The sequence below is a fragment of the Anomaloglossus baeobatrachus genome, chromosome 5 (genome assembly GCF_048569485.1).
Source record: "Anomaloglossus baeobatrachus isolate aAnoBae1 chromosome 5, aAnoBae1.hap1, whole genome shotgun sequence".
In the NCBI taxonomy this organism is placed as follows: domain Eukaryota; kingdom Metazoa; phylum Chordata; class Amphibia; order Anura; family Aromobatidae; genus Anomaloglossus; species Anomaloglossus baeobatrachus.
The window spans coordinates 234,571,276-234,715,454 of NC_134357.1; the positions used below are offsets into that span (position 1 = coordinate 234,571,276).

At 46.6% G+C, this 144,179-nt stretch overlaps 1 protein-coding gene across 4 annotated transcripts; it reads right to left on the reverse strand.

Annotated features, from left to right (window-relative positions):
• Positions 1-12,801: 12,801 nt before the first annotated feature.
• On the reverse strand, positions 12,802-74,292 carry LOC142311083 (uncharacterized). Of its 4 annotated transcripts, none has more exons than XM_075349156.1 (13): positions 74,261-74,292; positions 70,661-70,800; positions 66,365-66,547; positions 56,486-56,561; positions 56,293-56,390; positions 56,034-56,145; positions 54,110-54,355; positions 38,106-38,224; positions 35,790-35,972; positions 33,787-33,862; positions 33,594-33,691; positions 32,823-32,931; positions 12,802-17,804 (listed from the first exon to the last, which is right to left on the reverse strand). In XM_075349156.1, exons 2-13 carry the CDS (start codon positions 70,736-70,738, stop codon positions 16,870-16,872), a joined length of 2,313 nt encoding a protein of 770 aa, XP_075205271.1. In that variant the 5' UTR covers positions 70,739-70,800; positions 74,261-74,292; the 3' UTR covers positions 12,802-16,869. The 4 variants fall into 4 exon arrangements, with proteins under 4 accessions (XP_075205271.1, XP_075205273.1, XP_075205272.1 ...); XM_075349158.1 differs by having other exon boundaries at positions 33,603-33,691; positions 54,110-54,358; XM_075349157.1 differs by having other exon boundaries at positions 12,802-17,801; positions 54,110-54,358.
• Positions 74,293-144,179: the final 69,887 nt, after the last annotated feature.

Below are 144,179 nucleotides of genomic sequence, written 5' to 3' on the forward strand. Positions count from 1 at the left end.
CTTTGACTTTCCTCTGGGGCTGCTCTGAGGCAAGTCAGGATTCCTCATTCCATCTTTGAGGTTAGTTACTTCTCCGGCAGTGACGAGGTGTCTAGGTTTTTTAGGGACGCTCCACTGCTACTTCTAGTTGTGTTTGTGTAGTCAGTGGATTGTAGCCAGCTAAGTTTCCAACTACTCTTGTGTATTATCAACCTTTTTTTACAGGATTTTTGCAAGATCTTTTGCGGTCTCCTGACCATAATAGCTGGGTATCAAAATTGGGGGGTACTGCACATCGTTTTTGAAAATTATTTATTTAAATAATTTTTTTAAAAAGCCACATGCGGTTCCTCTTATTTTGTTACACAGCCAAGATAACTGCAGGGCTGGAGGCTGCAGCCATAACCTTTATCTGTGCTGGGTATCATAATATGGGGGGACCCTACGACAATTATTTTATTTCTTTATTTTTATACCGTGATACTGACAAGCAGACAGCGCCTGTGAGTAGTTGCAGTCAGACATTGTCCAACAGGCTGGGGGCGCATCTGACTGCAACCAGTCACAGATGCAAGGACAGCCGATGGGTGGGGAAATCAGTGCATATGCGATGAGCCTAATGCATGGTACTGGAAGTGAATGCGAGACCTGGAAGCAGTGTGCCACCATGACAGATCCTCGGTAAGCACAGCATGCGCGCTCCTACCCACTTATCCCTTCTATCAACATTATTAATCTCCAGATTCTGGTCCCCATAGACTTATATGGGGACCGAATTGCGGACCGGAACCAAATAATAAAAAAAAAAAAGATTATAGGGACCTGCCGGTCTCGGTTATCTGCTAGTCTACTCATCTCTAAGTGTGACCAAAAACAAAGAAAAAACCCACACTCTCTCCTGCTGGAAATGCTCTGTTTATGGCTGGCTGTATGTGGGCAGAGAGCCGAACTGGCCAATCACTCCACTTCTATTATACTTGTTACTCTAGTTGAACCCTTGGCCATTACTAGTCCTTAGGCATGTAATGTAGCCACTGATGTTCCTTCTAAACTCTCTTACTTGCAAGTAGGCCATGTCACACACCAGCAGTCATGTGACTACTTGTTCGATCTATCATTTGGGGGGAATGTGCACACCTTCAAGATTCCCCATTCTGCAGATACAGAGAGTGACTGCAGCAATTTAGCTCAAGCCTAGAAAACTCCTTCAACTTCTTTGCGACGCAGCCAATTTTCCTTTTTACATTTTCGTTTCTTCCTCTACTTCTTCCCATAGCCATAACTTTTTATTTTTCATTCCACATAGACATATGAGGGCTTGTTTATTGTGAGACGAGTTGTACTTTTGAATGACACCATTTATTTTACCACATAGGGTACTGTAAGACGGGGAAAAATTCCAAAAGATTAGAAAATGTGAAAAATGAATTCCGACGTTTGTGGGTAAATTATTTTTACGATGTACATTTTTAGGTAAAAAAATTATCTCGCAATGTGATTCTCCTCATCAATACAATTGTGGCGATATCCAACATGTCTAGGTTTTTTATTATTTAAGTTTGCAAACAAAGATTTGTGGAGGGGAGGGGGTTGTGTCGCCATTATCCAAGACTGGTAACATTTTCATTTTTCAGTTGCTGGCGCTGTGTGATGGCTTATTTTTTATGAGGCTAGGTGACATTTTTATTGATACCATTTTGGGATAGATATGACGTTTTGATCACTTCATACAATATTTCTTGTGGTATTACAGTGACCCAAAAAAACAGAAGTTTGGTGTTCTTGAAATTTTTTTTGTTTACAGTTTTTACCGTTTGTGTTAATTATTTTACAATTTGATAGAACTTTTCTAAAAGCGGCAATACCACATACAGTGCCTACAAGTAGTATTCAACCCCCTGCAGATTTAGCAGGTGTACACATTCGGAATTAACTTGGCATTGTGACATTTGGACTGTAGATCAGCCTGGAAGTGTGAAATGCACTGCAGCAAAAAAGAATGTTATTTTTTTTTTTTTTTTAAATTGTGAAAAGTTTATTCAGAGGGTCATTTATTATTCAACCCCTCAAACCACCAGAATTCTGTTTGGTTCCCCTAAAGTATTAAGAAGTATTTCAGGCACAAAGAACAATGAGCTTCACATGTTTGGATTAATTATCTCTTTTTCCAGCCTTTTCTGACTAATTAAGACCCTCCCCAAACTTGTGAACAGCACTCATACATGGTCAACATGGGAAAGACAAAGGAGCATTCCAAGGCCATCAGAGACAAGATCGTGGAGGGTCACAAGGCTGGCAAGGGGTACAAAACCCTTTCCAAGGAGTTGGGCCTACCTGTCTCCATTGTTGGGAGCATCATCCGGAAGTGGAAGGCTTATGGAACTACTGTTAGCCTTCCACGGCCTGGACAGCCTTTGAAAGTTTCCTCCCGTGCCGAGGCCAGGCTTATCCGAAGAGTCAAGGCTAACCCAAGGACAACAAGGAAGGAGCTCCGGGAAGATCTCATGGCAGTGGGGACATTGATTTCAGTCAATACCATAAGTAACGTACTCCACCGCAATGGTCTCCGTTCCAGACGAGCCCGTAAGGTACCTTTACTTTCAAAGCGTCATGTCAAGGCTCGTCTACAGTTTGCTCATGATCACTTGGAGGACTCTGAGACAGACTGGTTCAAGGTTCTCTGGTCTGATGAGACCAAGATCGAGATCTTTGGTGCCAACCACACACGTGACGTTTGGAGACTGGATGGCACTGCATACGACCCCAAGAATACCATCCCTACAGTCAAGCATGGTGGTGGCAGCATCATGCTGTGGGGCTGTTTCTCAGCCAAGGGGCCTGGCCATCTGGTCCGCATCCATGGGAAGATGGATAGCACGGCCTACCTGGAGATTTTGGCCAAGAACCTCCGCTCCTCCATCAAGGATCTTAAGATGGGTCGTCATTTCATCTTCCAACAAGACAACGACCCAAAGCACACAGCCAAGAAAACCAAGGCCTGGTTCAAGAGGGAAAAAATCAAGGTGTTGCAGTGGCCTAGTCAGTCTCCTGACCTTAACCCAATTGAAAACTTGTGGAAGGAGCTCAAGATTAAAGTCCACATGAGACACCCAAAGAACCTAGATAACTTGGAGAAGATCTGCATGGAGGAGTGGGCCAAGATAACTCCAGAGACCTGTGCCGGCCTGATCAGGTCTTATAAAAGACGATTATTAGCTGTAATTGCAAACAAGGGTTATTCCATAAAATATTAAACCTAGGGGTTGAATAATAATTGACCCACACTTTTATGTTGAAAATGTATTAAAATTTAACTGAGCAACATAACTTGTTGGTTTGTAAGATTTATGCATCTGTTAATAAATCCTGCTCTTGTTTCAAGTTTGCAGGCTCTAACTTATTTGCATCTTATCAAACCTGCTAAATATGCAGGGGGTTGAAGACTACTTGTAGGCACTGTATGTAAAAAAAAATAAAAAAAAATATATTATACTTTTTAAAAAAAATTTTTAATGGGGGCAAAAAGGGGGGTTATAATTTGAACTTTTATGGGTATTTTGTTAAAAAAAATTTTTTTCTACTTTTCACATTTGTAATAGTCACCTTAGTGGACTATAAGGTGCAATCATCTGATCGCTTCTGCTATAAACAGCTGTGCCCTAGTATTGCTGCATATAGTAAAAATCAGTCTCTTTGGACGTCTGACCACAGGATTGCTGCTATAAGCACAAAAGCTGTCATAGCAACCCATTGGCGACTCGTTATCATTTCATGGGTTTACCGATGAGCGCTAAAAATGGTGCACCCCCATGAAAGGGCGTATTAAATCCGTCTGTCAAACATTTGACAGTGGGATTTTACAGGTTAATGGCAGGCAGTGTGCCGCTCAATTCACAATTTTTAGCGGCAGGTCCTATCTGTAACACACAGTCATCACCTGCCGATAATGAGATCGCTCTGCTCACCCACTTCCGTCATGCGCCGTACATGTAGAGCAGATGTCGTAAAGGGGTTAAAGAAGCCAATTCACACATGAAAAGTCAAAGATGTAATAATTCACCAATGACTAAAAACATAACAGAAACATCTGTAAATTAAATTTGTAAATTGACACAATTATGGTTAAAATAATACCATAAAAAAGTATATATAATAGCATTTGATTGATTAAATAACTGTTTAATACAGAATTGTCCAATAAATGTCCATAAGGAAATTCGACAATCTTAATAGAAATAATGCTAAATGGGTGTCTGTAGAGTAATCATCGGTCCCAGTTCTACTCTGTCATCTAGGTGGAGTGGTTTCAGGTTTATTGATCCTAACTTCTGGATTCACACTCAAACATATTTACATTATGTGGCAGATAAAACTGCAGAGTAAGGGTATGTGCGCACGTTGCGTTCTGCCGTGACAAATATTTTGCAGCGTTTTTTCACTACATGTGTGTGTTTTGGATGCATTGTGTATACAGAATGGATGCAGAATTCATGCGTTCTGGATACTTGCTCTACCATAGACAGAGTGGGAAAAGCATCCAAAACACACAAAAGAAGTGACATGTTGCTTTTTAGAACGCAGAGATTTTGTAAAACATTTGGCATCCAAAACGCTGTGTTTTAAAACACAACGTGCGCATGTAATTTGCATAATTCTCAGACTTTGCTGGGAAAGCAGAACGCATGCGTTTGCGCTGCTGTTTAAAACGCTGCGTAAACGCATGAAAAAGCGCAACGTGTGCACACAGCCTTATGCAAACTTATACAGGCCTCTGTTGTAAAGGCTGTAATACCTATTGATCTGTGTGGTTCACAGTCCTCTAAAGAGCTTTAATACACATTGAGTTTTTGACGCAGGTTTTTTTTCTTGTTTTTAAATCTTTACATTTCCTATTCCTTTTGAATATTCTCCTGGCTTTGGCGCAAAACCCACAAATATATGTGATTCCAACCCGCGGACATCTGTATGTAACATTACTTTAATTAAAAATATTTTGATTGATAAAATGTCTACTTCTGTCTGAGCGACTAATCTTGAAAAACACATTGGGGGAGATATACCAACCTACATGTTTAAGAATTCTGGGGTATTTTGTGTTCAAAAAGGATCTTTCCTTACTTGCACCATATTTATAATGTGTTTTAGACACTTTCTGAGCCATCTCTGACAATGGGGTGTGGCTTCACTGAAAATAGGCATGCATTATATGTAAGGGGTGTGGCTTAACATACTGTAGCACAATGTACAACAATTCTGAAGCACATTTCTGGAATAAACCAAGCCATCCAATAACTGGTGTACTGGTGACCATAAAAGCTTTCACGCCACTAATGTGGGATAAAAAAAACTTTGAAAAGTTGCACAATTTTGGTGCAACTTGTTGCTGCACTATTTTGAAACTTTTGGCATTTTCTCACTATTTTTGCCCAGATCCAATAATGAGGTTGCTCATGTGGTGGGTCTAGAGCATGGACCGCCACTCATCATGAACTGGAGTAGGATTAGTGGCAAGGCACACAGGCCATTACTGATTCATGTCTAGGTGTACAACTCTTCATGAATCAGGAGTGTCTGACTCCAGCACATGGCATCAAGACTGAGTGAACAATGCAGATTCTTGAAGAATCAGGCTGTCTTTATAAAGCATGTGCATTTTAAGAATGTCTTGTCTACGTTTGCATGATCTAAGAATTAGTATGAATAAATATGCCCTATGGCTTACACTGATGGAAGTCATAATTTGGACCTTGAGAAAGCTATAGTTGAGGTACATGTAAACGTTACAATCCTCTTGGGCTGCTCCATTTATTGCATAAAGAAAAAATTAGGAAAATGTGCCTTTACAGAACACAGTCCAGACCATCCATGGCTGTTATTGAAGTGAACCTGACAGCTGATACTACCTGCTCCACGGGCAGCATGTATCAGGTACTGGCTGTATGATTTCAGCTATGTAGGATGGGATTGGCTACAAAACGATGCGCCATTTCAGACAAAACCAAACACTTTAAAAAGGGTCTAAGGCACACTTTGAGACTAGTTAGACAGATGGGTCCGGGTGGCTTCTTCCCACCTGTCTCTCCTATACATGCCCACAAGAAGAGACCTATCTCTCAAGGTGAATGAGCAATGAGAAGCTGCCGGGGACCAGTCTATCCCGTCTCCCGTGCAGCATGGTCCCGATGGCTGTTAAAGAATATTTGTCTTTGAAATCCCTCAGTGTTTCAGTAGAAAAGATAAATTGAAATGCTATGGCCACAATTGATTTTTCTGGCTAACACGGTACCACAATATTTCCTTGTATTGCACATAGTGGAAAAGATAAAAAAACCGTTGATAATGCAGCATAAATCATCTGTCAGTTCCCTATAGGGCTTGAAACTAAACAAAAATACAGCAGAAAAACATCCAAAAGCAGTGAAAATACAAGGCAGGATAAAGCAACATTTCTTCTACATGCATATAATATACTGTTCTTTTTCATCCATAGTAAACATACATATTGTATTGTTGTGTTTTTGTAGTTTTCTGAATCTTGTCAAACTATCAAACCCATCCTATTTGGAAAAATAAAAATAGTTACGATATAACAGTTAGCAGCAATCTCAGCAGCAACACCAAATGAGTACACATGTTGCATAATAAGAATCAGAACATTTGTTTGCAAAAAAACCCCCAAAAACTACATTGTTAAAGTATAACTATTAAAATATCCAACGGTCATATAATGTTTGATATCTGAATAACTGGCATATGACTATCACAAGACCTGTGCAAAACACTAGGGAATCCAAGCTGCTAAGAGAGTACGTGTAGTATTACAAGTGGGAGTCAAGTATTGGAAAAGATGTGCAGCTTTAGAACGCCCTATGATCACCAGCAGCAAGAACATCATCAATATTTATTGGAAACATTTTTAAGTCTATTGCTTGATAATATTTCTGATTCACTGGATACTCTGTTGTAAGTGGGTTTGCCATTTTCTGCCCAACGGTACAGTTCCACTTTCGTATGACTCGAGTCTCGCATCGGTATCACCCGGCACAGCCTGATGCTCTCCGGACAGGAGCGCCTCAAGCTGCATAGAAATACAGTCTCCTGTAGGAAAGTGTGCGGCTGTGCCGGGTGATACTGATGCGAGACTCGCACGAGTCATACGCAAGTGGAACCGTACCCCAAAGCTGCTTTTTTTCCCAGCCTGTTAAATATCTCACTAGATATATGAATATATATATATGAATATATATATATATATATATATATATTTTATTATATATATACACACATGTATGTATGTATATATACATACATACATACATACATACACACACACACATACACACACATACACATACAGTGAGGAAAAAAAGTTTTCCCACCTACAAAGAATGGAGAAGTCTGTAGTTTTTACCATAGGTACACTTCAACTGTGAAAGAATGAAAAAAATCCAGAAAAATCACATTGTATGATTTTTAAATAATTAATTTTCATTTTATTGCATGAAATAAGTATTTGATACAATAGAAATATTTAACTTAATATTTGGTACAGAAACCTTTGTTTGTAATTATAGAGGTCAGACGTTTCCTGTAGTTCTTGACCAAGTTTGCACACACTGCAGGAGGGATTTTGGAGACTCCTCCATACAGATCTTCTCCAGATCTTTCAGGTTTTGGGGCTGTCACTGGGCAACATTAAGTTTCAGCTCTCTCCAAAGATTTTCTATTGGATTCAGGTCTGGAGACTGGCCAGGCCACTCCAGGACTTTGAAATGCTCCATAGGGTAGAGTCACACTATTGTATGACTTGCATGAGTACAACGTGAGAAAATCTCGCATTGCACTCGGGTCCATGTAGGACAATGCTGCAGCTCAGATCTGAGTTTTTCCTCAGCCCTAATTGGATTGAGGAAAAAAAATTGCAGCATGCTGCCATTGTCTGTGAGTCTAGGAACACTCAGTTCCTCAGCAAGTCTATGGGTGTGAGTGACACATCGGACTGCACCCAGGTGACATTTGAGTGCAGTGCGATATACGCATCAGCTGACAATGGAGGAGATGGAAAGACTAATCTTTACCTCTCCTCCGCAGCTGTGATACGATCGCAAGACCAGATCACAGTCACATGACACTCCGCTCACACTCGCAGCAGAGCAGGATCTGAGGGTCATTAGCATATGACATCCGATGCTGCCCTCCACAAGCAACGCAACACACAAACACCGCTCTCACACACCCCCACACCCAGACAACACCCAGAACATTTACAGCGCTCTACACAAACACTTGGCAACTACATATATATACATACATATATATATATATATATATATATATACATATATATATATATATATGTTGTAACACAAATCATACATTAACTACACAATAAATTCTAGAATACCCGATGCGTTAGAATCGGGCCACCATCTAGTTTCTAATAATTGCGCCAACAGTTGTTGACATCTCACCAAGCTCCTTGTCTACTGTCTCGTAGTCCTACCCAGGCTGTCTACAATTTTGTCCCTGGTGTCCAAGACAGCTCTTTGGTCTTAGACATGGAGGAGAAGTTGGAATGTGAATGATTGAGTGTGAGGACAGGTGTCTTATATACAGATAACGAGTTAAACATGTGCAATTAATACAAGTAATGAGTGCAGAGTAGGAGGGCTTCTTAAAAAGAACAGGTCTGTGAGAGCCAGAATTCTTGCTGGTTGGAGGTGATCAAATACTTCTTTCATCCAATAAGATGCAAATTATTTATTTAACAATTATACAATGTGATTTTCTGGATTTTTGTTATTCTGTCTGTCACAGGTGAAGTGTACCTATGATAAAAATTACAGACCTCTCCATTTTGTAGGTGGGAAAACTTAAACCTACAATATTGGTGGCTAAGGCTACTTTCACACATCCGGTTTTTGCTCTGCGGCACAATACGGCGCTCTGCAGAAAAACCGCAACCGTTTTTTTTGCCGCCGGTTGCGTTTTTTTTTGCATAGACTTACATTAGTGCCGTATTGTGCCGCATGGGCTTGCGTTCGGTCCAGTTTTTGCCGCATGCGGCAGATTTAGCCGATGCCGCGGCCGGATGGAACGTTGCTGCGGCGCATTTTTCAATGCATGCCTATGGACGCCGGATGCGGCGCGATGCGGAAAAAAATGCATCCGGCCGCCGCATGCAGTTTCTTCCACTGCGCATGCTCAGTAGCGTGCCGCAACCGGAAAAAAACGGACCGGCCGCATGTAAAAACTTATGCAAAGGATGCGGTGTTTTCACCGCATCCGTTACATAGGTTTCACAGCCGGATTGAGCCGCAGTCCTCAAACCGGATGTGTGAAAGTAGCCTAACCAATGGGATACATGAACTTTCATAAACCTTTTATTTGCAATGACAAATTGGTCATACTGAAGCCTGATAATGCAACCTACTAAAAAATATGACCACACATTAAAAATTGAAAATATTTTTATATTCAATAAAAATGCTCAATTTGTATGTGTGGTTATATGTTTTGGTAGGTTGCAAGTAGAAAAACTTGCAAAATCAGCAGTGTATCAAATACGTATTTTCCACCCATTATGTCTTATCGTACAGAGGCCAGCTTAAACACAAACTCCAATCCTATTATTTCACTTGGTAACATGCTGATAACCCACTGGGATTCAGATGGTTATGTGTACAGATATATAATCTGAGCAACAGCATACTAGGTTTTGGTGTTCATCCATGGCGCCTTAAAGGGAACCTCTTTAAGGTTAAATCTGGAGGCAATGTGTTATTGAGCAGGGAGAGGAGGGAAGAGATTGAAGTAGCGTTTTATGAGACAAGATTCAGTATAACCTGTTTTTAGGATTTTCGGTCCAGTGAGTCTTCTCAGTAATTGTAAAAGTGTACATATAGACATAGTTGTCAAAGAAAACTGTGAAAGTGTGCATAGCTGTCAGTCACTGATAGGCCAGCCCACTGGACCAAAAATCCCAGAAAGAGCAGATGATTAAATGTTGAAAACACGGGTTACAATTAGTAATGAGTGAACTGTACAGTGTTTTGTATGTGTAACAAGCATGTTGATGCTCGGGTGCTCATTTACTGAGTATAATGGAAGTCAATGTGAAACTCGAGCATTTTACCGGAAGATTTTTGAGAACGAGAACCAAATACCCAAGCATCAAAATGGTCATTACGAGCACCAAACAGTTCATTCATCTCTAGTTACAATTACAATCTCTCAACACTATGCATCAAACTACTCAGGACCCCCTGCTCTATTACATGGTATCTAAAGATTAGACTATGTTACTGGTGACAGCTTGCCTTAAAATCAGTTTATTTTTGTCTATGAAAAAACATAAAAATAGTGGTCAACAGGAAACACACTGCCTACGCATTTTAAGCCCATGAGGGGTTGTTAATGTGTAATGTGTAAAGTGCTGTGGAATTAACAGCGCTATATAAATGAATAAAATTATTATTATTATTATTATTATTATTATTAATCATGATCCGAAATAAGCAGGTTGAATGTTCCCTCTTGACTAATGTCCTTTTCCGTTATATTGCAGTTCTAATAATTTGTGGAGTTTTACTTTTTGGATTTTTGGGGATGCTGAATAACATTCAATGCCACTACCTGAATGTGAGCTGATGAACTTCATGGGGCCAATTCATCAAGACTATTGTAGTGCAAGCTCACACTATGTCAGCCTTTACCAAGTACACAATGCTAGCTTCAGAAACATGCCACTTAATAAATTTAGCGTCACTAGTAAGTAGCATGTGCCTCCGTGCGGTACACCAGACATTTTACTTCAGTCAGGGACTGTGGGGTACCAGATATCAACACCCCCATGGATTTGATATTGATGACCTATCCTTATTATAGGATATAAGTATTATAAGACAGTAGAAAAAAGGACCCAGCTTTATCCAAGATAAAAAAGTATGTTTATTGCATGCTAGTTAAACGTCATAGTCATATAGTACAAAAAGGAAGAAAAAAAAACAAACAAAACAACACGTGTTTCAAAAGCAATGTACGTTCATAGTCCTGGTGTATCCATAACAGTTTTACAGTTGGTTAAATAGCACTTCCGTCCATAGAAAACACACTCCGGACACACGCGAATGACAGTTCTAACAAAGGTAACAGGTGTGGGTCTTTTTGATATATACGAATACAGCAAAAATAATTAGGTACCATATACAACGTAACGTTTAATAACTAATCCTTAAAAGGAAGCAAGGAACACCTTACTTCTGTTAAAATCTTTTTACTCACACACCGGTAGTATGTGAGCGACTATTTATATATGGCAGTCACTGCACAGCACAGAGGAGTCCCACTGTCACCGCTTGGTAAGTCGCTCATTACCTGATCCTTTTGAGGGAAGTGGGAACAAGGATTTGTATAAGCTACAACCCATTTTTCTCTGCTTTATATGTTTGTTTGTCTTTGTCCGGCCCAGAGATAGGGGCTTGTACTTTTTCTTTCACTCCCCTGAAGATTATATATTACATGAAACGCGTCGGGAGAAGGGAAAATGGAATGACAGTGATTTAATTTAAAGGGATTGTGAGTCCAGATTCAGAGGGACCGCTGACACCTACAATAATGAAAATCATGCTGGTTAGGAATACTACTGCACTAGAATGGGCGAGACGGTTCCATATTTATCTTTAAGGCTGTAATTGTGATCTCTGATTATAATCTGTTGTGCAATAGATCAGTATTTTTAGGGTACCTTCACACTTAGCGATGCAGCAGCGATCCGACCAGCGATCTGACCTGGTCAGGATCGCTGCTGCATCGCTACATGGTCGCTGGTGAGCTGTCAAACAGGCAGATCTCACCAGCGACCAGTGACCAGCCCCCAGCCAGCAGCGACGTGCAAGCGACGCTGCGCTTGCACGGAGCCGCCGTCTGGAAGCTGCGGAGACTGGTAACTAAGGTAAACATCGGGTATGGTTACCCGATGTTTACATTAGTTACCAGTGTGAGCAGGGAGCAGGGAGCCGCGCACACTGAGCGCTGGCTCCTTGCTCTCCTAGCTACAGTACACATCGGGTTAATTAACCCGATGTGTAATGCAGCTACATGTGCAGAGAGCCGGAGCCGCGCACACTGCTTAGCGCTGGCTCCTTGCTCTCCTAGCTGCTGTACACATCGGGTTAATTAACCCGATGTGTACAGCAGCTACATGTGCAGAGAGCCGGAGCCGGCAGCACAGGCAGCGTGAGAGCTGCAGAGCCTGGTAACTAAGGTAAATATCGGGTAACCACCTTGGTTACCCGATGTTTATCTTGGATACAGCTTACCTCAGCTGTCAGACGCCGGCTCCTGCTCTCTGCTCGCTTCATTTGTCGCTCTCTCGCTGTCACACACAGCGATCTGTGTGTCACAGCAGGAGAGCGGCTTTGAAGAAAACGAACCAGGGCTGTGTGTAACGAGCAGCGATCTCGCAGCAGGGGCCAGATCGCTGCTCAGTGTCACACACAGCGAGATCGCTAATGAGGTCACTGCTGCGTCACAAAAAGCGTGACTCAGCAGCGATCTCGGCAGTGAGCTCGCTGTGTGTGAAGCACCCCTTACAGTCCTTATATACAAATCTATTGAATCAATCTGTCTAAATGATTTGACTCTAACCTGGGCTTCTGATTGATTACCTTTGTTATATGCCACTGTTGCAAGGTGTACTAGCCCCTTAAATAATATAGTTAGGTTGAGCAGTGATATAGAAGCATCCTTAACAGTGAGTAAAAAGATTTTAACAGAAGGTGTTCCTTGCTTCCTTTTAAGGATTAGTTATTAAAAGTTACGCTTTATATGGTACCTAATTATTTTTGCTGTAATCGTCTTACTACCTCCATTACAGTACTTTACCAGTAGCTGATTTAATTAGTCTTTTTGATATATCAAAATAAATGTCAGACTGATTATAGACTGGAAATCGGAGGAAGGGAGGACAAAAAAACCCCCAGAACAGAATATATTTTACAATATACACTACTCACAAGTTAGGGATATTTGGCTTTTGGGTGACATTTCAGGATGATCCTAAAATGCACTGTATCCTTTTCTGGTGAACTTAATGTGATCTTCTCTAAACCTTTGAATGCATGTGTCCAGCTGTTCAATGTTTGCACAACTTGCTGTTCTCTAACAAGGAGCTTAATGGGAAATTTCACATGTGTTTGATCAATCAATTGACCAATACATTTCAGGGTTCAATTAAAACTGGTATTTAAACAGTCGTCCTCCTCATCATGCTGTTCACATTTTGACATCATGAGACCAAGATGACCCCTAACAATTGATCAACTGAATCTCACTATTGCTAGGCAATAAGCAGGATGTTCTCAGATGGAAGCGGCCACTGAGTTTAGAATGTCACAGAGTGTCATCAGCAGGTGGCAACAGAGATACAGGGAGACAAAGTCACAGAAAGCCATAAAAGTGGACGACCTTGACCACATCGCACACTGATGACCACTTAATTGTGAACAATGTCCTTTGGAAGTGGATGATGAATGCCAGGCACATTTAAAGGAGGTGAGAGGCATCTAAGTGTCACATCAGACAATGCAAAAACGTTTACATCAGCATGGTCTGTCTGCTAGACGAGCTGCAAGGGTACTTGACCACACCACTAGGCACAGGCGTCATAGTCTTACTGGACGTGGGCTTCAGTGCTGTTCACTGGTTAAAGTCAATTAACGCTGAGCAGAAATGATGCTGCCAATGATGTTGGAGATGTCAAGGAGAGTGTTATGCATTAAACACTGTTGTCACCAGATGAGCCTTCGGTGGTGGTGGTCTTACAGTGTGGGCAGATATGTCTAGTCAATAGAGAACTGCCCTACACTTTTTGAATGGTACAGTGACAAGCCTCTACTACTTGAATAACAACATTAATTCAGTCATTGAGGGTCTGCATGAACAACACAAGCCTAATTTCATCTACATGGACAACAATGGTGCAGCTCACTAAGGTTGCATCATTAGGGAACGGCTATTGGAGACTGAAGTTCCTCATATGGAGTGGCTTGCACTTTCTCCAGACCTGTATCCTATAGAAAAAGTATGGGATCAGCCAAGTCGCCGTGTAGAGGCTTGTAACTTTGTACACCAAAACCTCAATGACCTGAGGAGCCACCCTTCAGAAAGAGTGGGATGCCACACCTTGGCAGACAATAACTCAACTTGTGAACAGCACAAGATGTCGTTGTGAAGCTGTAATTGATGCTCAAGGCCACATGACAAGTAAGGCCTGTGCCACACGAGGACTAATGCGATCCTCGCATGACACTAAGCTCACGCTGGCAGCACAGCAGGAGCCGTGTGTCATGCGAGTGTCACTGCAACTGAGGTCCGATCATGCAAGCGAACCCCAGCTGCGGGGGGCGGGCCGGCACTGAGGAGGAGTGGGCCGGCACAGAGGAGAGGGAGGGCTTTATCTCCCTCTCTCCTCTGTAGCCGGCTATTGCGATTCTCGCCCTGCACTTGCGGGTAAACCGGTGTACTGCGAGTGCAGTGCAATCTTTCTCTCGCCCCATAGACTTGAATGGGTGCGAGAGAGAGTCTTGCATTACAGTCGCAGCATGCTGCGATTGTTTTCTCGGTCCGATTGGGGCCGAGAAAATAATCGCTCATGGGTGCTGACACATAATAATAATATTGGTCCGAGTGGAATGCGATGTTTTATCGCATTCCACTCGGTCCGATTTTCATGCCGTGTGGCTTAGGCCTTATTGACACATTGATATTTTGGATGGATATACCCCAACTGTTGTTGGCTGCTTCAATAAATTGTTTGAGATGAGCAAATCACCATACATAAATGGCCTACTTTCATGATAAAACATCATTTTTTTTAGGATTTACATAAATTTCACCTGAAAGCCAAATATTCCTAACTTTGTGAATAGTGTATATACGACATCATCATTGCAAACTAATGACATATATAACATGATAATAAAAAATTCAATCAACTGACGCCAGAACTCTCTGGACACTCAACCTACTCCTACCTATCTATCCATGTCTCCCCCCCCCTACTCCTCTCATACCCTCCTCTCTTTCCCATACCTTTCTTTCTCTTCCTTCTTCTCTCTTTCTAATCTTCACTCAATCTTTATAATTAAAATAGTTTCCGTAATACTGTTTTGAGTTGATATACCATGATACGTTATAACCTGAATTGTTTTGTTTTAACTGGATTATCAGTTATGTTTTCTTATTTGACCATTCTTATCCTGATAAAAGTACTCTTACACTACAGTGCTACATGCTTGATCCACATGTTTGGATCAACCTTCACTTTGTTTGACTACATCTTATATGTGTTATAAGCAATGCTTTGTTCACTTCTCATTAAACCCAATAAAAATATTTAGTGTAAAAAAAAAATTCAATCAAATGTGTGAATTTACACTTATCAAAGTGCTGCATATCGCTATAATACAAATTAAGACAGTAATTTAGAACAATGATTATTCTTATTCTGTTTGCCCTTTCTCTTTGTCCCAATCTATAAGCAGTCACAAACATTTATGTGTATATATCAAATTTACCCACGCCCATTACATCTATTTTAACTAATTCTGATTCATGTTTCAGGTTGTGCTTTCTATGGACAGACATACCTATATGTATGACCATTATGGCAACACCAGGACTAAAAACGCACACTGCATTCGAAATGCATTGCTTATTCTTTTTTGCTCTTTTTTTATAGCACGAGTTTGAATTTGAACTAAGATTCAAAAACATTTTTATCTTGGATAACACATGACAATTTCCTTTTTAAAACTGCTATCAAGCTATTCATGGCCATGCACTCTGATTAAAGCATGTAGGGAGTGGCTGGTTTTCTTGAAATAATTTTTGTACATCAATATTATTCATCTGGACAACCTGCTTTAGTGCTCTTTCGTGACTATAAAAACTGCACACCCAATATAAGCTACTGCTTAGCTTTCTTAATCTGATGAGTAGGAAACCTCCCTCTTTAAAACAAGATATTACTACGTGTAGGGATCACTCAAAATCAGTACCTTAAAGGGGTTATCCAGTCCCAAAAGAAGAAAAGACTTTATGTGACTGCTGAATTGTGAAAGTGTGCAATTGCTCCTAATTTGCTGCCTGCAGTCACACAGCATGACCACAGAGAGCCTAGCCAGTTAATATATGTTAATTTACCTTACCTTGCCAATTGTATAGTTATTAAACAAAGTAGCGTGCTCGTGTAATGTGGCAAACACCAAGCATAATTGGGACAGGTGTAAGAATATGCATTGATTGATATAGTAACACCCTGTCAGGAGTTGTCTGCATTTTGACAGATGCAAATTCAAAATACAGATTTAGAAACAAACAATTCTGATCTCTTCTACTAGTCCTATTCTACTGTATTAAAAACTTGGTGGAAGCCATAGACAATTTTTGAATCGTGGAAGAATCAAGCAGCAGACATCTACCGTGTATATACATATAAATACAAAGTCCTGTGTTTAAAACAAATCTATCATGAAGAAGTCAATCCCAAGATTTATGGCCACGATACAGAATGTTTATGACCAGTCTTTTAGGCAAGCATTTGTTATCCTGGCAGATATTTCCATTTTAAGCACTGCCTGACAGCTAAAGACAGTCAAATGTCTCAAGAACCCAGCATTAAATACTACTATTGGTTCAGTATTGTGATATTGTGATGCAACACTGTAGCTGTAAATAAACCCATGCTCTCAAGATGGGGCTAGAGAAGCAAGGCCTTTAAAAAGGAAAAATTGTACAATAGCATGTTGAAAAGGCTTCGCAGCCATTTACGATGCAAGTCTCCTTCACAAATAATGCTTTAGTTGCATAAAATACATTTTTTTTTTACTAGCTTACTGAGGCAGCATGAACTTTGCGATGTTTGTCAAGAATTGATTTTTGGGTAAAACGTTTTTCACAGTCAGGACAAGGAAAAGGCCTCTCACCATTGTGGATCCTCTGATGTTGTATAAGAACAGATTTATATGTGAAAGATCTTCCACACTCTGTACAGGGGTACGGCTTCTCCCCTGTATGAATTTTTTTATGACGAATAAGATCTGATTGAAATCGAAAACATTTACCACACTCGGGACACAAAAACGGCTTCTCTCCTGTGTGAATCTTTTGATGTTGGGCAAGATGTGATTTCTGGGTAAAGGATTTTCCGCATTCGTTGCAGGTGTACGGTTTGTCACTAGAGTGAATCAGAAGATGCTCACCGAGAGACGATTTTTGATTAAAACATTTACCACACTCAGGACATCCATATGGCTTTTCACCTGTGTGAATTCGCTGATGCTTAAAAAGTACGGATCTCTGTGCAAAACTTTTCCCACAATCTGTACAGGAAAATGGTTTCTCACCATTGTGAATCCTCTGATGCTGAATGAGAACTGATTTATAGGTAAAGCTTCTTCCACACTCAGAACATGTGAATGGCTTCTCCCCTGTGTGGATTCTCTCATGGCGAATAAGATCTGATTTATAAGAAAAGCATTTTCCACAGTAAGAACATGAAAATGGCTTCTCACCATTTAGCACTCTCTGATGAATAGACAAGGGTTTTGTTCTGCCACGACCTGTACTACCCGAGATGGTAGAGTTCGATAAATGTGGCTCCCATTTATAGAGAAAGGGTGATAGATGTGCATCCTGTGCTGTGAGTGGAGTAACGGTATCTTCTCCCACTGAAACTTGTGTAATTTCATAATTTTCTATTTTACACTCAGTAGTTAAAGAAATATGTTCTTCTGAGGTGTTCACGCTGCTCTGTGCATCTGCTGAGGGAAAAAATATATCAAAATAATTAGACTCGTAATAATGACTGAAATTTATTCCGTAATAAACAAACTGTTCAGTATTCCAATGCATTATAGATATAGATGAGCAAATCCAAGGTTAGTTATTCATACAGAACACAGACTATCAAAAAAAGAGTTTGGGTGCTTTATGTATGCTGACCACTCGCGTAAGCATTGCTGTGCTCAGGTACGCTCGGTCCTCAGCCCAGTGCAAGCCACTTGCAGTGTTTGAATGGCTCGCACTGAGGGTAACAACAGTGCAATCAGATGTAGTATGCACAAAAAAGACCCTCACTCACCCACCCCCACAAGTGTTTATGGCTGGCTGCATGTAGGCGGAGAACCGAGATGCCCATTAAGTGACTTCCATTGGGGTCCAGGTGAAGTCCAGGTTCCAAACTGAACTTTATCAAAACCAGCCGAACCTAACTTTCATGGGTTTGCTTATCTCAAGTTATAGGGTTTTTCCTATATGAGAGCAGCATGTTGGAGGGGCAAGGACCATGATTCCAATAATGTATCACTTACATTGCTGTTTGTTGTAGTTTTGATAAAACACAGCTTTAGGCCTCCTACACACATCTGTGCAAAACACAAACGTTTTTCACGGTCCATGGTGAAGGTGCGTATGTGTGTATTTGTGTCCATGTGTGCTGTCCCTGTGCTATCCGTACGACATCCAGATAGCACACGGACAGCATGAGCTGATATACTTATCTGACCCCGGCGCTGCTGTCTATCACGCTGCTGTTACTTCCGGGTACGCAGTGAGTGCAGTGAATATGCAATGAGCATAATGAGTAGGCCCAGAAGTAACAGCAGAGGCAGAGACAGCAGCGCAGAAGACATTTTAAGTATAAAAATTATTTATTTGTAAGTGACGTGTTTTATCCTTTACATGTCACAGGGATCACATCAGTGAGTGATCCATGTGACATCTGTGCTGCTGGCAGAAAACAGACTTGTCGCCGTGTGTGGAGCACATAGACACGCATGTGATCCCAAAGACACAAGATCCATGTGAAAACACGGATGTGTGCGCAAACCCTATGATTTTAATGGGTCTACGTTCATGTGTCTGGTACATGTGAAAGTGGACATCACACATACAGGAAACACGGATGCGTTTAAGAGGCCTTATCTGCTGCAGATTTATAAGTTCTCTTAATGCTGAGCTTTGGATAATTCCGCCCACACCACTGATTGGTAACTGCGTACACTATGCACACAGAAGCTGCCAATTAGTGGTAAGGCAGCAGCTGATGAATATGGAGGATTAGATGGCAACAGTTAACTAGTCCTCTAGCAATTGCCTCCTACTGATAAAACAGTGATTTTATAAAAAGCGACAGCAAGCAGTTCAGTAAGTGATACATTCCTGGTATATGGGTCTCTTGTCTTTACTGGGCCTCTTGTCTCTGCTGCAGATCTAGCAGTTACTTAAATGTTGAAATCTATAACCCCGCCACCACTACTGATTGGCAGCTTTCTGCCTATGTACAGTGTACACAGTAAGCGGCTATTCAGTAGTGGGGGTGGGATTACACAGAACTAATGAATATAGTTAACCAGGTAGCACCAGGCCAAGTAGTCCTCTAATGATAATCTCCTGCTGATTAATCAGTGATTTTATGAAAACTACACTAAGTAGCTCAGTAAGTGACATATCGCTGGAATCAGGATCTGACTCTATATTATGCTGTTCTCAGATTATGTGGCAAAAACCTGGTGATAGATTCCCTCTAAAACAAGTCACCGTAAAATTGCAGTCTATTACGGATAGTAGCATCCTCATATGTGGCACCCCAGCGTTCAGTTGCCACCAATATACCTGTACCTGGGCAGGGAAGGATCTCCACATCAGGTAATCCCACATACAACATTTCCACTCCAAGCCTGGAGGGGGAGCTCTACAAGTCGAGTCCAGGTGAGGTCCCCTTTAAAGCCAGGTTTGGAGGCGGAGTCAGAGAGACAGTTGACAGTTGGAAAAAAGGAGACTGTGCGAGCAGAGAGTGAGGGAAGACATCAAAATGGAGAGGACAGTGCTTAGCCTGCACAAGTAACTGTGTGACCGCCTGAGGGATCAAGAGTGAGGCAAAAGAGGAGTGACCGGGGAGGTGGAGCCAGTCCGGTTCATCCCCAAGGAACAGCGCTGATTATCGGACACCGGCATCTGAGATTGTGAGGGATCTAATCTGCCCAGCAATAAAGACCGGGGGCCAGGGAGACTGCAGATCTCCTGGCCGCAGGAGCACCTGAAGGCAAAGCCGCTACACAGAGCTTAGGGACCGCAGTGAGTACAGCAGTGCCCCTTAGAGAAGCTCCCGCCGCCTGTCATACAGGTGAAGACAGTGAGAGAGGGACAAGGTATAGCTACAGGCAGCCTAGTACCAAGGAGAAACATAGCGCAGTAGGGAGGCCACACAACTGACCTGGTGCAGAGATCCTGAACTGTTCCCAGATTACCCAAAAACTGTAACATCAGAAACTGAACCCATTTTTAATAATACCTGCAAGTAAAACCTGGTCAGAGTTAATGAATTGGTGTGACGCACTTTATTTCTTTCATCTGAGAAGCCATAGGCTGCTGCACTAAAGTGACAGTTGAAAAGGCTGTGAAGAAAAACCGCCATATCTGTGTACTACAAAAACTGCCCTGGGGACCCCGCTTCACCTATGGGAAGCGTAAAGAACTGGCTGCCTAACCATCACCCCAGAGGTCTGACCTGCAGCCCCAGTAACCATACTGGAACCGTAGGTGGCGTCACGAAATACTTTTATTTATTTATTTTTCTTTATTATTTTTTTTTATTTTTATTATTTATTGACTTTCAGCGACCACCAGGGCCACGGAACCGGGCACAGGCCCCCGTGACATAATCCCATTAACCAACACCCGGAACCGAGTACCCCACGGCCCTGGGGCGGGTCAGCTTTTGGCGTCACGAACAGGATCTGGACAAGGCCCAGTAACCCTGGGTAACGTGTGCCTTGAAAACTGTTTAATAATAACTGAACTTTGCCGTCATTTTGAGCATTTGAAAAACTAACTGCGCCACAGTGAGGATGGAGATGCAAGGCGATGCTGATGCCGCTGGAGCAGCTGCAGCACCTGAAGCTGTAGCCCCGATCATGCCGCTTGCTCTGCCGTATGTCCCAGGGGCGGCATGGTTACCGCAATATGCTGGGAAGCCCAATACCCTAGCTGAATTTAGAGAAAAGATGTGCAATTTCCTGGATATATACTCTATGACTGACAAGCAAAAAGTGTCTGTTTTGCTGGGGCAACTGACGGTGCAGCAGAGCGAGAGGTTAAATCCTGGCTGAATACAGATAAAAGGACAATAACCCAGATATTTGCTAATTTAAAAGCTGCTTTTGAAACTCGTACTGTAGCTGAGCTAAGAATGAGGTTTTACAACTGCAAACAAAGACCGCAGGATAGCATACGGGATTATGCATTGAACCTTCAGGAGGCGCTGCAGGCTGTAAAGCAGGTAGACCCTGAAAGTGCACGAGAGGAAGATAAAATGTTAATTGAACAGTTTCTTGAGGTCCTACATTCACCAATTCATCAAACACAGCTGCGTCTATGGGTCATGGAGCATCCGAGTCTAGACTTTGTAACTCTGCAGAACAGGGCCATTAGAGCACTGCCAGTCCCTGTGACTACAGACCCCGCACCTGAGCCGCGGCAAGCCATCACCTCTCCCTCAGAGGTGGCGCCCCTTTCCTTAACTGCTGCAGAAATCAATGGACAAACTGTAATACCTGGTGCCTCTGATGACTTGCGTTCCCAGCTACAGCAGCTGACAAAAGAAGTGGCCATGCTCCTAAAGGCCATGCAACTCCAGCAGAAACCACAGTCGTCGGAGAGGATCCAGTTGGCTAACAGCCCTGAGGACGTACCGTGGATGCGAGGAAGGAGGAACCCGCCGCCCAGAGGAAGACCCAACGACCGCTACGACTCGTCACGACAGCCAATCTGCCGCCGTTGTAACGAGGCGGGCCCCTTTGCCAGGTCATGTCCTTTAAACCAGCGACTCCTGGGGCAGCGGGCCGGCCACCAGGAATAAAACAACCAGGGCCATCGAACTGGCGCGATAGATATGTGGGAGGACGACCATTCCTATCTATCGTGCTAGATGGCATTCCCATACTTGCTCTATTGGACACTGGGTCACAGGGGACGACGATCCCACATATCCTTTACAAAAGATTTTGGGCCGATTCTGACCTCACTCGCCCAGACCCAGACCTTACTATATATGCTGCTAATGGACAGCCGGTATCACAAGTAGGGTACAAGGAGGTGACGATAAAGGTGGGGAGGGAGGAGCTAAAGGGCCAAGGACTTATTGTGGTGGATACTGATTGTCGTGAAAGAAATCCAACAATGATATTAGGTACTAATGTTGTTGAAAATTGTCTAGGAGAAGTTCTTTTCTTGCTCCAGCAGGTTGCAGCAACTGCCAGCATCGGGCAGCAGAGGGTCCTACAGAAAGAAATCAAAGCCCTTCTGCAGAGACAACAGGTAGAGTTGTCTGGTGGAGAAATCGGCAGTGTACGGGTAAGCGACCCATTCCCCATTGTGTTACCCCCAAGAAGTGAAGTGATGATTTGGTGTCGGGGAGCTATAGGCCTCAGAGGGCAGAATTACCAGTCAATGGTAGAGCCCATGTACTCAGATAGTAGGCCCACAGTCCTGACAGCCAGGGGGATAGTTGATGTACGCAAAGGGAGGGTACCTGTACGAGTTTTAAACTGTGGAGAGGAAGAGGTCAAGCTACCCAGATATGCTACTGTTGCCAAGTTGTTCACTGTCAACAACAACTCAATTCAGGCAGTGGAACCCTTGACCCCGTCCGACCAGGCGGAGGACAACAGCTCCAAGGGACAGCTGGAGGACTGGTGTCAGAAGCTGCATGTCGCCACTGATTCCACCCCTTCTTACCAAAGGCACGGAGTTTATCGGGTGGTGAAGGAATATGAACGGGTCTTTAGTAAGCATCCATTAGACTTTGGGTGGATAAAAGGGGTACACCATCGCATACCCACGGGAGACCATTCACCTATAAAAGAGAGATACAGGCCTATACCACCAGCTCACTATCAGTGTGCTAAAGATATATTACGGGAAATTAAGGAAGCTGGGGTTATTAGAGATAGTTGTAGCCCCTGGTCAGCCCCACTTGTCCTGGTAAGAAAGAAAGATGGCACAATGAGGATGTGCGTTGACTATAGGCAGATAAACCGCATAACACACAAGGATGCTTACACGTTGCCCCGCATTGAGGAATCACTTGCTGCACTGAAAGCTGCTAATTTCTTTTCCACCTTAGATCTTACCAGTGGGTATTGGCAGGTTTCCATGGCAGAAGAAGATCGAGAGAAGACCGCATTCACAACGCCGATGGCTCTGTGTGAGTTCAACAGCATGCCGTTTGGACTCTGCAATGCAGCCGGCACGTTCCAAAGGCTGATGGAGTGTTGTCTGGGGCACCGAAACTTCGAGACTGTACTGATATATCTTGATGACGTCATCGTGTATTCCAAGACGTATGAGGAACATCTGGAGCACCTGGTCGAGGTGTTTGAAGCATTGTCAAAGTTTGGTATGAAACTAAAGCCTTCAAAATGCCATTTGCTGAAGCCGAAGGTTCAGTATCTTGGGCATGTGGTCAGTGCGGATGGTGTGGCACCAGACCCTGAAAAGGTCACTGCTATCAGAGACTGGCCAAAGCCAACAACCTTCAAAGAGGTGCGTCAGTTCTTGGGGCTGGTAGGATACTACAGGAGGTTCATAAAGGACTTCACGAAAATAGCGGCGACTTTGCAAGATCTCCTGGTAGGCCAGACCAAAAAGGGCAAGACTTCCGGCCCTCCGTTTGAATGGGGTGAGAAAGAAGAAGACTCCTTTAAGCACATGAAGTGGGCCCTGACCGGTGAGGAAATCCTGGCCTACCCTGATTATAATCTGCCATTCGTGCTGTACACAGATGCCAGTAATGTGGGATTGGGAGCTGTGCTGTCGCAGGTGCAGAATGGCAAAGAACGTGTAATTGCCTTTGCAAGCAGGAAGCTCCGTCCTACTAAGAGAAACCCAGAAAACAACAGTTCGTTCAAGCTGGAATTCCTGGCCTTAGTCTGGGCCGTCACTGAACGATTCAAGCACTACCTGGCATCTGCGAAGTTTACCATATTTACGGATAACAATCCGCTTACTCACTTGGACTCCGCAAAGCTAGGTGCACTAGAGCAGCGATGGATGGCCCGGTTGTCAAACTATGACTTCACCATAAAATATCGGGCAGGCCGCAAAAATGCTAACACTGATGCATTGTCGAGAATGCCCCATTTACCAGATGCAGGAGAAGACTCGGATGAGCTAGAAGAGATAGAGCTGCCTACTTTTCACCGCAACAGTGCATCCCAGTGTAACCAAGGTGTTAAAGGCAAACGCCAAGAGGCCACGCTGAACCCGTTACCTTACCACGGGTGGGAGGAAACGCAAGACAGCGATCCGGCTGTTCGCCTAGTTAAAGAGCTAATAATCCAACCAGACTCAAGGCTTAGCCCAGATGCCCCACCGGAAGCGCAGCACCTGTGGAAGGAAAAGAGCAGATTGTTCATCTACAGGGGTAGGCTATGCAGACATTACATCAACCCCCGAACCTATGAGAGGGTGTGGCAAATAGTGGTACCGAAGAGAGATGTTCAGATGGTGCTGGAGGCGTACCATGACGGAGCAGGACATTTCAGGTGGAAGAAGCTTGAGGTACTGTTACGCAACAGATTCTATTGGGTTGGCATGAGAACTACCATTGAGAACTGGTGCCGAAACTGTGGCCCATGCAACCTGAGAAGAAAGGATCGTGACAGTCAAAGAGCTCCACTACAACCAATTGTCACCAAGCAGCCTCTGGAACTTGTAGCCTTGGACCATGTGAAATTCAAACCCAGTAGATCCGGTTATACGTATGCCCTCACTATGGTGGACCACTATTCCCGGTTTCTGGTGGTAGTACCTGTAAAGGACTTAACAGCAAGAACCGCAGCGAGAACCTTTCAAGCCTACTTCTGCAGACCACATGGCTACCCGGAACAGGTGTTGACGGATCAAGGTTCTCCGTTCGAAGCTGAAGTGTTCCAGGAGTTTTGCAACCTGTATGGATGTAAGAAAATCCGAAGCACACCGAATCACCCACAGACAAACGGCATGTGTGAGAAAATGAACCAGGTTGTTATAGACCTGTTAAAAACCTTGCCCTTGGAAGAAAGAAGCATGTGGCCAGAGAAGTTGCCTGATTTAGTGGACATGTACAACAACATCCCTGTGAGTTCCACCAATTGCACGCCAGCATACTTGATGAGAGCAAGACCCGGGAAGTTACCAGTTGACTTAGAAATGGGAATTGTTGTTCCTGAAACCAGTTCACCTGAAGCTGATTGGGACACTAAGCGCCAAGAACAGTACAAAAAGGTACAGGAGAGCGTAGAAAGAAGCCTAGACCAAATTAGAGAAAGGCAAAAGAAAGATTATAACAAAAATGCACCAGCTGCTCCTTTAATACCTGGAGAGATGGTTCTAAAAAGAAAAAGAAAGACCCATAAGCTCGATGACCAGTGGGAAGCAGAACCATACACAGTATTGCCCTCTAAATTTGACAACAAGAAAATCTGCTTAATCAGCAAGGATAAGGGAAAAACGTCAGCGGCAGTTTCTAGAGACCACCTTAAAAAATGTCCTGAACAGTTGAAGCAAAAAGAAGTAATCCCCTGTATACCTCAACCTACAGAGGAAAAGAAAGAGAAGATGATAAGAACAGCACTTGGTGATTTTCCTGGAAGTTGGCCTCAGTACAATGGAGCCATAATTATACCATTATTGACTGGCGCTCAACCAGTAGAAGTCCCAGAAAGACTGGAAGAATCGGTCAACGTTTCAGAAGAACTACCTGTCGCAGTAGAACCAGAGAACCCTGCTATTGGGGATCCTGCCAGTCCTATGGTAAGACTAAGACAACATTCACGCATACCAATATTGCATAGATCCTCATGCAGACTAGTAGATAGTGCACGCATAGCACCAGCACTAGGTACCAGTACACTCCACCGACCAGTTGTGACACAGGCATTACGTAGGTCTAGCCGTAGCAACTTTGGTCATCCCCCGTCCCGTTATATAGAAGAATATTAAATAGAAAGTGTAGTAGTTAGTAAAATGTAAAAATATTTTATTTGTTTATTGCAACTAAGTAAATCCGTAACCGTCAAGCGTGTTGAGCCTGCAGGACTTTTTGCATGAACTTTTGCATCTTCTTGAACTTTTATGGACCAATGGACCACAGAACTGGTAGTGGTCAAAAACTTTCTTATATATACCATACTCACATTTTGCAGCGGAAGGACTGCATTTTTCTGTTTTATTGGTTTTTGTAATTTTTTTTTTTTTAAGACTTTGTACTACTCTTTATTGTTGCTAATGTTTTATAAGTTTGTGTTTCCAGTCCAGGAGTACTGAATTTAACTAAGGCGGAATGTGGCACCCCAGGGTTCAGTTGCCACAAATATACCTGTACCTGGGCAGGGAAGGATCTCCACATCAGGTAATCCCACATACAACATTTCCACTCCAAGCCTGGAGGGGGAGCTCTACAAGTCGAGTCCAGGTGAGGTCCCCTTTAAAGCCAGGTTTGGAGGCGGAGTCAGAGAGACAGTTGACAGTTGGAAAAAAGGAGACTGTGTGAGCAGAGAGTGAGGGAAGACATCAAAATGGAGAGGACAGTGCTTAGCCTGCACAAGTAACTGTGTGACCGCCTGAGGGATCAAGAGTGAGGCAAAAGAGGAGTGACCGGGGAGGTGGAGCCAGACCGGTTCATCCCCAAGGAACAGCGCTGATTATCGGACACCGGCATCCGAGATTGTGAGGGATCTAATCTGCCCAGCAATAAAGACCGGGGGCCAGGGAGACTGCAGATCTCCTGGCCGCAGCAGCACCTGAAGGCAAAGCCGCTACACAGAGCTTAGGGACCGCAGTGAGTACAGCAGTGCCCCTTAGAGAAGCTCCCGCCGCTTGTCATACAGGTAAAGACAGTGAGAGAGGGACAAGGTATAGCTACAGGCAGCCTAGTACCAAGGAGAAACATAGCGCAGCAGGGAGGCCACACAACTGACCTGGTGCAGAGATCCTGAACTGTTCCTAGATTACCCAAAAACTGTAACATCAGAAACTGAACCCATTTTTAATAACACCTGCAAGTAAAACCTGGTCAGAGTTAATGAATTGGTGTGACGCGCTTTATTTCTTTCATCTGAAAAGCCATAGGCTGCTGCACTAAAGTGACAGTTGAAAAGGCTGTGAAGAAAAACCGCCATATCTGTGTACTACAAAAACTGCCCTGGGGACCCCGCTTCACCTATGGGAAGCGTAAAGAACTGGCTGCCTAACCATCACCCCAGAGGTCTGACCTGCAGCCCCAGTAACCATACTGGAACCGTAGGTGGCGTCACGAAATACATTTATTTATTTTTCATTATTATTTTTTATTTTATTTTTTTTATTTTTATTATTTATTGACTTTCAGCGACCACCAGGGCCACGGAACCGGGCACAGGTCCCCGTGACATAATCCCATTAACCATCACCCGGAACAGAGTACCCCACGGCCCTGGGGCGGGTCACATACGCCTTTCTTAGGGAGACTACTGCAATAGAAAGCCATTAGCACTCCATGATGGCTTTGTTTCTGTGTATTGCTGACAATGTAGTATGACGGTAAGAAGGAATGACCAGCTTGTTGTACTGTACTATCATATTGTGAGACAGGAAGGAAATATGGGCATTTCGATGATATATCTTCATTCAAAAAGGTATATACAGAAAAATGTGATGGACCTAAACAAAAACAGATTAACTTTGCAATAGTTTTACACAAAAAATTTGACAAGTCTTTATTTATTTTTTTAAACACCAAGACATATGCTGGTTAGACGTATGGGCCATTGTAGCATTCTAAACCCTATAAAGACAAAGGAGTTGCCCCAACTCTCGCCCCCCTTCATTAGGTAGTAATGTCCCCTATCCTGTACTAATGTCCCCCATCCTGGGTCCCTTTCTGGTAATTATGTCCTCCATCCTGGTATATATACGTATATGTCCTCCATGTCCCAAATCCTAGTACCATCCTAGTATATAAAGTATGTCCACCATCCTGAGCCCCTTCCTGGTTTATATAGTCCCCCTTCTGTCTCTAGAGTAAAATAAAACATCAAAAACAAACATTCTACACACCTTCCCCCAAGCACCTACATCACGTGGTGTCCTCCTCTGTAGTGGCGCGCAGTGGCCGGCAGCTGACAATGGCGTGCCTGCTATTGCAACGCATAACATTACTGCCTTACACCCCCAAGTCACAGGCACGCTGACATCAGCTGCTGGCCTTTGTTTGGCGGGCATTGTGTTTTGCAATGCAGAGAACCTAACCTACAGATGGACATTCAACCAAAGTAGGCACTGGGGTAGGCAGGCCACCTCCACCCCCGGTCGTGGACCTCTGCGACCGCAATCGTTGTGCCCTTCACTCAGGGTATGGAAAAAGATTTAAATGGAATTCGTCAGCAGGAGGATTTCACCTCGCAAACTTCTTATATCTGCATTTAGCTCTTTCAAAGACAAGTCCAGCCACATCTTTACATGGTCATCCTGTTCCTCTATTACTGAGCAATCCGCATTTGAATGGATATGTTCTATTCCCCACGCAGCACAGGCTCCTTCTGCTTAACTTGACTATTCCTGAAGTCACAGTTTACAGCCTTGTCAGTCAAACGGGAGGCAGCACAAGGTGGGGAATAGAGAAAGGGACAGGGTCTTTAGATCTGCAAATAGATCTTCAGCACATATCAATTCAAATGCTGATTTCTCAGTAAGAGAGGAATGGACAGTCTAGGTCAGGGGTCTAAACACATGGCCTGTGGGCCGCATGTAGCCCGACGCTGCTTGTTGCAGCCCGCAGTCCCTATGATGATCACAGCACTATGTAGGTGGCTGGCACTGGCGGTGCAGCACAGAGGAGCTTTCTGCACGATACGAATAGCAGGTGCCGGCCAATCAGAGGCAAGCAGCTGACGTTATACTGTGACAAGCAGTGACGTCACTCAGGTTATTTGCGGTCACAGCTGGAAGTTCCCATGGTCCTCCACCTGTGACCGCAAATAACTTGAGTGATGTCACCGCTCACTGCTGCGGCTCATTCTCAGCCTGAAGCTCACAGTGAGCGGTCATGTTCTGGCACATCAGATGTAGCAGCAGAGCTGAAATCGTCATGGGACCTCATGTGGATTACATCGGATCTAGGTGTTTTGGGCTCAATAAAGGGGTGAAAAGGGTGTTTTTTGTATTTTATTTCAAATAAAGGATTTTTTCGTTTTTTGTGTTTATTTATTTTTACTTATAGATTAGTAATGGGGAGGGTCTCAGACACCTCCCATTACTAATCTAAGGTTTATAGGTAGCTGTGAACTGTTATTAACCCCTTAAAAACCAGACTGCCACCGCACCATGGCAATCAGAATGAGCTGGGTAAAGTTCCGAGACTGTCACATTTAATGGATGTAATCCTGGGCAGCTGCAGGCTGCTATTTTTAGGCTAAGGAGCCCAGTAACCATGGGTCTCCCCAGTTTGAGAATACCAGCCCGCCGCTGTATCATAGCTGGGTATCAAAAATTGGGGAAGAACGCACACCAGTTTTTTTAAATTACCAAATTTTTCGTTTTATAAGACGCACCGAATTAAGACTCACCCCAAAATTAGAGGGAAAAAAAAAATATATGGGGTCCGTTTTATAATCTGGTGGTGTCTTACCAGGGAGAGGGGGCATCAGCGGAGCGGGGGTCACAGGAGACAGGGGTGGTAATGGAGTACTGCAAGTAGTATGGAGGGGGGCCCAGATACTCACTGCAGGTGCTGCTCTGTGCGGGGCACGGCGATGACGCCGCTCCGCTCTGTGCGGGCACGGCGGTGAAGCCGCTCCGCTCTGTGATGGCACGGCAGTGACGCCGCTCCTCTCTGTGCGGGCACGGCGGTGACAGAGCAGTCGAGCGCCGAGCAGAACAGAGCAGTCGAGCGCCGAGCAGAACAGAGCAGTCGAGCGCCGAGCAGAACAGAGCAGTCGAGCGCCGAGCAGAACAGAGCAGTCAAGCGCCAAGCAGAACGGAGGAGCCGAGCAGAACAGAGGAGCCGAGCAGAACAGAGGAGCCGAGCAGAACAGAGGAGCCGAGCAGAACAGAGGAGCCGAGCAGAACAAAGCAGCCGAGCACCGAGCAAGACGGAGCGGCCCCACACAAAACAGAGCAGCGCCGCCCGATGCACAGAACAGCGTCGCACAGACCAGCAGCGCTGGCAGCACAGTGCATTGCTCGTAGCACCTCCTCTGCCTCCTTTGACCCCTCTGCACAATCCTCCGGTGACCTACATTCGGATTTTAAGACGCACCCCTCATTTTCCTCCCAAAGATTTGGGAGGAAAAGTGCGTCTTATAATCCGAAAAATACGGTATTTATTTAAATTTAAAAAAGCCACATGCGGTCCTATATTTTGATACACAGCCAAGATAACGCACATGGCTGGGGGCTGCAGCCTGTAGCTGTATGCTTTATTTGTGTTGTGTATCATAATATGAGGGGACAGTAAGGCAATTTTTTTTTAATTTATTTTTACTCCAATAGATGTGCAAACAGCGCCTCTGATTAGTTGCAGTCAGACACGCTGTCACATAGGGCGTCTGACTGCAACCAGAGATGCGGGGATTGCCAGTGGGCGGAGGAAGCAGTGAATATGTAGGAGTTCAATGAGCGGCCCCTGAAGTAGTATTACAGCTGCGCGTTAGACTCGGTAAGTATAACACGCTTGCTCCAATCCCCCTATCTCTAACATTTTAAAGTGCCAGATTCTGGTCCCAACAGACTTATATTGGGACCGGCATGCAGCCAGATATCCGGGATCAACTCTGGGCCCGAAGCGGGGTTTTGGTCTATTTTTTTTTGTTTAGAATCCAGTTGGACACGCTTATCCTGGGTATCTGTGAATCCGCCCATCACTAATAAGGACCAATGTACTCTGTACATCTTCAGCTTGGTCTTTGGCTGATTTGTCAATATACAGTTGTGCTCACTCATAAGTTTACATACCCTGGCAGATTTTTTGCTTTCTTGGCCTTTTTTCAGAGAATATGAATGATAACACAAAAACTTTTTTTCTCACTCATGGTTAGTGGTTGGGTGAAGCCATTTATTGTCAAACTACTGTATTTTCTCTTTTTAAAATCATAATGACAACAAAAACATCCAAATACCCTGAGCAAAAGTTCACATACCCCAGTTCTACAGTAATACAGTGTCTTGCGCCCCCCTCCCCCCCTAACATCAATAACAGCTTCTGAAGTCTTTTGTGGTAGTTGTGGATGATAAAGCTGCCTATTCTTGGCAAAAAGCCTCCAGTTCCTGTAAATGTCTGGGTTTTCTTGCATGAACGGCGCTTTTGGCCACTCCAAAACGTTCACTTTGGTCTGCTGTAGCCAATGACAGCGCGACTTGGCCTTGCATTTTTGATCATTGTCATGTTCCAACATGTCCAAGTGCGTCCCATGCGCAGCTAGCAGGCTGATGAGTGCAAATTTGCCTCCAATATTTGCTGATAACGTGCTGCATTCATCTTTCCTTCAACTTTGACCAAGTTTCCTGTGCCTTTGTAGCTCACACATCATCAGCGATCCACCTCTATGCTTTACAGTAGGAATGGTGTTCCTTTCATCATAGGCTTTGTTGACACCTCTCTAAATGTAACGTTTATGGTTGTGGCTAAAAAAGTTTGATTTTGGTCTCATCACTCCAAATGACCTTGTTCCAGAAGTTTGGAGGCTTGTCTCTGTGCTGTTTGGTGTATTGTAGGCGAGATACTTTGTGGCATTTTTACAGTAATAGCTTTCTTCTGGTGACTCGACCATGCAGCTCATTTTTCTTTAAGTGCCTCCATATTGTTCATCTTGAAACAGCCACACTGCTAGATTTCAGAGTCCTGTATTTCAGCTGATGTAATTTGTGGGTTTTTCTTTGCATCTCAAATAATTTTCCTAGCAGTTATAGCCGAAATATTTGTTGGTCTACCTGATCGGGGTTTTCACAGAGCCCCCGATTTTCCATTTGTTAATCACAGTTTGAGCACTGCTGACTGGCATTATCAAATCATTGGATATCTTTTTGTATCCCTTTCCTTTTTTTATACAGTTGAACTATCTTTTCCCGTAGATCCGTTGACAATTCTTTTGCTTTCCCCATGACTCACAATCCAGAAACGTCAGTGGTTGGATGAAAGAAGCAAGAGTCTGTCTGTATCTCAGAAACTCACTCAGCTTTTATACACACACTGATTACAAGCAAACAGGTCACAAGTGACAACCTTTAATAGTCATTCAAACACATTTGTGCTAACTTCTGTGCATGTTATCAGGCCAAAATCGCCATTGTATGTTGGATGTTTTTGGTTGTCATTACGATTTAAAAAGAGAAAACACAGTAGCTTGACAGTAAATAGCTTCACCCAACCACTAACCATGAGTGGAAAAAATGTTTGTGTTATCATTTCTATTCCCTGAAAAAAGGCCAAGAAAGCAAAAAATCTGCCGGGGTATGTAAACTTTTGAGCACAAGTGTAAGGTCTAAAACATGTGACCCTAAACATGCTAATCAATTCAAAAAGAAAAGGCTAGAAAAGATGGAATAGAAGAGGCTTTAATGGCCAACTCTACAATCTAAATTTCACTAAGTTGGAATCACATCACTTTTACCTTTATACACCATTTAAATAAAGATGAAGTGTTTGTATGTCCACTGTTAACATGGAACGAGAAACGTGAACTATGCAGGACGACGTAGACCACTATGTGATAAAGCAGTTGATGTAGAAACTCTACAATCATGCGGTGGAGTGTGTTACTCACCTGGACTTCCATTTGTAGGACTCTCCACATTTGTAGACATGTAGTCATCTCTTGTATACGCCTCGTTTTCATCTACAACTTCCACTTTAATATTGTACAGGTTTTCATCCTGAATACCAATAAGTAATATTGTCACACTTGACACTTTTTTCGAAAAACAATATTAGAACTGAAGATCTCCACAGATATTTGAAGATCATGTTGTTCATATTTGCTTGTAAAGCACCACTACAGCATTTTTTATTATTGCACTGCTGTAGTGGGGCTTTAAATGTATGTCCCCTGAGCCCTGACTTACACTCACCTTCCGCCACCTTCATCCTTTTCCAGCAGCGCTTTGGTCGTTCTGCACTGAAAAGTGACTAGCCAGCAGCCTCAACGTTTCAAGGAGCGTGCCGGAGATCATTCTTCAATGCATCTCTATGGGAGCCTTGATCTGCTCATGTTCTGGCTCCCATAGTGATTCACTGAGTGCCTGTGACTAGCCAAAAACGCTAATGTTTCATGGAGCGTGCTGGAGGTCACTCTTCAATGCATCTCTATGGGAGCCTCGATCTGGTTTGTTCTGGCTCTCATAGAGATGAGTTTAGCACCTGTTACTTAGTGCAGCTCGGAAATGGAGCGGTGTCAGTAACGTATGAAAATGCCAAATGGAGAGTATAAGACGGGGGCGGGGCCTAACATTTAAAGCACCACTACTGAGGTTAAAGAAAAAAAAACACGCTGTAGTGGTGTTTTAATATTTCGATATTTCGCCTCAGCACTACTAACCTGATGTACCTCAGAGTTGTCCTTATTTTTCTCTTTTAAACTCTTGGAACCTACAGGACTGGAACATCTCTCTAGTGTATTCCTGGTCCTGGGACGATCTATAGGAAACGCACACAGGTAGACACACAGTATGAGCACATTTATGGTCTGTAGGGTGCCTAGGAGACCCTTGTAAATGCTCGTCTCCTCTTACCCTGTGATTTCACAGACTGCAGTGTCTCAGTCATGGTGTCCTTGTCTTGAGTCTTGTCTTCTAAATAATTCCATTCCTAAGAAAACAAGACAGTGACATCCTAAAAGACAACATACACAGTACAGTCAGCTGAACTCATCTATCTGTTGGAATTGGCCGATGCTCTGATGTCTCTGGGGCTTCCAGACTCTTTTCTAACAGATGATGTTAAGGTAGAAAAGCATTGGGAAGTTTTAAAATGAAGCGTCCGCTACTTTTGCTCTCCAGCTAGATCGGCTGCTACCAGGGATGTCTGCTAATGGCCCACTGCGCTCTGCCCATAAATACATGAAAGCTTAGCATTCATTTGTAGGGTGTGAAGGGGAAATCATAAGCCCATCACTACCTAAATTGTACGCGCCACTTAAAGGGACTATCAATAGAAAATTACCTATTGTTTTTATCAGGACTTACAATTTTCACACTGGTCACTAGGAGTAATATAAGACTTGTACTCAATAATGAGTTAATATTTTTGAACGGAATTGAATTCTACTTCAATTTAAAAAAAAAAATCCTCATTTGCTAAAATGTTTCCATTCGCTTCCACATGGATACAGTAAGACGGCTGCTGCTGGCCACCATTCATGAACTGTAAAGAGCTTTCAAAAGGATAAAAAAAAAATAAAAAAAATCCTTACACTCACCGCCTATTCCTGGCGGCATCTTCTTATAACCGCATCTCGTGCTGTAGTTGTGTCCTTTTGCACGCTTAAGCAGAATCCTCCTGGGCTTCATCAAGGCTGGAAGCCTCTCAATTTCAGAGCTTAACGGAAGGGGTCAGAAGATGCGGCTGGACCAAACAGTTCACAATAAGGAGTGGAGGGGCCAGAGAGGTGATGAGAACATAAGGATTTTTTCCACAAAAATATAATTAGGCTCTGGTGTCTGGAGACACATCAGAATATAATAAGGGACACAGAGATTAATTTATCTGCAAATTTCATTTCTCAGAAAAATGTGCGCAAACAGGCGAATTCAAATTTTGGCTGAATTTTTTTTTACGCTCAACTCTACATGAACTTGTTCTTTATTAGTGGCCGCAGAGAAAAACAGGAATACAATGGCTCCCACATTACTAACGTTCTAACAAGTATTCTTACCTTTTACTGTAATCGGGTCTGTGATGAGACTTAGGGGTACTTTGCACACTACGACATCGTAGCTGCGATGTCGGTGGGGTCAAATCGAAAGTGACGCACATCCGGCGTCGTTGTCGACATCGGAGTCTGTGAATCCTTTTTACTACGATTAACGAGCGCAAAAGTGTTGAAATTGTATGATCGGTGTAGTGTCGGGCATTTCCATAATGTCGCTGGAGCGACAGGTGCAATGTTGTTCCTCGTTCCTGCAGCAGCACACATCGCTGTGTATGAAGCCGCAGGAGCGAGGAACATCTCCTTACCTGCGTCCCGGCTGCAATGAGGAAGGAAGGAGGTGGGCGGGATGTTTACGTCCCGCCCATCTCCGCCCCTCTGCTTCTATTGGCCGCATGCCGTGTGACGTCGCACGAACCTGCCCCCTTAGGAAGGAGGCGGTTCGCCGGCCAGAGCGACGTCACAGGGCAGGTAAGTGCATGTGAAGATATCAAGATATTGCATGTGCAACGGGGGCAGGGACTATCGCGCTCGGCATCGCTACCATCGGCTTGCGATGTCGTAGTGTACAAAGTACCCCTAAGATTACAGCAAAGACCACTACACTGAGTAGGAAATGTGTGTCTGGTATAAGGCTGGTGATCAGTGTGAAAACTGAAAGACTTCAGATTTTTTTTTATTTTATGTATACAGAAAAGGAAAATTGAACAATACAAATCAAAACATTTTTTAATACATTTACCCTAAACACCAGATTTAAATAGAATAGGCCATTTTCTGAAGAAACTTTATAGAAACCTGACAACGATAAAATGATTATACAGGCACCTCCCTTGTGGTACTGTATCCCGTCCCAGCAGCTCTCACCTCTCCGGTCAAAAGATGAATGATCTTGTATGTAAGCGCTAAGATTTTGTCATCATTGTTCCTCTCGTGCATTAGCGCATGAGGAAGACGCAGGGTTATACGGTTCTGTGTCTTGCTCCACCCTCCAGATCCATGTTTCCTGAGAGAGTCGCTCTGACCGGTTTTCTTCATGATTATACAGTCCTGTACATTGGACACAAACAGAAGTCATCCTCCAGAAGTAGAAATCCTTCTTGCCCCTAACTGCCTGTTCACGCAAAAGGAGCTTAAGGCTATGTGCGCACGTTGCGTACAGTTCACTGCAGAAATTTCTGCAGCGATCTGAAGAGCACATGTGCGCTTTAAATCGCTGCAGAAATGTCCGTAGTGAAGCCGATTCCATGCGCTCTGCCTGCAGCTCCTGCCATAGAGCAGGAGCTGCCGGCAAAGCGCACGGAAGAAGTGACATGTCACTTCTTAGAACGCAGCGCTTCGGCAGTAGCCGAAGCGCTGCACTCTAAAACGCCACGTGCGCACGGCCCCTGCACAATCTCCATAGACTGTGCAGGGGAGGCAGGACGCATGCAGTTACGCTGCGCTACAAAGCGCAGCGTAACTGCATGTATTTACGCAACGTGCGCACATAGCATAAGGCTGTTTTCAAACATTGTGAAAAATCTGTAACAAATCCATAGACAGAATCCTCATTTGTAACTTGTAGATTTCATTGCGGATTTGCTTGCAGATTTCACCCCACTCACTTTACTAAGCATAGAATAGAATGAAATTTGCATCATGCTTTTATTTTCATGCAGATTTCTTTCCGCAACGTACGACTGATTTTGCAGAACCCTTTTACTTGTAATGCACTGTAAATTGTTACAGACTTGCAGTATGGAATCTGCATGACAAATCTGAGCCTTGCAAACCTGGCCTTAGTCTTACCCTCAAAACACATATTAAGACACTTAGGCTGTTACATAGAGGACTTAGCCCCTATAACAAATCATACAGAACTATGCATTTTGGTGGCTGAGAAAATGTGTCACATTTCACATGTAAATCAAGAAGCTTCGATGCACCCTCGGGTGAACAAATGGACCGTTTTTCCCCGTTAATTTCCCCCCTCACATGTAATTTAGGAAGGGGGAAAATTTAACCCTGTTTCATGACAAATACATCAATGCCGCTTTCGATCTTTGGAGATTCGTCAGTGTTAGTTGGTGGCTTTGTGATTCTCTGACCAGTGACTTCCTTAACCAGTCTGTGAATTCTGCTCTACATTCTTTCTGGTCAAGTTTGTAGGTGTGCTATATTGCTTCCATTTTGTTAAAAGGGAATAAATTAAAGAAGGACTCCCATTAACATTCCTTTGGGCTAAATCTGTGTGTATGTAGTGTAGGTGCATTAATATACCCAATCACTGTTTCCAGCGCGGTTTCGATTCTTTTAAGTCATGTAACTCAAGTTCTAACTTCCAGGCTCACACTGGGGTTTACAACGCAAGTAGACAGGTCATGAGACCATAGGCTAACCCTGTACCGCCGGCTTCCAGTTCATGCAAACCCCAGTGTGAGCTGACAAGTTGGAATAGTCGTCATAAGACCCAGAAGTGGACCAGAAAGGCGCTGGAAACCGGAGAAGATAGCGATTGATGAATACATTAATGCACCAACACTTCACTATATTCACACAGGTTTAGCCCATACAAATTTTAATGGGAGTGCTTCTTTAATGGAGCCCAGTAGAAAGTTCTAAGTTGGAATTTTTTGCTTTTCTAACATTTGTCCAACTTATCTGTCCAACTTAACTTGTCTCTGACCAACTTATAGAGCTCTGTGGTCTTAATGTTTTTTCTATTAGTTAGTGTTGCAGATCTATAAATGTGTCAGATTTGTTTGACACACTTTTGCACACAGGTAGATATGTGGACTTTTAAAATTAAGTGGTTTGACCAGACATTCACTTCTGCGAACAACACCCTTGACCCTGCATCCTGGGCGCCTAACAACATTGGAGGGCCCAGTATATGACAGATCCACACAGGATGCCAGCCGCAGAAGTGAAGACTGTGCTGGTCCCACTGCCACGGTGGAGATGCCTAATGCCGTACCAGCAGCGTAAATCTTTTTGCGGTACTCTATTTTCCAGTGATATTTAAGCATAGTTCAACATGTTAAGATAGGTCATGGGTTGAACTCGAAGGACTTAAGTCTGCCTTCAACCTTATACGCTATAAAACTATAGTTTGATATTTTCTGTATTTTTTGAATCCTTTATCTGTGATGTCTGATTTATAAATCCAGAAATAATGACAGACTCTCCAGCATCCCTTACCTCTCCGGTAAGGAAATTGATGATCTCCATTGTGAGGTCCAGTAACTTCTCAGCCATTTCAGCTGCAGAAAGATCCACACAGGAATTCTGTCCGTGATGGCTTCTAGTCGTTCTGAAAACTAAAATGAGAAACAACGTTACAAAACTCTGCAGAACAAATGGTGAATCCTACAAGACAGTGTGACAAGAAGTATGAAATTGGAGTGTAAACAAGCAGAATCTACCACATACAGATTTTATCACCTTCATTATGGGTAACTTGGACAAACCAAACATTTTTCTTCCTTACCTAAGAGCTTTAGACTTTCACAAAGCTCATTTAGACAGGCCGACCATAGTCCGCAAACAACCGCCAATTCTTTCAGCGTTTTTGCAGGTTTTTTTTACAACTGAAAGCAATGAGAGTGCAAAAACACAGCTGCATTTTTTTTGCTGCTTTTGTTGTGAATTAAACTACATTTTATTTAAAAGTAGAAATAGTACCAGCACAAACCCATAATTTGTTTTATTTATTTAGTACAAAAAGGCATAAAAGCAAGAAGGTAAGTGGATAAAAAATATATAACCAGTGCAAGACAGGCACAGGTAACGCGTTTCTGGCCCAACATGGCCCTTTCTAACAGGAATGCTTCATTTCTGCTGATCAGAGCTGTGCAGTACTGATCAACAGAAATTAAAAGTCAGACTGCTGATTGATATAGTCCCCCCTAGAGGGACTAGTAAAATAAAATAAAAGTGAAAAAAATAAAGTTCTAAAAAAATAAAACAAACCTAAAAAGTTCAAATCATTCCCCTATTCGCCTCATTGAAAATTGAATGGTAAAAATACAAATGTACACATATTTGCTATTGCAGTGTTCAGAAATGCCCGATCAAAATATAAAATCAATTAACCTGATTGGTAAATGGCGTGGCAAGAAAAATTCCAAACTCCAAAATTACATTTTGTGTTTTGTTTTTTTTTGGTTCATGCAAATTTTGCTCAAAATGGTTTTTGGTTCATGCAAATTTTGCTCAAATGCAATAACAAAATGTAGCATCTGCATAAAAACGGTACCATGAAAAACGACAGCTCGAAGTGCAAAAAATAGGCCATCACTGAACCCCATATCCTGAAAAATGAGAACGCCAGGGGTTGCTGAACATGGCGCAAAAAAAAAAAAACACCTTTTTTTGGACAAAATTCTGAATTTTTTTCAACCCCTTGGAAAAAAGTAAACCTATACATGTTTGGTATTTACAACCTCATACTGACCTGAGGCATCATTCTGACACATCAGTTTTGCCATATAGGAAACACGGTGAATAAAATACCCCAAAATCAATCATGCAACATTTTATGCAACTGCACTTTTTTTTGCAATTTTTCTGCACTTGGAATTTTTTTGTTATTTTCTAGTACACTATATGGTAAAACTCATGATTTCATTTAAAAGTACAACTCGCCCTGCAAAAAACAAGCCCTCATATGGCAAGATTGACGGAAAAATAATAAAGTTACGGCACGAACGCCCCTAAGAAGGGGAGCGAAAAACAAAAAAAAAAATCTGAAAATTGCCTGTGGGTCAAGTGGGTTAATACACGATAACATCAATTTCAGCGAGAAGAGAGGAAAAAAAACCATCTCTATTTTTACCTTCTCTTTTTCAACAGTGTAATATCAAATCAGTCCTTTTGTTAAGGCTGATGGGGTGGAATGTATTTTGCATATACAATCATATGAAATTTAATACACCATGACATCAATATTAGTGAAGAAAAAAAATAAATAAAAACAAATTCCATTTTATCTTTCTACATTCCAAATACAAATACATTCCACCCCATCAGCCTTAACAAAAGCACTGATTTGAATTTGCACTATTGAAAAAGAGAAAATTTCTTGCTGAAATTGATTTTGAAATGATGGTGTATTAAATTTCATATGATTGACATGTATATGTTTTTGTATATATTATATGACTGTAGTTTGGGGATATATTGGGAAACACATTTAGTCTGCAGGTGTGTTCCATTATTTTACTGCTATATATTCTTCCTGGTTTGAGGTTTCAGCAGGTTGAGACATAAGGCTGTTTATACGCTGCGACATCGCTAGCGATCCCGTTAGCGATGTAACACGCCAGATCGCACATACGATTTGCCGAGATCGCACATTCGACCAGCGCTTTAAAAAAAAAAAAAAATGACCTATGTGCGATCTCGGCAAATCTTATCTGTGATCTGTCGTGTCACATCGCTAGTTAGATCGCTAGCGATGTCGCAGCGTGTAAAGCACCCTTAAGGGCCATGCTGGGCCAGAAACGCATTACTTGTGCCAGTCTTACACTGGTTATATATTTGTTATCCACTTACCTCCTTGCTTTTATGTCTTTTGTACTAAAATTCAAAACTTTTACGGATTTGTGCTGGTATTATTCCTACTTTTGGATGGTCCATGGAGCTGCCCTGCACCGTGCACTTTATCGGGTGAGCTGAAATGGCATTCTTTATAAACTTTATTTAAACATGCACAGTAAACACAGGACATTCCAAAACCACAGCAAAACCTGCTTTTTGGAAGCATCTTTTTAGCTGCAAAGAAAGCAGGTGTAGCTGCAGAAAAAAGCAATGTATGAATGAACCCTTAGGCTATGTGCCCACACTGCGGATTTACCGCGGATTTTGCCACGGATTTGCCGCGGATTTACCGAAAATCTGCAGCAGCGGCACTTTTAAGCCATTTCAATGGCATTTTGGAAATGCTGTGTCCATGCTGCGGATTTTTCCGCTGCGGATTTGCCGCGGATTTTGATGCGGAAAAATCTGCAGCATGTCAATTGTTTGTTGCGGATTTTGGTGCGGATTTGGGTATAGAATGGGGGAAAAAAAAAAAATCCGCATCAAAATCCGCGGGTGCGGATTTGCCGCGAAAGTCGCGGATTTTCATGCAGAAAAATCCGCAGGTACATTCTACCGTGGACACATAGCCTTACAGTTCTCAGAGCTAATTTTTTTTTTTTTTTACAAAAGTACATAATCTTTTTGGAGAGTAAAACATTAAAAAACAAACTCATAGGTTTGTGATCACTGTACTCATACTGACCAGAAGAATCAAGTTGACAGGAGGTCTTTTTTTATGACAGAATGAATACTGTAAAAACAAAACCCAAAAAACAAATTGCGAACTTGCACTTCCGTTACCATTTTATCAAACTTTGATATCTTTTTAGAGGGGTTGTCCAATCTAAATTCCTAAAGGCTGCTTTACACGCCCCCGTCGTTTGTGAGTCACGGGCAAATCACTGCCCGTGGTGCACAATATCGTTAGTACCCGTCACACAGACTTACCTTCCTAACAACGTCGCTGTGAGCGGCAAACAACCTCTTTTCTAAGGGGGCGATTCATGCGGCGTCACACGGCAGGCATCCAATAGAAGCGAAGGGGCGGAGAGCAGCCGCATAGAAGTCACGCCCACCGCGTTGCCGGAGGACGCAGGTAGGGTGTTGTTCGTCATTCCTGGGGTGTCACACATAGCGATGTGTGCTGCCTCAGGAACGACGAACAACGTGCGTCCGGCACGAGCAACGACATTTGGGAAATGAAGACATGTCAACAATCAACGATTTGGTGAGTATTTTGCATAGTTAGCGGTCGCTCATACGTGTCACATGCAACGACGTCGCTAACGAGGCCGGATGTGCGTCACGAATTCCATGACCCCAACAACATCTCGTTAGCGATGTCGTTGCGTGTAAAGCCCCGTTTAGTCTGGAGTCACATAGAATCAGTGCAGAGTTAGGCTATGTGCCCACGGGACTTTGTATCTTGCGGATTTATCCGCAGGTACGGCAGCAGGTTTCCCGCAGCTGCTCGCCGGAATCCGCAGCTATATTTAGCTGCCGTAGTACAGCAAAATAGCTGCGGTAAACCTGCGGACATTCATGCGGCTTATCTGCGGAAGTCCCGGCCCTATCTCCATAGTGGAGAGCCGAGATTTCCGCAGGTAATTCCGCAGATAGAATTGACATGCAATTACATGCAGCTGCGGGACATCTACAGCATGTTCTGCAGCTGCACATATCAGCAGCATGGACACAGCACTCCCCATGTCCCATAGGATAACATGGGGAGTGTCTGTACATGCTGAAACCTGCGGATTTATCTGGAAAATCCAGAAAATCCGCGGATTTTCCGCAGATAAATCAGCAGGTTTAATCTCCCGTGGGCACATAGCCTTATGGATTTATCTGCACATCGTACGCGGAGGCTGGGAGTATGCACAATATGTATACTCCCGGCCCATTCTCGATACGGCGAGTCCTCACAGCACACTGAATGCAATGTGAGGGTTCATTTGTCTGCAGTCACAGAGAATTACAGAGTTACTTATGTATCATTGATTTATGAAATAAAAATTGATTTGTGGTAATACTTATTACAGGCTTAGTAATATTTTGTCCTTTTTTCTGTGGTTTTTGCACCTTAAATACTTTTATCTGGGTATAACTAAGAATTTTTCTACAGAAAAGTATATGGCACATTGGGCATAGTGCAATATTTATATTGAGATACACTTTATATTTATACTATCTTAATTTTTTGGAATATAGGTATTACCAGACGCAGTGCAACATTTTTTCAGTGATACTTATACCTCATTTGATCCATGCTGAACACCTATCCTTTTTTTTTTTTTTTTTTTTTTTTTTTAAATCAGATACTTTTTTATTAAAACAGAATACATATAACAGAATAACAAATCGGCATCCAAATTAAGTTTATCACATCTATTACCCCTTTAACTCCCCCTCCCGCCCCCACCCCCACCCCGGCAGCAACACTTCTCCCCGATACTACATCCCATTTAGTACACACTTAGAATACCCTCCAACTGTAGTATAGCAACCATCCCGTTGTGCAGGAGGAACAACTTGTAACACAAATAAAACAAAACACACACACAGATCAGAGGTCTCCGACGGCTATCCCGATCCCAGACCAGTTTACTGGTCCATCACTCGTCCTATTCGCATTGCAGCCAAGGAGACCATAGCTTCTCAAACATTTTAACATTCCCCCTTCTTTCATACACTCCCTGTTCCCGCTGAAGAATACATTTCTCCCTTTTAATGTACTCTCCCCTGGTCGGGGGGGGGGTCTTTTTTTATCCAGGACCTGGCGATTAGCTTTCTTGCCGTATACAGCAGCCTAGCAATGGCAATTTTCATAGTATTTTCCACCCCAAGCTCCTCAACATATCCCAATATGCATAGCAATGGTTCCCTGGGAAGGACACACCCATATGTTCTTCCTATCTTGTGGATAACCTTAGTCCAAAAGGAGACCAGTCTCGGACAAGACCACATCATGTGAAAAATACCTGCGTCAGATCTGACACCTTGGACACTCCGAATTCCTTTTCAACCCCATTTTAAACATCAGTAAAGGAGACCTATATACCCGGTGAATCACGTATAGGTGAGATAATCTGGCCGGTTCGCTCATGGAAAGTTTAGGGACATACTCTAAGATACTCTCCCACACCTCCTCCGTTATCGGCCCAACTTTCTCCTCCCATTTAGATTTAGTTTTAATTGGGTAGTCTAAAAGAAAGGTATGTAGTATATCTTTATATGTGCCAGAAATGATCCCTTTAGTGCTTCCTCCCTCCTTACACACATACTCCAGTACCAGGTCAGTCTGTATGTCCACACTTTTTTTAGCCGCTTGGGCTGCAATCGCATGTTTTAATTGACTGTAGTGGAGCCAGCCAGACACCGGTATCTGAAACTCACTCTGTAACTGTGGGAACGATTTCAGAATTCCTCCGTCCAATATTTGATGCATGTATATTACACCCTTGCGTCTCCATTCCTCAATATTCCCCATTTTCTGAATCTCCGGGAGATTACTGTTATCCCAGATAGGTGTAAACTAAGTTAACCGGGTCACCCCTCTCACCCTTTTCAGCCTATCCCAGGTCTTGTTTATAAGTGCCATTGTAGGAGACGTTCCACCCAAGATCCCCACCACACCATCCTCTAGTCCCATTACTAATGGACTTCTACCCACTATGTATTCCAGCACTTCTTTAATGCCCCCATCTTTCTCTCGATCAGACCAGCCCCTGAGGTGTTGACATTGCGTCGCCATATAATACAATTCCGGATTTGGGATTGCTAGACCCCCCTCATTTTTCGGCCTTTGTAAAGTCTCTAATCGCACCCTAGGCTGCTTTTTACCCCACACCAGGTCCCTAAACAGTGAGTTTATCCCTTTAAATCTTTTCTTTGAAATACAAACAGGGGCATTGTGCAGTATGTATAGGCGTTTAGGCATTACTACCATCTTTAGTAAATTAACCCTTCCAACAACTGACAAATGTAGCTTGTGCCAGGCATCCACTTTGGCTCTCAATTTTTTAAGAAGCGGCCATAAGCTCACCTGTATGTATTTTTCTACTGGCAGAGATATCTGGATACCTAGATATTTAAATTTGTGCACAATCTTCAATTTGTTAGCCCCAGTATCATTTGTCCAGGTTACTTCCCCATCCACTTTAAAGAGGCTCAATTTAGACCAATTAATGGTCAGTCCCGAAACTTCTCCAAATTTCTCTATTATCTGCATGGGATGATCCAATGAGGCTGACGGATCCCCCAAGAAAAGTAATAAATCATCAGCATAAAGAGCTATTTTCTCCTCTAAGTTTCCATACCTAAATCCATGGATCCCCTTCGATTTCCTAATGGCCGCCGCCAGAGGCTCTATTGCAATAGCAAATAGAAGCGGCGATAGTGGGCAGCCCTGTCTCGTTCCCCGTTGCAACTCAAACGCTGAGGAGGTCATACCGTTAACTCTATCTTTAGCAGTAGGCCTATTATACAACAGCTGCACCCACTTTACAAACCGTGGGCCAAAACCCATATGTTGCAACACTTTCCACAGATACCCCCACTCAACACTATCGAATGCTTTCTGGGCATCTAGCGAAGCGATCACCCTCCGGCCAGGGTTGTCAGGCGGCAACTGTAGATTAAGATATAATCTCCTTATATTATCAGCTGTCGACCTATTGGCCATGAACCCTGATTGGTCCATATGTATTAGGTTAGATATAACTCTAGTCAGCCGGTTTGACAACACCTTAGCCAGAAGCTTCACGTCCGCTGTTAATAACGAGATTGGTCTATATGAGTCTGGAAGCCTCGGATTTTTATCCTCCTTAGGAATTACTACTATTATTGCTTCTCTCATAGATTCAGGCAATACACCTTCCCCCTCCGCCATGAACACCTATCCTTACTATGGCCTCAGGGTATCCATTTCTTTCTGCACCTTAATATTCCCTTTGATTACATATTGTTGTCTTTTATATGTATGTCTAAATTTTGGTCAATAAAATGTATTTATTTTTGATTACTATGGATTACTCCATGTTTTTCTGGATTTCGATAATGGCAAACATATGGACATGATGCTAACTGTAGTTTAGGCACGTTGAATTTTGGGTGGGAGCCACTTTTCCAGAGCCTTTGTGCTACCAGTAACCTGGAAATCCCCTATATTTTTGTTAACAGATGACAGACCTGAGTGGGGACTTGCGTTTTGTGGGCTGATTTGAATGCTATCTGGTGACAATTTGGGTACAGAACATTTTGGATCAGTTCATATTTATCCTGTGGTCTATTCTGAGCACTTACATTAGGGTTTCCAGTTTCCATGTACACCTCCAAAATAAGTGTTTTAGCTGAAACCCCCGACAGATCCATTCACTATAATGAGGCAGCAGAATTACTCTGGACTCTGCTTGGCCTCAGTTCAGCAGTGTCTGTCTTTTCAAAACTGAAGAAAACTGTTGATGAACGAACTTTTTTCACGCCTAAAAAGACAAGTAAAAAGATGGACACCGTCACACCACTCCCTCTGCCTCATTACAGTGAATTTTCCAATGAGAATTTTGACTGAATCACATTTTTAAGAGATTTACACATAATCCTCGGTGTAAGCGCTCAGTGTACAGCTCTGGCAAAAAACTTTGTGAAGGATGTATGAATCAAGCTGCATACAAGGTTATCCTGGAAAACCACTTGCTTGGCGTCCTTCTGCTCAGGCAATGATCCCTAACTTTGAGGACAGTTTTTTCCAGCAGGACAATGCGCAAAGTCACACAACTAGGTCAATCAATGTGTGGATGAAGGACCACTACATAAAAACCCTGTGATGGGTAGCCCAATCTCCAGACCTGAACCCCATTAATAACCTCTGGAATGTAATCAAGAGAAAGCTAGATAGTCACAAGTTATCAAACAAAGAACTGCTTACATTTTTGCCCCAGGAGTGGCACAAGGTCACCCAAAAGCAGTGTGAAAGACTGGTGGAAAGCATGCAAAGACGCATAAAAGCTGTGATTAAAAATCATGAATATTCCACAAAATATTCTGAACTCTTCCTGAGTTAAAACATTAGTATTATTGTTGGTAAATGATTATGAACTTGTTTTCTTTGCATTATTTGAGGTCTGACAGCAATGCATTTTTGTGTTATTTTGACAAATTTCTCATTTTCAGTAAATAAATACGAAATGTATTGCTTGGAAATTCACACACATGTTGTCAGTAGTTTATAAAATAAAAGAACAATTTACATTTCACTTAAAAATATACCTATAAAGAGAAAAATCTGAAAAATTGCAATTTTGCATTGGTCTCTTAATTTTTGCCAGAGCTGTATGGGTGTCACCATACTGCAATCTTTAGGGGGGCAGATTGAACAAATCAACAGCAGTTGAAGAATTGACTTTTTTTCATTTACTTTTTACGTGGTATAAGCGATTAGGTGGCTTTATTTCTCAGGTCAGTACGATTACAGCGATTTCAGATTTATGTCGGGGGGGGGGTTAAGTTTACACGTTACAATTTATTGTGCAATCGCATTTGCGATCGCACCCACCCCCATCGTTTGTACGGCACGGGCAATTTGTTGCCCGTGTCGCACAATGATGTAACCCCCCGTCACACGTACTTACCTTCCAAACGCCCTCGCTGTGGGCGGCGAACATCCACTTCCTGAAGGGGGAGTGACGTTCGGCCTCACAGCGACGTCACACACCGGCTGCCCAATAGAAACGGAGGGGCAGAGATGAGCGGGACGTAAACATCCCGCCCACCTCCTTCCTTCCGCATTGCCGGCGGCCGCAGATAAGCTGTGTTCATCGTTTCCGGGTGTCACACGGAGCGATGTGTGCTGCCTCGGGAACAATGAACAACAGAACGTTCGATTTTTAGAAAATGAGCGACGTATCAGCGATGAACGAGAAGGTGAGTATTTCTGCTCGTTCATAGCTGTCACACGCTATGATATCACTAACGATGCCGGATGTGCGTCACTTATGACGTGACCCCGCCGACATCTCGTTAGATATATCGTAACGTGTTTAGCAAACGAAAGCTTTTTTTTTTTTTTTAACAAAATGAGGTTTTTTGCATCACTGAATTATGAAGGCTATAGTTTTTTCTATTTTTTCTGCCGACATTCATGTGAGCAATTGTTTTTTGCTGGATTAGTTGGAATTTTTATTGGTACTATTTAGGACCACATAATATTTTTTGATCACTTTCTATTATGCTTTTTGTGAGGTAGAATAAAAAAAGAAACGAAAATTCAGGAATTAATTTTTTTACGTTTTTATCGTGTCATAAAAGTGATAGGACAGCTTTATTCTTCGGGTCAGTACAATTACATCGATACCTCATTTATATAGTTGTTTTTATGCTTTGCCGCTTTTACACTATAAAAACTTTTTTTATAGAAAAAAAAAAGTAATTTTGGCATTGCTATAGTTTTTCTATTTCTTTGCTCATGGAGCTCTGTTGCGGCTTGTTTTTTGCGGGACAAGATGATGTTTTTTGCGGTACCGTTTTTATTTATATATCACTGTTTGATCACTTTTTATACCACTTATTTGTCAGCTGTATGATGAAAACACAGCTTTTGTAAAATGTATTTATTTTTTTACGGTGTTCACTGGACAGGTTACCTAGTGTGACAGTTTTATAGATTGCGTTGCTACGGAGACATCAAATACGTGTACTTATTTTTTTTTTTCCATAAACATACATATTTTATTGGATTTTTTTTTTCGTGATTTTTTTTATATATAGATTTATATTTTTTTACAAAATGTTTTGTTTTACTTTTTCACTTAGTCCTTATATGGGACATTACTTTTTATTCCCCTGATCACTGATGTAATGTATTGTAATGCTTGATCATTGGAATACATTATACTATCAGTTTTAAACTGATAGAACCATCAGGAATGATCTTGGCATCACCATGGCAAGACCTGGCCCTCATGGTTACATCGCAGGGGGCACCAATCGGAGTGGCGAGGGAGCACAATTCCGCCTCCAAAGGGGGTTAAACAGGGTTAAACCTTACCTTAGGCCTCTGTCACACGCCCGCGAAAATCACGCATGTTTTTCACGGACGTGTCAGAGGTGCGTTTCCCCTCCGTGAGCCGTGTTTATGACACTACGTGTGTTCTCCGTGTGTTATCCGTGATATCACACGGAGAACGAGAACTTTCAACTCACCTGTCCCTGGCGTCGCTGTCCGTGGTGCTGATCTTCGGTCTCCCTGCCGACTCCCCGCTGCTGCTGCTTCCAGCCGCAGTGAAGTGAATATTAAATGAGCATAATGAGCGGCGGTCGGCAGCAAGTGACAGCAGCGTCAGAGATAGGTGGGCTGGAGAAGGGGAGTAAAGATTTGTTATTTTTTTCTCTGACACGTGAGTTTTCTCCAGCAGGTGTCACATGGGACCGCATCCACACTACATCCGTGTGGTACGGGTGCGGGCCGTGTAACACCCGTGATGCGGAGAAAAACGGACATGTCAGCGTGTGGAACACATGGACACACGTAAGTACGGAACAGACACACGTTCCGTTCCAAAATACTTACATGTGTCCAAACCATTAGGAATACATAGGTCCACGTGTATACGTGATTCTGGTACGTGAGAAAACTGTCAAACACCCACCGGAGGCACGAACGTGTGACAGAGGCCACAGGCGGTTAAACAGCCAGGGATGGTGGAGGGACAGTACCTGGCTGTGGGAGCCGGCGCTCGGCTGTCAGATAACCAGAGTCCCCAAGGGCAGTTACGGGGCCATAGCGCCTGTGTCCCCGCAATTGCCAGGATGCAACCAGTACGTCCAAGGTCGGAAGCACCCAACAGTCAGGGCAAAGCAGTTAAGAATACAGACACCGCTAGATCAGAGTTCAAAATGACTCCATCTGACTCATAGTCAATGTTTTGTCTGGGTATTGTGTGAATTATCTGTTTCAAGGATTTACACAAATAAAAAACGGTGTAAGCACTCAGCGTAGAGTGCAGAATAAATGTGAGCCTTACTTCGTTCTTTGGAAGGCAGAATAAACAAATCAATAGCAGTTCAAGAATTTGTTTTATTTATATTTTACGCCATTCACTGTGCAGTGTAAGTGATTTCATGGATTTATTTGTAAGGTCAGTATGATATTAGTAATACCAAATTGATATAGTTTTTTATGTTTGGTTACTATTACAAAATAAAATGTTTTTGTATCGCAATATTTTGGGAGCTATAATTTTTCTATTTCTGCCTACAGAGATGTGAGGGCTTGTTTTTTACAGGATGTTTTTATGTGTACAATTTTAAGGCATATATTGCTTGATCGCTTTCTACTCCAATTTTTGGGAGTCAGAATGAAGGAAAACCAGCAATTCAAGAATTTATTTTTTTTTTTATGCCATTCACCGTGTGGTAAGTAATAAGACATCTTTATTCTTCATGTCCGTACAATTACAGTGATACCACATTTCTATCTTATGTTTTGCCACTCTTACATAATAAAAATATTTTTTTATATTAGAAATAATTTTGCATCGCTACATTTTGAGAGCTTATAGCTTTTTTATTTTTCCAGTGATGGAGCTGTCATTTTCTGAAACCCAATTGCAAAGATGATTTTAAGCCCCAGTTGCATGCATTTAAGAAAAAAAATGGCCACTTTAAAACTGCATAAAATGATGAGAAACTTTGTATGGCAAAATGGTAACTGTAGATTAAAGGCCCCGTCACACACAGAGATAAATCTTTGGCAGATCTGTGGTTGCAGTGAAATCATGGACATATTGTTCCATTTGTACGCAGCCACAAACCTGGCACTGATTGTCCATAATTTCACTGCAACAGATCTGCCGCAGATTTATCTCTGTATGTGACAGGGCCTTAAGTCATGCCCAAATGCCTAAAACCAAGAATGCTGGTGGTGCGGCTGCCTAACTTACAGGCCAATCATGTAGCAAATATTGGGAATTACAAATTGGCCCTATTTCACTATAGGAACTCAAAGCTATGGGTAGAAAAATAATATGAACTATCCAAAATATATTACCAAGGGTTTTTTGACTGCCTCTAAGCATCAGCTTGGGAAGGTGTATTTATCCCCCACTCTCTATAATTTAGTTAGCTCCAGGAAGACATTCACCAGGTGCTTCCCATGGCTAATATCCCAGGACCTTTTGACATTTTACTCCTTTATTTGGCAATCAACAGTTCCCTAACACATGGCCTGATTCTGAACCCTTACTACTTACCTTTTTTTAGGGCTTTACACCCCGCATTTCAGATTTAGCTAAACAGGCTTTTTACCTATGGAGGCTATTTAAGGCCCCTAGTCATTCGCAAATAAATTTCAACTCTGTAGTTACAGTGCCTACAAGTAGTATTCAACCCCCTGCAGATTTAGCAGGTTTGATAAGATGCAAATAAGTTAGAGCCTGCAAACTTCAAACAAGAGCAGGATTTATTAACAGATGCATAAATCTTACAAACCAACAAGTTATGTTGCTCAGTTAAATTTTAATAAATTTTCAACATAAAAGTGTGGGTCAATTATTATTCAACCCCTAGGTTTAATATTTTGTTGAATAACCCTTGTTTGCAATTACAGCTAATAATCGTCTTTTATAAGACCTGATCAGGCCGGCACAGGTCTCTGTAGTTATCTTGGCCCACTCCTCCATGCAGATCTTCTCCAAGTTATCTAGGTTCTTTGGGTGTCTCATGTGGACTTTAATCTTGAGCTCCTTCCACAAGTTTTCAATTGGGTTAAGGTCAGGAGACTGACTAGGCCACTGCAACACCTTGATTTTTTCCCTCTTGAACCAGGCCTTGGTTTTCTTGGCTGTGTGCTTTGGGTCGTTGTCTTGTTGGAAGATGAAATGACGACCCATCTTAAGATCCTTGATGGAGGAGCGGAGGTTCTTGGCCAAATTCTTCAGGTAGGCCGTGCTATCCATCTTCCCATGGATGCGGACCAGATGGCCAGGCCCCTTGGCTGAGAAACAGCCCCACAGCATGATGCTGCCACCACCATGCTTGACTGTAGGGATGGTATTCTTGGGGTCGTATGCAGTGCCATCCAGTCTCCAAACGTCACGTGTGTGGTTGGCACCAAAGATCTCGATCTTGGTCTCATCAGACCAGAGAACCTTGAACCAGTCTGTCTCAGAGTCCTCCAAGTGATCATGAGCAAACTGTAGACGAGCCTTGACATGACGCTTTGAAAGTAAAGGTACCTTACGGGCTCGTCTGGAACGGAGACCATTGCGGTGGAGTACGTTACTTATGGTATTGACTGAAACCAATGTCCCCACTGCCATGAGATCTTCCCGGAGCTCCTTCCTTGTTGTCCTTGGGTTAGCCTTAACTCTTCGGACAAGCCTGGCCTTGGCACGGGAGGAAACTTTCAAAGGCTGTCCAGGCCGTGGAAGGCTAACAGTAGTTCCATAAGCCTTCCACTTCCGGATGATGCTCCCAACAGTGGAGACAGTTAGGCCCAACTCCTTGGAAAGGGTTTTGTACCCCTTGCCAGCCTTGTGACCCTCCACGATCTTGTCTCTGATAGCCTTGGAATGCTCCTTTGTCTTTCCCATGTTGACCAAGTATGAGTGCTGTTGACAAGTTTGGGGAGGGTCTTAATTAGTCAGAAAAGGCTGGAAAAAGATAATTAATCCAAACATGTGAAGCTCATTGTTCTTTGTGCCTGAAATACTTCTTAATACTTTAGGGGAACCAAACAGAATTCTGGTGGTTTGAGGGGTTGAATAATAAATGACCCTCTGAATAAACTTTTCACAATTTAAAAAAAAAAAGAAAAAGAAATAACATTCTTTTTTGCTGCAGTGCATTTCACACTTCCAGGCTGATCTACAGTCCAAATGTCACAATGCCAAGTTAATTCCGAATGTGTAAACCTGCTAAATCTGCAGGGGGTTGAATACTACTTGTAGGCACTGTATATCAGCTCCTTGGCTCCTGGGATACCTCATCCACTTACCTCTTTGAACAGTCATGCCTTTCTCAGGGAGCATGAATCCATGCTATATTTCTTATATAAAAAAGGGTTATGACATCCCATCCAATCCTAAATATGGTTTAAAATGCTTTATTCTTAGCCAGAAGCTAACTGTGTCATGCAAACTCCAGGAGCTGAACTTTAAGGCCGGGGCCACACGGGGCACTAGTGCGATGCTCGCATGACACTCGGCTCACGCCGGCAGCACAGCGGGAGTCGAGTGTCATGCTAGTGTCCCTGCGACTGAGGTCCGACTGTGCGAGCGGACCTCAGCTGCGGGGGGCGGGACGGCTCTGCGGAGGAGAGGGAGGGATTTATCTCCCTCTCTCCTCCGTAGCCGGCTATTGTGATTCTCGCTCTGCACTCGCGGTGTACCGTGAGTGCAGTGTGATTTTTCTCTCGCCCATACACTTGAATGGGTGCAAGAGAAAGAGTCTCGCATTACAGGCGCAGCATGCTGCGTTTGTTTCCTCGGTCCGATTAGGGCTGAGAAAATAATCGCTCATGGGTGCTGAAACACAGGCTAATATTGGTCCGAGTGGAATGCGATGTTTTATCGCACTCCACCCGCACCATTTTTCTCGCCGTGTGGCTTAGGCCTTAGATATTGCCCTGGTGGTATTGAACTCCTGTCATACTTCATAGAATAGAATCATCTGTTTCAGGCATATGTTTAAGTTGCTCTGGTAATACTGAGTAAATGCAACATATCTGGTGGAGCTGTCAAGAAGTTAGGACGCTGTAGTTATATATTTTCTCTTTGCAATCAGCTGTACAACACCTGGATTGAACTGTCCTCAAAAAAAAGGTCTACTATCTATTTTTCAAAGACCGGTTTCTAAACCGAAGAAAGACCTTCTATCACAATTCATTCTAGCTGCTCAACAAATTATCCCCAGACTCTTGAGGCCGACCTCCTAACCAAAGAGAATAGGCTGGGTGGAGATGGTGAAGTGGCTTTAACAATCAGAGGAACTCAGGGCTTTTGGTGGCAGGCCAGATCCTGTGGTTTGAAACATGGCACCCCTGGATGCAATTTAAGGAAAATCAAATTCTTCAAACTTTGCTAAAGCAAAGTAAACTTACTAACTTTTAGACATACATACAAGGTACAGACGTCAGTTGTATTCTTATTTTACTTTTTTTCTACTTTTTTCTTTCTTCTCTCTGTACTTGATATGAATAGTTCATTACTTAATATTTCTTATGCCATAAATGTGGTCAAAATGTTATTATATTCTTAATACAACTTTAGACCTACCATTTCCTGAATCTGTATTAGGATGAGAGGCCTTCTCTTAGCCTTCTGCGTAGTTCAACGATTCCATTTGTTTGTATTTGTTGTATATGATCAATATAAATAATAAAAATATATAGAACATAAAAAGTATGGATCTTTGTGCAAAACTTTTCCCACAATCTGTACAGGAAAATGGTTTCTCACCATTGTGAATCCTCTGATGCTGAATGAGAACTGATTTATAGGTAAAGCTTCTTCCACACTCAGAACATGTGAATGGCTTCTCCCCTGTGTGGATTCTCTCATGTTGAACAATATCTGATTTATAAGAAAAGCATTTTCCACAGTAAGAACATGAAAATGGCTTCTCACCATTTAGCACTCTCTGATGAATAGACAAGGGTTTTGTTCTGCCACGACCTGTACTACCCGAGATGGTAGAGTTTGATAAATGTGGCTTCCGTTCATACAGAAAGGGTGATAGATGTGCATCCTGGGCTGTGAGTGGAGTAACGGTATCTTCTCCCACTGAAACTTGTGTAATGTCATCATTTTCTATTTTACACTCAGTAGTTAAAGAAATATGTTCTTCTGAGGTGTTCACGCTGCTCTGTGCATCTGCTGAGGGAAAAAATATATACAAATAAATAGACTCGTAATGATGACTGAAATTTATTCTGTAATACACAAACTGTTCTGTATTCCAATGCATTATAGGAAATTGTCATCAGATTTTTCCTGAGTGCAGTATAATGTAGGGACAAGGATCAGGATTCCTGTAATTTATCACTTACGGGGCTGCTTGTTGATTTACCTGTTCTCTGAATTTTGAGTTCTTTATAACTCCGCCCACACCACTGATTGGTAATTGTGTACACGCAAGAAGCTGCCAATCAGTGGTGAGGCGGGAGCAAATGAATATGGAGGACTACATGGCAACAGGTTAACTAGTCCTCTAGTGATAGTCTCCTACTGATAAAACAATGATTTTATCAAATCTTCACTAAGTAGAGCATTAAAGCTGTTGTCTGGTCTAAATCTACAAGTTAGCAACCACTCTATGTGACTGCAGACTTGTGAATCCTCCCATCACATGCACTGTGAGGGTCCACAGGTGTCAGAGTCGGGAACAGCGGTCATGAGTATGCAATATGCATACTCCCGGTCAGAATCTGACTAGATGTGTGAGGATTCACAAGCTTTAAGTCACAGAGTGACTGCAAACTTGTAGATTTAGACCAGACAACCATTTTATGTGACACATTGATGGTATCCGGGTCTGTGTCTCTACATTATGCTGCTGTCATAATAGATGGCAAAAACCTGGTGACAGATTCCCTTTAAAACAAGTCAGTGAACATTTGCGGCCTATTAGGGATGGTAGCCACAGAGGCCTTTGTTAGGGAGACTTCTGTGATAGCAAGCCATTAGCACTTCATGATTGCTTTGTTTCTGTGTACTGCTGACAATGTAGTAAAACTGTAAGCAGGATTGACCAGCTTGTATTGTAGGTCACACACAGGTGCCTCTGCCATTTACTCTGGATGGAGTGAAGCTTTTATGATTGTCTACACTGAATCTATTGAATTTAACCCACTATGGTCAATAAGATGTCTGAAAAGTTTCTGTTCTTATTGTATTTCCGTGAAATGTACTTAAACTGCTGGCAAATGGAAACAATCTAGATAATTGAAAATTGAAGGAAATTTATGACGTGTTATGTCTGGTTTTTTTACATTTAATGACCATAAATATGCCACTAAACCCACAAAGGAAAGGCTGGGATAAAAATAAAAGTTTTGAATGGCCAATTCTACAATCTGAATTTCACCAAGTTGGAATCACATCACTTTTACCTTTACACATCCTTCTCAATATAAGTGTTTGCCCCCATTACACTTGTACTCACCTCAAGTGCAAAATCAAGTGGAAGTCAGAGATGCAGCTGGTCACTCACCTCATTGATACATCGAAAATCAGGCAAAGTCAACACAGCGCTTACTGGTTGCAGGGCTCGCATAACATACAAAAAAAACTAAGCTCTGGGAGAGTGAGTGTCGCTGGAACGGTCCTGCCACCACAGGAGAGCACAAGTGTTTTTATTTTAATGAGGGCAAACACTTAGAATGAGAAGTGGTTGTCCGAGTAGTTGACATACACACATTTCATCTTTATGTAAAGGGTATGTCTACTGTTAACATGGAATGAGAAACGTGAAAGACAGGGGAAGACGTAGACCACTTTGTGATAAAGCGGAAGATGTAGAAACTCTACAGCTATGGAGTGTGTTACTCACCCGGACTCCCATCTGTAGGACTCTCCTCATTTGTAGACATGTAGTCGTCATCTCTCGTATACGCTTCATTTTCATCTACAACTTCCACTTTAATATTGTGCAGGTCTTCACCCTGAATACCAATAGGTAACTGTCACAATTGATACCTTTTTCGAAAAACAATATTAGGACAGAAAGAAGATCTGCACAGATATTTGAAGGTCATGCTGTTAATATTTGCTTTAATATTCCATAATAATTTCGCCTCAGCACTACTAACCTGATGCTCCTGAGAGTCATCCTTATGTTTCTCCTTTAAACTCTTGGAACCTACAGGGCTGGAACATCTCTCTAGTGTATTTCTGGTCTTGGGACAATCTATAGGAAACGCACACAGGTAGACACACAGTATGAGCACATTTATGGTCTGTAGGGTGCCTAGGTGACCCTTGTAAATGCTCATCTCCTCTTACCCTGTGATTTCACAGACTGCAGAGTCTCAGTCATGGTGTCCTTGTCTTGAGTCTTGTCTTCTAAATAATTCCATTTCTAAGAAAACAAGACAGTGACATCCTAAAAGACAACATATACAGTACAGTCAGCTGAACTCATCTATCTGGTGGAATTGGCCGATGCTCTGATGTCTCTGGGGCTTCCAGACTCTTTTCTAACAGACGATGTTAAGGTAGAAAAGTATCGGGAAGTTTTAAAATGAAGTGTCCGCTACTTTTGCTCTCCAGCTAGATCGGCTGCTACCAGGGATGTCTGCTAATGGCCCACTGTGCTCTGCCCATAAATACATGAAAGCTCGAGCCACTTAAAGGAACTCTGTGATTGGAAAATGACAGATTGTATCAGGACTTCGGTAAAATATATCTTTGTACAGTGTTAGCCAGTAGAGATAAAAAAGAGAATTTTGTTTACTTACCGTAAATTCTTTTTCTTATAGTTCCGACATGGGAGACCCAGACCATGGGTGTATAGCTTCTGCCTCCGGAGGACACACAAAGTACTACACTAAAAAGTGTAGCTCCTCCCTCCGAGCATATACACCCCCTGGATGACCAAATCTAGCCAGTTTAGTGCAAAAGCTGAAGGAGGACATCCACCCACAAGTAGAGAGAGTAAAACCCGGAACAACCGGAACCTCTGTCTACAACAACAGCCGGTGAAAACACACGGAACAAGAACTGCCAACAGGCAACAGGGAGGGTGCTGGGTCTCCCATGTCGGAACTATAAGAAAAAGAATTTACGGTAAGTAAACAAAATTCTCTTTTTCTTCATCGTTCCTTATGGGAGACCCAGACCATGGGACGTCTCAAAGCAGTCCATGGGTGGGAAATAAACAGAAAACTGAGAAGTAGGCAAAACCTAACTTCACAAATGGGCGACAGCCGCCTGAAGGATGCGTCTGCCCAAGCTCGCATCTGCCGAAGCATGAGCATGCACTTGGTAGTGCTTCGAAAAGGTGTGCAGACTAGACCAAGTGGCAGCCTGACAGACCTGCTGAGCCGTAGCCTGGTGCCTGAAAGCCCAAGAGGCACCGACAGCTCTCGTCGAGTGCGCCTTGATCCCCGGCGGGGGAGGCACCAGAGTACACTGGTAGGCATCGGATATGGCCGACCTAATCCAACGAGCTAGGGTCGGTTTAGAAGCCGAGAGACCCTTGCGCTGACCTGTGGTCAGCACAAAAAGAGAGGTGCACCGTCTAAGAGCAGCGGTGCGTGACACATAGATCCGGAGCGCCCGCACCAAATCTAACGTATGCAACGCTTTCTCAAAGCGATGAACAGGAGCCGGTCAAAGGGAAGGCAATGAAATGTCCTGGTTAAGGTGGAAAGGAGACACCACCTTAGGGAGAAAGTCCGGAGTCGGACGGAGAACCACCTTGTCTTGGTGAAAAACCAAAAAGGGTGACTCCGAAGAGAGCGCAGCCAAATCAGAGACTCTCCTGAGAGAAGTTATGGCCACCAGAAAGACCACTTTCTGTGAAAGTCGAAACAAAGAAACCTCCCTAAGAGGCTCAAAGGGGGGTTTCTGTAAGGCCGTGAGGACCAGATTAAGGTCCCAGGGATCCAAAGGCCGCCGATAAGGAGGAATGATGTGAGATGCGCCCTGCATGAAGGTGCGCACCTGGGCCAGTCGGGCGATACGCTGCTGGAACAACACTGACAGAGCCGAGACCTGTCCCTTGAGGGAATTGAGGGATAGTCCTAGCTGCAGACCGGACTGTAGAAAGGACAGGATGGTCGGCAAGGAAAAAAGCCAAAGGAGCATGGCCGGAAGAGCGACACCAGGACAGGAAAATTCTCCAAGTCCTGTGGTAAATCCTGGCCGAGGAAGACTTCCGAGCCTGAGTCATAGTGGAGATGACCTCGGAAGGAATGCCTGAAGCCGTCAGGATCCAGGACTCAAGAGCCACGCCGTCAATCTGAGAGCCGCAGAATTCTGGCGGAAAAACGGACCTTGTGAGAGAAGGTCTGGGCGGTCCGGGAGATGCCACGGCACCTCTACGGACAGATGGAGCAGGTCTGGGTACCAAGCTCACCTGGGCCAGTCTGGAGCAATGATTATGACCCGACGGCCCTCCATTCTGATCTTGCGCAGGACTCTGGGCAAGAGAGCTAGAGGGGGAAACACGTAGGCCAGACGGAACTGGGACCAATCCTGAACCAGCGCGTCCGCTGCCAAGGCCTGAGGATCGTGGGAGCGAGCCACATAAACCGGGACCTTGTTGTTGTGCCGGGATGCCATGAGATCCACTTCCGGCGTGCCCCACTTGCGGCAGATTGACCGGAACACTGCCGGATGCAGGGCCCACTCGCCGCTGTCCACGGTTTGACGGCTGAGATAATCTGCCTCCCAGTTTTCTACGCCTGGGATGTGGACTGCGGATATGGTGGACTTGGAGTCCTCCGTCCACTGAAGGATACGTTGAACCTCCAACATTGCTAGGCGGCTGCGAGTCCCGCCCTGGTGATTGATGTAGGCAACTGCTGTCGCGTTGTCTGACTGGACTCGGATGTGCTTGCCCGCCAACAGGTGGTGAAAGGCTACGAGAGCTAGGAGCACAGCTCTGATTTACAGCACATTGATTGAGAGGGCTGATTCGGACGGAGTCCAAGTGCCCTGTGCTCGGTGGTGGAGAAACACTGCTCCCCAGCCGGATAGACTGGCATCCGTGGTGAGAATCACCCAGGACGGGATCAGAAAGGAGCGTCCCTGGGATAGAGAGAGGGGCCGAAGCCACCATTGAAGAGAGCTCCTGGTCTGTGGCGACAGAGCCACTAGCCTGTGCAAGGAAGAGGTCCGCTTGTCCCAACAGCGGAGAATGTCGAGCTGCAGGGGACGCAGATGGAACTGGGTAAAGGGAACCGCTTCCATTGACGCCACCATTATACCCAGCACCTGCATGAGGTGCCTGATGGAATGACGGCGGGGCCTCAACAGAGAGCGCACCGCCAGATGAAGGGACTGCTGTTTGACTAAGGGCAGCTTCACAAGTGCCGGCAGAGTCTCGAATTGCATCCCTAGGTACCTAAGTTTCTGGGTCGGGGTCAGAGTGGACTTGGGAAGATTGACAAGCCACCCGAATTGAACAAGCGTGGCGAGAGTGAGCGAGACACTCCGCTGACAGTCTGCACTGGATGAAGCCTTGACTAGAAGGTCGTCCAGGTAAGGAATCACTGCCAACCCCTGGAGGTGAAGAACCGCAACCACTGCTGCCATGACCTTGGTGAATACTCGAGGGGCCGTGGCTAACCCGAAGGGGAGAGCCACGAATTGGAAATGTTCCTCTCCGATTGCAAAACGTAGCCAACGCTGGTGCGAAACTGCAATTGGCACATGCAAATAGGCATCTCTGATGTCGATGGATGCTAGAAAATCTCCTTGGGTCATTGAGGCAATGACTGATCGCAGAGATTCCATGCGAAAGTGCCGCACCTGAACATGCTTGTTGAGAAGCTTGAGATCCAGGATGGGCTGGAAGGAACCGTCCTTCTTGGGGACTAGGAAGAGATTTGAGTAGAAACCTCTGAACCGTTCCCGGGCGGGAACCGGTACAATTACTCCGTTGGCCTGCAATGATGCCACGGCCTGAGAGAAGGCGGCGGCTTTGGAGCAGGGGGGAGTGGACAGAAAAAATCTGTTTGGCGGGCTGGAAGAGAATTCTATCCTGTAGCCGTGGGAGATGATATCCCGCACCCACTGATCGGAGACGTGTTGAAACCACACGTCGCCAAAGTGGGAGAGCCTGCCACCGACCAAGGACGTTGCTGGCGCGGCCAGATAGTCAAGAGGAGGCTGCCTTAGTGGCAGCGGCTCCTCCGTTCTTCTGAGGACGCGGCTTCGTGCGCCAGGTGGGTTTTCGATCCTTGGCTGAGTTAGTGGACGAAGCTGAGTGCTTAGAGGATGACCAGTTAGAGGAAAGAAAGGAACGAAACCTCGACTGGTTCCTGCCCTGGACAGGTTTCCTGGTTTTAGTTTGTGGCAAGGAAGTACTCTTCCCGCCAGTAGCTTCCTTAATAATTTCATCCAGTTGTTCACCGAACAGCCGGGATCCAGCAAAAGGGAGCCCAGCAAGGTACTTCTTGGAAGAAGCGTCTGCTTTCCACTCTCGAAGCCACAAGATCCTGCGGATCGCGAGGGAATTAGCGGAAGCCACCGCCGTGCGGTGAGAAGCCTCCAGAATGGCAGACATGGCATAGGATGAAAAAGCCGAAGCCTGGGAAGTTAAGGCAACCATTTCGGGCATAGAGTCCCTGGTGAGGGAATGCATCTCCGCCAGAGAAGCAGAGACGGCCTTAAGAGCCCACACTGCTGCAAAAGACGGGGAGAACGAGGCCCCTGCCGCTTCATATACAGATTTGGCCAGAAGGTCAACCTGGTGGTCAGTGGAATCCTTAAGTGAGGTGCCATCCGCCACAGATACAACTGTCCGGGCTGAGATTCTAGACACCGGAGGATCTACCTTTGGTGAATGAGCCCACTCCTTGACCACCTCTGGTGGAAAGGGAAAACGGTCATCAGAACTACGCTTTGGAAAGCGTTTGTCAGGACAGGCCCTGGGTTTGGTCACAGTGGTCTGAAAACTGGAGTGGTTAAAAAACATACTCCTTGCTCTCTTAGGTGAGGTAAACTGGTGTTTTTCTACCAGAGAGGCTTGTTCCTCTGACACTGGTGGATTGAGGTCCAGTACGGAATTAATGGACGCAATCAAATCACTAACGTCTGCATCACCTTCGGTTAGATCAATGGGGTACATAGAGGTAGCGTCCGAGCCCACAGTAAAGGCATCCTCCTCGCCCTGCGATCCAGCTCGTGAATCAGAGCTGTGGGACGAGGAAGAAGAATCCCTGCGTCTCCGTTTAGGAGGACGGGGTCTGGGAACAGATGAAAAATCCTCTGTGAGCTCTGCAGAGCGAGTCGGAGCAGCAGAGGCGCCCTGAGAAGGGGGCTGATGCATGGTCAGCAGAGTCCGGGACAGCTGTCCCATGGAGTCGGCAAAGGACTGGGAGATAGCGTTAGAAAACGATGCTACCCAAGCCGGGGGTTCAGCCACCCAGGCTGGAGCAGCCGGAGGGACCCCTGGGGAGACTCCAGGCTGAGGCACCACCATGTTAGAGCAGGCATCACAATGTGGATATGTGCTCGGTTCAGGCAGTATGAGCTTACATGCAGTGCATATAGAGTAAAGCCTTGCAGCCTTGATCCTAGTGAGAGACATGCTGCTGAGGTGGAGGCTCTGCAGTAAAGAACACACTCCTTCAGAATGACCCCCAGAGAGTGTATAAGAAAGTCCACAACCAGAAGTTGTGGCTTACCAGACCGTTTTATGTGCCCTCCGGATTCCACAGCTTGGACCCCCAGACAGATTGCAGAGCTGCAGCAGCCAGCACCGATCAGTGTGTGAACGCTGATAAAATGGCGCCGGAGTGAGGAGGGGGGGCGGGGCTTAGTCCAAGAGCGGGAACCGGAGGGCCAAGGAGAAATACAGGGGAGGGAAACATCTCCTCAGAGAGGAGTGTCCTCCCCTGTGCTGGACGGCCGGTGGGCGGCGCCGCACTGTCCCCTTGCATGACTGACATGCAGGGGCAGTGAAAACGAAAGTAGGCCGCAGCCGAAGCCGGGGCCTAAATTTTTCCATGCGGCCGACGAGCAGGCACCCTCGGCGCGGTTCTCAGGAAAAAAACAGAGAACCGGCCGGAAATCACAGCAAAGTTATATAACACACTCTCCCCACAGTAAATGTACAAGGGACCCTTCAATAACGTCTCAATACTTAGCTTATGAGACACAGGGCCAGGTCCCTGAGGGATGAGCACTCCGTCCGGCAGGGTCCTGAAAGGGCTGCGGATGGAGACCGGTCTCCTGCAAAGCAGTGAGAACCGTGATGGCTCCCACTTCAAGCCAGAGCCCGAGGGATGGTGAAGAAGCGCGGCATGTAAGGCTCCAGCCTTGTAAAATCAACCTTAACAGCACCGCCGACACAGTGGGGTGAGAAGGGACATGCCGGGAGTCCAGCTTGGACCCGCTTTTCTTCCAACTCTTTAAAATCAAAAATCAAAAATGAATGCATGTGTGGATGTGTGACCTCCTGAACACAAAGTATTGAACTGGCTAGATTTGGTCATCCAGGGGGTGTATATGCTCGGAGGGAGGAGCTACACTTTTTAGTGTAGTACTTTGTGTGTCCTCCGGAGGCAGAAGCTATACACCCATGGTCTGGGTCTCCCATAAGGAACGATGAAGAAAAATTGTTTAAAAGAACTGAAGTGAGTGATACTGAGGAGTGGTTGATACCTTTTAATGGCTAACTGAAAAGATGGTAATAATAGCAAGCTTTCGAGACTACTCAGGCCTCTTCTTCAGGCTCAGTATAACACAAAATCTGAAGAGTCACATATTTATACACAACAAGACATAGAATGGGGCAGTAAACAAAACAAGTTATGTGAAGCAGAACTACCAGTATGGCAAGAGGACAAACTGTTGTACCCATAAATATTGCTGCAGTTCAGTGTGAACATTTTATTGTCCTCTGATTAGAGTCTGGTACGGGCTGTGATGCCCCCCCCCTCCCCCCGGATGGCCTGATGAGCACATCTCCTAATTGATGTAAAAAGACATGAACATCTTTTTACATCAACTCTGACCATCCGGGGAAGGGGGGGGGCGCATCACAGCCCGGACCAGACTCTAATCAGAGGACAATAAAACCTTCACACTGAACTGCAGCAATATTTATGGCTACAACAGTTTGTCCTCTTGCCATACTGGTAGTTCTGCTTTACATAACTTGTTTTATTTACTGCCCCATTCTATGTCATGTTGTGTATAAATATGTGACTCTCCAGATTTTGTGTTATACTGAGCCTGAAGAAGAGACCTGAGTAGTCTGGAAAGCTGCTATTATTACCATCTTTTCAGTTAGCCATTAAAAGGTATCAACCACTGAGGACTTCAGTTCTTTTAAACAACTTTGTATCAGGACTTGCAATTTTCACACTGGCCACCAGGGGTAATATTAGACCTGTACTCAAAAATGAGTTAATATATTCAATTAGAATTAAAATTAATTCAACTTTACAAAAATCCTCATTCACTTAAGTGTGGATTTTTAAAAATCTGCTTCCACGACCATAGGGGGCCATGAAAAAGGTAAATAAAATCCTTATACTCAGCACACCGTTTACCCCTATCAGTCTCTCTGCTCCTCAGTCACCAATTCGTTATGGCTTCATATAATTGCAGTGGTGATCTGAAGATGCGGCAGAACCAGACAGGTGATGGTAAAGACCGTAGGTCACAGAGGTGAGAGGTGAAGAGATAAGGATTTTTTTCATCAAACCTTTATTATGCCCTTGGTTTGGACAGCCCCAGATCATAACATTCATAGACAATAACTTCTCAGAAAATTGAATGTGCCAGGAAAATGTATGCGAACAGGCAAATTCCATATGTGCTTGATCTTCTCAATACAACTTTTAGGAAATAGCTGAAGAAAAAGAAACTGTGAGAGGGGTGCTGCCTTTTTTGCTCTCAGTTCACATACTGGGGGCTGGTGGAAGGTGGGTTATTCAGCTCCTTTGACATGGTGTTTGTGCTGTGTGGCGGCCATTCTGTGGTGATTTTGTGCCCATGGAGCGGTGTGGCCTGGAGTCTTGGGAATTCAACCTTGCAGCATGGGTGTTGTAAGGCATCAGGTCACCTGCCCTGTTGGTGTACTGTTGCTGCTGCGGTGGATGGCACACAGTGCCACACCTTTAAGGCTAAAATAATGTAGGGACTAGTGCTGAGCGGACCCGGACTGTAAACGTTCAGATCCGCGCGGTTTCAGCGCTATCCCCGGGCCGGACCCGGGCGCGGGATTCCGGCTGCACGATCCGGAAACAGCAATTAATAAAAGTGTTAAAAACAATAAATAAATGAGCGTTTCATACTTACCAGACTCTGTCATGGTGGCACACTTGCTTCCTGGTCGCGCTTTCACTTCCTGTGCTGTGCATGCAATCACAAAGCTTTCCGTGTTTTCCCTGCCCACCGGCCGTCCTCTCAGCTGTGATTGGTTCCTGGCTGACGCGCCCCCAGCCTGTGACAGCTCTGCCGTGCAGTCATCGCAGCTCAGTAATAGGCTGCTAGGCTGCACTCAGAGCAGGCAGCCGTGCTCTATGGCTGCTCGCTCTGACATGTAGCAGAGCTAGATGTGACGCCGCTGGATGTCGTGTGGATCACGCCGGAGGGCTGTGGTGGGATAATAAAGTGGTGAAGGAGGAGGCTGCGTTTCTACTTTATTCCAAATAAAGGATTTCCCTGTGTCTTGTTTATTTACAGGTTTGTGATGCGGGTATCTCACAGACGCCCGTGCGATCACAAACCTGGGGTTTAATAACAGCCATGCGCTGTTATTAACCCCTGCTATTACCTTGATTGCCACCGCACCAGGGCAATCAGGATGAGCCGATATCGCACCGGAATGACCACATCTAACAGATGCGACATACCGGACGGCTGCGGGCTGAGGATATACCAGCCCCCGGCCGGCGTTATGGCTAGATGTGAAGATTAGGGGGGGAAAATCGCACGTCGTTTTTGTTTGTTTTTTTTTTTTTACTTTCACCGGAGTCACACGTGTGAGGGGCCCACGCGAGTCTGCCATGGCAACACCCGGCAGCCTCGCACGTGTGACTCTGGGCACTGTATACACAGCACAGATACTGCGCGACGGCTGAGGCTGCAGCTGAGCGCTATAACTGTGCTGCCGAGTGTTTACTACTGTGAACTGACCGACAGACTGTACTGCTTTCCCCGCCCACCGGCCATCCTGTGATTGGTTGCAGTTAGCTGCCACTCAGGATGGGGGCGTGTCTAGCTGCAACCAACACGTGCCGGTGGCCAGGGAAAACAATGAATATTGAATTGTCGGCTCCGGAAGGTAACAGCGTGACCCGGAAGGAGTGTGCCGCCATGACAGCACCTCGGTGAGCATGCCGCACTCGCTCCCAGCCCCCTACACAAACGTTTTTACCCTCCGGATTCCGGTCCCCATTGACTTATATGGGCACCGGATTCCGGAGCGGATCGGATTCTTTTTTAAATCTGTTAGTGATCCGCCCGCCCCGGATTATTGGCCGTTCGATCAGCTCTAGTAAGGACCCATTCAGAGGTTCTCCGTGAAGTGGCAGTGGCTTCATACAGTCTGATTAGAATATTAAATCAAGAACCTCATGCTCAGGTGTATACATTTTTGCCTAGCAGCACTAGATCAACTGATGATTTTTGGATGTGTGCTCCATGTCTTTTTCTTCAGCTATATCAGCACTACTTTTACTTGTTCTTTTTAGAAGCCACAGAAAAAAAACCCAATACCTTGGCTCCCGCACTACTGACATTCTAACATGTACTCTCTGGACATAGGTCCCTGTGGAGGAAGGGGGCTGTAACATTGTGATGTACTCTGTATGGAGGCATTACCTTTCCCTGTAATCCGGTCTGCGATGACACTAAAATTACGGCAAAGTCTTCTACACAGAGTAGGACATGTGTGTCTTGTATACGGCTAGTGATCAGTGGGAAAACTGAAAGATTTTCATTTTTTTTTTTATAATATATATATATATATATATATATATATATATATATATATATATATATATATATATATATATATATATATATATATATATATATATATATATATAGACAATTAAAAACAAAATTCAAATACATTTACCCTAAACACTGGAGTTAAATAATAGGCCATTTTCTGAATGAACTTTATAGAAACCTGACTATGATAAAATGATAATCCAGGCACCTCCCTTGTGGTACTGTCCCAGCAGCTCTCACCTCTCCAGTCAAAAGATGAATGATCTTGTATGTAAGCGCTAAGATTTTGTCATCATTGTTCCTCTCGTGCATTAGCGCATGAGGAAGACGCAGGGATATACGGTTCTGCGTCTTGCTCCACCCTCCAGATCCATGTTTCCTGAGAGAGTCGCTCTGATCGGTTTTCTTCACGATTATACAGTCCTGTATGTTGGTCACAAACAGAAGTTATCCTCCAGAGGTAGAAATCCTTCCTGTTTTTACTTATTTGGGTCAAGATTAATGGAAATAGTGATAGCATGACCTTCTGAAAAGCCCTGTCCCTACATACTTAGTGCAACACAGCATGAAAACTTTTATATTCTGGTTCAACACATCAATATCGCACCTTACACTACACTGGTGAACAAATGAGAGCCAAAAACGTATGCCCCTACCTGCCTGTTCACGCAAAGGGAGCTTACGGCTGTGTTCAAACATTGCGAAAAATCTGTAACAAATCTGTAATGTCTCCGCAGACAGATTCCTCACACATTACTTGCGGATTAGTGTGTGGTTTTCACCCTACTCCTTTTACTAAAACACAATGAAAATCTACCTAATAATGAGCCTGCGGCAGAAATCTACACCATGCTTCCATTTTCATGCAGATTTTACTCTACAGCGACTGACTGGGACTCGAAGGCGGGCTTTGCACACTACGATATCGCAGGTGCGATGTCGGTGGGGTCCAATTGAAAATTACGTACTTCCGGCATCGCATGCGACATCGTAGTGTGTAAAGGCTCGATGATACGATTAACGAGCGCAAAAGCGTCGTAATCGTATCATCGGTGCAGCGTCGGCGTAATCCATGACGCGACGGTCCGATGTTGTTCCTCGCTCCTGCGGCAGCACACATTGCTGTGTGTGAAGCCGCAGGAGCGAGGAACATCTCCTACCGGCGTCACTGCGGCTTCCGTAGGATATGCGGAAGGAAGGAGGTGGGCGGGATGTTTACATCCCGCTCATCTCCGCCCCTATTGGCCGCCTGCCGTGTGACGTCGCAGTGACGCTGCACGACCCGCCCCCTTAATAAGGAGGTGGGTCGCCGGCCAGAGCGACGGTCGCAGGACAGGTGAGTCCATGTGAAGCTGCCGTAGCGATAATGTTCGCTACGGCAGCTATCACAAGGATATCGCAGTTGCGACGGGGGCGGGCACTATCGCGCTCAGCATCGCAGCATCGGCCTGCGATGTCGCAGCGTGCAAAGTGCCCCTAAGAGCCCATTAACTTGTAGTGCACTATAAATTGCTAAGGACTTGTGGTGCAGAATCCACATGACAAATCCGATGTGTGAACATGGCCTTAGACCAATAAACTATTTAAAAAGGAGACTGTTACCCCCAAGACACATATTAAACTTCTTAAAGGGAACCTGTCACCACTTTTTTGGCCTATAAGCTGCGGCCACCACCACCGGGCTCTTATATACAGCATTCTAACATGCTGTATATAAAAGAGCCCAGGCCGGGGGTATAACATAAAAAACACTTTATAATACCTAACGATCATGCGGTGGGCCATATGGACGTCTCTGTTCTCTGGTGCTGACACCGCCTCTTTCGGCCATCTTCGTCCTCTTTCTGAAGCCTGTGTGCATGACGCGTCTACGTCATACACACTCACCGATCCTGCGCAGGCGCACTACAATACTTTGATGTGCCTTGCTCAGGGCATATCAAAGTGCGCCTGCTCAGGACCTAAATGCCGGCGAGTGTGTATGACGTCGGACCAGTCATGCACCGCGGCTAGAGAAGAAGGAAGACCAAGATGGCCGAAAGAGGCGACGCCGGACAATGGAGACGCCCATAAGGCCCACTGCGCGACCGTTAGGTATTATAAAGTGTTTTTTATGTTATACTCCCGGCCTGGGCTTTTATATACAGCACTAGAAGGTGGCCCGATTCTAACGCATCGGGTATTCTAGAATTTACGTATTGTGTAGTTAATGTATGATTTGTGTTATATATATATATATATATATATATATATATATATTATATATATAGATAGATGTTGTTGTGTGTAGTTGCCAAGGGTTTGTGTAGGGCGCTGTAAATGTTCTGGGTGTTGTCTGGGTGGGGGTGTGTGAGAGTGGTGTTTGTGTGTTGCGTTGTGTGTTGCATTGTTTGTGGAGCGCTGTGTGTCTGTAGCGTTGTGTGTTTGGTGCTGTGTGTGTTGCGCAGTTTGTGTGGGGGAGTGTGTGTGTGGGGTGTGTGTGTGTGGGGGAGTGTGTGTGTGGGGTGTGTGTGTGTGGGGTGTGTGTGTGTGGGGTGTGTGTGTGTGGGGTGTGTGTGTGTGGGGTGTGTGTGTGTGGGGTGTGTGTGTGTGGGGTGCGTGTGTGTGTTTTGGGGGAGGTATGTTTTGTGCAATGTGTGTGTTGCGCGGTATGTGCATATATTTGTGTGTGCCGCGGTGTTTGTGTGTTGTGTGTGTGCAGCATTGTCTGTGTGTGTGTGTGTGTGTGTGTGTGTGTGTGTCTGTGTGGGTGTGTGTGTGTGTGGGTGTCTGTGTGTGTCTGTGTAGGGCGGTGTTTGTGGTTCCCAGTGTGTGTGTGGTGTGTTGTGCGGTGCGTGTGTGGCGGTGCGTGTGTGGCGGTGTGTGTGTTTTGGGGGGAGGTGTGCACCCCCCATTGTGGTCCACCCCCCATGCTGCATCCCCCATCGTGCTCCTTCCCCCATGCTGCGCATCTCCCATCGTGCTCCATCCCCCATGCTGCGCACCCCCCATTGTGCTCCATCCCCCATGCTGTGCACCCCCCATCGTGTTTCATCCCACCATTCTGGGCACCCCCCATCGTGGTCCACCCCCCATGCTGCACCCCCCATCGTGCTCCACCCCCCATCGTGCTCCATCCCCCATGCTGCGCACCCCCCATCGTGCTCCATCCCCCATGCTGCGCACCCACCATCGTGCTCCATCCCCCATGCTACGCACCCCTCATCGTGCTCGATCCCCCATCGTGCTCCATCCCCCATGCTGCGCACCCCCCATCGTGCTCCATCCCCCATGCTGCGCACCCCCCATCGTGTTTCATCCCCCATTCTGGGAACCCCCCATCGTGCTCCATCCCCCCATGCTGCACCCCCCATGCTGCGCACCCCCCCATCGTGTTTCATCCCCCCATTCTGGGCACCCCCCATCGTGGTCCACCCCCCATGCTGCACCCCCCATCGTGCTCCATCCCCCATGCTGCACTCCCCATCGTGCTCCATCCCCCATGCTGCGAACCCCTCAGAGAGGAGTATAATAGGAGGATTATAATATATATAATAGGAGGAGTATAATGGGAGGAGTAGTCCTGGGGAAAGAGGCGTATAATGGGAGGAGTTGTCCTGGGGGGGAGGTGTACAGGTGCCCAACGTGTGCGGGGGCGTGGCCAAGCGGGCACAGTGTGAGGGGGTGTGGCCTAGCGGGCATTGTGTGAGGGGGTGTGGCCTAGCGAGCATCGCGTGCGGGGGCGTGGCCTAGCAGGCATCGCATGCGGGGGCGTGGCCTAGCAGGCATCGCATGCGGGGGCGTGGCCTGGCCAAACGGTTAATCCATGCGGGGGGCGGGGCCAGGCCGAGCCAAGTGGACAATCCATGTGGAGGGGCGGGGCCAGGCCGAGCCCAGCGGCCAATCCGACGGTTGTCACTATAAGGACACAATGTTACTGTAACGACACAATTTTGGAGACAGACAGACAGAATAAGGCAATTATATATAGATGTTAGAATGCTGTATATAAGAGCCCGGTGGTGGTAGCCACAGCTTATAGGCCAAAAAAGTGGTAACAGGTTCCCTTTAAAGTCCTTATAAAAATCATACAGCTGTATTAGTGTTTTAGTGGCTTAGAAAACAACTCTTCTTTCAAATGCAAATGAGCGAGCTTTGATGCACCTTTGGGTGGCCAAGTGCACCGTTTCACCCTTTCAATTTGCATTCTGTGTACAGGCCCTTACCCTGCTTGACAATGTATTAATAATTATGTGCCTTTTGAAATGTGTTAGTTTAACCAAACTTTCTTTTCTGCAGATAGCACCTGTGGCCCTGCATCCTGGGCAGTTCACAACATTGTGGGGCCTAGTATCTGCAAGACCCGCCCAAGATGTCAGCTGCAGAAGTGAAGACTGTGCTGGTCCCGCTACCACAGAGGAGATGGCGGACCAGCAGCGTAAATGTTTTTGCAAAACTCTACTTGGATATTTTCTGTAATTTTAATAGTGTATCTCATCTTTGAGGTCTACCTTCTAACTACAGAAATAATGCCATAGACTCTGCAGCATCCCTTACCTCTCCGGTAAGGAGATTAATGATCTCCATTGTGAGGTCCAGTAATTTCTCAGCCATTTCAGCTTTATCAATTTCCATTCCAATTGCAGAAAGATCCACGCAGCGGTCCTGTCCGTGATTGCTTCTATTCGTTCTGGAAGCTGAAAAGGGAAAACGATGTGGAGTTTCAGAACTCCCACCAAACGTTGGCGAAAATCTGCTGCTCACCCCCCAGCGTCGATAAGCAGTGTAAATGAGCAGATATCACACAGGACAGATTTTATCACCTTCATTATCGGTAACTTTGCTTTTAACCTCTATTTTGCATTTATAAAAATACAATTCATGATTTAAAAATGGTGTAATTAATTATTTAATATATATTTATGTTTTTGCTAGATTATTTTGCATGCTTTGGTTTCTCAACAGGTATACTTTGGCAAATTTTGTTAAAAACATTTGAGGGATATTAATGGTATTTCCTTCATTGAGTAGGTTTACAGTCATGGCCGAAAGTGTTGGCACCCTTGAAATTGTTCCAGAAAGTGAAGAATTTCCCCCAGAAAACTATCGCAATTTCACATGTTTTGTCATGCACATGTATTTCCTTTGTGTATTGGAACAACACAAAAAGAAAAAAAAAAATATGAGAGGGGGAAAAAAAAAAGGCAAATTTGACATAATTTCACAGAAAAAATGGTCTGGACAAAATTGTTGGCACCTATCCAAAATTGTGAGTAGACAACTTTGTTTCACATGTGATGGTTGTTCAAACTTACCTGTCGCAAATGACAGGCGTGGGCAATATGAAAATCACACCTGAAGTCAGATAAAAAGGGAAGAAGTTGACTCAATCTTTGCATTATATGACTGTGTGTGTGACCACTCTAAGCATGGAGAACTGGAAGAGAACAGAACTTTACGAGGACTTGAGAACCAAAATTGTTGAAAAATATTAACAATCTCAAGTTTACAAATCCATCTCTAAAGATCTTGATGTTCCTTTATCCATTGTCCACAGTGTGAAACATAATCAAGACGTTTATAACTCCCTGGATGTGGACGGCAGAGGAAAAATTGATGAAAGGTGGTGCAACAAAGGATAGTCTGGATGATTTATAAGCAGCCCTCCAAGTTCCAAAGAAATAAAAACTGTCCTGCAGGCTCAGTGTGGATCAATATGAGTGCAAACTATGCATCGACATTTGAATGAAATGAAACGCTATGGCAGGAGACCCAGGAGGACCTAACTGCTGACACAAAGACATAAAAAAGCAAGACTGCAAATTGCCAAAATGTATTTGAATCCAAAATCCTTCTAGGAAAGTGTCTTGTGGACTAAGATGGAGGTTTTTGATAAAGCAAATCTTTCTACCATTTACTGAAAACAATGAGACCTACAAAGAAAAGAACACAGTACCTACAGTCAAAGATAGTGCAGGTTCAAAGTTATCTTGGGGTAGTTTTGCTGCCTTTTGCACTGGATGTCTTGACTAAGTGCAAGGCATCATAAAATCTAATTATCAAAGGATTTTGGGCACAATGTAGTGTTCAGTGTCAGAAAGCTGGCTTTGTGTCCTAGGTCATGGGTCTTCCAGCAGGACAATGACCCCAAACATACTTCAAGAAGCCCCAGTAAAGGATGTAAACAAAGTTCTGGACAGTTCTGAAGAATGCAAGAAATGAGATTGGATCTAAATCCCATTGATCACCTGTGGAAAGATCTTAAAATTGCTGCTGGGAGAAGGCACTCCTCAAATATGAGAGACCTGGAGCAGTTTACAAAAGGGTGGTCCAAAATTCCAGCTGAGAGGTGGAAGAAGCTTGTGTATAGTTATAGGAAGCGCCTGACTGTGGTTATTTATTCCTAAGGCTAGTTTCACACTTGCGTTCAGCGCATTCCGTCACTATGGAGAATAGCGCAGTCCGTTAACGCACTGCGCTATTCTCCATAGACTTATATAGACGACGCACTGTAACGCAAGTGTCTGCGTTGCATCCGCTGGACGACGCAGTGTCGTTATTTTGACGCTGCGTCGGGCGGATGGAACGCTGCATGTAGCATTTTTCTGCCCTTGGCGGAGTGTCAAAAAAACGCAACCTGCAGGAATCCGTTTGGCGTCGGTTGTTTTTATAATGGACGCCTATGGTGGCGGATTCCGTTAGAATGCGTCATTTGACGGACTCCGTTAACGCATCCGTCTTTACACAACTGCGCATGCTCAGATGTGTAAAGTCAAGGGAAAAACCTATAACGGATTGCGTTATTTTGTACGATCCGTAGCATCCGTTGTGCCACTATATGCAACGCATCTGTTGCATGCGTCACACAACGCAATGCTACGGATCCCGTTCAACGCAAGTGTGAAACGAGTCTAAGAGTGTGCAACCAAATAGTAAGTGGAGGGGGACTTTTGTCCAACTCAGAACGTTTTGTATGGTGTATGTGCAAATTGAGGTTCTGATCTGGCATAAATCCTAGGTCATATGAAAAGGCTTGTAAAAGGGCCACATTTGACTTTTAGGATTGCTACTTCCAATAGGTGGCGCTAGAGTTTCTCCTTCCTCCCTGAAGAGATCATTTAAAGTTTTGTATCAAATTATGTCCAAATTGCCTTTTTAATCAACTTTTTTTGTGTTGTTCTAATGCACATACAATAAATAACAAAACCTATGTAATTGCATTCATTTTCAGGGAGAAATACTTCATGTTCTTGGACACTTTCGGCCATGACTGCATATCAAGTCTCTAAGGGGACTGAGGACTAAACTAAAAGCTAAACAATAAATAAAAAGCCAAAACATAAAACCTGATTTTTTCGGTCGCAGAACACCACACAAAACAAATGCAATAAAAAGCAATCAACACATTATATGTTCACCAAAATGTATCAGGATCAATACAAATAGAAGTTGGGTGTAAAACAAAAAAATAAATAAATAAAAGCCTCATACAGCTCCACTGTAAAGCATGAACACAACTGTCAGAACCCGAGGGTCCCTCTCCAGGCCTCAGACCCTCCTCGGCTGCACCGCACTCACTGACCCGCTCATCACCACATAACTGGCGGAAAACAATGGTCACATTCCACTTCTGCCTCCATTTTATCACACGGACAGGTTTAACCCCGAGGACGCTTTTACACAGTCTACGATAGGGATAATGCAGACGACACAGCCAGTGATTGGCTGCACCAGTCCTAACATCACCACTGCAGCCTGTCCATAAAGCCAGGAGCAGCAGCGGAGGCAGTGCTGGACCCGGGGAGGGGGAGAATTGGGGGTTCATATGCCAGAAGCAGCACCAGTACATCTCTTATGGCGCCGTGACTCCACCATTAACACATGATGGATGCATGATCCCTAATCCCATCGTCTGGTCCAGTCCCTGCGGCTCCTCCATGTTCGCTCACCAGTGATGGACACATTACTGCCTGCCATTACTCTGTGTACACCATCCCAGTCCCCGCATTATACAGTCCTGTCCTGTGCACAGTATGCGGCATTGCCAGCCGCGCTATGTCACTGTACACACGACGTATGACATGACAGACATGCGGATATTTCCATGTCACATCTCCAAAAGCAGCTGACATAACAAAGGAGCCGCGGCAGACTCACCTCTCCTCCGCAGCTCACACAGGCGCACAACGGTGACGTCACCAAGTGAGGACCTGTGCCGCTGGGAATCTCGGGAGATGTAGTTCAGGCCTTTGGTACAGTGACGTTCTAAGGCCATTCCGTACCTACCCGGGGATATATCGTGCATCAGATACCTGATGGCGACTGTTATCTAAGATGCCAGACATGAGCCGATGTCAGGACATTTTCCACCTGTGTGTGGCGCTGTCTACTGTGGTGAGGGGACAGTGAGAGCAGTAGCCAATCCACAACTCTTCAAGGGAAATGATACTGCATATGACAACTACAGGGCCACAGCACCCCACCTATAAAAAGATAGCCTCAGAGTCTACACAACAGCATCGGCCGCTGTGCCCCATAATAGTGACTAGCCTCAGTGTCTACACAACAGCACCGGCCTCTGTGCCCCATAATAGTGACTAGCCTCTGTGTCTACACAACAGCACCGGCCTCTGTGCCCCATAATAGTGACTAGCCTCAGTGTCTACACAACAGCACCGGCCTCTGTGCCCCATAATAGTGACTAGCCTCAGTGTCTACACAACAGCATCGGCCTCTGTGCCCCATAATAGTGACTAGCCTCAGTGTCTACACAACAGCACCGGCCTCTGTGCCCCATAATAGTGACTAGCCTCAGTGTCTACACAACAGCACCGGCCGCTGTGCCCCATAATAGTGACTAGCCTCAGTGTCTACACAACAGCACCGGCCTCTGTGCCCCATAATAGTGACTAGCCTCAGTGTCTACACAACAGCACCGGCCTCTGTGCCCCATAATAGTGACTAGCCTCAGTGTCTACACAACAGCACCGGCCGCTGTGCCCCATAATAGTGACTAGCCTCAGTGTCTACACAACAGCACCGGCCTCTGTGCCCCATAATAGTGACTAGCCTCAGTGTCTACACAACAGCACCAGCCTCTGTGCCCCATAATAGTGACTAGCCTCAGAGTCTACACAACAGCACCAGCCTCTGTGCCCCATAATAGTGACTAGCCTCAGAGTCTACACAACAGCATCGGCCTCTGTGCCCCATAATAGTGACTAGCCTCAGTGTCTACACAACAGCACCAGCCTCTGTGCCCCATAATAGTGACTAGCCTCAGAGTCTACACAACAGCATCGGCCTCTGTGCCCCATAATAGTGACTAGCCTCAGAGTCTACACAACAGCATCGGCCTCTGTGCCCCATAATAGTGACTAGCCTCAGTGTCTACACAACAGCACCAGCCTCTGTGCCCCATAATAGTGACTAGCCTCAGAGTCTACACAACAGCATCGGCCTCTGTGCCCCATAATAGTGACTAGCCTCAGAGTCTACACAACAGCATCGGCCTCTGTGCCCCATAATAGTGACTAGCCTCAGTGTCTACACAACAGCACCGGCCGCTGTGCCCCATAATAGTGACTAGCCTCAGTGTCTACACAACAGCACCGGCCTCTGTGCCTCATAATAGTGACTAGCCTCAGTGTCTACACAACAGCACCGGCCTCTGTGCCCCATAATAGTGACTAGCCTCAGTGTCTACACAACAGCACCGGCCTCTGTGCCCCATAATAGTGACTAGCCTCAGTGTCTACACAACAGCACCGGCCTCTGTGCCCCATAATAGTGACTAGCCTCAGTGTCTACACAACAGCACCGGCCGCTGTGCCCCATAATAGTGACTAGCCTCAGTGTCTACACAACAGCATCGGCCTCTGTGCCCCATAATAGTCACTAGCCTCAGTGTCTACACAACAGCACCGGCCGCTGTGCCCCATAATAGTGACTAGCCTCAGTGTCTACACAACAGCACCGGCCTCTGTGCCCCATAATAGTGACTAGCCTCAGTGTCTACACAACAGCACCGGCCTCTGTGCCCCATAATAGTGACTAGCCTCAGTGTCTACACAACAGCACCGGCCTCTGTGCCCCATAATAGTGACTAGCCTCAGTGTCTACACAACAGCACCGACCGCTGTGCCCCATAATAGTGACTAGCCTCAGTGTCTACACAACAGCACCGGCCTCTGTGCCCCATAATAGTGACTAGCCTCAGTGTCTACACAACAGCACCGGCCTCTGTGCCCCATAATAGTGACTAGCCTCAGTGTCTACACAACAGCACCGGCCGCTGTGCCCCATAATAGTGACTAGCCTCAGTGTCTACACAACAGCACCGGCCTCTGTGCCCCATAATAGTGACTAGCCTCAGTGTCTGCACAACAGCACCGGCCTCTGTGCCCCATAATAGTGACTAGCCTCAGTGTCTGCACAACAGCACCGGCCTCTGTGCCCCATAATAGTGACTAGCCTCAGTGTCTGCACAACAGCACCGGCCTCTGTGCCCCATAATAGTGACTAGCCTCAGTGTCTGCACAACAGCACCGGCCTCTGTGCCCCATAACAGTGACTAGCCTCAGTGTCTGCACAACAGCACCGACCGCTGTGCCCCATAATAGTGACTAGCCTCAGTGTCTGCACAACAGCACCGGCCTCTGTGCCCCATAATAGTGACTACCTCAGTGTCTACACAACAGCACCGGCCTCTGTGCCCCATAATAGTGACTAGCCTCAGTCTACACAACAGCACCGGCCTCTGTGCCCCATAATAGTGACTAGCCTCAGTGTCTACACAACAGCACCGGCCTCTGTGCCCCATAATAGTGACTAGCCTCAGTGTCTGCACAACAGCACCGGCCTCTGTGCCCCATAATAGTGACTAGCCTCAGTGTCTGCACAACAGCACCGGCCTCTGTGCCCCATAATAGTGACTAGCCTCAGTGTCTGCACAACAGCACCGGCCTCTGTGCCCCATAACAGTGACTAGCCTCAGTGTCTGCACAACAGCACCGACCGCTGTGCCCCATAATAGTGACTAGCCTCAGTGTCTGCACAACAGCACCGGCCTCTGTGCCCCATAATAGTGACTACCTCAGTGTCTACACAACAGCACCGGCCTCTGTGCCCCATAATAGTGACTAGCCTCAGTCTACACAACAGCACCGGCCTCTGTGCCCCATAATAGTGACTAGCCTCAGTGTCTACACAACAGCACCGGCCTCTGTGCCCCATAATAGTGACTAGACTCAGTGTCTACACAACAGCACCGGCCTCTGTGCCCCATAATAGTGACTAGCCTCAGTGTCTACACAACAGCACCGGCCTCTGTGCCCCATAATAGTGACTAGCCTCAGTGTCTACACAACAGCACCGGCCTCTGTGCCCCATAATAGTGACTAGCCTCAGTGTCTACACAACAGCACCGGCCGCTGTGCCCCATAATAGTGACTAGCCTCAGTGTCTACACAACAGCACCGGCCTCTGTGCCCCATAATAGTGACTAGCCTCAGTGTTTATACAACAGCACCGGCCTCTGTGCCCCATAATAGTGACTAGCCTCAGTGTCTACACAACAGCATCGGCCTCTGTGCCCCATAATAGTGACTAGCCTCAGTGTCTACACAACAGCATCGGCCTCTGTGCCCCATAATAGTGACTAGCCTCAGAGTCTACACAACAGCACCGGCCTCTGTGCCCCATAATAGTGACTAGCCTCAGTGTCTACACAACAGCATCGGCCTCTGTGCCTCATAATAGTGACTAGCCTCAGTGTCTACACAACATCATCGGCCTCTGTGCCCCATAATAGTGACTAGCCTCAGTGTCTACACAACAGCACCGGCCTCTGTGCCCCATAACAGTGACTAGCCTCAGAGTCTACACAACAGCACCGGCCTCTGTGCCCCATAACAGTGACTAGCCTCAGTGTCTACACAACAGCACCGGCCTCTGTGCCCCATAATAGTGACTAGCCTCAGTGTCTACACAACAGCACCGGCCTCTGTGCCCCATAATAGTGACTAGCCTCAGTGTCTATACAACAGCACCGGCCTCTGTGCCCCATAATAGTGACTAGCCTCAGAGTCTACACAACAGAACCGGCCGCTGTGCCCCATAATAGTGACTAGCCTCAGTGTCTATACAACAGCACCGACCGCTGTGCCCCATAATAGTGACTAGCCTCAGTGTCTACACAACAGCACCGGCCGCTGTGCCCCATAATAGTGACTAGCCTCAGTGTCTATACAACAGCACCGACCTCTGTGCCCCATAATAGTGACTAGCCTCAGAGTCTACACAACAGCACCGGCCTCTGTGCCCCATAACAGTGACTAGCCTCAGTGTCTACACAACAGCACCGGCCTCTGTGCCCCATAATAGTGACTAGCCTCAGTGTCTACACAACAGCACCGGCCTCTGTGCCCCATAATAGTGACTAGCCTCAGTGTTTATACAACAGCACCGGCCTCTGTGCCCCATAATAGTGACTAGCCTCAGTGTCTACACAACAGCATCGGCCTCTGTGCCCCATAATAGTGACTAGCCTCAGTGTCTACACAACAGCATTGGCCTCTGTGCCCCATAATAGTGACTAGCCTCAGTGTCTACACAACAGCACCGGCCTCTGTGCCCCATAACAGTGACTAGCCTCAGAGTCTACACAACAGCACCGGCCTCTGTGCCCCATAATAGTGACTAGCCTCAGTGTCTACACAACAGCATCGGCCTCTGTGCCTCATAATAGTGACTAGCCTCAGTGTCTACACAACATCATCGGCCTCTGTGCCCCATAATAGTGACTAACCTCAGTGTCTACACAACAGCACTGGCCTCTGTGCCCCATAACAGTGACTAGCCTCAGAGTCTACACAACAGCACCGGCCTCTGTGCCCCATAATAGTGACTAGCCTCAGTGTCTACACAACAGCACCGACCTCTGTGCCCCATAATAGTGACTAGCCTCAGTGTCTACACAACAGCACCGGCCTCTGTGCCCCATAATAGTGACTAGCCTCAGTGTCTACACAACAGCACCGGCCTCTGTGCCCCATAAAAGTGACTAGCCTCAGTGTCTACACAACAGCATCGGCCTCTGTGCCCCATAATAGTGACTAGCCTCAGTGTCTACACAACAGCACCGGCCTCTGTGCCCCATAATAGTGACTAGCCTCAGAGTCTATACAACAGCATCGGCCTCTGTGCCCCATAATAGTGACTAGCCTCAGAGTCTACACAACAGCACCGGCCTCTGTGCCCCATAATAGTGACTAGCCTCAGAGTCTACACAACAGCATCGGCCTCTGTGCCCCATAATAGTGACTAGCCTCAGTGTCTACACAACAGCATTGGCCTCTGTGCCCCATAATAGTGACTAGCCTCAGAGTCTACACAACAGCACCGGCCTCTGTGCCCCATAATAGTGACTAGCCTCAGAGTCTACACAACAGCATCGGCCTCTGTGCCCCATAATAGTGACTAGCCTCAGTGTCTACACAACAGCATTGGCCTCTGTGCCCCATAATAGTGACTAGCCTCAGTGTCTACACAACAGCACCGGCCGCTGTGCCCCATAATAGTGACTAGCCTCAGTGTCTATACAACAGCACCGGCCTCTGTGCCCCATAATAGTGACTAGCCTCAGTGTCTATACAACAGCACCGGCCTCTGTGCCCCATAATTGTGACTAGCCTCAGTGTCTACACAACAGCACCGGCCTCTGTGCCCCATAATAGTGACTAGCCTCAGAGTCTACACAGCAGAACCGGCCGCTGTGCCCCATAATAGTGACTAGCCTCAGTGTCTATACAACAGCATCGGCCTCTGTGCCCCATAATTGTGACTAGCCTCAGTGTCTACACAACAGCACCGGCCTCTGTGCCCCATAATAGTGACTAGCCTCAGTGTCTACACAACAGCATCGGCCTCTGTGCCCCATAATAGTGACTAGCCTCAGTGTCTACACAACAGCACCGGCCTCTGTGCCCCATAATAGTGACTAGCCTCAGTGTCTACACAACAGCATCGGCCTCTGTGCCCCATAATTGTGACTAGCCTCAGTGTCTACACAACAGAACCGGCCGCTGTGCCCCATAATAGTGACTAGCCTCAGTGTCTACACAACAGCACCGGCCTCTGTGCCCCATAATAGTGACTAGCCTCAGTGTCTACACAACAGCACCGGCCTCTGTGCCCCATAATAGTGACTAGCCTCAGTGTCTACACAACAGCACCGGCCTCTGTGCCCCATAATTGTGACTAGCCTCAGTGTCTACACAACAGAACCGGCCGCTGTGCCCCATAATAGTGACTAGCCTCAGTGTCTACACAACAGCACCGGCCTCTGTGCCCCATAATAGTGACTAGCCTCAGAGTCTACACAACAGCATCGGCCTCTGTGCCCCATAATAGTGACTAGCCTCAGTGTCTATACAACAGCACCGGCCTCTGTGCCCCATAATAGTGACTAGCCTCAGAGTGTACACAACAGAACCGGCCGCTGTGCCCCATAATAGTGACTAGCCTTAGAGTCTACACAACAGCACCGGCCTCTGTGCCCCATAATAGTGACTAGCCTCAGTGTCTATACAACAGCACCGGCCTCTGTGCCCCATAATAGTGACTAGCCTCAGAGTCTACACAACAGAACCGGCCGCTGTGCCCCATGATAGTGACTAGCCTTAGAGTCTACACAACAGCACCGGCCTCTGTGCCCCATAATAGTGACTAGCCTCAGTGTCTACACAACAGCACCGACCGCTGTGCCCCATAATAGTGACTAGCCTCAGTGTCTACACAACAGAACCGGGCTCTGTGCCCCATAATAGTGACTAGCCTCAGTGTCTACACAACAGCATCGGCCTCTGTGCCCCATAATAGTGACTAGCCTCAGTGTCTACACAACAGCACCAGCCTCTGTGCCCCATAATAGTGACTAGCCTCAGTGTCTACACAACAGCATCGGCCTCTGTGCCCCATAATAGTGACTAGCCTCAGTGTCTACACAACAGCACCGGCCTCTGTGCCCCATATTAGTGACTAGCCTCAGTGTCTACACAACAGAACCGGCAGCTGTGCCCCATAATAGTGATTAGCCTCAGTGTCTACACAACAGCACCGGCCTCTGTGCCCCATAATAGTGACTAGCCTCAGAGTCTACACAACAGCATCGGCCTCTGTGCCCCATAATAGTGACTAGCCTCAGTGTCTATACAACAGCACCGACCTCTGTGCCCCATAATAGTGACTAGCCTCAGAGTCTACACAACAGAACCGGCCGCTGTGCCCCATAATAGTGACTAGCCTTAGAGTCTACACAACAGCACCGGCCTCTGTGCCCCATAATAGTGACTAGCCTCAGTGTCTACACAACAGCACCGACCGCTGTGCCCCATAACAGTGACTAGCCTCAGAGTCTACACAACAGCACCGGCCTCTGTGCCCCATAATAGTGACTAGCCTCAGTGTCTCCACAACAGCACCGGCCTCTGTGCCCCATAATAGTGACTAGCCTCAGTGTCTACACAACAGCACCAGCCTCTGTGCCCCATAATAGTGACTAGCCTCAGAGTCTACACAACAGCATCGGCTTCTGTGCCCCATAATAGTGACTAGCCTCAGTGTCTACACAACAGCACCGGCCTCTGTGCCCCATAATAGTGACTAGCCTCAGTGTCTACACAACAGCATCGGCCTCTGTGCCCCATAATAGTGACTAGCCTCAGTGTCTATACAACAGCACCGGCCTCTGTGCCCCATAATAGTGACTAGCCTCAGAGTCTACACAACAGAACCGGCCTCTGTGCCCCATAATAGTGACTAGCCTCAGTGTCTACACAACAGCACCGGCCTCTGTGCCCCATAATAGTGACTAGCCTCAGTGTCTACACAACAGCACCGGCCTCTGTGCCCCATAATAGTGACTAGCCTCAGTGTCTACACAACAGCATCGGCCTCTGTGCCCCATAATAGTGACTAGCCTCAGTGTCTACACAACAGCACCGGCCTCTGTGCCCCATAATTGTGACTAGCCTCAGTGTCTACACAACAGAACCGGCCGCTGTGCCCCATAATAGTGACTAGCCTCAGTGTCTACACAACAGCACCGGCCTCTGTGCCCCATAATAGTGACTAGCCTCAGAGTCTACACAACAGCATCGGCCTCTGTGCCCCATAATAGTGACTAGCCTCAGTGTCTATACAACAGCACCGGCCTCTGTGCCCCATAATAGTGACTAGCCTCAGAGTCTACACAACAGAACCGGCCGCTGTGCCCCATAATAGTGACTAGCCTTAGAGTCTACACAACAGCACCGGCCTCTGTGCCCCATAATAGTGACTAGCCTCAGTGTCTACACAACAGCACCGACCGCTGTGCCCCATAATAGTGACTAGCCTCAGTGTCTACACAACAGAACCGGGCTCTGTGCCCCATAATAGTGACTAGCCTCAGTGTCTACACAACAGCATCGGCCTCTGTGCCCCATAATAGTGACTAGCCTCAGTGTCTACACAACAGCACCAGCCTCTGTGCCCCATAATAGTGACTAGCCTCAGTGTCTACACAACAGCATCGGCCTCTGTGCCCCATAATAGTGACTAGCCTCAGTGTCTACACAACAGCACCGGCCTCTGTGCCCCATATTAGTGTCTAGCCTCAGTGTCTACACAACAGAACCGGCCGCTGTGCCCCATAATAGTGATTAGCCTCAGTGTCTACACAACAGCACCGGCCTCTGTGCCCCATAATAGTGACTAGCCTCAGAGTCTACACAACAGCATCGGCCTCTGTGCCCCATAATAGTAACTAGCCTCAGTGTCTATACAACAGCACCGACCTCTGTGCCCCATAATAGTGACTAGCCTCAGAGTCTACACAACAGAACCGGCCGCTGTGCCCCATAATAGTGACTAGCCTTAGAGTCTACACAACAGCACTGGCCTCTGTGCCCCATAATAGTGACTAGCCTCAGTGTCTACACAACAGCACCGACCGCTGTGCCCCATAACAGTGACTAGCCTCAGAGTCTACACAACAGCACCGGCCTCTGTGCCGCATAATACTGACTAGACTCAGTGTCTACACAACAGCACCGGCCTCTGTGCCCCATAATAGTGACTAGCCTCAGAGTCTACACAACAGCATCGGCCTCTGTGCCCCATAATAGTGACTAGCCTCAGTGTCTATACAACAGCACCGACCTCTGTGCCCCATAATAGTGACTAGCCTCAGAGTCTATACAACAGCACCGGCTTCTGTGCCCCATAATAGTGACTAGCCTCAGAGTGTACACAACAGAACCGGCCGCTGTGCCCCATAATAGTGACTAGCCTTAGAGTCTACACAACAGCACCGGCCTCTGTGCCCCATAATAGTGACTAGCCTCAGTGTCTATACAACAGCACCGGCCTCTGTGCCCAATAATAGTGACTAGCCTCAGAGTCTACACAACAGAACCGGCCGCTGTGCCCCATAATAGTGACTAGCCTTAGAGTCTACACAACAGCACCGGCCTCTGTGCCCCATAATAGTGACTAGCCTCAGTGTCTACACAACAGCACCGACCGCTGTGCCCCATAATAGTGACTAGCCTCAGTGTCTACACAACAGAACCGGCCTCTGTGCCCCATAATAGTGACTAGCCTCAGTGTCTACACAACAGCATCGGCCTCTGTGCCCCATAATAGTGACTAGCCTCAGTGTCTACACAACAGCACCGGCCTCTGTGCCCCATAATAGTGTCTAGCCTCAGTGTCTACACAACAGCATCGGCCTCTGTGCCCCATAATAGTGACTAGCCTCAGTGTCTACACAACAGCACCGGCCTCTGTGCCCCATAATAGTGACTAGCCTCAGTGTCTACACAACAGAACCGGCCGCTGTGCCCCATAATAGTGACTAGCCTCAGTGTCTACACAACAGCACCGGCCTCTGTGCCCCATAATAGTGACTAGCCTCAGAGTCTACACAACAGCATCGGCCTCTGTGCCCCATAATAGTGACTAGCCTCAGTGTCTATACAACAGCACCGACCTCTGTGCCCCATACTAGTGACTAGCCTCAGAGTCTACACAACAGCACCGGCCTCTGTGCCCCATAATAGTGACTAGCCTCAGTGTCTACACAACAGCACCGACCGCTGTGCCCCATAACAGTGACTAGCCTCAGAGTCTACACAACAGCACCGGCCTCTGTGCCCCATAATAGTGACTAGACTCAGTGTCTACACAACAGCACCGGCCACTGTGCCCCATAATAGTGAATAGCATCAGTGTCTACACAACAGCACTGGCTACTGTGCCCCATAATAGTGACTAGCATCAGTGTCTACACAACAGCACCCGCCTCTGTGCCCCATAACAGTGACTAGCCTCAGTGTCTGCATAACAGCATCGGCTCCCATGCCCTATAATAAGGAATGGCCTCAGTGTCCACACAACAGCGCCAGCCGCCGTACCCCATAATAGTGACTAGCCTCAGTGTCTACACAACAGCATCAGTTGCCGTGCCAAATAATGAGTGCCTCAGTGCTTACAGAACTGCACTGGCCGCCATGCCCCATAATAGTGACTAGCCTCAGTTTTCACACAACAGCATCGGCTGCCTTGTCCCATAATAGTAACTAGCCTCACAATACACAACAGTGCCGTCCACTGTCTCCCATAACATGGAATAGCCTCAGTGTCTACACCCCACTGCTGGCCGGTGTGCCCCCATAATAGTGACTAGTGTCAGAGTCTACATCACAGCACTGGCTGCTGTGCCCCATAATAGTGAGTAGCCTCAATGTCTACACAACAGCACCGGCCGCTGTGGCCCATGATAAGGAATTTTGTCAGTGCCTACACAACAAAGTCGGCTGCCTTACCCCATAATAGTGACTAGCCTCAGTGTCTACACAATAGTGTCGGCCTCCGTGCCCTATTATAGTGACTAGCCTGAGTGTCTACACAACAGTGCCAGCCGCCATGCCTCATAATAGAGAATTCTTATTATTATTTATTTATAGGGCAACATTGCTTTACTGTCTACACAACAGTGGCTTCTGGTGTGCCCCATACTAGTTACTAGCCTCAGTGTCTACACAACAGCACCGGCCGCTGTGCCCCATAATAGCTACAGTAAAATTATCTTCATAACAACTAGAATCCTATTGTCACTATGCTACAGGCACAATGTCTTCATAACAGCAACAATCAAGGTAATCCCAAAACAGGGGGCATCACAGGTCAGTGTGACAGCTCAGAGAGGATCAGTGAGGTCACCGGCAGAGAAGGGGAGAGGGGGGATTCCTCACTGCAGGGGGCATCACAGGTCAGTGTGACAGCTCAGAGAGGATCTGTCAGTGAGGTCACCGGCAGAGAAGGGGAGAGGGGGGATTCCTCACTGCAGGGGGCATCACAGGTCAGTGTGACAGCTCAGAGAGAATCAGTGAGGTCACCAGCAGAGAAGGGGAGAGGGGGGATTCCTCACTGCAGGGGGCATCACAGGTCAGTGTGACAGCTCAGAGAGGATCTGTCAGTGAGGTCACCGGCAGAGAAGGGGAGAGGGGGGATTCCTCACTGCAGGGGGCATCACAGGTCAGTGTGACAGCTCAGAGAGGATCTGTCAGTGAGGTCACCAGCAGAGAAGGGGAGAGGGGGGATTCCTCACTGCAGGGGGCATCACAGGTCAGTGTGACAGCTCAGAGAGGATCTGTCAGTGAGGTCACCAGCAGAGAAGGGGAGAGGGGGGATTCCTCACTGCAGGGGGCATCACAGGTCAGTGTGACAGCTCAGAGAGGATCTGTCAGTGAGGTCACCAGCAGAGAAGGGGAGAGGGGGGATTCCTCACTGCAGGGGGCATCACAGGTCAGTGTGACAGCTCAGAGAGAATCAGTGAGGTCACCAGCAGAGAAGGGGAGAGGGGGGATTCCTCACTGCAGGGGGCATCACAGGTCAGTGTGACAGCTCAGAGAGGATCTGTCAGTGAGCTCACCAGCAGAGAAGGGGAGAGGGGGGATTCCTCACTGCAGGGGGCATCACAGGTCAGTGTGACAGCTCAGAGAGGATCTGTCAGTGAGCTCACCGGCACAGAAGGGGAGAGGGGGGATTCCTCACTGCAGGGGGCATCACAGGTCAGTGTGACAGCTCAGAGAGAATTCAGTCCGTGGAGCCGCACCAGGCAGATCCCGGGATCTGGTGCAGAATGAGTGATTACTGCTTTGGGCCTCCGCCACACATCCGTGAAAACCACGTCCGTGTAAAACGGGCCGTTTTTCGGGTCCGTTTTCCGTTTTTTAGGTCCGTTTTTATGGTATGTGTGGCCTGCGTGTGTATCCCGTATGCTAGCCGTATGTGCGTGTGGAATGTCCGTGTGTGCGTGAGTGAAATAACTGACATGTGTGTGTGTTGTCCGTGTGAAATGTACGTGTGTGATGCAAAATGTCGTTACTACATGTCGGAAGACAGAGTAGCGGGATGAGAATGAACTCGGGTGAACTTCACCCGACTTCATTGTCATGCTGCGGCTCTGTCTTTGTGCCGTGTACTGATTAGCGGTCACCTGTGAAGGATTCACCGGTGACCGCTAATCCCCCGAGTGACTGAAGTGTCCCCCCCTCTCTCATACTCACCGTTCCCCGATCACCGGCGCTGCACGGCGTTCACACTGCTCCGGCGGCTTTTTCTAATTTGAAAAAGCCGGCCGCTCATTAAACAATCTCGTATTCCCTGCTTTCTCTCCCCACCGGCGCCTATGATTGGTTGCAGTCACACACGCCCACCACGCTGAGTGACAGCTGTCTCACTGCACCCAATCACAGCAGCCGGTGGGCGTGTCTATACTGTGCAGTGAAATAAATAAATAAATAATTAAAAAAAACGACGTGCGGTCCCCCCCCATTTTAATACCAGCCAGATAAAGCCATACGGCTGAAGGCTGGTATTCTCAGGATGGGGAGCTCCACGTTATGGGGAGCCCCCCACCCTAACAATATCAGTCAGCAGCCGCCCAGAATTGCCTCATACATTATATGCGACAGTTCTGGGGCTGTACCCGGCTCTTCCCGATTTACCCTGGTGCGTTGGCAAATCGGGGTAATAAGGAGTTATTGGCAGCCCATAGCTGCCAATAAGTCCTAGATTAATCATGTCAGGCGTCTCCACGAGATACCTTCCATGATTAATCTGTAAGTGACAGTAAAAAAACACACACACACCCGAAAAATCCTTTATTATAAATAAAAAACACAAACAAATTCCCTCATTACCAATTTATTAACCCCGACAAACCCTCCATGTCCGGCGTAATCCACGGACCTCCAGCGTCGCTTCCAGCTCTGCTGCATGGAGGTGACAGGAGCAGCAGAAGACACCGCCGCTCCGGTCACCTCCACGCAGCTAATGAGATGAGTAGCGCGATCAGCTGCTGTCAGTCAGGTAACTCGCGGCCACCGCTGGATGCAGCGGTGGCCGCGGGTAACCTCAGTGACAGCAGCTGATCGCGCTACTCATCTCATTAGCTGCGTGGAGGTGACCGGAGCGGCGGTGTCTTCTCCTGCTCCTGTCACCTCCATGCAGCAGAGCTGGAAGCGACGCTGGAGGTCCGTGGATTACGCCGGACATGGAGGGTTTGTCGGGGTTAATAAATTGGTAATGAGGGAATTTGTTTGTGTTTTTTATTTATAATAAAGGATTTTTCGGGTGTGTGTGTTTTTTTACTGTCACTTACAGATTAATCATGGAAGGTATCTCGTGGAGACGCCTGACATGATTAATCTAGGACTTATTGGCAGCTATGGGCTGCCAATAACTCCTTATTACCCCGATTTGCCAACGCACCAGGGTAAATCGGGAAGAGCCGGGTACAGCCCCAGAACTGTCGCATATAATGTATGCGGCAATTCTGGGCGGCTGCTGACTGATATTGTTAGGGTGGGGGGCTCCCCATAACGTGGAGCTCCCCATCCTGAGAATACCAGCCTTCAGCCGTATGGCTTTATCTGGCTGGTATTAAAATGGGGGGGACCGCACGCCGTTTTTTTTAATTATTTATTTATTTATTTCACTGCACAGTATAGACACGCCCACCGGCTGCTGTGATTGGGTGCAGTGAGACAGCTGTCACTCAGCGTGGTGGGCGTGTGTGACTGCAACCAATCACAGGCGCCGGTGGGCGGGTAAAGCAGGGAATACGAGATTGATTAATGGGCGGCCGGCTTTTTCAAAATAGTAAAAGCCGCCGGAGTTATTATAACAGCCGTGCAGCGCCGCGCCGGAGATCGGGGAACGGTAAGTATGAGAGAGGGGGGGGAACTGACCGACAGACAGCTAGAGGGACAGATAAGACAGAGAGACCGACCGACAGACATAGAGACTGACCGACGGACTGAGGGAGAGAACGAAACAGAAAAAGAAAAAAGACCGACATCACATGAAAAAAGCACAAAACGTACAGGGAGCAAACAGAGATGCGTCCGTGTCACTCGGACGTGCGCACAGACCCATTGACTTTCATTGGGTCCGTGCTGCGTTTTGCGTGCAGAAAACGGACATGCTGGCGTGAGACACGGACCAAAAAACGCATCACGGAGACGGACTCATGGACATAACCAAAAACGCAATTGTAACCGCTGAGATATAGTAACATTGGTGCACGTTTGGCCGTGTCTCCAGTATACACGGAAACAGACCAAACACGCACGTGTTTCACGGATGTGTGTTTCAGGCCCCCTTCACACGTCCGTGATACACGTGCGTGTTTGGTCCGTTTCCATATATACCGGAGACACGGCCAAACGTGCACCAATGTTAATCTATGATTGTGGTCACACGTCCGTTATTTCATTATGTCCGTGTGTGCGTGTCCGTGATCCGTATGTGTTTGCGTTTTGCTCGGATGCATGTCCGTTATCTGCACGGAGCACGCACACGTGGACACAATGAAAGTCTATGGGTATGTGCACACACGTTAGTAAACACGTATGCATCTACCTATAGTCCATGTCCGTTTGGTGTTTTTATTTCTAGTGATGTCGGCTATTCTTTCTATTTCTGTGTATGTCGGTCAATCTCCCTGAGTCCGTCGGTCGGTCTCTCTGTCTCTCTGTCGGTCTCTCTGTCTGTCTGTCCCTCTCTCACGGTCTGTCGGTCAGTTTCCCCCCCTCTCTCATACTTACCATTCCCCGATCACCGGCCAGGCTCTGCACGGCTTTCACACTGCTGCGGCGGCTTTTACCATTTTGAAAAAGCCGGCCACTCATTAAACAATCTCCTATTCCCTGCTTTCCCCGCCCACCGGCACCTATGATTGGTTACAGTGAGACACGCCCCCACACTGAGTGACAGGTGCCTCACTGCACCCAATCACAGCAGCCGGTGGGCGTGTCTATACTGTGCAGTAAAATAAATAAATAAATAATTAAAAAAAACGGCGTGCGGTCCCCCCCAATTTTAATGCCAGCCAGATAAAGCCATACGGCTGAAGGCTGGTATTCTCAGGATGGGGAGCTCCACGTTATGGGGAGCCCCCCACCCTAACAATATCAGTCAGCAGCCGCCCAGAATTGCCGCATACATTATATGCGACAGTTCTGGGGCTGTACCCGGCTCTTCCCGATTTGCCCTGGTGCTTTGGCAAATCGGGGTAATAAGGAGTTATTGGCAGCCCATAGCTGCCACTAAATCCTAGATTAATCATGTCAGGCGTCTATGAGACCCTCCATGATTAATCTGTAAATTACAGTAAATAAACACACACACCCGAAAAAATCCTTTATTAGAAATAAAAAACACAAACATATACCCTGGTTCACCACTTTAATCAGCCCCAAAAAGCCCTCCATGTCCGGCGTCATCCAGGATGGTCCAGCGTCGCATCCAGCGCTGCTGCATGGAGGTGACCGGAGCTGCAGCAGACACAGCCGCTCCGGTCACCTCCACGCAGCTAATGAAGACAGCCGCGCGATCAGCTGAGCTGTCACTGAGGTTACCCGCTGTTACTGGATCCAGTGACAGCGGGTAACCTCAGTGACAGCTCAGTTGATCGCGCGGCTGTCTTCAGTTGCTGTGTGGAGGTGACCGGAGCGGCGGTGTTTTCTGCAGCTCCGGTCACCTCCATGCAGCAGCGCTGGAAGCGACGCTGGAGCATCCTGGATTCCGGCGGACATGGAGGGCTTTTTGGGGCTGATTAAAGTGGTGAACCAGGGTATATGTGTGTGTTTTTTATTTCTAATAAAGGATTTTTTCTGGTGTGTGTGTTTATTTACTGTAATTTACAGATTAATCATGGAAGGAATCTCGTGGAGACGCCTGGCATGATTAATCTAGGACTTATTGGCAGCTATGGGCTGCCAATAACTCCTTATTACCCCGATTTGCCAAAGCACCAGGGCAAATCGGGAAGAGCCGGGTACAGCCCCAGAACTGTCGCATATAATGTATGCGGCAATTCTGGGCGGCTGCTGACTGATATTGTTAGGGTGGAGGGCTCCCCATAACGTGGAGCTCCCCATTCTGAGAATACCAGCCTTCAGCCGTATGGCTTTATCTGGCTGGCATTAAAATTGGGGGGGACCGCACGCCGTTTTTTTTTAATTATTTATTTATTTATTTTACTGCACAGTATAGACACGCCCACCGGTTGCTGTGATTGGGTGCAGTGAGGCACCTGTCACTCAGTGTGGGGGCGTGTCTCACTGTAACCAATCATAGGTGCCGGTGGGCGGGGAAAGCAGGGAATAGGAGATTGTTTAATGAGCGGCCGGCTTTTTCAAAATAGTAAAAGCCGCCGCAGCAGTGTGAATGCCGTGCAGCGCCGCGCCGGGGATCGAGGAACGGTGAGTATGAGAGAGGGGGGGAAACTTCCGTCACTCGGGGAATTAGCGGTCACCGGTGAATCCTTCACAGGTAACCGCTAATCAGTACTCGACACAGACAGAGCCGCGGTATGAGGATGAAGTCGGGTGAAGTTCACCCGAGTTCATTCTCATCGCGCAACTCTGTCTGCTGTCAGCCGACATTTATAAACGACATTGTGCATCACACACACGGACATTCCACACGGACATTCCACGTACACATACACGTTAATTCCACACGCACACACGGACGTTCTACACACAAACACGGCTAGCATACGCAATTCACACAGGTGCCACACGGACCATAAAAACGGACACAAAAACGGGACACGGACCCGAAAAACGGCCCGTAACACACGTGCGTGTTTTTCACGGACGTGTGAAGGGGGCCTCAGGCCTTGGACAGACGAGGCTGAGATCATGTTCTGTGCTGACTGTGGAGGGCATTATATGGAGAGGAGTAACAGAAAGTGCTACAAGGAATAGAGTGGGAGTGATATTTTCTATCTAGTTATTTGAAAGTGTTAAAATCATATTTGCATATATGTAATAAAGCTAATATGATAAAAATGTTTATCGAAAAAAAGGAAAATCAAAGGGATAAAAATTGTATCTAAATACTTGTGTCTCCGGAGAGGTATACATTTCTAATGTTTAATAAATATAGAATTAGTCAATTTGAAAAATATTTTAAAAAATGTATGCACAGCTATGTAAAAAAGGAATGAAGTTGGAACACGGAAAATAAATAAAATGACTTTGTACTTGTTTGATAAAAGTGAACCTGAACTCATAATATGATGTGCTGAACAATGTGTTCTTAAAGGCCACTTTACACGCTGCGATATCGGTACCGATATTGCTAGTGTGGGTACCCGCCCCCATCGGTAGTGCGACATGGGCAAATCGCTGCCCGTGGCGCACAACATCGCCCAGACCCGTCACACTACTTACCTGCCCTGCGTCATCGCTGTGAGCGGCGAAACGCCTCCTTTCTAAGGCTACTTTCACACATCCGGTTTGAGCACTGCGGCTCAATCCGGCTGTGAAACCTATGTAACGGATGCGGCGAAAACACCGCATCCTTTGCATAAGTTTTTACATGCGGCCCGTCCGTTTTTTTCCGGTTGCGGCATGCTACTGAGCATGCGCAGTGGAAGAAACCGCATGCGGCGGCCGGATGCGGTTTTTGCCGCATCGCACCTCGTCCATAGGCATGCATTGAAAAATGCGCCGCAGCGGCTGGATGCGTTTTTTTTGCCGGAGCAAAAAACGTGCCAGGGAACGTTCCATCCGGCCGCCGCATCGGCTAAATCTGCCGCATGCGGCAAAAACCGGACGGAACGCAAGCCCATGCAGCACAATGCGGCGCCAATGCAAGTCAATGCTGGAAAAAACGAAACCGGCGGCAAAAAAACCCAGTTTCGTTTTTTCAGCAGAGCGCCGGATTGTGCAGGACTGCTGCAGCCAGATGTGTGAAAGTAGCCTAAGGGGGCGGTTCGTTCAGCGTCACAGCGACGTCACAGCAGCGTCACTGAACCACCTCCCAATAGAAGCGGAGGGGCGGAGATGAGCGGGACGAACATCCCGCCCACCTCCTTCCTCATTGCGGGCGGGAGGCAGGTAAGGAGAGGTTCCTCGTTCCTGCAGTGTCACACGTACCGATGTGTGCTACCGCAGGAACGAGGAACAACTTCGTTACTGCAGCAGCAACGATATTAGAGAATGGACCCCCATGTCACCGATGAGCGATTTTGCACGTTTTTGCAACGATGCAAAATCGCTCAAAGGTGTCACACGCAACGGCATTGCTAAAGCGACCGGATGTGCGTCACAAATTCCGTGACCCCAACGAGATCGCTTGAGCGATGTCGCAGCGTGTAAAGCGGCTTTTAGGCTGAACATTAAAGTGTGATGAGTGAGAGACTGTGAGAGACAAGAATTCATAAAAGTGTAAAGGTATATAAAGACATTTATGTATGCTTTTATTGTTTAAAAAAAACTAGGAGTTGGAAAAAATAAATAATAAATGAAAGGCAAGAGAATGGTGAGAGAACAATGGAGCTGTATTTTGGATGCATTTTTGTCAGTGCGGTCCCCCAGATGAACTTCACCCGACTTCATTGTCATCCCGCGGCTCTGTCTCTGTGTGCTGTCATGAACTCAGATGAACCTCCGAGGTCAGTGCCAGGACACAGGAGTCCGCAGCAGTGACGTCAGAGCTTCGCCCGAGTTCACTGACATCGCGCGACTCTCTCTCTCTGTCGCGGCTTGATTTGCGGTGACATGTGAAGGACTCACCTGTGACCGCAAATCCCCTGAGTGACTGCAGTAGTGAGCCGCGCCATCAGTGGTGCCGTCACTCAGGTTACTCGCAGCCACAGCTGGAGTCCTCCACCTGAGAGCGGTGGCTGCGAGTAACCTCAGTGACAGCACAGCTGATCGCGCAACTCACTTCAGTTGCTGCGTGGAGCTCACAGCTAGTGGTTCTTCTCTATGGCCGCTCGCTGTCAGCTTCCGATGTAGCAGAGCTGAAAGAGTCATGGGAACTTGTGTGGATTACGTCGGACCTGGAGATGTTTTTGAGGGGTTAATAAAGTGGTGAGAGAGGGTGTATTTTTGTCTTATTTCAAATAAAGGATTTTTGGTGTTTGTGTTTATTTACTTTCTCTACAGTTTAATGATGGGGGGGTGTCTCAGTGACGCCTGCCATCACAAAGCTAGGACTTAGTGGCAGCTTTGGGCTGCCATTAACTCTTTATTACCCCGATTGCCACCGCACCAGGGCAATGGGATGAATCGGGTACAGTCCCGAAACTGTCGCATCTAATGGATGCGGCCATTCCTTTCAGCTGCTGGCTGATATTTTTAGGGTGGGGGGCTCCCCATAACGTGGCACTCCCCATCCTAAGAATACCTGCCTACAGCTGTGTGGCTTTATCTTGGCTGGGGACAGCACGTTTTTTTTTTTTTTTTAATTATTTATTTATTTTACTGCACGATATAGACACGCCCACCGGCGGCTGTGATTGGTTGCAGTGAGACAGCTGTCACTTAGCGTGGGGGTGTGTCTGACTGCAACCAGTCATAGGCGCCAGTGGGCCGGGGAAGCAGGGAATATGAGATGGAATAATGAGCGGCATTTTCAAAAGGGGAGAAGCCGCCACAGTGTGAACGCTGTGCAGCGCCGCGCCGGTGATCGGGGTGTAGAACGCTGCAAAAACACTCAAAAGAATTGGACATGCTGCATTTTAAGGGCTCGTGCGCACGTTGCTTTTTTTTTTGCGTTTCCGCAGCATTTTAAGCTGCAGCGTCACATTGTCAAAATGCATGCGTTCTGCGTCCCCAGCAAAGTCTATGAGTATCATGCAAAATCCGTACGCACCTTGATTTTTTGAACGCAGCGTTTTGAAAGTAAAAAATGTTACAAAATCTCTGTTTAAAAATGCAGCATGTCAATTCTTTTGAGCGTTTTGGCAGCGTTCTACACCCATTGAAATGATTGAGTTGTTGAAAAACGCTACCAAAATGCTAAGCATTGTGTTTGCACTGCATTTTTGTTGTGATCCCCATATTTATTTGACACAAGAAATGCAGGTCTTTTGGTCATTCTCTCTCTCTGTCCATGTCGGTCTCTCCCTCTCACCCCCTTTCTCATACTCACTGATCCCCGATCACCAGCGAGGCGCTGCACAGCGTTCACACTGTGGTGGCTTCTCCTCTTTTGAAAATGCTCATTATTCCATCTCGTATTCCCAGCTTCCCCCGCTCACCGGCGCCTATGATTGGTTGCAGTCAGACCCGCCTCTACACTGAGTGACAGCTGTCTCACTGCAACCAATCGCAGCCGCCAGTGGGCGTGTCTATATCGTGCAGTAAAATAAATAAATCAAGAATTTAAAAAAAACAACGTGAGGTCCCCCCCAATTTTGATACCAGCCAGGGTAAAGCCACACGGCTGAAGGCTGGTATTCTCAGGATGGGGAGCTCTACGTTATAGGAAGCCCCCCCAGCCTAACAATATCAGCCAGCAGCTGCCCGTAATTGCCGCATCCATTAAATGCGACAGTCCCGGGACTCTACCAAGCTCATACCAAATTGCCCTGGTGCGGTGGCAATCGGGGAAATAAGGAGTTAATGGCAGCAGCCCATAGCTGCCACTAAGGCCTCTTTCACACGTTCGTGAAAATCACGGACGTGTCAAAGGTGCGTATTGCCCTCTGTGAGCAGTGTGTATGGCACACATGTGTTCTCTGTGTGTTCTCAGTGATATCACACAGAGAACGGGAACTTTCTACTCATCTGTCCCTGGCGTCGCTGTCCGTGGTGCTGATCTGTGGTCTCCGGTCCTGCCGACTCCCCGCTGCTGCTGCTTCCGGCCGCAGTGAAGTGAATATTCAATGAGCATAATGAAGCAAGTGACAGCAGCGGCAGAGACAGGAGGGCTAGAGAAGGTGAGTAAAGTTTTTTGTTTTTTTCTCGCAGACAAATGTGTTTTCTCCGGTGCGTGTCACACGGAACACATCTGTGTGGTCCGTTTGTATTATGTGTGACCCGTTTGCGGTCCGTGTGACACCCGTGATGCCGAAGAAAAAATGGACATGTCTACGTGTGGAGCACACGGGCACACGTATGCTCCACACGTACACACGGTCCATGGCAGAATACGCACGTGCACACAGACCCATTGATTTTATTTTTAATCTTTCTTTATTAAAGTAAACAAGAGAATTTACAGGAAGAAAAAAAAAAGAAGATTCAAATACGTGATTACTTCATGTCAACTTACACAGAAGAGTATAAGCCACATCCTAACTAACACCCCTCTCTTACTAACTATCATAAGGCACGCATATGACATGTAACCACCTTTTATAATACATACAATCTCCTTCCAAATGAGAACTACACCTCAAACAAAGTGAGGCTACTGCCGAAAACAAAAAAGAAAAGGAAAAAATGTGAAGATTTAACGAGAACTAGAGAGAAAGTAGCAAGGGGGAAAGATAAGAAAAAGAAGAGAAGGAAAAGGGGGAGAGAAGAGCAACAGAAAGAGAGGGATGGAAGGCATGGTAGGGATTACTTCCCCAGTACTCGGGCTGCTACATTGGACTAACGTAACACGTGTCATGCGTTACCAATAAGGTTCTGAAATGGTAGAGAGTCAAGAGCCTGGGTCCAGGGGGTCCAGATCCTCAGAAATGTATCCACTGAGTCATTGGTTTCTGCCGTTAGGGACTCCATCCTGTGGATGATGGCCATCTCCGCAAACCACTCCCTCACAGATGGCACCCCAGTCGATTTCCAGTATCTCGGGATCACCATGCGTGCCGCCGTAAGACAGTATCTCAGAAGGCCCGCTTTCTGTGATTTAAGCGATCCCGGGAGAATTGAAAGCAGCGCCATCTGAGGAGAACCCACCAACTGCTCTCCGCAAATCACAGCGTATGCTTTGAACACGGACCTCCAGAAAGGTTGTATCAATGGGCAGTCCCACCAGATATGCAGCATTGTCCCCCTTCCCCTTCCGCACCTCCAGCAGCTATCTGAGACCCCGGGAAATATTGCGTGTAGAGTATCCGGGCACCTGTACCAACGGGTCAGAATCTTATAATTTTTTTCCTGTGCTGCACAGGCGATGGAAAATTTATGAGTGAGGATAAAGGACTTTTTCCAGTCCTCCTCAGGAATGAAAGTCCCCAAATCTCTATTCCACTTCTCGATATATTTAAGGTCTCCCATGTCCGCCTCTGTAATCAGGAAGGAGTAAACCAGAGACAAGAGATACCCGGGAGAATCCTCCCACAAAAACAATTGTTCAAATTTTGTGGGCTGAGCCGCAAAAAGCCCAAGTCTGTTGTCAACCATCAAGAAGGACCTAAGTTGAAGGTATTCCAGCCAAGCCGTTGGATGCCGACCCTCTGGGAGCAAAAGGGCCGAAAATGAGGGTACTTCCAAACTGTGCAAAGTCTGGGCTATCCGTGTGTCCTCACCCCTCCTCCAACCTAAGAAACGCTCGACTCCCATCCCTGGGGGGAACTCCGGGTTAGAGAAAAGCGGTGAGAGTGGACCAGGACCCCTTGAGAGAGATCCCCGCCTGCACTCAACGTCCCAGACCCTCAGGGATGCCCTGAGAAACTCCGCCTCTCCATCTATCTGTCCCCTCCGCAGCGGTGTGATCCACGGGACGAACTGCAGGGGCGTTTCGCGGACCAAACCTGCTCCAGACTCACCCATTGTTTAATGCTCCTATTAAATTGCCAATCCATTAGTCTCAGCAGAAGAGACGCCTTGTGGTACTTTTTAAAGTCTGGCAACCCTGCCCCCCCCTCTCCCTTACCTCTACTCAACACTCTCCTCCCCACCCGAGAGCTCCTCCCTCCCCACACAAATTTGTTAATAATTGACTGTATTCTGGTGAAGAAAAACGATGGTAGTGCTATAGGGGCCGTTTGAAAGATATATAGAAAACGAGGGAGAACATCCATCTTGATGACATTAATACGTCCAAACCAGGACAGTTTCTGTCTATCGATTTGTTTAAGATCTCTCATAGTGCATTCCAACAAAGGGAGGTAATTAAGGTGAAAAATCTTGGTACTGTCCCGTGGTACCGCCACCCCCAGATAAGTCAGGGCCGATGTCTGCCATCTAAAAGGAAAGTTGTATGCAATATGATCTACTTCCCTCCCCGGCAGAGTGAAATTCAAGGCTTCTGAATTATTATAGTTAACTTTAAAGTTGCTTATATGTCCGAAGTTCTCAATTTTCTTAACCAAGGAGGGAAAGGATATGTGGGGCTGTGTAATGTATAGGGGGAGGTCATCTGCATATAATGCCGCTTTACAATGATGCTCTCCCACCTCTATCCCTTTTATATCTGGGTTCTGTCTAATGGCCAAAGCCAAATGCTCCATTACGAGAACAAATAGGAGGGGGGATAAGGGACAACCCTGTCTGGTACCATTTTTTATGCTAATTGGCGCAGACAAGGACCCATTTACCTTTATTCTGGCAGTCGGTGTACTATAAAGGGAGGCCACTCCTCTAAGGAACCTGTCACCTATCCCCACCTGTCTCAACGCTGCCATCATGAAACTCCAGCTGACCCGGTCGAAGGCTTTCTCCGCATCTATGGAAAGTAAACACATAGGTAGCGCCTTCGCCCGAGCCAGCAGAAGAAACGTCTTATTCGTGTTGTCTCTTGCCTCTCGGCCCCCCACAAAACCCACCTGGTCCGTGTGTATCACTTTTGGAAGCAAAGGTGCCAGTCTATTGGCGAGAGCTTTTGAAAAGAATTTGACATCTATATTAATCAATGATATGGGACGGTAATTGGAGACATTAACCGGGTCCTTCCCTGGCTTCGGAATTACATATATATGCGCCTCTAGAGACTGAGGAACAAAAGATGCTCCAGCAGGCACCGAGTTAAAGACCCGTGTCAAAAAAGGGACAATTTGTTCCCTAAAAATTCTAAAAAATGTAGTTGTAAAACCATCCAGTCCTGGGCTCTTACCTACTGGGGTGTCTCTGATAACCAAAGATATCTCCTCTTCTGTAAAATCTGACTCCAGTGTCTCAATTTCTGATTGCGCTAGCCTAGGCAAGGCAGTCCGTTGGACATAGTCCTCAATCTTATTATTGAGTGCCGTCGGTGACATATCAGTAAACTGACCCTTTATGTTGTACAGGTCCCCATAAAAGGCACGGAACTCTTCAGCTATTTTAACCGGGTCCTGAATCATATGTCCTCCTCTGTCCTTAATTTTCGGGATATGATTTGTGAGTTTCCTCGGGTGAATAAACCTGGCTAATGCCCTTCCACACTTGTCTGCATGTTCATATAAGTATCTCTGTAAACGTACCCTCTGTGCATAGTATTTTTGATCTAAGAGCCCCCTAAGTTACTCCCGGGATCCCACCAATTCAGCGTACACCGAGGCAGATAAGGATTTTTTGTGGGATGCCTCCAAGGTCTGTATTCGCTGAACCAAAGAGGTAATCAGAGAGGCCCTCACCCGTTTAAGTCTTGATCCATGCTTTATTAATATACCCCGCACCACACATTTAAGGGCCTCCCACTGTGTCGGCAAGGCCGTCTGGTCCTGAGCGTGACTTTCCAAGAAATCACTCATCACCTGTCGTATTTCTGCTACACATAAGTCGTCTTTAAGTAGATTTCATTAAGACGCCACGTCCATGGTCGCCGCGAATCGTCTGGGGGAGTGAGTTGGACGAACATCGGTGCATGGTCCGATAGACATGGAGACATGGAAACATGGACCCTATGGAGGCCTGGGCTCGCCATGGCATGGCGTGTTGGCTAATCCACAACATATCTATACGGCTGTAAGATGAATGAATTGGGGAGAAATAAGAGTAATCCCTCTCCGTGGGATGCAGTGCCCTCCAAATATCAACCAATTGTAATGCTTGCAACTTTTTCCGTAGTGCCAACATCCTTTTTTGTGAAATAAAACGCCGCCCCGAGGAGGTATCAATTGCCGGTTCAAAGGTGAAATTAAAGTCCTCCCCAGCTATTAAAGTCCCTTCTGCAAATTCCGCCAGCCGAGACAGGAGGGAAGAGCATGCCACAGTGGGTCAGGAGTTGGGTAAATACCAGTTAGCTACGGTATATACACCCACACCAATCTGGAGCTTCAGAAATATAAATCTACCCTCAGGATCCACCAAAGAGTCGATCACGGAGAACACCAATGACTTATGGAGAGCAATGGAGACCCCCCCTTTTTAGCAGTCGGGTTAGGGCTGTGAAACCATGTTGTGTAAAATCTATCCCTAAGAACTGGGACCTGGCCTGCTTTAAAATGGGTCTCTTGTAATAATAACACCTGAGTCCTCTGTTTATGCATAGCATAAAATATTTGCGATCTCTTTTGCGGCACATTCAACCCTTTACAATTAAGGGAGCCAAAATTAAGTTGCGTCATGCCGAGCACTGGGGTCCCACACCTAAGGATAGGGGTGAAGAAGGGGAAAGAGAGATGACCAGAATAAGGAGCAAGAAATGCAGCAAGAATCAAGAAAAGATTAGGCTGTGAAATAGAGAAAAAGAAAAGGGAAAATAAAGATTACAAACTGTAAGCCCAACAAATGCGGTAATTACTGGGTATTGCTTTCAAGCGTCACTCAATCCGCGACGCGTAAACCCAAACCAGGCGTGTACTTTCCAGGACGGAAGCCCCCCCCCCCAGGCCTCATTATAAAACCCAAACCACAGACAAACCCCAGCTCAGATGCGCACCCCGCAATCCCCCCCCCCACGACCCACCCCCCTCAGGGGAAGGAAGGGAGGGAGAAGAGAGAGGTAGAAAGAAAAAAAAAAAAAAAACAGGGGGAAAGGAAAAAAGGAGGGAAGAAGGGGAGGGGAAGGAGAGAGAAGAAAAAAAAGGGGGAAGGGAAAAAAGGGGGGAGGAGAGAAAAGAAAAAAAAAGGGGGGGGAAAGGAAAAAAGGGAGGGAGGAAGGGGGGGAAGGAGAGAAAAAAAAAAAGGCGAGGGACGGGGGGGACAGAGGGCCACAGGGGGCAAGAAGAAAGGGGGAAGAGAGAGGTCGAGGAGCACGGGCCCGAAAAGAGGCGATAAAAGGCCAAAGGGGACACAGAAGGAGGAAGCGGAAGGAAACATGAAAAACGGGGGGGTGTTAATCATAACCATACATGTCCTATATGAAACTGCTAGGAATTCTGTAAAAGCATGAAACTACAAGAATCGGGGGCAGGAGGGCAAAATTGTAGCGGCAGAGAGAGGGAACCGTTTCGACTCATGTCAGTTATTATATCTAGCGTTAAACCTCTCCCATGACTTCATTAACTTAAACTTAGTCCCTCAATCAGCCCTCCGCATCCAACCCCCAAATAACAATACTACTCAAGTACAGTATAAAGTGTGAGAAGCATACAAGCCCCGTCTTGAGGAACATCAGTCCTTGGTAGATGGACGACCTCTTCCTCCCATCTTCCTCTCCCCGCGATTACTTCTTGGAGGACGCTGAGGAAGCCCCCGCGAGAATTCTCTTGGAATAGAAGGCCAGTCCTCGATTTCAACTCTGGGGAGATTCAAGGCCTCCGAAAAGGGTGTCAGATCCTCTGGTGAATGAAGAACATGCATTCGGCCGCCACTGCGGACTTGAAGGCGAAAAGGGAAGCCCCAGCTGTACACCAAGTCCCGTGACCGAAGGAGCTCCAACAGAGGCCGTAGTGCTCTCCTTCTCTGGAGAGTAAGACGAGAGAGGTCGGGTAGGATCTGCAACTTAATCTTTTGGAAAAGGATCGGTACCCCTTCCCGGAGCTTCAGCAGAATAGACTCCTTTTGTAAATAATGGTGGACCCGACAGATCACGTCCCACGGGAACTCCGAGTCCGCTGGTTTGGGTCCCAAGGATCTGTGTGCTCTATCAAGTTCGATCTCTGTGGCTGGAGGGAGCCCCAATATCTTGTTGAAGATTCTTTGGAGGACACGTGGGAGTTCCTGGAATCAACGGACTCTGGCAGACCCCGTACTCTTAAGTTTGTTGCGTCGTCCTCTGTTCTCTGCATCGTCCAGTGCTTCAGTCAGGTAGTGGAGCTGGCGAGATTGGGTCTCTAGCAACTCTTTATGAAAGGATAAGTCCTTCTGCATTTCTTGTAATTGGGTCTCCTGAGACAGGACCCTTGCATCTAGATTCTGCAGTGGTCCCACTGGCCATTAGCACATATACTGAAAATTAAGTGGTGTGTGAACACACTGACAGAAAGCGAGTAGTGTGTTGTATTGACCTGCCACTGCAGGCTCTACTTTTCATTTCTCCCCTGAAGAACTCTCCGGTCACACGGAGAGGGAAACGCGTTGGGAGGGGTATTGTGTATATTTTGGGGTAGTTATCCTGACTTGGGTGCTGCCCTTGTTAGGGCGGAAGCTATTGCAGGGGCACGACAGGGGTAATGTAAGTGTATTATTCATCTCCCACATTACGTTACTGGTCTGGTGCCCGCCCGCCTTGGATTGCGCAGTGGTGTGGATCTCTCAGGAGAAGAACTGGGTGAGATCCTTCCTTTTATTATATTTTACATTGCACTTTGATCTATTATGATTTTATTATTGTATTTATTAAAAGTTATATTTTAAATCCTTGCTTTACCAATATTACATTCAGGATTTAGGCTGTATCTCCTTGCCGGTTGGCAGGTTTGCTTTTCTCACTGTTGGTTTAGCCAGAAATCGCTGGATGCTGCCTCGATTCTGCCTGGAAAGGTGTCCCTGAGCTCCCCTCCACCTCCTTGTGCTCATAGTCCGGGATAGAGGGCCGAAAAAATTAATGTAGTAGCTGATTTCCTGGGAGATAAGGGGGAGCTGAGGCAAAAGCACAACCTCACTCCCTCATGGCCAGGACATGCCAGACCTATTGATTTTAATGGGTCTACGTGTGCCCGTGTCTCCGGTACGTGAGAAAACTGACCAAACACGTACCGGAGGCACGGACGTGTGAAAGAGGCCTAAGTCCTAGGTTAATCATGGCAGGCGTCTCCCCGAGATACCTTCCATGATTATCCTGTAAGTTAAAGAAAATAAACACACACATTCAAAAAATCCGTTATTTGGAATAAAAGACAAAAAAACACCCTCTTTCACCACTTTATTAATCCCCAAATATCCTTCTAGGTCCGATGTAATCCACATGAGGTCCCACGACGCTTTCAGCTCTGCTATACGAAGCTGACAGTGAGCGGCCACAGACCACGACCGCTCTCTATCAGCTCCACGCAGCAACTGAAGTGAGCAGCGCGATCAGCGATGACGTCAGTCAGGTTACCCGCGGCCACCGCTCTCAGGTGGAGGACTGCAGCTGTGGCCGCGAGTAACCTTAGTGAGGCACCGCTGATCGTGTGGCTCACTTCAGTCACTCAGGGGATTTGCGGTCACAGTCAAGTCCTTAACGTAGGACCGCAAATCAGGCTGCAACACAGAGAGAGAGAGAGACGCGCAATGTCAGTGAACTCGGGTGAAGCTCTGACATCACTGCTGCTTCTATGTTGCACTATTTATATACCCTAAAAGGCTGTCTAATGATCAGAGTAACAAACTCAACAGATTAAATACATATTTTCCCCAAGAATGAGAGATCAGATAATATGCAACCACAAACATTTCTTCTGCCTGCATACCCTACATTTTATTTATATAATTTTATCAATGAATAATTTTATTTCAGTCTTTGTCACCCCTCTCTGAATTTATAATCCCCCTACCATACTCAATAAGAAATATTCCTCAATAATATGTCTATTTGAAACTTAAAATAAGCAAAAAAAAAAAATAAAATTCCATATTCCGTAAGACTGAAATAAAATTATTCAATGGTAAAATTATGAAAATGGCATAAACTGCTGGAAGCGGTGCAGGCACCGCTCAGGCAGCGAGAGCCGGGTCCCAGCTGTAACATCAGCTGGAGACCTGGCAGCAATCGCGGGCGTACCGTGCACTGAGCCCCCGCGATAGCCATGACTAAAAAAGCACTAAAAAAGAACAGGAAAAAACAAAAGTGAAAAAAAATCTAAACGCAATACAAAATCTGCGTTTTTTCAGCTGCTGTTTCCTGCAGAAAAGAAGAACACACATAAAGCAACATGGGCACATAGCCTAAAGGGGGCTTTACACGCTACGACATCCGGCCGCATTAGCGATGCCGTTGTGTGTGACACCTATGAGCGATTTTGCATCGTTGCAAAAACGTGCAAAATCGCTCATCGGTGACATGGGGGGTCCATTTTCAAAAATCGTTACTGCAGCAGTAACGAAGTTGTTCCTCGTTCCTGCGGCAGCACACATCGCTCCGTGTGACACCGCAGGAACGAGGAAGCTCTCCTTACCTGCGTCCCGGCCGCTATGCAGAAGGAAGGAGGTGGGCGGGATGTTACGTCCTGCTCATCTCCGCCCCTCCGTTTCTATTGGGCGGCGGTTCAGTGACGCAGCTGTGACATCGCTATGACGCTGAACGAACCGGCCCCTTACAAAGGAGGCGGATCGCCGGTCACAGCGACGTCGCCGGGCAGGTAAGTAGTGTGACGGGTCTGGGCGATGTTGTGCGGCACGGGCAGCGATTTGCCCGTGTCGCACAACAGATGGGGGCGGGTACCCACGCTAGCGATATCGGTACAGATATCGCAGCGTGTAAAGCGGCCTTAACTCATTTTTTCCAAAAAAGTTTTCATGTTTTCTGGGCAGTAATGCATATTAAGGCTATGTGCCCACGCTGTGGAAAATGCGCGGATTTTTCCGCGGATTTCTCGCGGAAAAGCCGCGGATTTCCCGAAAATCTGCAGCTCAGGCACTTCCCAGCCATTTCTATGGCATTTTGGAAATGCTGTGCCCATGCTGCGGATTTTTCCGCAGCGGATTTCGTGCGGATTTTGATCCGGAAAAATCTGCAACATGTCAATTATTGTTGCGGATTTTCATCCGGATTTTGGCTTTAAAATTGGGAAGAACAAAAAAAAATCTGCACCAAAATCCGCATCAAATCCGCGGCAATTCCGCGGTAAATCCGCAGCAAATCCGCACCTTTGAAAAGGTGCGGATTTTGCGGGAAAGCTGCAGATTTTGATGCAGAAAAATCCGCAGCTACATTCTCCCGTGGACACATAGCCTAACATTTCAATGTTCACTAGTTACATCCTTCGGGGGGGGGGTGTTTCTCCTCTCCCCTTTACTTGAGTGCAACTGTTATTTTGGATACTGTGTTAAATAACTGACATCTGCCAGATCTGTTTTTTTTCTTTTTAAATAGGAGACTATGGAGAACGAATCAGTTAATGGATTACTATTTAGCAATCTGTTTTTCTTGCATTTGTAAAGGATCCGTTTTTCTGTTACGGGATCCATTTGAAATGGAAGATAAATAGCAATCTGTTAATGGATCCGTCCTCCTTAGAGTCCAATGTTAAAAAAGTGGATGTGGCAGAAATAATTTTGCAGGATCCCTTCTAATGGATGGTTACAGGACATGTGAACTCAGCCTTATATACATGTTTTAGGTTTTGCTACTATCTCAATAAAAAAACTTTTTAATTCTTACAAAAAAACCTTTATTTTGTATCACTGAATTGTGAAGGCTATAGTTTTTTTATTTTTCTACTCACACAGTTATGTGTGGATTTTTTTTGCGGAATGTTTTGGGAGCTTTTTATTGGTACCATTTTGGCCACATTATTTTTTTTATCACTTTCTACTCCGATTTTTGTGAGGAAAAATCAAGAAGAAACAGTGATTCAGGAATTGTTATTTTTTTTTTTACCAAGTTCACCATCTCATAAAAAATAATAAGATAGCTTTATTCTTTGGGTCAGCAGAGTATATTTATGTTCTCAAGCAAGCCTTCTCATCGGCTCAGGCGCTGCATAGACCGGAGATCAACAAGCAGTTCTCCTTGGAAGTGGATGTTTCTTACTCTAGGGCAGGTGCAGTATTCACTAAGAAGTCGGTGACAGGTTGGGAGGTAACCTGCGGCTCCTTTTCCAAGGCCTTCTCTGCTGTGGAGCATAACTACTCGATTGCCGACTAACAAGTTGTCGCGATAAAGATGGCTCTGGACGAGTGGCGATACCGACTGGAGGAGGAAGTGCATCTCGTTGCATTTTACACTGACCACAAGAGCTTGACCTACTTACAGTTGTTTCAGAGGCTGAACCTGCGCCAAGCCCGATGATCATTGTTATTCACCTGCATTGACTTTGTTCTCCTTTTCCAGCCAGCTGAAAAGAACATCAAGGTGGATGCGCTCTCCAGATCCTTTTTGTCTGCCAACCAAGAGGAGCAGCCACAACACATTAATTAGCCCTTCCAAATGCTCTCGGTAGCTGCAGTAAGCGTGTCTCGCGTTTGTCACTGAAGCGGACAGGAAACATGAGCTGCATGAGCTGCAGTGGGGGCACTCCTCTAAGCTACCCGGTCAGAAGAAGATGACTCTTCTCATCTCGAGGCATTACTGGTGGCCCACTTTGCACAAGGACATTGTGGACTTTCTCTCAGCCTTTCTCTTCATGTTCCCAAAATAAGACTCCTAAGAAGCTTGCCGATGGGTGACTTCTACCTCTGTCTGTGCGGTCCGCACATACCTCTGTATGTGTAGCAACACATCTCGATGGACTTACAGTAATCACCAACCTGCCGGTGTTCGCTGATTGTCCATCGTTTCAGTAATAGTCAACAGGTTCTCCAAAATGGCCCATTTCACTCCTTTGTCCGGTCTTCCTTCTGCTCCCTTGCTCACTGAGCATTTCGGCCAGCATATCTTCCGCCTGTATGGTCTACCTTTCAACATTGTGTCTGATAAAGACGTCCAGTTCACATCCCAATTCTGGAGGACCACCTGTAAGCTGGTGGATGTCATCTTGGACTTCTCATGCGCCTACCATCTGCAGTCCCGTTGCCAAGTACAGCAGGTCCAGATCTTGAAGAATTTCCAGTGGCACTTCGTCAACAAACACCACAGCAAGTGGGTCAAACTTCTACCATAGACAAAATTCATACAGAAATTGATCAGAGAAATATGCGACCATGCATAACACTAGAAGGTATATGGTGTAAAATAATTAATATATGTTCAAAGAAAATAGTGTGTGGGTCTTATGGATGTAGCTGACCTACGGTAGCAAGGACTAGGCACCGAGATATAGAACAAAAAATTCTAAGAAGAACCGATTTAGTCAAAAAGGTATAACAAATTTTATTATCAAAATGAATGCCAACTAGCAGAGAGCTAAAAATAAACGCATCACATGTATAAATATTGAAAAGGTAGGGACAGGTATCAATGCAAAGGTATTGGCAGGGCTCCCACTAGGAATTTCGGGGCCCCATACTGGCAAAATTTCAGGGCCCCTTAAGGCTCCACCCCAGCTCTGCCTCCGCCCCAGCTCCGCCTCCGCCCCGTGAATCTTCCACAGTCGCACTGCCACTCTTGGAATAACTTCACTTCTGCACTACAGCCTCATCAATCACACATTAACCCTTCACATTGAACACCATATCACACACGCAGCCATCAGATTTTGTTTTGGCCATCAGATTTTTGAAAGCCTGCCACCACAACAAGGTGGACTCTTTTGGCAGGGCCCTACTCTACTCTACTCTAACTTTTTTTTTTTTTTAAATCTAACTTCTTTGGTATATATTTATTTTTCATATATCGATTTTTTTTCTTTAAGGGAATGTGTCACATACAGTTTTTAAACTATTTGAAACCAAATTGTGATAATGCTGACATGTGGATTTAGACCTAACAACCCCTTCAAAGGGAATCTGTCACCAGGTTTTTAACACCTAACCTGAGCGCAGCATAACATAGGGGAAGAGATCCTGATTCCAGCGATTTTCACATATTGGGCTGCTTGGTGTAGTTTTGATAATCTCCTGCTGATGAACCAGTGATGTTATCATTACCGGACTACTTGGCATGCTGCAAGTAGTCCAGCATATTCATGAGCTCTGTATAACTGCTAGATCTGCAGCAGAGAAAACATTGATTTTATCACAATGACAGCAAACTGCCCAGTAAATGACATCGCTGGAATCAGGGTATCTGTCTCTACATTATGCTGCTCTCAGATGGGCGAGAAAAAACCTGCTGACAGATTCATTTTAAGGCTCATTCAGCAGTCGGTGAAAACCAGTCTACACTTGGACCGCAGTGCATGGACTGGCCATGGGTCTCCTGACCTGACCTCAGCAGCCTCAGAGCATATATGAGGACGCAGGTCAGGAGATCGGTGTCCAGGCCATGCACGGCGTGTTAACCTGAGATTTAAACTGATGGTTCTTTATGAGAGCGGAGGAGGGTTGTGAACAAGAAATGCCACATAAGGCAGAATTGTCCAGAATAAGTCCACATGTCGTGTAATCATCCGTTGGGAAAAATTATTTCTGCAGGATCAGTTTTCTTTACCATGGGAGTCTATGGAGGACAGATCCGTTAACAGATTTCTATTTATCTTTCATGTGTAACAGATGGGCATCCTGACCTGTGGGGCCACAAGTCTCCTCCGCAAGAGAACGCAGCTGCTCGTGCCCGCGATCAGGGCTCGGTGTGCTGCGGTCTCCTGCTTGTGTTCTCCCTATGCGACTCCACAGCAAACAATTGACAGTCTGTGGCCTCGGAAAGCCGCCCCGCAGGTCAGTTATTGCTGTGGGCCGTGCACGCACAGTGGGCACAGGATTTCTACAAATCCCATGCACTGTGCTTATACTATACATTGCAGCGTTTTGGACGCAGATGAAGCAGGCCACATCCAAAACGCTGCAAACACTGATCGTGGGCACGCAGCCTTAGGAGAGTCTTTATCACAGCCTGGCTATTAGGGCAGGGGGCACCAAACATTCTCTGATACAAAGGCCTTGCTGGAGTATTTTCCTAAGGAGATTATTACAGCCTGGATAATAGCAAAGAATCTACTTAGGAAAATACAGCAGCAGTGTATCAGAATGTTGGGTGCCCCCGGCCCTAACAGACGCCTGCTCTAAACACCAAGGAGCCGCCCGCCAAACACAACCCACGGCCTCTGGGCCTTGACTTACTGTGTAGTCTCTAGGCCAGGTGACTTGCCGCCTGCTGCCTTCCACCTGGAATCCTCCGCCGCGCCATGATGATGCCTGCCTTCTGCACCTGCGGACAGAGGATTATATTCCTGACTAGCTGTTAGGGCTCATGCACCACGGGAGGCAGAAGGCTCACAGCACCAAGGGAGGCAGAAGGCTCCCAGCACCAAGGGAGGCAGGAGGCTCACAGGAGAGAGGCAGGAGGCTCACAGGAGAGAGGCAGGAGGCTCACAGGAGAGAGGCAAGAGGCTCACAGGAGAGAGGCAGGAGGCTCACAGGAGAAAGGCAGGAGGCTCACAGGAGAAAGGCAGGAGGCTCACAGGAGAAAGGCAGGAGGCTCACAGGAGAAAGGCAGGAGGCTCACAGGAGAAAGGCAGGAGGCTCACAGGAGAGAGGCAGGTGGCTCACAGGAGAGAGGCAGGAGGCTCACAGGAGAAAGGCAGGAGGCTCACAGGAGAAAGGCAGGAGGCTCACAGGAGAAAGGCAGGAGGCTCACAGGAGAAAGGCAGGAGGCTCACAGGAGAGAGGCAGGAGGCTCACAGGAGAGAGGCAGGAGGCTCACAGGAGAGAGGCAGGAGGCCCACAGGAGAGAGGCAGGAGGCCCACAGGAGAGAGGCAGGAGGCCCACAGGAGAGAGGCAGGAGGCTCTCAGCATAGAGGCAGGAGGCTCTCAGCATAGAGGCAGGAGGCTCACAGGAGAGAGGCAGGAGGCTCACAGGAGAGAGGCAGGAGGCTCACAGGAGAGAGGCAGGAGGCTCACAGGAGAGAGGCAGGAGGCTCACAGGAGAGAGTCCAGGAGGCTCACAGCAGAGAGGCAGGAGGCTCACAGGAGAGAGTCCAGGAGGCTCACAGCAGAGGGAGGCTCACAGCAGAGAGGCCAGGAGACCACAGGCCAGAGGTTCCCCACCCCTGATTGGCGGGCAGCCATGGGCAGAGATCAGCGCGCCCTCCCCCCCAGGCAGAGATCAGTGCGGGTCCGGCAGAGATCAGCGCGGGCCCCGGGCAGAGATCAGCGCGTAACCCCCCAAACCCCCCTCCTCCCGGCAGAGATCAGTGTCCCCGCCGGCAGAGATCAGCGCGGGCCCCGGGCAGAAATCGGCACCCCCCAGCAGAGATCAGTGGGTCCCCGCGACGATCGTCTTCGGCTCACAGCCCTTACCTGTCCCCGCTGGCTGCCGCGTCCTCGCCACCTCAGCCGCTGTAGCAGGAGTGTAATGAGGTCTCAGAGTGATGACCTCACCTCCTGCTGCACGGCCCAGCGATGACGCGCTCTGCTCTGCTCCAATGACTCTGCCTCCACTACAGCACATTGCTAATTTGCATGCTCCGCCCCTTCGCATGCAACTTAGTCATGTCTGGTAGAGAAGCAACGCTGCGGGGCCCCTCTGCTGCTGCTGTGACTGGGGTCTGGTGAAGAGAAGGGGTCCGTCCTGCCTGAGGCTAAAGATAAGTATTTACCCCGGTCCTGGCCGGGCCCCCTCTCTTCACCGGGCCCCCTACACCAGGCACAGTAGTAATGCCCTGATGGCGGCCCTGGGTGTTGGGATCCTAGAACTGACTCTAAAATTGATGAAGCTCTTTCAGACCTGAGCAAGGCAGAAGAGGTGGACAAGGAAAGAGATGCCAAGGTACAAGATATCATAGACAAGGCCGAACACCGTATCTCTCACCAGCAAGAAACTAGATCACACCGATCAACCTCATCTAGATGTTCCTCTCGGTCATCCGGGTCATCATCCTCAAGAAGCTCAGCCCTGAGCGACAGGATACTAGAGGCCCGCATAAGAGCAGAGGAATCCAAGGTGAGACGTTCCTTCACAGAAAGAGCAGCAGAAGCCCTTGCAAGAGCAGAAGCCGCTAAAGCAGAAGCCCATGCAAAAGCAGATGCCGCTAAAGCAGAAGCCAAAAGGGCAGAAGCGGAGGCTCGGATAAAGATTCTTCGGTCACAGATGGAAGAGGAAGTTGCGCTAGCTAAAGTGAGACTACTTGAGCAAGCATTGATCCAAGGTCCTGATCCAGCTGACTCGCCACCACTGGAAGCAGACAATCCAGTTGATCGCACAAGAGACTATGTACTGAATCAGTTACCTGTAGCAACCCCGGTTTGCAGTACCGTCCAAGTCGACAACACCGAAACCTCCAACTTACCTCTATCAGTGCCAGTACCACCTAAAGCTCCCGAGCAAATTAATAACAGTCACCAAGAGGTGCCCTCTCAAACACAGTCACCACGGCAAGATGGCAACCAAGTGTTTCCTGATCCACTTCCACAGCTCAAGCAGCGGTCATCAGAATCTACAGAGGCTATGTGGCGCCCTGGACAAGCCAGGACGTCACAGGTACTGCAACAACACACCCCACACCCCGGTTAGGAACATCAAGGTCAGACACAAATCCTTGTTGCCTCCCTCCAGGGGCTCCCACCGAGGAGTTCACAGTCCTGGAGGCGGGAAAAGGAAGGCAGTTGAGTTTAGGAGTAGAGAGTGAGAGTCAGGGGAAGTGGTAGTAGAGGAACTGACTGGCCGTGTCCGGGTACGTGGCCCGGGCACAGAAACAGCAAGGTTGGCAGACGGTGGTGACTGTCTGCAGGAGAGGCCGATTGACGTAAAACCGTAAGGATGGGGGACGGGCAGTGGCCCGCCGGTACCCGATCGGGGAGCGAAGAGAAGCCAGCACCATCCGGCAGGGCCTACGGACCCCGACCAGGCTAGGAGTCGCCGATAAACCGGTCAAATCCGTCAGCGACGGGAACCTCCGGGGTTTCCCAGCAGTAAAGAGCCGACTGAAGGCAACCGTCCAAACCGTGAGGGAGAGAAAGCTACCGCCAGAGCTAGTGCTCCCAGGGCCAGCGCCTGCGGGCAAACAGGGGCTCCCTTAGCCAACCTACCACTGGGGAGCGGGTTACCGGTGGGAAGCCATCGGGGCCGAAAACAACAAAGGTGCAGGGAGAGACAGTTACCGCCAACTGTTAAATAATGGGTTTAAGGCGACAACTGCATAGCCAGTATATAATGATTGGAGCGAAGATAGGTCAAAAACATATTATGAATTTATTCAGATAAGAGTTGGAGGGTTACAGTCATTAGAGAAAAATAACTGTCTTGGCTTGAGTTAATAGATGGAGACAGATAGTAGAAAATAACAGTTCATATATCTTACATCGCTGTAGTGTGTAAGCCGTCTCGGGATGGTCTGTAGATGAGTCCGTCTTTCTCCTGTCACCTTCTGCCTCTCCCTCCTTCTCCACTACCTTTGAAGTGTGGGCTTCTTTTATAACCCAAAACCCCTCCTCCTGATTGCCCTTATCTCTTTACATGGTAACACAAAAACTAACTATCCTTATTTTAGGTTGAGCATTACATCATGTCACGTGGTACGTTTTACCCGCGAAATAAGTGTACCTGCGCACTAGAGACTTGTAACAAAACCTACTTCAATCTATTTATAAACCTTTGAAGCTCGCTGAACTTTGACCTTAAAGTAACAGTAAGAAGGTTCTCATAGCTATTTCAGCTCTTAGCCCAACATTCCAAACAGAATATAGCACTACTTTGACAACTTTGACAAACAATGTCAGATGGCTTTGATGAACAACTAGCAGATGACTTAGGTTCTACAATGTCAAAAACCTTGGTTAGCATTTTCCAACTTACAGACTCTCCTTAAAGGGATGGGCGAAATATACATATATTTATGAATATATGTACTCCAGTCTATGAATCAATCTCCATAAACTCACTATTTTACAGTCCCCCCTTATATGGAAGTTTGATGAACCCCGGGAAACCCTAACTCAATCGTGTCATCATTCGTATCACATACATTCTTGTTGGAAATTCTAGACCAATATTTGACTTGATAAACCAATCTGCAACTTTCTGTCAAAAAGTCATCTTGCGATTTAACATTCCTCTAAGAATGTTATCTTCCTTTTTCATTTCTATTTTTATGTTCCTATATATCTTCTGAATTCTACACATCACAAAAACTTGATATATAATACACATCAAAACTAATAAAAATATGATTATGATGGGATTAAATAAAACATTACCAACCGCTGACTGAAAAGATGACTGAGACCAGGAATGTACAGATTTACTAAAACTCTTCCACCAAGTTCTACCTGACATTCCATTCCATTCGTGTTCAATATCACTTAATTCACCTTGTTCATGTCTGAATATAATTTCTGCTTCCTTTAACTGTTTCGTTAATAAATCTAACAAACCCTTGTCTTTCTTTATTTCACTTGTCCACATATCCCAAGGAAAATCATTTATCTGTGATAAATTGAATTGTATCGGAAATGCCGTTAAGTTTCTCTTTCCTATAGAAGTGATATTAAAACTTCCTTCCTTCTTTGAAAGAGATCTCACATTTCCTTCTATACAATACAAACCCATAGGTAGGTTTTCCTTATGCACACAAGCAGAATAGAAAACAGAAACCTTCTCTGTCTCAGACATGACCTGAAAACATATCTTAGTTGGACTTACTGGAGTCACCAGATCATGTAGTGTCTGTACAGTCTCTATTCTCGCATGACAAGAAGAATGATTATGAAAACATGAATGATAAATCACCTTATCCTGTCCAGGTAAACACATCACCTTAGAAACAAAATGCAAACATGAAGAAATGTCTACTTGTTCAGTGTTCACTCCATCAAATGCAAAATCTGTGTACTGCAGTTGATAGAACACTTGTTGTGTGTTGCTCACAGGTATACCCAAAACTGTAACAGGAACAATAGTCCCCTCTCTTCCAATCACCGGGATTAGCGATGTGCCAACACAAATGTTTCGTTCACATCCTAACCACTTATTTACCCACAAATCCGTATGATTCAATGCAAAATCATACTCTACAGGTAAATTTCGCAGTATTCCCAGTGGAGTAATTCCACTCTGTAAAGCTTGTGCAATCAACTTTAAATTAGAAGAGTACTCTACCTGTATCTCCAGGCACGCTTTAGCTACTTGTGTTTCGTGTGTGCTTTCCACGAGAGCTAATGTAGCATCCTGTAGATGTGACACGGAAGAGCCTAGTACAGCAGCTGTATTCATTACCATCTTTTCAAGAAGTTGATTCAGACTCTTCTGAACCTTTACACCTTTTCCTCCAATAAAACCAATATTATCCAAATCTGACTTAAGCGTCTGTATATTCATGGCATTAGTCAGACTTCCCACTGTCCCAATTCCTCCCAGAATTCCTTCTAACACTCCTCTCTTACTCCTAGTCTGAGCTGTTCTTTTCCCAAACCACTGTTCTATCCCCATCTCCATGTTTATGAGATGTGATTGACACTGAGGAAACCTGGTAGAGATCTTCCAATGAGACATATTGAAAGTCCACACCATTGTCATAAATTCTCCATCCCTTAATAAGGACTTGGACTGAAATTGATTAATTTGGAAAGGAGTAGATGGCATGAACCTCGTGTCTGTGCATGCACTATCTGCTGCTGACCAAATATTCACACTAACGTCTTTACAATGTCTGTAATGTGTCTTTGTTTCAACGCAACACTGGTAAATTCCAGAGTCCCTGGAAGATGGATTTTCTATGGAAAAAATGAACGTATCATCCATCCACCTGATATTACCAATCTGACCTCTGTGAATGACATTAATTGGACTGTTTAAAAAACTTCCCAAAAATGATGAATTTTTGGTCCATGTCAACAAAGACTCAGAAGGCAATTTCAACCTTGTGTTACATTTTAACATTATGGGTAATGCATTTACTTTATTATGTACTGTCTGTGGTGAAACCCTTATTTCCGGAACTATAGTGTTAGTAACGGTAAACACTACAGATACCTGAACTTGCACAGGTTCCCGTGTTATCTGGAAATTCCATGTTTTGACCCAATCTTTATCTCCTTCTGTGATGGAGAGTAAAGAAGGGTCCAGAATTTTCCCAAAAACCTGAGTTTTTAACAAAATTTCTGTTTTGGATCTTCCAAACTTTCCCTTTGCAATCATGTCATTTGTAATATCACCGGACCATACAGCAGGTTCATCACCTCTGATCTCTATGTTCCAGTATAGTACATCTGTAGGAGAACATTCCCATGTACCAGTTTTATTATTGTGTACATATTCTCCTTGTAATTGTGTGAATCTAGTTTTAGGTCCTGCAATCGCATGTAATATTATGTCTGTGTCGTGTATGAAATGTAATTCAATGCAACATTTTGTTCCATATCCCATGCAGATATTTCCTGTTATCTCCACAGAATTGTCCGTGATGTCCTCTGTCAGTAAGTTCCGTGTATCTGATCCTCTTGGTCTTCGAGAATGTTGAATCTCTCTAGTCTGTTCATTCACATCATTGGCGATTGTTCCTTGATGTAACATGTAAACAATGACGAAAATAAAGCAAAGCAGCAGGAACGTAGATCCCATCACGTAGAAGCTTGTCTTGAGCTTGGGAAGATGTTCTTTCTCCAGAAGGCTTGATGTCATCTTTCCTTCACAGTCTTTAGGTTCTTTATTCCAGTTCGTATAGGAATCCATTTCTTCCTGGAAAGAAATGCAGTATCATTATTTTGTCACAAATATTTTGCACTGGTCAACGTGAACCCACACTTTTTGTGTTTTCCGGGTCTTTTTTACCACATTTGACACTCGGTGCACAAGAATCATGACTTGTCCCATAGTCTCAAGGACTTCAAAAGGACCTTCCCAATTACACTCCCATGGACCACTCTTGCGAAAGGTTTTGATCATGACTAGAGCACCTTTCTTGAATTTGGACTCATAGGGTGGCTCCATTTTCTGCATTCTTGATGCCGCATATGGCAGAATCGCTTTCAGGTTCTCCTGTAGCGATCTCAACCATTGGGACCTTGAGATAGCATCTTTTTGTGGAGTGGATAAAAATGGCTCATGTGGAAACCACAATGGCATTTTTCTTCCCGTCATCAACTCAAACGGAGTGAATTGAGTTGTAGAAGAGATTGAACCTCTTATACTCATCAGTATGAAAGGAACCTTGTCAACCCAAGTGTTACCTTTGTCCAAAAGCATCTTTGCAATTCTGGACTTGATTGTCCTATTCATTCTTTCCACAATTCCCGCAGATTGTGGATGATAGGGGACATGAAATTGCTGTCGCGCCCCTAGAATAGCACAAGCAGTTTGCATGATTTTACCTGTGAAGTGGCTACCTCGATCGGAGGTAATCATCCTTGGGATCCCCCAAGTACAAAAGACATGTTGTACCAATTCCCTTGCTGTGGACAAAGCATCATCTTCCCTAACAGGTAATATTTCTACCCATTTTGAGAACACATCTACCACAATCAATGCATACCTGAGACCATGTTTACCTGAGGGTAAAGGACCAATATAGTCTATCTGCAGTGTAGACCATGGACCATCTGCAGGTGCGATCCGTAGAAGTGGTGGCTTCTGTCCTTTAGGTCTTGGATTTATTTGGGCACAAATGAGACATGATAGTACAACACTTTGAACTGTTTCGTCCATTTTTTCCCAATAAAATTTCTCCTTGAGAATGACTAACAATTTCTGTTGTCCCAAGTGACCTAAACTCTCATGGTTGTATCGAGTGAATTCTACCTGTAGATGTTTTGGTACAACTGGACGCAATTCTCCATTTGAACTGTGACACAAAACCCCATTTTCACAGATGAAAGGAGGTTTTGGATCATCCAGAAAAATAACAAGAGAAGGATCTTTTCTCTGTTCTTCTGCAAATGAAGGTATGTACGTGTCTGCTCTTTGAACCGCTGAAATCTCAGAAGGTTCAGAGTCAAACACTTCCTCTCCTGTCAGGGCAGCTTCTTTGGCTAGAGCATCTGCGGTTGCATTTCCTACAGATAACTCATCATCAGATCTTTGATGTGCAGCGACTTTCACTATAGCAAATCTATTTGGGGCCCTAGATGCCATCTCAAAAATTGATTCTAGAGTTTCGCGGTGCAACAAGGCTTTGTTGGACGAGTCCACGTAGCCTCTCTTTTCCCAAACAGGCAGGTAATCGGTTAGGGATCTGACAACATAGGAGCTATCACTGTAGATTACCATTGGAGTTTGATCATCAGCTTCATTCAGCTGTAGGACCATTCTTACCGCTTCTATCTCTGCCCTTTGAGCTGAGAAATGACTTGGTAACTTGTGTTTTACCACTTGTCCTCGCTTGGAATAGAAAATTCCATATCCTGTGTGATAGTGTCCTTCCAGAAAAAATCTAGAACCGTCTACAAACACAGGTTCATCTGCGTCTTCCGACTGTCGTCTGAAGAGAGATGGACTTGGTTCATGGAACGTTTCTATGCAATCATGGGTCTGTCCTTCATACTGCATCAATTGAGGAAGAACATACTTGGCCTTGTAATCTACCTCAATTTGATTTGGAGACAATAAGAGCAACCAATGGGCAAATCTCTGATTTGACACACCTGGGATATTTTTCTCAAAGAGAAGTTTCAGTGTGGAATGTGGCGTTTGGAGAATAACCTTTTGGAACCCGATGATGTGTTGAGTGATTTTTATTGCAAAATACACTCCCACCAGGTGTCTTGCGCACACCTCAAACCCCCTCTCAACAGGTGAGAGAAGCTTAGAGAAGTACCCCAAGATTCTCCATTCCCCCCCTTGCAGCTGCAGCAAAACCACAGAGATACTTGTCTCTGAAGTGTGTGCTTGAAGCGCAAAAGGTGCGTTCTTTTCCACCATACTTAACGCAGGTGCGTGTTGTAGATCATGCTTCAATTGTGTGAAGGCTTTTTCCTGTTCGACACTCCAGGGACCAAAATAATCATCATTGTCACCTTTTAAAAGATCATACAAAGGTCTGGCTTTGTCAGCAAAATTTTCAATGAAATCCCTTGAGTAATTTACAAGCCCTAAAAAATGTCTTAGTGCCTTGTGTGATGTTGGAATTGGAAGAGATGCAATTGCCTCTATTCTGTCCTGTAGGGGTCGCCGTGTACCTGGACTTAGCAGAACTCCTAAAAACCTGACCTCAGTCTGCATCAGCTTGACCTTTTTGGTATTCAGTTTTAAACCTGCATCATGCAGCAGCTCAAACAATTCTGCAAGCAAGATCACGTGCATCTCCTCATCCTCCGTGCTCAACAAGATATCGTCCACATATTGCAATAAACATTCCGGACGAGAAAACTTCGACAAAACGTTCGCTAGCGCCTGATGAAAAATACTTGGCGACATACTAGCCCCCTGAGGAAGCCGACAGCATACATATTGCTGATCGAGGTGGTTGAATGCAAATCGATATTGGCAACTTTGCTCAATCGGTATACTGAAAAAACCATTACGGATATCCAATACTGAGAAATACCTTGCCTTAGCATCCAATCTCGACATCATGTCATGTGTATCAGCTACAATCGGTGCAACATTGGGAGTACACTTATTGAACATTCTCAAGTCCAACAACATCCTATAGCTACCATCGCTTTTCAGAACACACCACAATGGATTGTTACAAACAGAATTTGCCTTACGTATCACACCTTGAGCCAACAATTCCTGTATAATCTTCGACATCGGAGCAACTGACTCCGGAGGCAACTTATACTGACGCTGTGGAGGTGGGTCTCGGCCTTCAATTTTGACAACTACATCCTTCATTGTTCCAACCTCATTCCTGTACTGAGCCCATAAAGAAGGAAACCGCTGTACTAACTCAGTCAATACTTCGTCACCACCAGTTTCAGGCCACAAATGATCTGCTGACACTACATCGGTCAAACAAATGGTCCCGACATGACTATATTCATCTGGATCAATAACTACCGCCTTACAACCGTTAGAATCTTTCCATACTGTTTTGTTACCCAAATCAATAATCCAGCCATGCTTTTCCATAAAATCAGTGCCAATTATATTCTCAGTATCCTGACAACACCAAATATCCATTTTCGTTTTAAAAAAAACAGGTATTTCCAAAGAAACATCCTGCGCTAAAGTCACCTTTGTTCCATTTTTACCACTGAAACCAACAATTGTACATACAGGGGAATCTGGCTTTAAATGTAAATCAACATTTGTGACACTCAATTGCGCACCTGTATCAAGGAGAAATGTTACTTCCTGACCTTCAAGATTTACCTTTAAAAATGGTCGACCACAGCTATCCATTGAAACTCGAGTGACAAATTCCAGTGGATGGAGCCTGGGGACCGGCTTTGCTAGTCAGGAGGATGGAGAAGGGAGAAGAGCAACAGGTGTCTTGCCCCTTCCATCCAATCCCTGTATGGTCATTTCCCTTATCTGTCTGGTCAGAGGTGCATATGGTGATTGGTTATTTCTGTTGTCAGTATGAGTGGGCGTATATGGTGATTGGTTATTTCTGTTGTCAGTACGAGTGGGCGTGTATGAAGGTGGAGGTGCTGAAGATGGGGGAGGGGCACTGGATGTGTTTGGCATCAGTCCATTCTCCTTACCCAGCCTTTCCTCAACTCCCGCCCTCAGGAATTTCTTGCATTCCCACTTCAGGTGTCCGGGTTGGCCGCAAAAAAAGCAATGAATTGTGCTTTTCCTGTTACCCCCCCCTGAATTCTTGTTTTTAGAATTCAACACCGGTCTTTTGTTGTTTTTGATCTGTTTTTCCTGGGATACTAATGTGTCAGTGTTCCCTTCTATCATGGCTATTTTTGATTTTACCTGATTTTGCTTCATTCGTCTACGTATTCTATCAATAAATGATGTGGCCTCTTGTAGACTTTCCATTCTAGAAGCTATTTCGAATGAAGCAGGGTCCAAATATTTAAACTTTTTAACAAAGGCCTTGACCATGGAAGGCGGTTCTTGATCAGATCCGATTTCCATTATCATTCTGTAGGCCTGTTCAAGTTTGACTACAAAGACAAATGGATCCTCCTGTATGTGTGTCTTAAGGTTTTCTAACAATTCGACTGTTGGGGTAGTCTCTCCTGTGGTAAAGAGAATTAACTGTCTCAGCCTATCTTCCTTTGTGTCATGGATCAGGTCATTGTGTTCGTCAGTCCTAGGTGTTGCTTGTAACCTTTTTGCCATGTGGGAGGGAAGCCATACCCTGTAAATCTTGTTTCTCTGTTCATTTGTTAGATTATATTTATCGGAATGTGACTCAAAAATGTCCGCATTATGGAAGGCGTCCATTTTATCATCATATTTCGGTATGTCTTTAATGATTTTCATTAATTGGTCATGGATTTTAATGTTAAGACGGGCGGCCTTATCATGTAACTTCTTTTTCCGAAGTTCCCCCTCATTCAGAGTCTCGTCCTCGGCCGTATCCAGCCCGTCCGGTACGTCTGAACCTAAACCTGATGCAGGTGACTGGGAAGGATCTGTCTTGTTCTGTCTCGTATTAACAGATACATATTTAATATCTTTCCGTAGTTTTGATATTAAATCTGCTCTTGTTTCCAACTGATCCTCCAGATGTTCGATATGTTCTGCTAATATCGAACAATTTGGACAATCTGTTGCTTCTGAATCTGTGACGTGTGTGTCTGTTGTATTGGGCGTGCCTGTTGTTATGGGTGTGTCAGTCACCATGCAGATAGTGTGTGCATATGGCTGTGCCCCACCCACCATGGAGTTGTAAGTGTATACCATACCCAATACATTCTGTATCTTTTTCTGTAACCGATTCACAGTAAAAAACTTTTTATCTAGCTTAGTATTCTCAAGTTCACATTGGCGGTACAGATTTGACCATAACTGTGCGTCACTATGTGTATGGTCAAAAGAATACTCTACATGACAGTTACTAGAATAATGATGAATAAAATCCATTTCTCACCAATATGTGATGCTTGTCCTTGAATGGCTCCAACCGTCCTATGGATGGATGGTCCTCAGATGGCTCCAACCGACTGGATGCATGGTCCTGAGATGTCCCCAACCGTCTTTTGGATGGATGGTCCTGGAATGGCTTTGACACATACGACCTCCGTGCAGCTTGTCACGTTAACCCTCTCTTAGGTTCTGATGTGGACACAGTGTATCGTCGTTCGCCTGCAGCTTGGACAGAAATTACTCACAGACCCACAGACCCCCCTTCTCGGACAAAGGCAGGGAATGACGTGAGAAAAAAAAGAGTCCTTCTGCAAGAATAGGCAGCGTGAAAAAAATCACCTCGCACAGAAAACAGCTGTGTTTCACAATCATTCAGGCTGGTGCTCGCCAAATGTTAAATAATGGGTTTAAGGCGACAACTGCATAGCCAGTATATAATGATTGGAGCGAAGATAGGTCAAAAACATATTATGAATTTATTCAGATAAGAGTTGGAGGGTTACAGTCATTAGAGAAAAATAACTGTCTTGGCTTGAGTTAATAGATGGAGACAGATAGTAGAAAATAACAGTTCATATATCTTACATCGCTGTAGTGTGTAAGCCGTCTCGGGATGGTCTGTAGATGAGTCCGTCTTTCTCCTGTCACCTTCTGCCTCTCCCTCCTTCTCCACTACCTTTGAAGTGTGGGCTTCTTTTATAACCCAAAACCCCTCCTCCTGATTGCCCTTATCTCTTTACATGGTAACACAAAAACTAACTATCCTTATTTTAGGTTGAGCATTACATCATGTCACGTGGTACGTTTTACCCGCGAAATAAGTGTACCTGCGCACTAGAGACTTGTAACAAAACCTACTTCAATCTATTTATAAACCTTTGAAGCTCGCTGAACTTTGACCTTAAAGTAACAGTAAGAAGGTTCTCATAGCTATTTCAGCTCTTAGCCCAACATTCCAAACAGAATATAGCACTACTTTGACAACTTTGACAAACAATGTCAGATGGCTTTGATGAACAACTAGCAGATGACTTAGGTTCTACAATGTCAAAAACCTTGGTTAGCATTTTCCAACTTACAGACTCTCCTTAAAGGGATGGGCGAAATATACATATATTTATGAATATATGTACTCCAGTCTATGAATCAATCTCCATAAACTCACTATTTTACACCAACCTACCGGGAGTGACCGTCGCAGCCGTCTGTGGGACTCGTCCATCCAGCCATTTGTTTTACCAGAGACTCCGTGTGCGTTACTGGCTGAGTAAGTACCACCGTTCCGTCTGGCACTGCGCTGCCCCGCGGCCCTGAACCTGGCCAAGCCCCGCAACCCACCTTGCAACCAACAACTCCGGGCCCCGGGACTACCAAAATCCCCCTACCCACAGAGGGGAGAGAAACATCCCAGCTGCTCCCTGTCATCGCTCCCGGGATCCCCGTACAGAGCAGCGGTGGTGCCCCAACCTCACCACACACAGTGGGTGGCGTCACAAACCGACATCCCAAACACCAACAAACCACCCCTTTCACTCACGGGCGAGGAGCGCCGCTCGAGTCCCCGGATCCGGCCCAATGCTTGAGCCACCGAGCAGCAGCAGCAGCGCCGGACCTGAACGTGGTGAGCGCAGCACCCCGCCGCCCGCGACAGCTAAACCACAGCTCAACCCTGCAGCAACGTTATTCTACCTAGGAACATCTCATCCATTCACGCCAGGCAGCCCATACGCCCCAGGGGCATCACGAGTCGTCGTGGCAACAAGTGTTGAGAAATCAGACATGTCTGAATTTGCCAGGTTCATGGTGAGCAGAGAGCTAATCAACACTAGTCTCACGAAATTTGATGATCGTGCAGAGAGCTACAGGGCCTGGAAGGCAACTTTCAAGGCAGCCATCGCCAATCTCAACTTAACTGCAGAACAGGAGCTCGACCTCCTGATCAAGTGGTTGGGCCCAGGCTCTACAAAACGTATCAAGAGCCTCAGAACCGTCTATGTGGGACAAGCAGAAGCAGGTCTCGCTGCTGCATGACAAAGACTGGAACGCACCTTTGGCAGCGCAGAAGCAATAGAGAAAGCCCTATTCAAGAGACTGCAGGACATCCCAAAGATCAACCTTAAAGAAGTCCACAAGCTTCAAGACCTAAGTGATCTGCTCATGGAGCTGGAGCTCGCCAAAAGAGATCATCGTCTGTCTGGGCTGTGCTACCTGGATACAGCCCATGGAGTGAACCCAATTGGGGTGAAGCTGCCATACAGTCTGCAGGAGAAATGGGCAACATCAGTCTCAAGGTACAAAAGAGTGCATGACGTCACCTTTCCCCCATTTATTCAGTTCTGCAAGTTCATCGACGAGCAGGCCCAGATGAGGAACGACCCCAGCCTCGACTTCCTAGAGTTCAACACTTCGGCAGCTGCAACATCATCATCATCATCAAGGTATGAAGGTGCCATACACAAACGCAGAGACATTAAGAACACTGTGAGTGTCAGGAAGACTGAGCTACCATCACCTGCAGCACCCACAGATAAACAGTACACCATCTCATCACGAGATAAGTCATTCAATCAAGAATGCCCCATCCATAAAAAAACGCACTCACTGAACAAGTGCAGAGGGTTTAGATCCAAAACCCTACAGGAGCGCAAGAAAGTCCTCACAGAGCTTGGAATCTGTTTCAAATGCTGTGCATCACTTGAGCACATGGCCAAGGACTGTAAATCCATCGTCAAGTGTGAGGAGTGTCATAGCGAAAAACACGTTTCAGCCATGCACCCAAACCAGCTAGCTAGAGACACACCGGCTGCAGTCACCACCGCTCCCACTCCAAGTCATGGCGGGGAGTCCAAGAATCAGACTGACACCACCACAGCCATCTCCTGCTCATGCTCAGAGGTATATGGAGAGGGCCAAATGCAGAAATGTTGTGCCCGAATATGCCTCATCAAGGTTTATCCCGAGGGACATCCAGAAAAGGCAATGAAGGTGTATGCAATCATAGACGACCAAAGCAACCGGTCCCTGGCAGGAACCAAATTCTTTGAAGCCTTCGGAATTAATGGACCATCAGAACCCTACACCTTGAACACCTGCTCGGGTCGCATAGAGACTAGCGGCAGAAGAGCCCAGGGATTCATTGCTTCTCCTATTAATGGGAAGACTGAAATACCTCTACCAACGCTCGTTGAATGTGACCAAATACCCAGCCACAGGAATGAAATTCCTACCCCAGAAGATGCATTTCATCAACCACACCTAAGACACCTCACTAGTGTTATCCCACCTTTGGACAATAACGCAGAGATTTTACTCCTGCTCGGCAGAGACAATCTAAGGGTACACAAGGTGCGACAACAGTGTAATGGGCCTGACTATGCACCATACGCCCAGAGACTGGACTTGGGATGGGTAGTCATAGGAAATGTGTGCGTTGATCGATCAGAAATTGACTCCTTCAAGACTTATGTGCATGGAGATGGGCGCACAACCTGCTTAACCCCTTCAGCCCCTGGGCACTTTCCGTTTTTGCGTTTTTGTTTTTTGCTCCCCTTCTTCCAAGAGGCGTAACTTTTTTATTTTTCCATCAATCTTGCCATATGAGGGCTTGTTTTTTGCGGGACGAGTTGTACTTTTAAATGAAACCATAAGTTTTACCATATAGTGTACTGGAAAACGGCAAAAAAATTCCAAGTGCGGAAAAATTGCAAAAAAAGTGGGATTGTACAATAGTTTTTGGGATATTTTATTCACCGTGTTCTCTATATGGTAAAACTGATGTGTGGGTATGATGCCTGATGTCGGTGCGAGTTTGTAGACACCAAACATGTATAGGTTTACTTGTATCTAAGGGGTTAAAAAAAATTCACAAGCTTGTCCAAAAAACGTGGCGCACGTTTTGCGCCATTTTCCAAAACCCGTAGCGTTCTCATTTTTCAGGATCTGAGGCTCAGTGATGGCTTATGTTTTGCGTCTCGACCTAACGTTCTTAACGGTACCATTTTTGCGCAGATGCTATGTTTTGATCGCCTGTTATTGCATTTTGCGCAAAATTTGCGGCAACCAAAAAACGTAATTTTGGCATTTGGAATTTTTTTGCCGCTACGCCGTTTACTGATCAGATTCATTGATTTTATATTTTGATAGATCGGGCATTTCTGAACGCGGCGATACCAAATATGTGTGTATTTTTTATTTTTTTTAACCCTTTAATTTTCAATGGGGTGAAAGGGGGGTGATTTGAACTTTTAGGTTTTTTTATTTTTTTTTAATTTTTTAAAACTTTTTTTTTACTTTTTTTTTTTATTTTACTAGTCCCCCTAGGGGGCTATTGCGATCAGCAATCCGATCGCTCTGCACTATCTGCAGATCTCAGCTACAGAGCTGAGAACTGCAGATTTGCTGCTTCACTTTCAATGCCGGCTGTATTCCGGCATTGAGAGGAAGTGACTCATGTTAGCTACAGGCGTCATCACATGACCCTGTGCTACCATGGCAACCGCCGAAAGTCACGTGATCATGTCACGTGACTACTGGTGGGGGCGGGGTAAGTCACTGTCAAGGCGGCGCCCATATACATATCGCTGCCAAGACTTTGGCAGCGAAATGTAAGGGGTTAATGGCCGCGGGTGGAAGCGATTCCACCCGCGGCTAGCAGGCACACATATCAGCTGTTGATAACAGCTGATATGTGCGCGTCTCACCGCCGCCTGCCGGCGGCAGGGGGCGGGGCTTACCGGCACACGATCCATGACGTATCTAGTACGTCATGGGTCGTTAAGGGGTTAAAGCCATGTCCTCATCACTATGGCGTGAAAGAGAAGTCTCCAGGCACAATACAATACCTGACATCGCTTCTTCTCTGCATATCGACAACTTGGGAAGATCAGTCTTTCACACAACCAAGGACGACGATAAAGTAGCCTTGTCAGTAGAGGACAGAGAATTCATCGGAATAATGGACTGTGAGTTTTCTAAAGACAAAACTAACCACTGGGTCTCTCCATTACCCTTCCGATCTACCAGGGTAAGACTCCCAAGACTCCCGAGCTCAAGCTCAGACCAGATTTAACTCTCTTCAGCGTTCTATAAACAGCAAACCTGAAATGAGAGAACATATTGTTGCCTTTATGGACAAAATATTCCACAACAACCACGCAGAACCTGCTCCATTCTTGAAGAAGAACGAAGAGTGCTGGTATCTGCCTTCATTTGGTGTATACCACCCACGAAAACCGAATCAAATCAGGGTTGTCTTCGACTCCAGCGCCAAACATGAAGGCGTATCCCTTAACGATGTTCTCCTCACAGGTCCTAACCTAACAAACAATTTGGTAGGAGTATTGCTGAGGTTCAGAAAAGAGCTTGTCGCCATCACTGCCGATATTGAACAGATGTTCCACTGTTTCCTAGTCGGAGAGGACCACTGGAACTTCCTCAGATTTCTGTGGTACAAGGACAATGACACCAATAAAGAGATGGTGGAATATTGTATGAGGGTCCACGTATTTGGAAACAGCCCTTCACCCGCAGCTGCAACCTATGGCCTCCGGAGAACCGCATTAGAGGGAGAGTCTGAGTATGGAACAGACGCCAGAGACTTTGTTGAGAAAGACTTTTTTTTTTTAAATCAGGTTCATTTTTATTTAACAGCAAAATTATACAACACGTAAAATAAATTCCCCCCCATAGAAATATCCCAGAAAGGGGAAAAACCTTTAGTCAATAAGAAAAACCACACAAATAACATAATAAACAATGCACCCGCAGTCCACGTCTCATTTCAATATGGGTCTCAAAGTGCATATTATTTCCCAATATATTCTCCATAGTATAGCTTACCCAGCATCATTATGACATTATATATATATACACATATACATATATACATGCACGCATGCACGCACACACGCACACGCACACGCGCGCACACACACACACACACATATGCATGCACACACATATACATACACACACATTCCAGCAGTACGCATATCACCCTATTTGAGGAAATTTGTTAACCGGTCAGAAGGAGAAGGACCTGGTCACTCGTACCTGCAGTAACGCCTGTCCTGCAGTAACGCCGAGGAGGGAAGGCCTGGGGTATCCAACCATGCCCCCCAGATCTTATAGAACTTTTTCAATGCATTTCTTTTAAGGTATGCTCCTCTCTCCAGTCGAAGTATAGCGTTTACTCTTTCCCTAAAATCCCCGATGACCGGAGGCGCTGGGTCCAACCAGTGGTAGGCCAACAGTTTCCTAGCCTGGTACAAGAGACGTGTAATACCGACCATTACCGGCGAACTCAAGTCCACCCCCCCTTCCAGTAGACCCAGGATACATATAATAGGTCTTGGCTGTAGACGGATATTGAAAACTTGTCTAACCAATTCTAGTACTGCCCTCCAGTAATCTTCAATGTTCCCACAGGACCACATCATATGCATCAGATTAGCACCCTCCTGCCCGCACCTAGGACACAGATCATCCATCCTAACTCCCATCTTATGCAATAGACTAGGTGTCCTATATACTCTATGTAAGGCTTGAAACACACATCCGTGAAACACGTACGTGTTTGGTCCGTTTCCGTGTATACTGGAGACACGGCCAAACGTGCACCAATGTTACTATATCTCTGCGGTTACAATTGCGTTTTTGGTTATGTCCGTGAGTCCGTCTCCGTGATGCGTTTTGTGGGCCGTGTCTCACGCCAGCATGTCCGTTTTATTCACGCAACACGCAGCACGGACCCAATGAAAGTCAATGGGTCTGTGCGCAAGTCCGAGTGACACGGACGCATCTCTGTTTGTTCCCTGTATGTTTTGTGCTTTTTTCATGTGATGTCAGTCTTTTTTCTTTTTATGTTTCGTTCTCTCCCTCAGTCCGTCGGTCGGTCTCTATGTCTGTCTGTCCCTCTAGCTGTCTGGCGGTCAGTTCCCCCCTCTCTCATACTTACCATTCCCCGATCTCCGGCGCGGCGCTGCACGGCTGTTATAAAAACTCCGGCGGCTTTTCCTCTTTTGAAAAAGCCAGCCGCCCATTAATCAATCTCGTATTCCCTGCTTTACCCACCCACCGGCGGCTGTGATTGGTTGCAGTGAGACACGCCCACCACACTGAGTGACAGCTGTCTCACTGCACCCAATCACAGCAGCCGGTGGGCGTGTCTATACTGTGCATTGAAAAAAATAAATAAATAATTAAAAAAAACGGCGTGCGGTCCCCCCCCATTTTAATACCAGCCAGATAAAGCCATACGGCTGAAGGCTGGTATTCTCAGGATGGGGAGCTCCACGTTATGGGGAGCCCCCCACCCTAACAATATCAGTCAGCAGCCGCCCAGAATTGCCGCATACATTATATGCGACAGTTCTGGGGCTGTACCCGGCTCTTCCCGATTTACCCTGGTGCGTTGGCAAATCGGGGTAATAAGGAGTTATTGGCAGCCCGTAGCTGCCAATAAGTCCTAGATTAATCATGTCAGGCGTCTATGAGACACCTTCCATGATTAATCTGTAAGTGACAGTAAAAAAACACACACACCCGAAAAAAATCCTTTATTAGAAATAAAAAACACAAACAAATTCCCTCATTACCAATTTATTAACCCCGACAAACCCTCCATGTCCGGCGTACTCCAGGGACCTCCAGCGTCGCATCCAGCTCTGCTGCATGGAGGTGACAGGAGCAGCAGAAGACACCGCCGCTCCGGTCACCTCCACGCAGCTAATGAGATGAGTAGCGCGATCAGCTGCTGTCAGTCAGGTAACTCGCGGCCACCGCTGGATCCAGCGGTGGCCGCGGGTAACCTCAGTGACAGCAGCTGATCGCGCTACTCATCTCATTAGCTGCGTGGAGGTGACCGAAGCGGCGGTGTCTTCTGCTGCTCCTGTCACCTCCATGCAGCAGAGCTGGATGCGACGCTGGAGGTCCGTGGAGTACGCCGGACATGGAGGGTTTGTCGGGGTTAATAAATTGGTAATGAGGGAATTTGTTTGTGTTTTTTATTTCTAATAAAGGATTTTTTTCGGGTGTGTGTGTTTTTTTACTGTCACTTACAGATTAATCATGGAAGGTGTCTCATAGACGCCTGACATGATTAATCTAGGACGTATTGGCAGCTATGGGCTGCCAATAACTCCTTATTACCCCGATTTGCCAACGCACCAGGGTAAATCGGGAAGAGCCGGGTACAGCCCCAGAACTGTCGCATATAATGTATGCGGCAATTCTGGGCGGCTGCTGACTGATATTGTTAGGGTGGGGGGCTCCCCATAACGTGGAGCTCCCCATCCTGAGAATACCAGCCTTCAGCCGTATGGCTTTATCTGGCTGGTATTAAAATGGGGGCGGACCGCACGCCGTTTATTTAAATTATTTATTTATTTTTTTCAATGCACAGTATAGACACGCCCACCGGCTGCTGTGATTGGGTGCAGTGAGACAGCTGTCACTCAGCGTGGTGGGCGTGTCTCACTGCAACCAATCACAGCCGCCGGTGGGCGGGTAAAGCAGGGAATACGAGATTGTTTAATGAGCGGCCGGCTTTTTCAAATTAGAAAAAGCCGCCGAAGCAGTGTGAACGCCGTGCAGCGCCGGTGATCGGGGAACGGTGAGTATGAGAGAGGGGGGGACACTTCAGTCACTCGGGGGATTAGCGGTCACCGGTGAATCCTTCACAGGTGACCGCTAATCAGTACATGGCACACAGACAGAGCCGCAGCATGACTATGAAGTCGGGTGAAGTTCACCCGAGTTCATTCTCATCCCGCTACTCTGTCTTCGACATTTTGCATCACACACGTACATTTCACACGGACAACACATACACATGTCAGTTATTTCACTCACGCACACACGGACATTCCACACGCACATACGGCTAGCATACGGGATACACACGCAGGCCACACATACCATAAAAACGGACCTAAAAAACGGAAAACGGACCCGAAAAACGGCCCGTTTTACACGGACGTGGTTTTCACGGATGTGTGGCGGAGCCCTTACAGGAATAGCTGTGACAGTCGTTGGCCTTCAGATACAGCAAGGCTTGGAGTCTGAGACAGGACCTCACCCCACTGTTCCTCTGTCATAGGGCCTAGGTCCCTCTCCCACTTCTCTCTAGCCTGCAAAGGGAATTTGTCGAGGTGTCTAGATAACATCACTGTATATAACCTAGAAATAATACGATAGGAGCAGTCAGATGTCAACAAATCAGTAAGAGTGTGATTCCGCTCTATCCTAATGTCCATACGACGTGTCTGTGTCTCATAGGCATGACGGAGCTGCAGGTATCGGTAAAAGGAACTGTGCGGTATCCCAAACTCAGCTTGAAGCTGGTCAAATCTTTTAAGTATATTATTCTGAAGAATCTGAGACACCTGATGCACCCCCCTGCTCACCCACATTCTCCAACCCGGGAGTCTCTGCAGCTCCGCCAGTCCACGATTATGCCATAAGGGACAGTACTCAGTCATTCCTGATATTCCCAGCAACTCCTTCCCTCTATCCCACACCTTGTACATCAATGATAATGTTGGATATAATGGTCCTCCTCTGGGTGAGTATCCTGCATCCAAAAAAGCCACTGGGTATCCCCATTCTGCAAGGCCCCTCACCAATTTGCCCCCAGCGTCATATGCCTCATCCTTTCCCCACCCCCTGAAGTGCTGCATCTGTGCCGCAACATAATAAACCCACGGGTTGGGGACTGCCAGACCCCCATCCTCCTTCCCTCTCTGCAGGGTCTCAAGGCGGATTCTAGCCTGCTGCTTTTTCCACAAGAGTTCCCGAAACAAAGTGCTGATTTTACGGAAAAATTTCCAGTGGATCCATATTGGGGCGTTGTGGAGAAGATACAGAAGTTTGGGCATCAGTACCATTTTTAGTAGATTAGCACGGCCAATAAGGGACAGTGGGAGTCGACACCAGGCATCTATCTTGTTCCTAAACTGAGCCAGCACTGGTTCCAGATTTTGAGAGTAGTAATCACGCGGTCGGGCACTAACCACAATCCCCAGGTATTTAAATTTATCCACCGTCGGAATTGGCAGCCCCAGAGTACTAAAATTAGATGGGAGTGGATCTATAGGGAGCAGGGCCGATTTCTTCCAGTTTATTAGGAGTCCCGAGCGCCTACCAAATTCTTTAATAATATTAATTGCTGGGCCCACCGATGTCCCCACCTCCCTGAGATACAGCAACAAATCGTCCGCATAGAGGGAAACCTTATGTTCCAGACTGCCCATCTCAAACCCCTTTACCCCAGCGGATGCACGAAGCATAGCTGCCAATGGTTCAATTGCCGCTGCAAATAGTAATGGAGAGAGAGGACAGCCCTGTCTCGTGCCCCTGGCCAAATTAAAAGACGAGGAGGTACAACGATTAACTCGAATCCTGGCCCTCGGAGAGGCATATAACAATTTGACCCAGCCAATAAATCTGATGCCAAGACCCAATTTCTCCAAAACTACCCATAGGAAATTCCATTCAATACTGTCAAAAGCTTTGGCTGCATCTAATGACAGGACTGCCCTCTCCTTGTTTCTCCCTTCAGAACTTAGCTGTATCCTCAGGAATAAACGTCGCAAATTAATGGAAGTAGATTTATTGGGGATGAATCCAGTCTGATCCTCGTGGATCACTGACGTGATCACCCGGGATAATCTGTTAGCTAGAATTTTAGCGATTAATTTAATATCTAATGTAAGCAGCGAGATGGGGCGATAGGAGTCAGGCGCGGTCGGATCTTTCCCGGGTTTTAAAATCAGAACAATAATAGCCTCCCTCATGGATGCAGGGAGGGACCCCTTCTCCTCAGCATCTCTGAACACATCCAAGAGTCTTGGCAGCAGCAGATGGGTATATAATTTGTAGAATTCACCCGGGAGTCCGTCCGCACCTGGGGCCTTTTCATTTTGGATTTGACCGAGCGCCTCCTCCAGCTCCTCCAGGTCTATATCTCTATTCAGAGATTCTCTCTCACTATCTGACAGACTGGGGAGAGTGATCTCCTCCACAAAGTCCCGCAGTTCCTCATTCCCATAATGCGATTTAGAGGAGTATAATTGGGTGTAATACTGTTGCATGACCTCCACAATCCTCCCGCTGTCCCTCACCTCCTCTCCAGTGTCAAGTTTCAATTTGGTGATATAGGTCAAGAGATGTCCCACACTCTCCCCCTCCGTAAAGTACCGCTGCTTAATGAAAAAGCGTTTGTTAGTGGCCAAGGAAGTCATATGGTCTCTCAGAGCTCTCTGCGCCCTCTCTAAGTCCCGCTTGGCATCATCTGTAGGGTTAGATATAAGATGTCGTTCTGCATCACCTAAAGTGTCCGTCAGATACTTAGTGCGCTGCCTTGTTTTCGCCTTTCGGGTGCAAATTTCCCTAATATATGTCCCACGAACATACGCCTTCATTGCGTCCCACACTATATGTTTAGATGCAGTACCGTCATTTGTCACAAAATATTCCCGTATAGTGTCAGTCAGAGTGCCCCCTATCAGTTGTATCCAAAAAGGGTTGAGCCGCCACGGTATCCCCGCCAGCCGGTCTGGGTCCCCAAGCCTTAGACGGACCTGTAGTGGGGAGTGGTCCGACACCCCCGTGGCCAGGTACGTGACTGAAGCTACACAAGGCAGCAGCTGAGCATTTCCAATGGCCAGGTCAATCCGGGACAGTGAATGATGAGAACTAGAATAGCATGAGTACTGCCGGACCTGCGGGTTTCTAATACGCCAAATATCTACATATCCCACCTCCTCCATCAGTCTGGCAAGGGATGTAGCTGCCGCCCCCACTGAGATATTCCCTGTGTGTAACTTATCCCAATACAGGTGCAAGTAATTATTATAGTCTCCTACTAATAGGGTGGGGACCTCAGGGAGGGAAGCAACAAAATTGAGAATACGTTTCAATGGTTCCCCTGTGTATGGCGGCGGAATATAAATTGCAACTAGAACACAGCGCACATTATGAAGGACACAGTAAAGACATACAAATCTACCCTCCTGATCCACAGAAGATTTAAGACACTCAAACGGCACTGTCCTGTGTACTAGGACACTCACCCCCCAGGAATGTGTGGTATATGCAGAGTGGTACTCGTGGGCTATCCATTTTTTGTGGAGCAAGTGGAGCCGCTCCTTCACCAAGTGCGTTTCTGATAAAAATATTATGTCTGGCTTAAGCTGCTGTAGAAACAGAAAAACTGCACATCTTTTAGTGGCTTCACCCACTCCTCGCACATTCCAGGCCACTATATTAACCTCCTTCGCCATAAGGGTGAGTGTACATATGCAACAGCAGGGGGCAGCAAGCGGGGACCTCCGGACCCATCTGCAACAGTTCCCATAGATGAGCGTAGATCAAACAGGTGCATAAAACAAAAAGGTCAGACAACACAAAAACATACACAGTAAACCAGGACATTCCTCTCAAACAGAGGGAAGTGAGGCTAAACATAACCCAAAGAGCACATAACGGTTTAAATTCCTGAACAGTCATCAACTGCATAGTAACCTATCTGGGTGGCTCCTGCCAACCGTCCATAAGTGTTCCAGCCGGGAAACATAGCAAGTTCACCTCACCAAGTTCAACAGCAAGGAATCCGCAATAATCCTCAGCAGTGATTTCTGCGCAGTCCTTTTTCATTGGTATCGAGCCATGCGGCTGCATCCTTTGTAGTGTCAAAAAACTTTGTCCCACCATCCGCCACCACTCGCAGCCTGGTAGGGTATAACATTGAGTAAGAGATCTGCAGCTGCCTCAGGCGTTTTTTGACATCAATAAATTGCGCTCTCCTCTGCTGGATTTCAGTGGAAAAATCCGGGTACAATGAGACCTTATGGCCGTCAATAGCCAGATCCTTAATCTGCCGGGCTCTGCGGAGCGCAGTGTCCCTGTCCCTGAAGTGCAGTAGCTTGAGGAGGATAGGACGAGGGGGTGCCCCTGATGGTGGGGGTCTAGTGGGGACCCTATGTGCCCGCTCAATAGTGAAGAAAGGAGAAAACAGATCCATGCCCAAAGTCTTGGGGAGCCACATTTCAAAAAAAGCTACTAGATTATTGCCTTCTGCCTTTTCTGGGACCCCAACCAGACGGAGATTGCTTCTGCGGGATCTGTTTTCTAGATCGTCCACCTTAGCCCTAAGCAATGAGATATTGTGGATTGCTCTGCCAAGGTCCCGAGTCAGAGGGGGAAGCTTATCCTCTGTGGCACTGACCCGGTCTTCCAGGGCCCCCACCCGTACATTGACCCCCTGCAGCTCGTGCCTGATAGATGAAATGTCCATTTTAATTCCTCCCATCTGTATGTTCAAAGTGGCTAGCATATTGTTGCAGGTGTTTACTGCTGCAAGCAGATCACTGAGGGTGGGCTCTGCTCTCCCAGGATCTGTGTCTTCATCTGCAGCTCTGAGGTTGTCCCCCTGCTCCACATTACTGGCAGCAGCCAACATACTCACAGCTCCCTGCTGCTCTTCCTCCACCAACAGTTCTTGTCCCGGGATCTGCAGCTCCTCCACACTGAGGTCAGACTGCTTAACAGCTTCAGGTATCTCAGGCTGATCTCGTGCAAACTTGCTGAGGCGAGCTATTGCATCAGACGCCCTGCCCCCACATGAAGCTCCAGCGTCCATGAGTGTGGCCTGTGTCCCGCGCTTCTTATCAGCCCGAGTTCTGGTTATATCACTCAGGTCTTTGAAGCCCCCTCCTCAGTCTAGGAGAGGTCACCACTCCAGGAAAGCAGTAAAAACAAACTTTAACCCCAGCTGGACAGGATTATACAGGAGTTTTTTGCAGGAGCTCTCTCTGCACAGGTCTTCCTCACATGCTGCTCAGGCCACGCCCCCTCGTTGAGAAAGACTTTTATGTAGATTATGGGCTCAAATCACTATCCACCAAGGAAGAAGCCATTGATTTGCTCAAAAGGACTCAAGGCATGCTGTCCCAGGCAAAACTCAGGTTAGACAAAATTGCTTCAAATAGCCTGACCGTAATGAGAGCCTTTGAGTCGGGTGATCACACCCCTGGGTTCAAGGACATTGACTTGGGGCTAGACAGTCCACCCGTGCAGAGGAGCCTGGGCATCAGATGGGATCTTGCAGCCGATTCCTTTGGATTTCAAGTAAGTTGCTCAGACAAGCCATTCACAAAACGTGGTGTCCTCTCTATAGTGAACAGCTTATTTGACCCGCTGGGATTTGTGGCGCCTGTCAATATACATGGCAAATCCTTGCTGAGACAATTCTCTGAAACCGTCAAGGACTGGGATACCCCACTCCCTTCCGACAAACAGCAAAAATGGGAAGCTTGGAAACAGTCGTTGTGTGGGTTGAACAACATTCACATCCCAAGATGTTATATCAAAAGCTCCCTCAGCTCTAGCATAAAGAAGGAACTCCATATCTTCTCAGACGCCTCCACAGAAGCCATAGCAGCGGTTGCATACATGAAAGACCAGACCACAGAAAGGACTGACTGGCCTATGGGACTGATTACTAGGATACTGCCTAGTCAGGACGGCAATGTTCAGAAGGTGGAGTTAAAGGTCATCAGGAAAGGTGAGACGAAGACCTTTGCAAGGCCAATCCACAAACTTGTTCTGCTGTTGCCCATAGAGAGCGTTCCTACGGGATGAACGCTACCGGACCTGAACTTTGAGCCATCCTTCTGTTTTGGACTCAATTGAGTTTGTTTTGCATTTAACGTGCCTTTCCTTTCAGGTTGTATTATGGACTCAACAGTGAAATCCCCAAAGTGAATTTCAGACGAGGGAGTGTGCTGTTTCTATTTGTTTTAGTTAAAATTGTTATTTAATGTTTTTCATGCTTTTCTCTGCTGCCCTCTACTGGTCAGACCTTTCGGCTCCTCTGTTTCTTTTGTCCAGTCCATGGGAGTGTCTGCTGATCCTCCTTGCATCACTTCCTGGCATATTCAGTTCCAGCCAGAGTTTTGTGAGAATCACATCCCTTATTGGAGCTGCTAGAAGCAAAGTCTTCTGACCTTAGTGGCTTCAGAATCAAGCATCACAAGAGAACCACAATGCCAGGTATTTGGATTACTGTACTCTGCATGTCCTAACCTTTGGAGAAAATAAACCACCATTGTTTCATCTCAGCATGTGCCTGTTTAACTCTGGAGCACTCTGGTCATGTCTGCCTCACCTATAGGAAAAACGAAGGTAAGATTCTCACAACATCTCACAACTACGCGCCTTCAATCGCCTTTAAGTGGGGACAGAACACTGATGGTTAGTATTAAGGTAAAAATTCAGATATATAATACCATATCAAGTTGACATAGTTATTCACAGTAATGTCTATGGTATATATGCAGTGATTAACCATCAGGTATCTATTTAATAAAAGAGGGGGTAGTGGTGAACACATATATTGCTAGCCATAGTGGGTGTTACAAGCAAAACCATATGTATAGTTAACAGCATTAACATTAGTATGTGCAATAATGATAGCTGTGGTATGCGATGTAAATAGATGTTATGAAGGTGTGCACACCTTCATAACATCCATTTACATTGCATACCACAGCTTGATATGGTATCATATATCTGAATTTTTTCCTTAATACTAACCATCAGTTCTAAGATCCCATAGACAAAATTCACCTATAATAATCACACGAGTGTGTGGCACCCTTGGGCTTCAGGCGCCACAGGTATTACACCATTTTTCAGTGGTAATATCCTATCCTGGGTTAGGAGGGGGTTAACTGCCGGTGCCTTCACAAAACACACACATACAACAGTAAGGTGCCTTCCCACAGGGGGTTGGACTAGGGCAGACAAAGTAGTTAGCCATCACGAAGCATGGGACTTTCCCCAGTCGCTAGGACAAACACCGGGGTGGGCACCACATCGGGTAGAAGTAAACGCAACCATCACACTTACAGCAGACCTTCCCGGGCACAGCTTGGGATAACATCTTGCACTGACAACTGGAGTTAGTGTTTCTCTCTGATCGTGGGCCTGTGGCTTGGAGCAGGAGGCTCGGCCCGGGTTCTGGATAGCAACCAAGGGACACTTCCCTAAAAGACTTTCACAGGCACCGGCAGTGACCGCCGACTATGCAGGATCGGCTGGAGCCCATCATGGCAGAGATCATTACTTTGGGTCAGCGCATGAACTACTTGTGAGTAAAAGACCTGGAACCGCAGCCCCTGTCTCTCCTTTACCGGCGCCGTCGCCCAGCGCTGTGGCGCCAACGGGGACTACCACCACCCCCGTCCATCCTCCATCATCCTCCCCGAGGTAATCCCGCTCCATCTGTGGGGAGCGACACCATCCCGGCTGCAACCCTCACCATCAGCCCCGGAGAGCAACACCCGCAGTGGCAGCCCATCCCTGGCCGCGTACCACAAGTGGCGTCACGATCATAAAAGACTTTCCTAACTGTCACTACCACTCCCATCCTCTGTCCTGCCTCCGTCCACCTCCTTTCCTCCCCTCCTATACGTCTCGGGGTCACTGAACCGAGCCAGGCCAGCCCGTGACGATGCAGAGGATCTGCACCCCCGTACCGTTGACGTGTCGGGTGAAAACTCTTCGACCCTGGGGTGTTACAAGTGCATCCTCCACTAACTATCCATTCTTCATAGTATATGGACAGCAGCCCAAAATCCCTTTCCCTGTGGCTATCACATTCAGCAACCCTGCAGCTGATGCTGTCATCAAGAGTTTCTCCAAAATCCGGGTGGAGACCAAGACGTCTAGGGAGCAGTCCTCCTTTAGGAAAGACATGCGGATAAGAGATGAGATGCCTGGATCCTCCCATGTCCCAGCAAATAGACAAGGTATGACTCTCTTCCAGATATGTCTGTGACGCCCTGGCAAAACCAGGTAGTCACAAATAGGCCCCCGCATTACACCGTTCCCTCACTAGGAAACACACAGCAGACCAGAAATCCTAGTCATCCCCCTTAGGGAAAGATAGACACACCAGTGGGCATGACCAGGCGGTTTGGACACGCCCACCCAGGGGTCTAGACAGCCCAGGGTTGGAAAACAAGCAGATGAGTTTGGAAGTTCAGTTTGGAGAGGAGTGTGGGCTGGAGCGAAGTGTAGCTCCAGCAGGAAAGTTCAAGTTGAACGGTACCAGGGTAGGAGCCCTGGTGCCATTGGCTAGGAGGCAGACGGTGGTCTCCGTCAGCAGGAGACGGGAAGACGGCTCGGCAGAACCAAGGTGGACCGGGACAGGGTTAAAGGCCTGCCGGTACCGACACGGGGAACCGACCCGGAAACCGTAGCACGAAGGGGGGTACTCGGACCCAGAAGCCAGAAACCGGAAACAAGCGGACTGGTTAATTCACCGATTGAGGCCAGGACTAGAGGTCCTGTCCCACCCAAACTCCCTCATAGAAGACAACAGCCCACCGATAGGGATAAGAGGTCACCGGCAGAGCCCATAGATCCCACGGGCCAGCGTCTGCGGGCACGGCTCCTTAGGTCACATCCAGCCGGGAGCGGACTTCTGAGTTTCACACTAGGAAAGTCCACCTTACACAAGCAGTTTAGGAAAAGGATAGAGACCACCAGCCAGGTGGGGGACCTGAATGCAACCGGCCGCGGCACCGGCAACCATCACCTTGGTTTAACAGAGACTTGTGTGGTTTATTAACAGTGAGAACATCAACACTCCCTGCGGTCGCTATCCCCTGCACTGAGCCACCGGGTCCCGGGGCCACCATCCCTGCCCACAGAGGGGTTAATAACTTGCTGCACAACATCTCCCCCGGGTGCCCCATAACAGCAGCGGTGGTGTCCCACCTCACCACACACCGTGGTTGGCGTCACGAACTTACTACGGCCTAGACGTACATCTGTACCGCCCCGCGTTCGGCTGCAGCCGAGCCGCTCAGATCCGGGCTCGTTGGTGGGTGGCTCGAGCGCCTCTGGACCCGGGGTCACTTCACTCTGAATGGGGATGCTGGCGCTTTTTGGTGGGGGGTGTTAGGTAGGTGCATGGCCGGAGCCGCGCTTGAGTTCGTGACACCACCCACGGGATGTGGTGAAGGTAGACACCACCGCTGCAGTTACGGGGCACCCGGGGGAGATGGTTATGCAGCAAGATGTTAACCCCTCCGTGGGCAGGGATGATGGCCCCGGGACCCATTGGGTGTTAGTAGCTGGGCGGTGCAGGGCGGTGCGCGGCCAGGTGGCACTGTTGTACTCACTGTTAATGACACACACAAGTCTCTGGTAAACAAAGTTGATGGTGGTCGGTGCCCGCAGCTGGCTGCGTCTGGTCTCCCACCCGGTTCAGTGGTCTTGGCCTTTCTCCTGTACCTTGTATTGTATTTGGGCTGCCTGCACTTCAGCGTCGGGAGTCCGCTCCCCGGCTGTATGTATGTCGGGAGAGCCCTTTTGCCTGCAGACGCTGACGCTAGCCCGTGGGATCTCTCTGCCTATGCGGTTTTCTATCCCCCTCGGTGGGCTGTTGTCTTCAGTCGGGACTTGGGTGGGAAAGGACTTAAAGTCCAGACCGCAATCAGTCAATTAACTCAGTAAAGTAGGTTCTGGACCTCATTTCAGGGTCTGAGTACCCCCCTGTGTGCTCCGGTTTCCGACTCGGTTCCCCGGTTCGGTAAAGGCGGGCCACTACCCTGTCCCGATCCACCACGATTCCTCCGAGCCGTCTTCCTGGCTCCTGCAGGCTAGGCCACCGTCTGCCTCCTAGCCAAAGGTGCCCGGCCAACCCCGGCACCTATCAGACTCCTCTCACTACTCTCTTCTACTCACAACTAACTGAACACTGTTTTCCTGCCTCAGGCCCTCTGGACTCCTTGGTGGGCGTGGCCAACCGCCTGGCTCCGCCCCCTGGTGTGTCCATTAAGCTCTGAGGGAGGTGACTAGGTTTTTAGGGTTGGCTGGTGTTATCTTATTGGGGGGACAGGTGTAATGCGGGGGTCTACCTGTGACTACCTGGCTAGTCCAGGGCATCACACATCTACATCCCCGCATTTATTCGGTGTGTCCGCGAGACCCCCGGGTCCAGAGACCCTCGAGCCACCGCCCCTGAAGGCCCGTACCTGAGCAGCGCCGGCTGCTGGCACGGAGGCATCACACCCCGAAACTTGGCGTCACGAACAGGTTACTTACCCATCCACTTACCTTGTGGAAGTGCGCCTTGTATTGGACAGTCAGCGGAGATAAGTTGCAAAATTTTCAGAAGTCGCAATCTTGCCGCTATTTTGGGCTCGAAAACTACAGCCCAGCGTCTTCTTCCGTGAGAAAAGGGCGCGAAAGCCGTAGCCCCGCCTCTGGGAACATGGCCGGAAAGCGAGCCGGAAGTCGAAAAACGAAACTAACAGGCCGCAGAAAGAAGTGCCGGCAAAAGACCAAGGGGGAGCAGCGGGAAGATGTCCGCTCCTAAACCTGGTGCCGGCCCCGCGCCGACCACTGGAGCGGTGGCGTCCCAGAGCGGAGCAGAGGTGCCTGCGGAGGAACGCGAATCAGATCGCCTACCGATAGGGACCGCTGCCTGGCTGGAGCGGGAGCTGGCGAGATTTTGTGTCCGGGTGCGGTCACAATCCCTGCAACAGGTGCTGGAGTGGAAAGCAGAGGTCCGGAGAATGGTGGCCATGGTGTGCCGAGCTACCCGCACAGTGTCGCAACGGGAGAAAGGTACCCAGACCGTTTCATCCTCGCTGACCTGCCCGGAGCTGGAGCCTGTTCCCTATGTGATGGGAGAGTGCCGGCCGGCACTGTTCCCAGGAGCAGCGGCATCATCTGCTATACCACCTCCCGTTACCTACCCTGGACTTGGGCAAGGGGTCCCAACCTGTGTTTTAGTGGTGGCATCAGGGCTAGGTTGTTTTGGGTGGGTGAGGTGAGAAGGACCCGGTCCGTCCCGTCCCGGTTTTAAATGTGCAACGTTTAAGTGAAATGCCTCCCGTAAGGGAAGAAACCAAAATATATGTGATTGTACATATGTTATTATACTTGTAAACTGTTCATCATTTTTATCTTTTCCAGTTAAATAAATGGTGGTGGTCGGACAGCCCGCAGACAGTCTGTATTTAACCAAAGGGGGATGTGACGCCCTGGCAAAACCAGGTAGTCACAAATAGGCCCCCGCATTACACCGTTCCTGTTCTGTCCCCACTTAAAGGCGATGGAAGGTGCGTAGTTGTGAGAGGTTGTGAGAATCTTACCTTCGTTTTTCCTATAGGTGGGGCAGACAGGACCAGAGCTCTCCAGAGTGAAACATGCACATGCTGAGATGAAACAATGGTGGTTTATTTTCTCCAAAGGTTAGGACATGCAGAGTGCAGTAATCCAAGTACTTGGAATTGTAATTCTCCTGCGATGCTTGCCTCTGAAGCTAATACGTGGTCAGAAGACTTTGCTTCAGCCGCTCCAATAAGGGATGTGTTTCTCACAAAACTCTGGCTGGAATGAACATACCAGGATGTGATGCAAGAGGGTCATCAGACACTCCCATGGGCTGGGCAAAAGAAACAGAGTAGCTGAAAGGTCTGACCAGTAGATGGCAGCAGAGACAAGCATGAAAAACATTAAATAACAGTTTTAACTAAGACAAATAGAAACAGCACAGTTCGCTCACTACGAAACACACAGCCGACCAGAAACCCTAGTCACCCCCCTTAGGGACAGATAGACACACCAGTGGGCGTGACCAGGCGGTTGGGACACGCCCACCCAGGGGTCTAGACAGCCAGGGGCAGGAAAACAAGCAGATGAGTTTAGAAGTTCAGTTTGGAGAGGAGTGTGGGCTGCAGCTAAGTGTATCTCCAGCAGGAAAGTTCAAGTTGAACGGTACCAGGGTAGGAGCTCTCGTGCCACTGGTTAGGAGGCAGACGGTGGTCTCCGTCAGCAGGAGATGGGAAAACGACTCGGCAAAACTGAGGTGGACCGGGACAGGGTTGTAGCCCGCCGGTACCGACACGGGGAACCGACCCGGAAACCGTAGCACAAAGGGGGGTACTCGGACCCTGAAGCCAGAAACCAGAACCAAGCGGACTGGTTAATTCACCGATTGACGCCAGGACTAGAGGTCCTGTCCCACCCAAAGTCCCTCATAGAACTAGCAGTGTGTCTCTAGCAAAAGGCCACAGTGCCCAGGCACCTCCCATAGGGGGAGGATGCCTCAAGGACCCAGTACTTCTGATCCATAGTCTGAGAAGCAATTCTGGATTAGGGCACACAGGCCGGTGGCAGGAACCAGATCAGACACCATCACTGAGTGGCCTGGAGGTTGATTGTGCCAGCGTCCCATCCGGGAGGAGGCGGGACAGTGCAGGGATGCCAGCGTTACAGTACCCCACCTTCTTTTCCAGACCTAAAAGGAATTTCTTCAAGAAAAGAGGAGCATTAATATTCTCCTTGGGCTCCGAACATCTCTCCTCAGGGGCAAAACCCTTCCAATCAATCAAAAAGAGGGTTTTTTCCTTTCACCTTTTTCATGGCAAGGATGTTCTTTACCTCAATGACATCTTCCTCACTGATTGGTGAAGGCAAGGTACCAGGATTCGTGAAGTAGCAGATCAGGACGACAGGCTTGAGGAGAGTAACATAGAAGGAGTTGGGGATATGCAAGGAGGCCGGAAGCTTCAGCTTATAGGACACGACATTGATTTGCTGGAGTACCTCGAAGGGACCAAAAAACGGGGACCCAACTTATAGGAAGACATCTTGAGACGGACATGTGCCGCCCCCGTGCCAGCAGCCGGCGCTGCTCGGGTCTGGGCCTTCAGGGGAGGTGGCTCGGGGGTCTCCGGACCCGGGGGGGGGGGTCTCGCGGACACGCCAAATAAATGGGGGGACGTAGCTGTACGGGCTAAGTCGTAGTATTTTCGTGATGCCACCCACGGTGTGTGGTGAGGTGGGACACCACCGCTGCTGTGATGGGGCACCCGGGGGAGATGTTGTGCAGCAAGTTGTTAACCCCTCCGTGGGCAGGGATGGTGGCCCCGGGACCCGGTGGGCTCAGTGCAGAGGATAGCGACCGCAGGGAGTATTGGTGTACTCACTGTTAATAAACCACACAAGTCTCTGGTAAACCAAGGTGGCATTCAGGTCCCCCACCCGGCTGGTGGTCTCTATCCTTTTCTCTGCACTGTTTTGTGCAAGGTGGACTTCCTAGCGTGAAACTCAGGAGTCCGCTCCCGGCTGGATGTGGCCTAAGGAGCCGTGCCCGCAGACGCTGGCCCGTGGGATCTATGGGCCCAGGCGGTGACCTCTTATCCCTATCGGTGGGCTGTTGTCTTCTATGAGGGACTTTGGGTGGGACAAGACCTCTAGTCCTGGTCTCAATCGGTGAATTAGCCAGTCTGCTTGTTTCCGGTTCTGGCTTCAGGGTCCGAGTACCCCCCTTTGTGCTACGGTTTCCGGGTCGGTTCCCCATGTCGGTACCGGCGGGCTACAACCCTGTCCCGGTCCACCTCGGTTCTGCCGAGCCGTTTTCCCATCTCCTGCTGACGGAGACCACCATCTGCCTCCTAGCCAGTGGCACCAGGGCTCCTACCCTGGTACCGTTCAACTTGAACTTTCCTGCTGGAGCTACACTTACCTCCAGCCCACACTCCTCTCCAAACTAAACCACAAACTAATCTGCTTGTTTTTCTGCCCCGGACTGTCTGGACCCCTGGGTGGGTGTGTCCCAACCACCTGGTCACGCCCACTGGTGGGGGGTGACTAGGGTTTTCTGGTTGGCTGTGTGTTTCCTAGTGGGGGAAGGTGTTATGCGGGGGCCTATTTGTGACTACCTGGTTTTGCCAGGGCGTCACATATTCATATCAGGGAACCTCGCTGCATTGTATTTTATTATATTACTAGCTGTAGCACCCGGGCGTTGCCTCTGCCTCTTTCCAGGTCTGTTTCTTTCCCCATCTGTCACTTTCCCCGTCTGTCTGTTTGCCCGTCTGTCTCTGTCTCTTTCCCTGTCTGTCTGTTTCCCTGCTCTGTCTGTTTCCCTGTCTATCTCTTTCCCTGTCTGTCTCCTTTTCTGTCTCTTTCCCTGTCTGTATCTGTCTGCCTCTGTCTCTTTCTGTATCTGTCTCTTTGACTGTCTCTCTCTGTTTCCCTGTTTTTGTCTGTCTTTTTACCTGTCTGTGCCTGTCTGTCTCTCTCTTTTCCTGTCTGTCTCTTTTCCTGTCTGTCTCTCTCTCTTTCCCAGTCTGCCTCTTATTCTGTTTGTGCCTATGTCTGTCTCTTTATGTCTCTCTATCCAACTCCCCACCGACATCTTATTACCTGACACATAAGCTTCTTATACTATGAATGTCCTTTTTTCCTATAGCAACCAATCACAGCTGCTATTAATAACCTTTAGCTCACAGCTCCATTGACTTTAATGGAGATAAGAATTTTGGAGAGTAACTGTAAAGCGCAGGGTGTTATGATCCGGAACCATGGAAGATCACCACAAATCATTGGCAAAAAGGTGACAAGAGCCTTGGCAACTAATCTGGCCGCCATCCCCTTACTAACCAACACAACTAGAAGTAGCCGAGGGGTGAACTAACATCCTGTGCACCGCGAACCCAGCCGGAGAACTAACTATCCTAAAGGTAGGAAAGATGAATAACTCTCTGCCTCAGAAAATAGACGAGAATAGCAAGCCCCCCACATTCAAAGACTGCGGTGATATAGGAAAAACACAATACACAGGTAGATGACAGGATTAGCAAAAGGTGAGGCCCCCGCTGACTAAAATAGGAAAGGACAGGAAAGGGACTGATGGTAGCCAGAGAAAAACCCTGCAAAATACCAACTTCCTGATAGTACAAAAAGGGCCTCAGATCGCTCGATCTGAACTCCGTCCTATACCAGGTGCCCTTGTCATACCAATGAACAGAAAACAAGAATAACAAATTC

Coding starts and splice junctions, on each gene's coding strand:
- LOC142311083 (XM_075349155.1), bottom strand. CDS start 70,738: ATGGAAATTGATAAAGCTGAAATGGCTGAGAAATTACTGGACCTCACA. Junction 56,562..66,364: donor TTCATCTTTTGACTGGAGAG/GTGAGAGCTGCT, acceptor TTGTTTTCTTAG/AAATGGAATTATTTAGAAGA. Junction 35,973..38,105: donor TCAATTTCCTTACCGGAGAG/GTAAGGGATGCT, acceptor TCCAATGTACAG/GACTGTATAATCATGAAGAA.